This window comes from Typopeltis vanoorti, chromosome 8 (assembly GCF_054136105.1).
Source record: "Typopeltis vanoorti isolate ZY-2024b chromosome 8, IOZ_Tvanoo_1.0, whole genome shotgun sequence".
NCBI lineage: Eukaryota > Metazoa > Arthropoda > Arachnida > Uropygi > Thelyphonidae > Typopeltis > Typopeltis vanoorti.
The window spans coordinates 136,084,510-136,228,688 of record NC_143556.1 but is presented as its reverse complement, the minus strand read 5'-3'; the positions used below and the strand labels follow the sequence as shown (position 1 = coordinate 136,228,688).

Here is a 144,179-nt window from a genome sequence, read left to right as displayed (position 1 = left end):
AAGAGAGAAGCTATTCGAAACGCTACAGTTGTATGGTCAGTGGATCATTATATCAAGCAATAATTGGTCTTTATTTGATTTGTAAGACAGAAGTTAGAATTGAAGGACATATAGGGAGATGGTTTAATGTTAATTCTGGTGTCAAGACAAGGATGTACATCATCACCTCTGTTATTCGTTATCTATATGGATTACCTTATGAAGGAAAGTGGTATTAAATCAAAATTGGAGGTGTTAATGTCAACTCTTTGCTTTATGCGGATGATGTTATACTTCTAAATAAATCCACTACAAATCGGTAAGATTCCCTGACTAAATTGAATAACTGTTGTAATAGATATGGTATGAAGGTCAGCAATAACAAGACAAAGATAGTGAAAATAGGCAGAATCGTTGAAAATATCAGCTGCATTGTGAATAGAGAACCTATAGAACAAGTAAAATATTTAGCTATTTAGGCATGAATTTTAGTAAAGATGGTAAATTAAATATGGAAATAGACAACAGAATCAACAAAGCTGGTATGGTAGGAAGTCAACTGAATAAATTTATATGGAATAAGAGAGAAATTAGTGTCAAAACACTAAATTAGCTGTATACAAGACAGTGTTCAAACCAATTTTAACTTATGGATCTGAGAGCTGGGTCAGAAGTAAAACACTTTACCAAAGACTAGAGACCGCAGTTATGAGAGTCCTGAGAAAGATTAGAGGCATGAACAGGTGGCATCAATGTGGATACCATACTAAAAACGAGGATATTAGGAAAGAACTTGACATTGTCTGCATCCAGGAATGTGTTAGCAGAGCTAATCTCAGGTGGTATGGTCACTTAAACAGAATGGGCGAGTAAAGATTAGCCAAACTAGTGTTCTCTGCCAGGTTGGCAAGAAAAAGACCCAGAGGAAGACCAAGATATAGGTGAATTGATATGGTAAAAAGTGCCTTAGAAGATAGATATGTAAATATAAGATCTGACAATGTTGTAGCTTTGACAGGTAACAGATTGATTTGGCAAAAAATTGTAGGTAGGAAGTTAGTAATGATGTAAATTTTTCATGTAGTACTATCATATCCTGTACACCCCTTGAGGGTAAATGTCAGGAATTTGATGATGATATACTGCTAGACCCATGCAATACTTAAATTTACACCGATATTATCTGTTTGTAAATAAACATATTAATTTTGAATTTTCTTAAATTTAAATTTAAGTTAAATTTACTTAAATTTAATAAACTTAAATTTAATAAATTAAATAAACTTAAATTTACACCGATATTATCTGTTTGTAAATAAACATATTAATTTTGAATTTTCTTCGTCTCTCACTCAATCGTTTAAGTTAACTTATTTTTAAAATAAAATCCCAAATCTGAATCTGAGATATTAACTGAAACATTAATAAATCACTCAGTTATACTCTAGTATATAACAACAGGAAGAGAAAAACACATACAGGAATGTTTTGAGAAAATATGAAAAAAGCTAATAACAGTCAATGCCTGCTGGAATTTTATTCAGGACATGAATCAGTCATTACTAATGCCATGTAACAATATAATAAAAGAGTAAGTTCACTTGGAGCAAACACATTAATAAGGAAGGTCTCAAGGAACTTAATAATACCATAACTTATGTGCAAAATTATTTAATACCATAAAATTTTTACCTATATTTCATAGGTATCATCAGCATAAAACTTAAGAATGACTGTCTCTAAATGGGAGATGAATTTCACTGCGAAAAAAAAAAACTGTTTTGGTGTCTAAGAGCAGAGTTTATGGATTATGCAAAACAGTGGAGTGTCCATGTAGTCCTTTTAAAATTTTAATCACACTAACATACTCCTCTCAGGTAAAGTCAATTTGGGAGAAGTTATAATAATATTTGATTCAAACACAATCAATCATATATTTTTATATACGAGGGTGGTTCAAAAAGTTCTCGGCCTAAGAATGAAAAAATGAATTTATTATTTCAAAATAATTTTTATTTTTCAACATAATCTCCCTCAAAAGTAATGCATTTATTCCAGCGATGCTCCAGTGCCATTATCCCGTCTCTGTAGTGGTTGTCAGTAAGATCTGCAAAATACTCCTCAACAGCTGCAATCACCTCCTGATTCGAAGAAAAATGCTGACCAGCGAGGAAGAGTTTTAGTTTTGGGAAGAGACAGGATTCAGAGAGAGCCAAATCTGGGGGGAATAGGGTAGATGTTCGAACGACTCATAGTGCAGATCCCTTAATTTTCCCATTGTTAAAACACTTTTGTGGGCAAGTGCATTGTCCCGATGAAAGATTATTTTTTTTTCTGCAAATCGGGTCTTTTCTCAGAAATTTTTTTGTCTAGTCTGGTTAAAAGATTGGAATAACATTCCCCGGTTATTGTTGTACCTTTTTAAAATAATTAATAAACAAAATGAGTTTTAGCATCCCAAAATACCGATGCCATGACCTTTCCTGCTGATGGAACCGACTTTGTCTTCTTTGGTGCTGAACAACTGACTTCTGTCCACTGTTTTGACTGCTGTTTGGATTCTGGTGGGTAATGATGAATCAAAGTCTCATCCATAGCAATAAATCAAAGCACAAAATCAGTTTTATTCTTGTTAAAATGCTCCAAGCACTGTTCACAGATTTTCATGCGAGTACATTTTTGATCTGCTGTGAGCAAACGTGGCACCCATCTTGTGCAAAGCTTTTTCATATGCAATTAATTCTTTATGCAAAATTTATCGTAAACGTTCTTTTGAAATGCCTATAGTCTCAGCAGTTTCAGCAGCACTTTGACTTGCCGGTTATCCAATACCATATCATGCACTTGTTCAATGATTTCTGGTGTTGTTACACTTTTTGGATCCTTCATGCGGATCATCTTCAAGGCTGGCACGGCCACATTTAAACTTGGCAGCCCATTTCTTAATTGTTAAAAATGAAGGAGAAGTGTGTCCATAAACTTTTATGAACTTTGAATTAATTTCTTTTGGTGTTAAACCTTCTTTTACAAAGAATTTTATAACCGCATGATATTCAATTTTATCCATTTCAAGAGATACAGACAACACTTTTGCTTGAGACAGCTGTATGAAACAAACTACTTGATAGAATGACTTGAAATTTCACATGGATGCTTATGACAGATGTACCAACTTAGAAAAAAAAAAATCTTGCCAACAGTGTTGCCATCAATGGTTGAGGCCGAGAACTTTTCAGAACACCCTCAATATATGGTTCTCACCCATGAAAGGTTATTAGTAAACTTATAGTACATTTGTACAATGGGTGAGCTAAAGATTTTTTTTTCTATTTTAAAATTATTTTTGCATAATCCAAAACCCTGCTCTAGAGACCAAACACGAAACCTTTTCAAGCCACTTCACACCTCCAATAAACAGAGAAGTGGTCTCACACCAAGCAATGAAATTCATCTTCCACCTAAAGACAATCACAAGCATCCATGCCCATGGCAGGATTCAAGCCCATGTGGAGAGCAGGTACTCTAATCACTTGGCCAACCAAGCTGGCATCTATGTTACAATAAATTAGAAACATATGAAAAAAAAAATTTATTATTAAAAACAATTGTATTTAGAGGAATTCAATATACATATGTTAGAAAAAAATTGAAATTTCAATTTTCAATAATAAAAAAGTTTACAGGAAGTTAGTAACATTTAACATTTTCATGTAGTACTATCATCCTATACACCTCCTGAGGGTACATGACAGGAATTTGATGATAAAAAAAGTTTAATGAGATGATGAAAATTGTTATTTGGAAGGAAGTTAGTTTGGTGAAATCTGGTTCTATATTTGTTGGTTCAAGCCATAGTTGGGGATTCACATCAAGACAACTTGTGATACAAACATGATTAAACATGTATATAGATGCAGGAACAGGTGGTGAAATAATCGTTGAGGACTCTTATAACTTAAGATACAAATGATTCCGAAATTTAGAAGAGAGTTCCAACTGCATGGTTTGAACTATTTGAATTTAAACCTCTAATATAAACAGTTCGAACATGCGGATCAAACTCAATCATGCCATCAACCAAACACAGTCCTAATTGAGGTCAGCCCATGCATACCAAAAGACATATCTTGTTTAAAAATTCCTTTAGATTTTTTTAGTTATTGAAAAATTAATTAGAGAACAGACTGAAGTTTATCTGTGACAAAACTATAAAAGTAAAAAAAAAGTAATCAAAATTTAAAAACAAAAATACCTCGTACTCCCCAAAAACCTTTGCACACCCCTGGAAGTAGGAGTACCACATGCTGAGAAATACTGATGTAAAAAATAAATAAAAATACAAGAAATTATATAAAAATTAATTATTATGGGACTGGGATATGCAGCTTTTGGAAAATTGAAGAGATTTTTAAACAGTAAAATAAAACTTGAGAACAGAGCAAGACTGTTCAACCAACATGTATTGCCTGTTATGACATATGGAGTAGAAATTTGGCCAATCAAAAAGGAAATAACAGATAAAATGCAAAAAACAGTAAGAAGAATGGAAGGATGTCTGCTAAATATAAGACTCAGAGATAAAATCAGAAATGAAGAAATAAGAGCTAAAACAACATTTTTAGATATTGGAGAAAACATGCTTCAAAAGAAATGGAAATGGGTGGGACACATCGCAAGACTCAAGGACAATAGATGGACAAAAGTTTTACTGGAGTAGCAGCCATATGAAGGTAAAAGATCAGCTGGAAGACCTGAAAGAACATGATCAGATGATATAAGAAAAACAATTGGAACTCTTTCGCAGCAACAAGCTCAGGATAGAAACAGATGGAGAGAATTGAGAGAAACCTATAGCCAGAAATGGCTATAAAAAGGGTTAAAAGAAGAAGAAAATAAAAAAAATCCTTAGCCCACCCAATGCTACTTTCAGGAGGTTTGCAACTTTTTTGTGAATCGGTGGGTGGGAATCACATAAAGGGAAAAAATCATGATATTGTTAAGTTAGGTTAAAAAGTCCGCTATTTATTAAATTAGTTCACTATTTATGAAGATTCAATACAAAAGGCATTACTGAAAACTGAATTAGATCTGTCACAAGAAAAATAGATGAGGAATAAATATATTCAAAATTTTTCAAAGCATTTTTAAACTCTATTTTTAAAAATATATAACTTAATTATATAATTTAAATTATGTCAACCTAAATATTAATTATATAAACTTAAATCATTTAAATTATGCCAACCTAGTTGGCTAAAGAGTTGGCATATCTGCTCTCTAACCAACAGAGACTGCAGGTGAGACCACTGCTCCACTTACTGGAGGCCTGAAGCAGCTTAAGAAAGTTCCACATTTGGCCTCCAGAGCAGAGTTTCTAAACCAGATAAAAAATGAATTTCAAAAAACACAAAGAAAATTATAAAAATTAATAAAAGTAGAAGAAAAAAATTCTTTATCTCACACAGTACTACAGGTACTGTGGTGAGCTAAAGAATAAATGATAATATAAATATATATATTACCATGTAAAGAGGTTTCTTGATCTTCCTTCTCAGAATGATTAGTAATTTCTTCATCTACTTCTCTGCTTTCACTTAAATCTTCTTTTTTCTTTTCTGAAGAAAAGAAAGAACACATACATACAAAAAAGTATATATAATCACAACTTCACCTTTTGAAAGATAATCATCAACAAATCTAATTGTTGAGCAATTCATGTTTAGTAAAAGGTTTAACTTCATAGAAATACCACATACAATTTTAAAAGAATTGTTAAAAATAAATGTTCTGGTTTATAACAGAAATATTTACAACAGAAAGCAGTTAGTCTATTTCTAATATACTTAAAAAATGCCTAAATTTTAAATACAGTACATCTATCATATTATACCATTATTAGCAGACAAAGGAATGCCACGGCCATGCTGAATATCGCCATAAGATGCAGTAATACTAGTTTTCATATAGGCATCTGGGGAAAAAAAAAACTGAATAATTTATTACAAATCACCAATTTCCCAAGAAAGCACTAAACCTATGATTCGTATATTGATTGATTCCATGCTGACAATATACACTATATACAAAAGCCTAATATCTTATGCCCAAAATGGAATCACTTAAAATTCTATAACCTCAAAAAGTACCTTGCCAAACTCTAATCCACCTCAGTAGGACTTGATTTAATAAAACTCTTTCCACTTCGCATATACCGTCAGAGTTATGGAATGATGAGTCAGCTATACTGGACTGCTTTGATGTTTGTTCCTCTTCACTGAAAATTCACAAATACAGTCTGCTCTTGCTACAGCAAATACCACTATTGTAAATTCACTCCTACAATAAACTAATGAAAAGTCCCTGTTAAAGACTTAACATCAATGCTATACTAAAAGAAATTTATTATAAAATTTCCACTATAGCAACCTATTTCGTAGATGTCTACAAGTTTCTTAGTGCAAGAATCAACTGCAGCTTCAGATAAAAATTTAGTTCATTCTCAACGTACACTGAACTTTACAACAATGCAAAAACCCATCATCAAATCCACATCCAAAAGCACAAAAGGAAACCTCATCTGTACACATGGCAGTTGTGCCTTCTAGTTTTTCTTCCAAAGCCAATGACATGCAACTTCTGCTTGTCCATGCTTCTACTTCTCACACATCCAGAAGGCATCAATGTAACATTCAAAACTGATCCACTGGTAACATTCTTTTCCTCTCGTTTCTGCAGCTCAGTCGAAATTGATGATGCCATTTGGCTAGAAAGACCTGAATATGAATGCCATAGATGCAAAGAAACTATTAGTTTTCAACTGAAAGTGAGTTAGCCAGTCTCATATAGCTGTGGCAAGTTCCCCCCCCCCCCTTGCAAACTAACCTGAAGAAGTAACGGATAACAGACACATAATACATCGACTTCATAGCCATAGTTGCTTCTGCTGAATTTCCAAACCACAGATTTCTGTATATATTATCTGTACAGGAAAATGAGGAGTTTTTCCAGAGATCTAGAAATAATACTAATACAAATGAATACAGCATGGCTATGCTTTGGCAACCTTGTCAAATTATTAGCTGTCTTTCTTTTCTTTTCTTTTTTTTTTTTAATAGTGTGGTGGCAATTTTAATAATTGATAAAATACCCTGTTACTGGCACCTTTAATGTCAGCACATTAAATGCTTAATAAGCAATTAATGTGCTGACATTAAAGGAATGCTTATAGCAATTGGCAACAGCCAATTGCTATAAGCATTCCTAAACTATTGTGAATGAATACAAATATCCATTTTTAATACCAAATCAAAACAGCTTCAATCATTATAGTGCCTCAAGTCATGATCAAGTACTAGCTAAATGAGTTCTGGTGCAATCAAGGAGATGGAATAGTAGATTACTATAACATTATCATACTGTTGGTTTTTAATCACCTATATCATAGATGGCGAACGTCCGAGAATTTTGCTGGCATGTCAACAATTTACAAGTGATATCCTTTTATATGCTTATAAATTATTCAACTTTTTTTTAATTATCACAATGCGTACAAGTTAAATTTTGTTTTACACGAGAGAGCATCTATGAAGACGTGCATATGATTGGTGCAGTATTAACAAAAGATCACGCGACCCAAAGACATAGGCAACCGACAAGTGTTGAGTTGAAATGCTAATTCTCTTCAACCAAATTCCGTAACATCTGAAACTGTCATAACAACATTCACTATACATTTCCTAGTTAACACATTCACGACAGGGTGTCAGTTATCGTTCCGACAGAACTTCTCATTACCAGCGGGCTGAAATCACACAAAGTTTCAACCCCTGATTCAATTTTATTCCTGCTAGTTTGGATTGAGCTGGCAGGCAAACTCACACAAGCATTATAGTGACTATTTTTTTGGAGAAAATAAAGGACAAATCAGAAATTGTTTCATAATAAATAAAAAAAACACAGGTTGCGTTTATTTGTTTCATTAAAACTAAAAAGCTTTATAACATTTATTGTAAAATATAAGCATATACATAGCATTTTAAACAATCATATTATTACTTTAAAAAAATTTAATTTAGATACTTTTCACAAGAATGAACTTTTTTTTTTAATAAATCAGGGGTTTGTGTTTCAAAAATTGATAAAACTGTATTCAATTCATGTCAAAGTTACATTTGGTATAAATGCATGCTTTCAATGTTTCGATTTTTAATTGTTTTTTTTTTCACTGGTCCACATATTTTTCACTAATGAAAATACTTGTTCAGTGGGAGTTAGATCCAAGGAGACATAAGCAAAATTCAACGATTTTTAAAATGTTTTTAAAAGATACACGTTTATCTGCAAAATATTTAAAATATTCAACCCTACTACGTCATTTTGTCACCATTCTTCGATCTTTTCACTGGTGACATAACTTTTAATACATGAAACTTCATCAATTAGTTCACCGTCATTTATATTTAAGTTCCAGTGACTGGAAATGAACAAAACACTTTCCTCGATCTTCACCCACAGAGAGATTTCTCATAGTAGTAGGATGCATTCAAATACTTCCATTTCCACGAAACAACTGTCCCAGTTATTTAAATAATCAATGCAGGTTTGGTGAAATTTATGAATAGCATCTTTAAATATGTTGGCATTAATTTACAATTTACTATTTCAAGTCACAAAATAAAGTACAAAATGGCCATTTTAGAAAAAAAATGACAGAGCAGTGAAATAAAGGACTGTCACTGTCCTCTTAAATAAAGGACGTATGGTCACCATAATCATATGGCATGTTTCAATTTGTGATAGAATTTTATTTGAAGTTATGATCTGTCATAATGACATTGAGAATTTCAAATGCAATAAAATAAACACTTATTTCATGTAATTGAAAATTGGACAATAGTTTTTAGTTAGATACTGTGTTTAAGTGCAACATATGGTTGCACTGAAACAAAGTTGTTGACTTGAGTCTGTACGGCAGTTTCTGTGGGAGGGGAAAATAATAGTGCAATTAGAGACAGCTGGAATAAAAACAGCTAACTAATGAATCGCACTGTTTGTTGAAAAATACATTACACAGACTGCAAAAGCCTCTGTACCTTACTCAGGGATATAACAAAACGACACTTGTTTTTCTTGCATCTGCAGTAATGGCTTTGGGGTGGGTGTGTTTTTAACCAAGGGGGAGCGGGGGGGGGAGTTACTATCGCCTCAATGTGAACATGTTTAAACATTTTTCGTGTGCGAGGTAATATCGTTAAGTAAAATCGGGGGGGTGGGGGGGTGAGTTATATACGAGGGCAAGTTATATTCGAGTAAATACAATAAGCATTTCGCCGACAAGTTGAGCTTCCCCTGCTCAGCTAATACACTAATCAATTTTACACTGAATAATATTATAAATTTATATTTAAATAAATATTATAAATAAAATAAAATATTATTTATAAAATATTATATATTATCATCATCATCAAATTCCTGCCATGTACCCTCAAGGGGTGTACAGGATATGATAGTACTACATGAAAAAATTACATCACTATTAACTTCCTATCTACAATTTTCCTCCAAATCAGTCTGTTACTTGTTAAGACTCCAACATTATCAGATCTTATATTTCTATCGTCTAAGGCACTTTATACCGTATCAATCCACCTATATCTTGGTCTTCCTCTGGGTCGTTTTCCTGCCAACCTGGCAGAGAACACTTGTTTTGCTAATCTTTTCTCTCCCATTCTATTTAAGTGACCATACCACCTGAAATTAGCTCTGCTAACGCATTCCTGGATGCTGACAATGTCAAGTTCTTTCCTAATATCCTCGTTTTTAATATGATATTGCCATTGATGCTATCTGTTCACGCCTCTAATCTTTTTCAGGACTCTCATATCTGCGGTCTCTAGTCTTTGGTCAAGTGTTTTACTTCTGACCCAGCTCTCAGATCCATAAGTTAAAACTAGTTTGAACACTGTCTTGTATACAGCTAATTTAGTGTTCCGACTAATTTCTCTCTTATTCCATATAAATTTATTCAACTGACTTCCCACCATACCAGCTTCGTTGATTCTGTTGTCTATTTCCATATATAATTTACCATCTTCACTAAAAATCGTGCCTAAGTAGCTGAAATGCTTTACTTGTTCCACAGGTTCTCAATTCACAACACAGTTGACATTTTCAATGATTCTGCCTATTTTCATTGTCTTTGTCTTTTTATTGCTGACCTTCATACCATATCTATTACAACAGCTATTCAATTTAGTCAGAGAATCTTGCAGACTTGAAGCGGATTTATTTAGAAGTATAACATCATCCACATAAAGCAAAAAGCTGATATTAACATCTCCAATTTTGATATCATGTTTAATACCACATCATCATCATCATCATCAAATTCCTGCCATGTACCCTCAAGGGGTGTACAGGATATGACAGTACTACATGAAAAAATTACATCATTACTAACTTCCTATCTACAATTTTCCTCCAAATCAGTCTGTTACTTGTCAAGACTCCAACATTATCAGATCTTATATTTCTATAGTCTAAGGCACTTTGTACCGTATCAATCCACCTATATCTTGGTCTTCCTCTGGGTCGTTTTCCTGCCAACCTGGCAGAGAACACTTGTTTTGCTAATCTTTCCTCTCCCATTCTATTTAAGTGACCATACCATCTGAGATTAGCTCTGCTAACGCATTACTGGATGCTGACAATGTCAAGTTCTTTCCTAATATCCTCATTTTTAATATGATATTGCCATTGATGCCATCTGTTCACGCCTCTAATCTTTCTCAGGACTCTCATATCTGCGGTCTCTAGTCTTTGGTCAAGTGTTTTACTTCTGACCCAGCTCTCAGATCCATAAGTTAAAATTGGTTTGAACACAGTTTTGTACACAGCTAATTTAGTGTTCCGACTAATTTCTTTCTTATTCCATATGAATTTATTCAATTGACTTCCCACGATACCAGCTTTGCTGATTCTGTTGTCTATTTCTATATTTAGTTTACCATCTTCAGTAAAAATTGTGCCCAAGTAGCTAAAATGTTTTACTTGTTCCACAGGTTCTCCATTCACAACACAGTTGACATTTTCAATGATTCTGCCTATTTTCATTGTCTTTGTCTTTTTATTGCTAACCTTCATACCATATCTATTACAACAGCTATTCAATTTAGTCAGAGAATCTTGCAGACTTGTAGCGGATTTATTTAGAAGTATAACATCATCCGCATAAAGCAAAGAGCTGACATTAACATCTCCAATTTTGATATCAGGTTTAATACCACATTCCTTCATAATGTGATCCATATAGATAATGAATAACAGAGGGGATAATGTACATCCTTGTCTCACACCAGATTTAACATTAAACCATCTTCCTGTACTTCCTTCAATTCTAACTGCTGACTCACAACTCAAATACAGACTAAGTATTGCTTGATATAATGCCCCATTGACACCATATAACTGCAGCGTATTGAATAGCTTCTCTCTTGGCACCTTGTCATATGCCTTTTCCAAATCAACAAAACTTAAATACAGATCTTTGTTATATTCCCATGCTTTCTCGACTATTTGTCATAAAGTGAAGATCTGATCCTGACAGCCTCTATTTGGCCTGAATCCAGCTTGTTCTTCACCAAGCTTTTCTTCCACAATTCTTCTCAACCGTTTCTCAAGTATACTTGCATAGATCTTGCCAGGAACACTCAGTAGGGAAATACCTCTGTAATTCTCACATTCAGTTTTATTTCCCTTTTTATATATGGGTACTATGAGAGCTCTACTCCAATCATCAGGAATTCGTCCCTCTGTCCAGGCTTTCTGAACTATGCAGTGCAGCCACTGTAAGACTCTTATACCACCATACTTCAGCATTTCTGGTCGAATATCATCTACTCCTGCTGCCTTTCCACATTTCAAGCCTTTGATGGCTTTTTCTACTTCAAGTATGGATATGTATTCCTGACTGCATGCCTGGTCAGTGTTTTTTATCACTGTGCTGTCATCACTGCTTGTTTCATTTAGCAGTTTTTCAAAGTAATTACTCCATACTTCAAGGATATCTTTTTCTCCTGTTTTCATTTCACCTTTATCATCTCTAATTCCTTTTACAGCACTCTTTCCTCCATTCCTAAGCTTCTTCAACAACCTCCAGAATATTTTGCCACCTTCTTGATATTTATTTTCTATATTCTTGCCAAAGTCCTCCCATGACTTTTGTTTAGCTAGTTTTACACACTGTTTAGCTTTCTTACATTTGTCTCTGTATTCTGTAAGAGTAAAAGCTGACTTATTTGCCAGGAACTTTTGATATGCTTTCTTCTTTTCCTTCACTGCCTCTTTAACTTCCTGTGTCCACCAGGGAGTTCTGATTTTTTTATCTTTGCACACAACCTCACCACATGCCTCTCTGGCAGAATCAATCAATGTTTCCTTCAGAGTTTGCCACTGAATCTCCAAGGTTTGATTCCTGTTCTCAAACTCTTTCATTTTCTTTTCAATAATATTTCTGTATTTTAGTCTACAGTTTACATCTGAGAGCTGCTCAACTTTTATTCGCTTTAAAACTTTCTTACATGTTATTCTTTTCAATATGAAATTCAATTTTATCCTGCTCAAGACTAAATAGTGATCACTTCCAATTTCAAATCCTCTGTACACTCTGGTGTCCTGCACCAGGGAGAAAACATCACTATCAACAATAACATAGTCAATGAGACTTTTCTTATTCCTAGCCTCTTCTCTCCATGTGAATTTGTGCACATTTTTATGTTGGAACATGGTGTTAGTAATAACCAGTCCATGTCCTGAGCAGAAATCCAACAGATATTTGCCATTATTATTAGCTTTGCTTTTTTCTCCAAATTTTCCCAAAATATTTTTGTATGTCTCACAATCATTTCCTACTCTACTATTTAGATCCCCAACAAGGACCAACTTTTCCTTTTTCATTGTGTCAGTTGCTTTTTCTAAAGCCTCAAAAAATTCCTCCACTTCTACCTTAGTAGAGCCTTCCGTGGGACCATAGGCACAAATAAGTCTCATTGTCCAGTTCCCCATTCGGATATTTGCCCACATTACTCTACTTGAGACTGACTGCCATTCAAGAAGATTAGCCTCGTATTTTGTGTTGAATACTATGGCTACTCCTTCTTTTCCTTGATTGTTATTGCCTGAATATAACATTTTGTATTTATTGCTCAGAAAGATCTCACCAGTTTTGGTCTTTTTTGTTTCAGTCACCCCTATTATGTCGATCTGGTACTTATCTAATTCCTCAGCTAACTCCATTTCTTTGCCATTCAGGCTTCTTACGTTGATAGTACCGATCTTTAACTCTGGTGATGTTGAGTTGGGGTTTGTTTTCAGATTTGTTCCAGTAGCTGACTTTTCGCTGTTCGCCCTGGTTCCCTGGCAAAAACAACGGGGGCCTTGTTTAACCGGGCGACGCCCCAGCCGGCATGAAATTTTGTCATGTTGTACCATCATTTTTTATTTTGGTTTAACCAATAAGTTTAACCAATAAGTTTAATACCACTTTCCTTCATAATGTGATCCATATAGATAATGAATAACAGAGGGGATAATGTACATCCTTGTCTCACACCAGATTTAACATTAAACCATCTTCCTGTACTTCCTTCAATTCTAACTGCTGACTTACAACTCAAATAAAGACTAAGTATTGCTTGATATAATGCCCCATTGACACCATATAACTGCAGCGTATTGAATAGCTTCTCTCTTGGCACCCTGTCATATGCCTTTTCCAAATCGACAAAACTTAAATACAGATCTTTGTTATATTCCCATGTTTTCTCGACTGTTTGTCGTAAAGTGAAGATCTGATCCTGACAGCCTCTGTTTGGCCTGAATCCAGCTTGTTCTTCACCAAGCTTTTCTTCCACAATTCTTCTCAACCGTTTCTCAAGTATACTTGCATAGATCTTGCCAGGGACACTCAGTAGGGAAATACCTCTGTAATTCTCACATTCAGTTTTATTTCCCTTTTTATATATGGGTACTATGAGAGCTCTACTCCAATCATCGGGAATTCGTCCCTCTGTCCAGGCTTTCTGAACTATGCAGTGCAGCCACTGTAAGACTTTTATACCACCATACTTCAGCATTTCTGGTCAAATATCATCTACTCCTGCTGCCTTTCCACATTTCAAGCCTTTGATGGCTTTTTCTACATCAAGTATGGATATGTATTCCTGACTGCATGCCTGGTCAGTGTTTTTTAGCACTGTGCTGTCATTACTGTTTGTTTCATTTAGCAGTTTTTCAAAGTAATTACTCCATACTTCAAGGATATCTTTTTCTCCTGTTTTCATGTCACCTTTATCATCTCTAACTCCTTTTACAGCACTCTTTCCTCCATTCCTAAGCTTCTTCAACAACCTCCAGAATATTTTGCCACCTTCTTGATATTTATTTTCTATATTCTTGAAAAAGTCCTCCCATGACTTTTGTTCAGCTAGTTTTACACAGTGTTTGGCTTTCTTACATTTGTCTTTGTATTCTCTAAGAGCAAAAGCTGACTTATTTGCCAGGAACTTTTGGTATGATTTCTTCTTTTCCTTCACTGCCTCTTTAACTTCCTGTGTCCACCATGGAGTCCTGATTTTTCTCTCCTTGCAGACAACCTCACCACATGTCTCTGTGGCTGAATCAATCAGGGTTTTCTTCAAGGCTTGCCACTCAATCTCCAAGGTTTGGTTCCTGTTCTCGAACTCTTTTTCAAACTCAAAATTTTTTCTTCAATAATCTTTGTATATGTTAGGCTGCACTATACATCTGAGAGCTGCTCAACTTTTATTCGCTTTAAAACTTTCTTACATGTTATTCTTTTCAATATGAAATTCAATTTTATCCTGCTCAAGACTAAATAGTGATCACTTTTAATTTCAAATCCTCTGTACACTCTGGTGTCCTGCAGCAGGGAGAAAACATCACTATCAACAATAACATAATCAATGAGACTCTTCTTATTCCTTGCCTCTTCTCTCCATGTGAATTTGTGCACATTTTTATGTTGGAACATGGTGTTAGTAATAACCAGTCCATGTCCTGAGCAGGAATCCAACAGATATTTGCCTTTATTATTAGCATTGCTCTTTTCTCCAAATTTTCCCAAAATATTTTTGTATGTCTCACAATCATTTCCTACTTTGCTATTTAGATCCCTAACAGGGACCAAGTTTTCCTTTTTCATTGTGTCAGTTGCTGTTTCTAAAGCATCAAAAAATTCCTCTTCTACCTTAGTAGAACCTTCTGTGGGACCATAGGCACAAATAAGTCTCATTGTCCAGTTCCTCATTCTCATATTTGCCCACATTACTCTACTTTAGACTGACTGCCATTCAAGAAGATTAGCCTCGTATTTTGTATTGAATTATATATTATTATAAATTAATTAATAGAAAATCTATTAATTTTCCCCTACTAAAAACTGCCCAGCACATCATCAACTTGATCTGTAAATTTTTAGCAATCACCGGCACGTCAGCAACTCGATTTGTAAACTTTTGGCACGAGCACATAAAAAGGTTCACCACCATTGACCTATATGATCAATTGCCGGCTAATCTGTATGTGTGAGATCAAGGGAATACCTGCCAAAAGAGTTCAGCACATGAAGAAAAAAACTAGACCAGATAAAACACCAAGTTCTCTCTCCCCATTGTTTATAGCATATGTTCTTCTCCTTGCAGTTATGTAACTCAATCCCTTAAAAGATCTCAGATCTCAATTATGAAAGAACAAATGAAGATTTTCATCACACATTTTGTTTTCACAGAATAACCTAACTTCAATTTTTTTTAAAAAAAATTGTTATTGAATCCACCTGTTAGGACTACTAACTTACTTAGCTTTTGTAGATGTTCGTCAGAATCTTTGTCAGTCTTCCTTTTATTATTACTGATTGTATCTTGAACTTCTGAAGACATGTAACTAGGATCTGTATCTTCATTACCTTGCTGGGTTACTTCATCTGGATAAAGTATATTAAAAACAATAAAACCTGAATGAACAGTAGTACTATGTAATGTTATCAAAAGTTCTAAATAAAACAGAAAAAGATCATTCAGAGTTGAGTATGTGTGTGTGTTTCTTAAAAATATACTGTTTATGTCAGGAACTTAAATAAATTAAAGAGCATATGCATTCAAAGTGTGGTTTGTTGAAAAACTAAAACAAGAGTAGCAGATGCCCAACATCCCTTTGTACAACTGCAAACACACTGAACCTGCTCCACCCCTTTCTTTTTATTCCATCCACATAGCTCTGTCTTCTGAAACACCTTACTCATTAAGTGTCCCCAACAATCAACTGTCCGCACGGTTAGCCTAGTGGCTTTGCGCTTCGCAATCATATGCCTGGGGAAGGAGTGTCCTAGGTTCGAATCCTGTCGACGATGCGAGGAGCTTAAGGATCTTCCTCAGCCATAACCAAGTTAGCCGGTCTTGGGTGTGGACAGTAAGGTTTTTTCTGCCAGTTTATCTGGGGTTTTTCATCCCGCAAGCAGGCAAACTGGTCTCATGAACACACACGGAATACAGCCAGGAATACTGACCCAGCCATAGGTCCGATTTGTCAGCCTGTGCCGGAGCACGGATAAAATTTGGAGAGACTAGATGGTGCCGTATCCCCCTCCCCATAAAAAGGGGACTCAATGCTACTGTACCATCACACAGTAAGAAAGGAACAATCAACTTCCAACTCTTCATCCCACCTAGTACATCAGTGCTGTGTACTATGCATCTATGTACAGTATGTATATGTGTGTATACACACATACACTATTTACCAATACTTGTCTGGACACTTTAACAATTTACAATTGATACCAGCAGCACACCCTAATATTGGGTATGTCTACCTTTAACTTTGATCACCTCCTGCACCCTTTGAGGAAGGCTTTCCACCAATGTGCAGCAGACAAATAATTTGTCTCCATTCCTACACCAAAGCAACAATGAGTTGAGATACAGATCAAGGACATACTGCTCACAGCAAGCAACTGCAAACTAGACAAAATAGAATATATTTTGTAATAAAAAAATAACATTCTAAACTTTTTTTACCTTTAAAGAAAACACAAAAGAATAAGCATAATATAAAGTGTCATTCTATTAATTTAACTAATTATTTTCCAAAAAAATGTTTTGTTTTTTTTTTACTATTCATCCTATTCTTATTACTTTTTGGAATTGTTCTCACACGAAGGAAATGTTCTCCAAACATTGATATAATACCCACTAATGACATTACAAAACTCCTATTAACTTATTAGGGGGGGGGGGGTATCATCAAAAATGGGAGATGAGGGGCATACTTTTTTTTTTTCATGGCAAGCAGGATTTTGCCATAATTTGTCAAGCCCTGCATTAGACTCATTAACTTCAACAGCAAACACTCCAGAACCAAGTTCTAGTGAAAAAAGAAAATAACAATGTCATTTCAAGACAGCTTAACCATCCTTTTTCCTAATGGTAGGTTTGTAGGAAACTTACCATTATAGAAACAATGTCACAAGCTTTCCCATCATCCCACCTTCAGGGACTCCAAAGACTCGTTAAGAGAGGAAACGTACTCTACAACTCTCTGTCTCCACCACTCAAATCCATCAACTACAACGAACAGCAACTACCATCATTATCTACACCACCATAATCTACCACCCATCATCACTGCTAATATTTTCACAGAAAATCATAAGCATCCATTACTTAAATTAAGGGGATATTAAATCCCACATAGTTTTAAAACCGAATAAGAAACTCAAAGATCGGAATCAGAGAGTTTCTTGCCGAATATAGTAAACTATAAAGTATCGGCGACACTAGCGTTAGCCAATGCAAGTGATCCTAGTACGTAGTACAATACCGGGGCAACTCGTTGCAAAGGTGGGGGAAAGTTCAGATCGTTATTCTTAGGTATTTTCCATAATGTAAAAACACATTTCCTAGGAAATGTGTTTTTACATTATGGAAAATAGCCCCGGTATTGTACTACGTACTAGGATCACTTGCATTGGCTAACGCTAGTGTCGCCGATACTTTATAGTTTACTATATTCGGCAAGAAACTCTCTGATTCCGATCTTTGAGTTTCTTATTCGGTTTTAAAACTATGTGGGATTTAATATCCCCTTAATTTAAGTAATGTTTTCATTGCCGAAATGAAGCTTATTAGCTCTTTATACTTAAATAAGCATCCATGTCCATGACAGAATTCGAACCTGCAGCATTTTGGCTGGCGAGCAGATACACTAACCACTCTGCCAACCAAGCTGACAATTGATTCATCACATCTTCATCAAATGGCTAAAATGCAAAAATTAATAAAATACTTATTCTTCTCCATTTTCTACAGAAATGTTATTACCAGTGCTATTTTTTTATTATTGGTATGGTACACAATGATACGGTGTACCAGCATCTCTAGTACACAGTGATTTGTGTGACGTACGGATGCAGTACATGTAGAAATTTGTAATGTTCAAATTTCTACACATTTATGTAGTATTCAAATAAGTTTAGTTATTTAATGAAATTAGCATTTTTATTATGCCTACTGTTAAGTGACTTGCTACAAGTATTTTAGAATTTTAAATTATTTTTATGTTCATATATTAACACATCCACATCAGCCTATGTCTCATTTGAGTTGTGCCCAAGCAGGACTGCATTTTAATGTTACAATTTTTACTTTGTTTGGTTTGTGACAGTGCAGTATGGTGTTTATTCCAGTTGTTTCTAATTACTCTATTTTTCACCAAATATAATATATACTGATGTTGTCTGTGTGCTGTTTTTAGTGTCACAATGAAAATTTTATTTTTTTTTTTTTTTGCTCACACTACAGTAACGTGCTTGTAAGGGGGAGATGTATTCCACTACATTTTGCTTCTAGTACTAAACTACCAATATATATATATTTCAAAAAATAGATTTAATGACTCCAAGACTGAGATAACATATAAAGATTTTAATGATAAATACTACTAGTTTCGGCATATAGCAGCCTTCTTCAGGTATTAATAAAGGAAAGGAATACTAATAAACATTGAATTATTTAAACAAACTGGAAATTACAGGTACAAATTGCCTCACATAATCGATACATAAAAACGTTGTATTTTTCAAGTTGTTCCAACTGGCGTGCCATTGTTTGTTGCAATTGTGCGTGCAAGTTCACGTGAACGGCAATATTGAATAACTGCAGCATGGCTATCTGGGATGTTATAACTTAAATTATTATTTAAGTGGACCGGGTTCAGTAGGATTTCCCTTGATTCTACGATTTTCCTTTCAAACTCATCTTCACAGCTGTATCTGTATGCTGGAATAGATCAGAAAATATTTTTCGCTGTGAAGATGAGTTTGAAAGGAAAATCGTAGAATCAAGGGAAATCCTACCGAACCCGGTCCACTTAAATAATAATTTAAGTTATAACATCCCAGATAGCCATGCTGCAGTTATTCAATATTGCCGTTCACGTGAACTTGCACGCACAATTGCAACAAACAATGGCACGCCAGTTGGAACAACTTGAAAAATACAACGTTTTTATGTATCGATTATGTGAGGCAATTTGTACCTGTAATTTCCAGTTTGTTTAAATAATTCAATGTTTATTAGTATTCCTTTCCTTTATTAATACCTGAAGAAGGCTACTATATGCCGAAACTAGTAGTATTTATCATTAAAATCTTTATATGTTATCTCGGTCTTGGAGTCATTAAATCTATTTTTTGAAATGTATAACAACCGAGTAAAAGCTGATCGCCACATATATATATATATATATATATATATATATATATATATATATATATTTACATATACACACATACACCAGATACATAAACAAAACAGCACTGAACAAATTCTCCTCTGCTGTCTGAAAGTCATGTATAACAAGAGTCAATTTATCTCTTTCCCTCATGGACATGTTAACGAAATCATTTTACTACATTTTATCTGACTTTTGCAGATGGTCTGTTTATCTAAGAAGTCAACAATTATGTTGACACAAAGTAAAAAAGTAAAAAAAAAAAAAAAAAAGAAGTTAGCAATGACACTTTGGGAGATCTCAACAGGCTTATCGCAGAGCCTGACATTGCAGGAACACTCACAAACATCCATGCCCTAGGTGGGATTTGAAACTACAGCCTCTTGGCTAGAGACCAGATAGGCTAACTGTTCTGCCAACCAGATTGCCATCAGCTTATCTTTACATGATACTGTAATATTGCCATCTGGATGGGTCAGAAAGAGAACTCAGAAGCTCTTGGGCGAAACAAGAATACCATTGCACTTGTGGGAAAAAAAAGAGTTTATTTCAAGTGACTTGAAACAAAAATTCCAGCTTTATTCACAACGTACACTGAAGCCTTTTATTTTTTAAAACCATACAAACTCAGTTTATATGGTTTTACAAGTGTTGTAGGCTTCAGTGTACGCTGTGAATACGGCTGGAGTTTTTGTCTCAAGTCACTTGAAATAATTTTTTTTTTTTTTTCTTTTCGACGAGTGCAATGGCACACTTAATGGAAAACAATGGCCTGTATATTGAGCGGTAATTTTGAACAGAGTAGAGAATAAAGGTCCTTATTCAAATAAGATCTGGAGGATAAACATAGTCTGATGAAAGATGGAGTAAACGTTTTGGAGCTCGTCCACTTACCACTGAAGTGCCAAAGAACATTAAATTGTGAATCTTTACAAAAACAGTAATACGCTAAATCAACGATTTAATTAGTGACCCAGACAATTTTATGACTGCATCTCAATTTTGGTATTGGTTAACATATCGGTAAATGGGAAAAGGGAAAATAGACTTTAATTTGTTAATTTTTTCCTTAAGAAAAGAAAACGACAGTCCATGTACTGCAGTGGCATGGATATACGACATAAAAAAAAAAAAAAAACACTGAAACACCGACTCACCCGTACACTTCAATTTTTTTTCCTGTAAATGTTCTTTCTTCTTCTTCTCTCTCCTTTTCAATTTACGCATAAGCCTTTGATCGTGAATTCCCATTATAAAAATCTTTTTACAAAAACTGACAACTTACTTTCCAATAACGTATTTAAACACGTTTCTCACCCAGTTTTACGAAAAACGTGTTTACTTCTTACGACGCCCCCTGGAAAGAAAATTGTAAAACAATCCTCCAATAAACGGAAACCAGAGTTAGTGATAAAAATTTTCCCAAAAACGGAAACCAGAGAAACAAGCACTAACGATCCGTTATGAATTATTGGTGCTGTCAAGGTTACTAAAAACTTCATACTGTCATTATTATTCCAGTATGTCGTTATTACTCCAAATGAATAAAAGAATAAGCAATACAGATGCATTCTAGAGTAGCCGCTAAATTCATTTAAGCCCAACAAATTTCAGTTGTCACATTTCTGTTGACATTTGAATGTTTTAATTCAAAATAAAAATATATATATATAATAATAATAATAGAAAATTTGTTCTTATGAATGAAACCTTTTCCTACTAAAATATTCATTTTTATTTTAATGTAAAGTACAAGCTATTAGGAAAAAGAAAACCAGGAGGTCCTCTTAAAAGATTCAACGATGACTTCTAAGGCCGGAACAAGCCGCTCTAGCCCTAAATCCTTGATAGACATGATGATGATGATGATGATTTTAATGTAATCAGAAATAGAAAAATGCAATGCTGACATTCAAACTAAATAAATAAGTAAGGAGGAACGGTGAGATATGTGTAGCTAAGTGAAGTAGAGTATCCCTCTTTGGAGGTGCACGTAATAGTAATAATAATATGCTGACGCGTTATATTCCCCTATGACGGGGAAGAAGAGCCCATTTTATCCCTATCAAAGAATGCTTTGAAAAGGATAAAATGTGGGGAAGCAATTCAATAATAATAATAATAATAATAACCAGCAAACTAAAGGCAGCCCTGATACCTTGCTAAAAAAAATCAGCTAACGCCTTTTTATTCCGTATATAGGGAGTAGGCGAGGCCATTTTAGCCCTATCTAACTTTTGGAGACTGAGTGGGCAGTTCAATCTCCACTGGTACCCAATCAGAAATAGCTGGCCCAAAGCTATCACTAGTTAAGTGGCACACAGTGAAGAGAGGGGGAGGCTCAACAACTGCCGCCATCTCGTGGTCCCTAGCCCTAACACTCATATTTAATGTCTGAAATAATGTGGGTTCTACGGTCGATTTTCTTGAGTTTACGGGACGAAAAACCAGACTTTACGGGAGAAAAACCCGCTTGCCCATGCCAGTGATCGACTAACTCTGGAACCAGTCGAAAAAAGGCTTAGAAAAATTTCTTCTCGTCACCGACTAGATTCGACACCAAGAATTCTTCCTTCGTGCGGTCAAGCGCATTGGTATGCAAACGCCACATCCACTGAGCTGTATGCAAACGCCACATCCACTCTCGTCACCGACTAGATTCGACACCAAGAATTCTTCCTTCGTGCGGTCGAGCGCATTGGTATGCAAACGCCACATCCACTGAGCTGCACAGGCTTGATACATTGCTCACTATTACTATTATTATTATTGAACTGCTTCTCCTGATACATTGCGCAACAGAATTATTATTATTATTATTATTATTATTATTATTATTATTATTATTATTATTATTATTACATAAAAATACTAATCTATAGAGCATTATGTGAAAACATTTTAAGATATGCAATCACATCATACGCATTCTGCGCTGACTACAGACTTAACAGGCTACAATGGTTGCAAGATAAAATCATAAAACTGATATTCTGGGAACAACCCACTCTTATGCAGGAAGCACGGACAAAACACAAAATATTTAAGGTGAAACACTTACGCCACTACACAGTCATGTTAAAACACTACTACATCCCAACATATAGAGTAACCAGAACAACATATCAAATAACAAGACCACAGTCGACAAACTACATAACATATAAGTACAACAATCAGTACGGCAAAGCCACCCGAAACTTCTACGTACCTGACATGATAAACAAACTGCCGTTCGACAACAAAAACCTAGGAACATACAGAGAGCTGAAACAGGCACTATATAAATATTATAACGAGAATGAAAATTAGAGCAATTCCTGTCTCTCTCTCCCCCACCACACATGCACACACACAAACCTATGACAACCCCCCCCTCTCAAAAACTATCACTACAATAACACAAAGAAACAAACACACCATGTCTAAATCCAACCCTATTTGCACAAAAAAAAAAAGAAAAAAAAAAAAAGTTAAACTGTAATAGCAGTCGAAGTCTTTCAAGCACGCACCAACAAACAGTAAAATCAACACCTGGCTTGTGACCAGTATAGGAACACAACCATGAAACCACCACCCTCTGTCATCTATTATCTTCCTCAGTTATAAATATTATATATATATAATTACTACAGCAACTATGTATGCAATTCATCCGAGATATAAAAAAAATAAAATTAAATTAAATTAAAATTTAAAAAAAAATAATAATGATAATAAATAAATAAATAAAATAAATAAATTATTATTATTTTTTTTTTTTTTTTTTTTTTTTTATGTATATTCTAAAATCAAAAATTCTGTATAATCCTTATTGTAAATACTGTAAATATTATTATTGTATGTAACTTATACTGAGACATAATAAAAAAAAAAAAAAAATCAGCTAACGCCTTTTTATTCCCGTATACGGGAGTAGGCGAGGCCATTTAGCCCTATCTAACTTTTGGAGACTGAGTGGGCAGTTCAATCTCCACTGGTATCAATCGGAGATAGATGGCCCAAGGCTATCACTAATTAAGCGGTACACAGTGAAGAGAGACGGCTCAAATGTGCCGCCATCTCGTGGTCCCTAACCTTAACACAATATATTTAATGTCTGAAAAGAATGTGGGTTCTACGGTCGATTTTCTTGAGTTAACGGGACGAAAAACCCGAGTTTCCGGGAGGAAAAACCCGCTTGCCCGTGCCAGAGATCGACTAACTCGGGAACCGGTCGAAAAAAGGCTTAGAAAAATTTCCTCTAGTCGGCGACTAGATTTGAACCACCAAACCCTTTCTTCGTGCGGTTAAGCGTTGTAGAGTGCAAACGCCACTTCTACTGAGCTACACAGACATAATAAATTGTTTAAAAAAAAAAAAAAAATTATTATTATTTCAAAAAAAAAAAAAAAAATCTTATTAGAAACTGCCTATCAATTTGAGCATGCTGAAACCCTTTGCCTCGAAATCACCAATACAACAAATAGAGAGCATTCCATAATACTAAATGCTATTGCATGATATCACAGAGTGGCTCACAAAAAAACTCCATACACCTAAACTCAGATAAGACAAAATTAATGATAATTAGAAATCCACTGACTCGACCAGTTGATAACAAATATATAACCATCCAACATCCACTCTCCAACATAAAAAACACACAGAACAGCGAAACCACTCTAATCACACAGATTGAAACAATAGAATACCTTGGAATTCACTTCGATGCAGATATGAACTGGAATAGCCACATAAACCATCTACACAACAAACTCCGAACAATAACTGGCATACTCTACAGGTTGAAAGACATAGTTCCCACACGCCTAAAAACACTATTATACAAAGCACTATTCCAAAATATACTTCTTCTTATTGTACTATCTTATATGGAAGGTCAGCGACCATCTTGGCGAACAAACTGCACTCTTGTGCTAATCTGAGCAGTTGTGCACTGCTCTTTCCTGTCCACGTCTTGATGTTGTCAAACCATGATATTCTTTTCTTCCTCTAGTTCCTTTGCCATCAATTCTTCCTACCAAAATAGTTTGTAGACGTTGGTATTTGCTGTTTCTCATGATGTGGCCAAGATATGATGTTTTTCATTTCTTGATTATTTGTACAAGATGTTTAGCTTTGCCAATCGATTTTAAGACATCTTCATTAGTAATTTTTTCTGTCCATGATATCTTTAGCATTCCTCTATATAGCCACACCTCAAAGGCTTCGATTTTCTTGTCGCCTTCAATGTCCATGTTTCAACTTCATAGAGCAGAATAGACCACACGTAGCATTTTAGCATGCGGCATCTGACTTCCATGTTTAGGTCTTTATTGCAGAATAGTGTTCTCATTTTCATAAAGGACTGCCGTTCAACTTCAATCCTTGTCTTTATATCTATTTCTGGATCCCACCGTTCATTAAGCCAGCAACCAAGATATTTATATCTTGACACTTGATCGATATTTTTCCAATCGAGTGTCAGTTTCATTGATGAGGCTGGATGTTTGCTGATGATCATGTATTTTGTTTTGTTGATATTTATATTTATTCCCATTCTTTGGCTTTCTATGTATACTCTGTCAATGAGTTTTTGGAGATCCATAATGTTATCTGCAATTAGCACGGTGTCATCTGCATATCGTAGGTTGTTAACAATCTTTCCATTTATTGTGATTCGCTCTGGACATTCTTCCAATGCTTTTTTAAAGATTACCTCTGCGTATATGTTGAACAGGAGTGGTGAGAGCACATCCTTGTCTCACTCCTCTTTTGATGTTAATATCACTGGTGGTAATGTTGTCTAATTGAACGGTAGCTGACTGATTCCAATACAGATTTGTTATTAGTGTTATGTCTTGTTCGTTTAGCCTTATTTGTTGAAGGATATCTATTAAGTTAGTGTGTCTGACTTTGTCGAATACTTTTTCAAAATCTATGAAACACATAAAGACAGATTTCTGTTTTTCTATGCATTTTGTATCAATATTTAGGTACAGAAAAGGGCCTCTCTACCAAAACCATTCCGAAAGCCGAATTGTGTTTCACTTTGAGTTTCTTCACTTTTTCTATAAATGCGATTCTGAATTACTTTCAAAAATATTTTTAATGTTTGGCTCATTTGACTAATAAGTCGGAAGTCACTACAGGAATTCGCTTTGGGTTTCTTTGGGACAGTGATAAATGTAGATTTGAGCCAATCTGATGGAAATTCATCACTTTCATATATTTTATTAAATAGTTTTTCAAGAAGTTTGATGTTATCTGGTTCTATTAATTTTAAAAATTCTGTTTGCACACCATCTGGTCCACTGGCTTTTCCTGTTTTACTTGTCGTATAGCATTCTCGATTTCGCTTTTCATGATTGCTCGTCCTTGAATGTTATCTTTTATATTTATAGGCTTCTGTCTAGTATCATTGAAAAGTTCTGTTACATATTTAATCCAAATCTGTGCTTTATTCTCTTCTTCTAGAACTATTTTTCCATTTTCGTCTCTTAGAGACACTATTTGATTTTTCCTGACTTTTCCGGAAATTTCGTTGATTTTCTTATACAGATTGAAATTATCGTGTTTCTTCTGAAGTAGTTCAATTTCAGTACATAAATTGTTCATCCAATTTTCCTTGGCTTCTTTTATTTCTTTCTTGATGATGTTATGTGTTTCTGTATATCTGACTAGGTATTTGTTTTTGTACATTCTTCTCGTATCAATAAGAGATAGAATCTCATCTGTCATCCATTCCTGTTGTTTTATATTATTCACATACCCTACTTCTTCAATACTTGTTGTTACGATGGCATTCTTTAAGCTATTTCAAAGAGATTCCACTCTTTTATTTTCTTCTATGTTAATCTGTTGTAATCGCAGGTTAAGCTGTGTCTTGGCACTTTTATTTATGTTCGGGTCTTTCAGTTTTTCTACATCAACTTTCTTTTTCTTCTTTTGTGATTTTTTAGCTGATTTTAATCTAAGACGTACATCTGCAACTATGGGATTGTGGTCTGATGAGATATCTTCCTCAGGATATGTCTTTGCACTCTTTATACTACTGTGGAATCTTTTATTTATCAGTATGTAATCAATTTGATTTCTGACAATGTTATGTCGGTTATCTTGAGGCGATTTCCAAGTGTACAATCTTCTGGGTGGAAGTTGAAACCAGGTATTTGCTATTGTTAGATCTTCTTCCTGACAGAACTGGACTAGGCGATCTTCTCTGTCATTTCTGCTGCCTAAGCCATGTTCTCCAACAATTTCTCCGTCACCCCCTTTTCCAATTTTCGTTTAAGTCACCCATCACTATGTTTATATCATGTTTCTTTGTTACTAAGATACGCTATGACAACGTATGCTTTCGGTGCACACTACAAATTAAATAGATTAATCTCGTTACAGTACAAAATCATAAAACTGAACTTTTGGGAACAAAGAGATAATAACGACTTTATAAACACTGCAATGTCAGAATCCAAAATACTGACAGCAAAACATTTATGTCACTATGCATCTTTGCTAAACCATTATTTCGATGCCAACTACAGGACAGTCAGAAACACATAATTAGTTGTCTGAGGTCTTGTTATATGATATGTGATATAATTAGTTGTCTGAGGTCTTGTTATATGATATATCACTTATAAATACAATAATCACCATGGAAAGGCCACAAGGAACTTTTACATCCAAGACCTGATAAACAAATTACCTTTTGAATACAGAAACCTTACAAACTACAATAGCCTGAAAAGAGCTCTATGAACAAGAATAAGGACATACTATGAACAAAAAACACGCACCCAAAATACCATACAAACTTAATGAAAAACAATTTGTGTGTGTGTGCGTGTGTGCGTGCGCGTGTGCGTGTGTGTGTGCGTGTGTGTGCGTGCGTGCGTGCGCATGCGTGATAGCGTGCGTGCGTGCGAATTTCTCAATCGTAGATTTCGTAGCTTCTCAACACAGCAAAAAAACCAATAAATAATAATCAACTGGTGTCATCCTGAGATAAGCTTACATATAAGCTTCAAGGATGAAAGCAAAGAAATTACTTCTCATCCAAGATGTATCATATGTAACCAAATGTATGTAAATGTACATATCACATGTATACCATTCTATGTAATGTATGTATTATATGTAAACAAATGCATGTAATGTAAGTATCATATAAAAACAAATGTAAGTAATGTATCATATGTAATCAAATGTATGTAATGTATGTAATAACTGCAACAAATGTATGCAATGTAATAAAAAAATAAAATAAAAAAATAAAAAAATTATTATTATTACGTGACACCTAAGATGAGTCGAAGGACTCATCGTGGGCGGGCACACTACTCTACTTTGCTAAATACATCTCACCCCTACTACTTAATTCTTCAACTACGACACTACTACCATCAACGCCATCATCACCAACAACAGTATTTTATGTTTGTAATTTGCGTGTGTCCTGAAGACCTATTTGTCTGTATGCAGGATGAAAAACCCAAGTTTCCGGGAGAAAGAAACCTGTACCACCATATGAGCTCGTCTAACTCAGCTTCAACTTAAAAAGCCCATATAGGGTTTCACGTCGTCATGACGAGAATCGAACCCAGGTCTTGTCCAATTGAAGGGTGCAATGTTCCTCTATTTTTCCAATTGTGCTACAGCGGCAAATTAGAACTAATTAAATTAAAAATTAAAACCTAGCTACATTTATTTAAAACAATTAAGGATAACAATTTCCTGCAGTTCTGCAATAGTAAGACAGTCATTTCAATTAAAATTTGGTCAACAAAGTAAGGCTTCATCATTTTCTTTATATAAACGCTAATGATTGTATTTATATATATGTAGCTGCTTAGCGTCATTCCATTGGATCCTGTGGTTAGTGTTTTCAATTCCATGACGTGGAAGTCCAGATTTATGAGGTTTGATGATACGGTTGTGGTTTTGAAGTTCAGAGAAACATTTATTTATACACCTTTCTGTTTACCCATAGTGAGACAGTTTATACGCACATGGTACTTCGTATACACCAGGCAGCATCATTCGTGAGAGACTGTCTTTTGGAGAAGGTAGCAAGTTGCGAATTTGGTTGATGGGTAAATAGGTAGCAATGAGTTAATAACTTTTCATAATATTTGCCAGACGTTTAGAGATGTCTTTAGTAAAAATGGTATTGGAATCTGTAGGCTTTCTTCTTGTCTGGGCCGAGTTTAAGGAGAGTTCATGAAGAAGTCCAAAGGACTCCTATACCACATATTAAACGCATCTCTGAACGTGTGATGAAAATTATGAAAAAATATCAACTGCATATACAAATAGTAAAATGTTGTATCGTTATATTATGCAAATACTCATGATAAGAGGGAGTTCCTGAAAGTATTTTGACTTCTTTACAATGAAAATCATAATGGCATGCAATTATATTCCTGTTTAATCCTTTAACCAAGTGTAAGAAAATAAGTTTGCAAGTGAACTTCACGACTGGACAACTTGTATATTATTATTATGATGATGATGCTGATGATTTAACACCTCCAGGGAGTCCAAAGACTCATCGAGGGAGAGTGTGCCAACAGCATCGAACGATCTGTCCCCTTCCAACTACTAAACGCGCTCAAACTTACTTAACTGAGCCATTAGTAGCAGAGGCTCTACCAATCGACCAACCTTTGCCGGCATAGATCCATTGACTTATAAATGAATTGCTTTAATGAACCCATAACGCAAAATTCTTATAGAAAAAGGACATCACCCAGACCAGTTTCGACCTTGATAAGTTTTATTTCCATTTGGGTAAAGGATTATTTATTTTATTTATTTTCTAACGCCTTTTTATTCCCGTATACGGGAGTAGGCGAGGCCATATAGCCCTATCTAACTTTTGGAGACTGAGTGGGCAGTTCAATCTCCACTGGTACCCAATCAGAGACAGATGGCCCAAGGCTATCACTAATTAAGCGGTACGCAGTGAAGAGAGACGGCTCAAATGTGCCGCCATCTCGTGGTCTCTAACCCTAACACAATATATTTAATGTCTGAAATAATGTGGGTTCTACGGTCGATTTTCTTGAGTTTACAGGACGAAAAACCCGAGTTTCCGGGAGGAAAAACCTGCTTGCCCGTGCCAGAGATCGACTAACTCGGGAACCGGTCGAAAAAAGGCTTAGAAAAATTTCCTCTAGTCGCCGACTAGACTCGAAACCAAGACTTCCTTCGTGCGGCCTAGCGCGATGGTGTGCAAACGCCACATCCACTGAGCTACACAGGCTGGGTAAAGGATTAAAGAAGAATATTAATATCTCAGTTATGATTTACCTTTTAACCAAGTAAAAAACTTTCAATAACTATCTCTGATACAGAGTATTTTAATTATTGGTAATACTTGCTTTTACTACTTACTTATGGAAGATATATGATTTCTGCCTTGCTCTCCCCGGGCTTCACCCGGTATCTTACCGGATATGGCTTCCACCTGAGATACCTCAACAAGCGTGAATAAAAGTCTGAGAAGTGATCCATTCCATAAAGTCTTTTCATTATGGCATACTAAGGCAAATGATATGAAGTCAGCAACCGCCATATAAAAGCAACATATTGTGAAGATACTTCATGCCAAAACTTTGTTCTTTACACTTGGAGTCCCTGATCCAAACCTAAGGAAGAACAAAATTTCTAAAGTCGACAACTGCAAATTCAGACGAATTTGCTTGTGACAATCTGTATAATTTGCCACATTCAAATTTTCGAAATGCGCAAAAGGGTAACTCAAAAGGATAAAAGCCTCTTTCCTTCCAAAAGGCTGAGCAAAGCAAATTATGATTGAATTAAGCTCGTTTCATGAGGAAATAAACTTGTACACTTAAATGTCTTGTAATTTCTCAAAGACGTGATATAGATGCTTTCACGCTAGGAAAAATTATTGGAAAGCTTGAAGAAGGCCTCAGAATTACTAATATTCCAGAGACAGAATCTTACACAGCATTGTGTCCAGGCTCTGAGCAATTTCAAACCAATGAAAGGTGTTCTAGGTATTTAACAGGAGCTCACCCTCAACCACAGAGCACGAAAGACGGGTTTTTAGTTATAAAAACGAAACGTATCGAAGCAACACGGCAGGTCTAATTGCGAGTTGGTTCTATTAGATCACAGTACGCGGATATCTCGGCAAACTGTGTCACGATCTGCGACAAGTAGGCCTATACGAAGGCCTGTAGTTTGCGCACTTTAATCCACAGCTCATCTCAGTGCACGTCTTCGGTGGCTTTATATCCATAAAAATTGGGCAAGACACCAATGGTTTTGTGCAATCTTTACAGATGAGAGGCATTTTTGTCTGCCCTCCGATTCCAGACTCCACTTGATAGGCGTGAAAGTGGTACTGTCAACCATCGCTAGAACATTCTGGAAAAGTATAGATACAGCGATGCTTGGGTCACTTGAGGGGAGGCATTATTCTTAATGAACGCACTGAGCTGCAAGCGCTGGAAAAAGGGACAATGATTGGTAAACGATGTTGCGACAACGTCATTTTCGAGTATTCTGTAGTACTGTAGGCGAAGAATTCATTTTTATGAATGAACAATGCCACACCACATCGCACACGAGTAGTGTTGATACTTCCAAAGATCGAGGATAATAATCGAATTGGGTAGTGAGCACGTTCCCCAGATCGCAGTCCTATAGAAAATGTTTAGATCACAGTATGGAGATGAAATGCTGTTCTAAATTCCTCTCCAGAATACATTAAGGCCTTATTATTGCTCTGAAGGAGGAGTGGGCCAGTTTGCTCAAGAACTCCTGAATCATTTGGTGCTAAGAACATCATTTGGTGGTACGACGGAAGAGCTGTATGACAGTTCAGGATGGATATATCTCACACTGAAATATATCCATAGTTTTGAGTTAGCACTGTGCATTAATTCCTTATGACAGTATTTAAATTGCAGCCTTATCTGAATATTTCTTTGCACCATGATACAGTCATGTCCAAAGCTATGGATGAACTACATTTTTACCTGTATATGAAAATATTTTTAGGACTACATTCAAATCTGAACATAAATTTATTGCCAGCATACAATTTAAATAATGTCATAATACTCTATTACGAAGTTCTTATCGTATACAAAATCTGCAATGCTATATAATTACGTCCTTCGGAAATTTGTAAGAAACGTATTGTAACTTAATTTATAACTCATTTTTTGTGGAATATAATTTATTAGTATGCTGGCAATAAATTTATGTTTAGATTTGAATGTAGTCGTGAAAATATTTTCATATACAGGTAAAAATGTAGTTCATCCTGAGCTTTGGACACCACTGTTTATCACGGCGCTAAGAAATATGCAGATAAGGCTGCAATTTAAATACTGTCATAATACCCAATTACGAAGTTGTTATGGCATTCAAAATCTACCACTACTTTGACTATTTAGCTTCTTTCTAAAATATCGATAATAATCATTTGATTTATTACACTTATTACCAGAGTTTGGAGGTGGATGAAGGGAAGTATATAGGCTGACCATATTTCCTTAATGCAAAAATGGACATTAGGATGACAAAAACGGGAAGGGGGTTATGTAATATTCTGTATTCATGAAAAAGTAAGACGATAAAAAAGTTCTATTACATAAACATACTGAGCTTACCATTATCCTTCAATGACAGAACCCATACAAAAATTTAGGGACGTAGAGGGGGGGGGATGTATTTCACCAAATATTCGAATCATGAATATTTCTCTGATAAAGTGATCTTACGCAGCAAATTTTGGACTTCCAACACCTTATCATAAAACTTCTCGCACTCCATGACACAATTTTGTCTTACAACTAACATAGCCCTCATTGTCTCAACACTTAATCAAGATTTCTCCTTTGAACACATACTGTTCATAACAGACAATATTTTATCTGTTGTGAACAGTGCTGTACTTCCTGGAAAACAAAGAATAAACTCTAAAATATTGCAAAAGTCTAGGCGTTTTTCGCTCATTGCAGAAAAAATCTGTACTTTTGTTCCATTTCTATACAGCTTGCCCACTTAAAGAAATTTGAGTTCTTTCTGGAGATCGTCATTAAAAGTGCAGTTTCACCTCTTTGACATTGCAAAGATAGACTAAAGGCTTTAAAAAATAAGACTTAAAATTTAAAAAAAAATATGAAATGTAAACCACCGGCATTGAACAACAAAGCCGCCGGTTAGCATACAGGCAAAACAAAATCTAACGCTACAGCAGAACAGACGTCGCGTCTGAGACACGCCAGTGTTGCGAACATGCACTGTTTATTTTCTCTGAATAAATCACTGCAGATTTCAATATTTGTATCGAACAATGCGATTCCATAGTTATACAAATTACTGGTATCCATGATATTGATATACGATCATAGGTTATGAATAATAATTTATGATTGACTAGTATGGTGGAGATCCTCCCGCGATGAGTCTTCGGACTGCTTGGAGTCCGAAGACTCCAAGGAGTCCGAAAAAAAAAATATAATAATAATAATAATAATAATAATAATAATAATAATAATAAAGTGTATTTATAGTTTTTATTAAAAAGGGGACAAATTTGACATTTTTATTAAAACGACGGGACGGCCGGGAAATATGAAACATAAACGATACTGTCCGGTTCAAAATGATACGATGGTCAGCCTAGAAGTATGTCCTTATGTAATTTGTAATTTTTCCCAAAAAAGTACTGTCATTTTATTTGTATGAAATTTATAACCCTTTTTTGTGTAATATAATTTATTAGTATAATATCAAAAAATTTGCCACACTTTGGAGAGAATGTAGATTTAGTTGACAAAAATGAGTTCAGGACTGTATAATGTTAACTGTGAGGATAGACTGAACTCAAGTAATCTTCAAAGTTTTGCATATATAAGAAGAATGGGATGATATTATTGAGATGTTCAAGCTGTCGAGAGTTATTTAGATGATGGATACAGGAGGGATTATTAAGATAGTGGTCAAAAGGGGGGAGAAAAAGCTAGAGGTCATGTTTGGAAATCACACAAAGGAGTGGAGAATAAGACGGCAAGAAGCAGAGGCACAGGAGCTCTATACCATTTGAGAACTTGCCAAGTGTCTTAGTGTCAGAAAGTCGCTTCTTTCAAGATATTGTACCAGTTACTGAAATTGTTACACTCAAAATGCGCATAGCTACGGTTTTCCAAGGGAGTCGAAAACATAGTTACAATACTGACAAGGTATTTCTTTTTTTTTTTTTTACTTAGAAAGTTGTGCGAAAATGGATGTACTGTTTGATTATGTCGTGAATTCTTAGAGTATGAATGAGTTTAATCTTCAGTATGATTAATGTTTGTTGCAGGAAGGAGATATTTTCATGCTGAGCCCCTGTGCACTTTTTGAATATATGTATACTTCTCACATAATATAATGCAGATAAGAGCCTACGTAGCTCATTGGATGTGGCGTTTGCACACCACGGTGCTTGACCGCAGGAAGAAAGGCTTAGTTTCAAATCTAGTCGGCACATAGAGTAAATTTTCTAAGCCTTATTTTCGACCAGTTTCCGAGTTTGTCGATCTCTGGCACAGGCAACCAGAAACTCTGGTGTTTCGTCCCATAAACTGAAGACCGTCGAACTCACGCTATTTCAAACATAAAATATATTGTGTTAGGGACCACGAGATGGCCGCACCTGTTGAGACGTCTCTTCATTGCGTGCCACTTAATTAGTGGTTGCTTGGGCCAGCTATCTGTGATTGGGTACTAGTGAAGATTAAACTGCCCACTCAGTGTCTAAAATTAGATAGGACTAAAATGGCCTCGCCTAACTCCTTTTATTCTTTATAACTAACTAAACTAAACTAAACTAAACTTTTAACTTTTAAAATTTTTATTACTTTTAAATTTTTAACTAAACACCTAACTCTTTTTATTTAAATATCAGCTAACTCCTTTTATTCCCGTATAGGGAATAAAAGGAGTTAGCTGATATTTTTTTATATAATGCAGATTATTAGAACTTCATGTCCTCTCTTATGGTTTAACCCTCTCTCCCTCGATGGGTTTTTGACTTCAGGATGCCTAATGTAATAATACCATATTTATTCGAATATAACCCGCAGTCGCGTATAAATCTCACCTTTGAATTTACTTTACCGAAAAATAAATTAAAAAGTTTCGAATATACCTCGCACATGGAAAAATTTTAAACACGTTCACATCTGGGGGATGAAAGTAACTAACTCCCCCTCAGTAAACAACACGCACACTCCAATAGCCACTATACTGCAGATGCAACAAAAATAAGTAATTTTTTGTATCACTGGATAAGGTACAGAGACATTTGCTGTTTGCGTATTATATTGCTCAACAAATTGTGCAATTAGAGACAACTGGGATAAAAACGACACTAATTAATGAATCATATGTCCCCCTCCCACAGAAACTATGCTGTATAGACTAAATCAAAATTATATGTTGCACAGGCAGATGCAGTATCTACCTAAAAACTATTGTCCAATTTTTTCAGTTACATGAAATAAATGTTTGTTTGATTGCATTTGAATTTCCGATGTCATTAAGACAATTCTACCGCGAATCAGCTCGACGTAGAAGCCGTATGCAAACAACCAGCAATATAATTCAACCGAAGGTAGAAACTTTGGGTGAGTTGAGCCCGCCCGCTCGATGCAGAAGCGGTACACAAACGGTAACCAGAATTCCGTCGGAACGATAAACAGGCAAAACACCATCCCTTCGTGAACGTGTTAAAACTAAGAAAACTAAGTAAATGTTGTTATGGCAGTTTCAGATATGGAATTGGGTTGAAGAGAATTAGCATTTCAACTCAACAATTGAGAGCCTGTGTAGCTCAGTGGATGTGGCGTTTCCACACCACGGTGCTTGACCGTACGAAGCAAGAGGTCTTGGTTTCGAATCTAGAAACCAAGATTTCGGCGACTAGAAGAAATTTTGCTAAGCCTTCTTTCGACCGGTTCCCGAATTATTCGATCTCTGGCATGGCAAGCGGGTTTTTTTCTCCCAGAAACTCGGGTTTTTCGTCCCGTAAACTCAAGAAAATCGACCATAGAACCCACATTATTTCAGACATTAAATACGAGTGTTAGGGACCACGAGATGGCGGCACTTGTTGAGCCGTCTCTCTCTCTTCACTGCGTGCCGCTTAATTAGTGATAGCCTTGGGCCAGCTATCTCTGATTGGGTACCAGTGGAGATTGAACTGGCCACTCAGTCTCCAAAAGTTAGATAGGACTAAAACACTTGCCTACTCCCTAAATACGGGAATAAAAAGGCGTTAGCTGATTTTTTTTTAAAACTCAACAATTGAGCGCCTGTGTAGCTCAGTGGAAATGGTGTTTACACTCCTCAGTACTAAACTGCCTGAAGAAAGACGTCACGAGTTCGATTCTAGTCGCCGACGAAAGGAAATTTGAATTTCTTTTCGCCGACGAAAGGAAATTTGAATTTCCTTTCGTCGGCGTTGTAAAGGTCGGAGAGGTGTATTTTTTGTAAGCGAACTCTCGGTTGGTGCGTAAAAGTATTTACTGAAATGAAGAGCCAAATGGCTGCAGTTCGGCGATGCAAAATTTATAAAAATGAAGTGGATATTAGATCCAGTATTATTTCAAAGCTGAATGTAGAAACTATGCAAATTTCGTACAAATAAGTTGACCAGAGCGCTTATGGGAATAAGCCGCCTTCATTTACGAGTCGCGCTGACGTGGACCACTTTAGAAAACACGCACGTTTCCCAATCGTTCGTGTATACGCTTTCTAATTTGCTCCATTTTTTTAAGGTTTCACTGGCCTAACAGCTATTTCGAACATGTTAGTTTCGTAAGTCGCTTATGAAAAATACACCTCGCCGACCTTTCAAGTTCCTTAGTATTGAAAGAGAGTTTTTGCTCTCTTAAGATTTCTGCCTGGTTCTCTGAGGAAAACCAACCAGTTTGAAACAGCTGTCAGCGCTAATGAAACCTTTAAAAAATGTACCAAATTAGAAAGCGTATACGGACGCCTGGGCAGCGTGCGTGTTTTTTAAAGCGGTCCTTGCTAGGGCGCTTCATAAATGACGACAGGCGTAAGTTGACCAGAGAGCTTATGGGAATAAGCTCTCTGGTCAAGTACAATTAAGGATTATTTGTCGCGAAGTGTGAATGGAGGTAATAGTACATACTTCGTTATTTTTATTTATGTATGAGCGGTGATTTGAATGGAATGCTTGTAAGTTGACCAGAGAGCTTATGGGAATAAGCTCTCTGGTCAACTTATTGGTACGTAACTTGCATAGCTTCTACATTCGGCTTTGAAATAATGCTGGATCTAATATCCGCTTGATTTTTATAAATTTTGCATCACCAAACTGAAACCTTTTGGCTCTTTATTTTAGTAAATCATTTAACGAATTTTGTGAGGCATCCTAGATTAGCAAACAACGTATTGAATGGGGTTTTGGTAAGCATTGCTTTACTCACGTTTTGGTTGCGAGAGTACAATTAAGGATTATTTGTCGCGAAGTGTGAATGAAGGTAATAGTACATACTTCGTTATTTTTATTTATGTATGAGCGGTGATTTGAATGGAATGCTTGTTTGTTTGCTATTGGTGTAATTGGCAGTTACTGTGTAAAACTGGACGTTTGTTTTATATGCATAAATTTTTTCATATCCGATGAAGCTTTGGCTCCAGGAGGTATTTGTAGAATGTACGACAGATAATTTTATGTTATCATTAATGAATTTAAGTGCTGAACTAAATATGCTATTTATTTCGATTATGCGTTTGGACATTCTCTAGCGTCCTTTATTGCAAAAATAACCATGAATTTGGAACTTTTGGAATCGTTTGGTCAAAATTACCCAGAAGAATTCGATGGTGCTTTAGATTGCATTAGTTTGGCTGTTACTTGTGCATTCAATAAGCATGGAACTTTATTGGCAGTTGGATGCAATGATGGACGAATTGTTATTTGGGACTTTTTGACGAGAGGTATCACAAAAATAATAAACGCTCATGTGCATCCCGTGTGTTCATTATGTTGGAGTAGGAGTGGACATAAATTAATTACTGCTTCAACTGATAACAGCGTATGTATTTGGGATATTGTAAGCGCAGAGTGCGATCAGCGCTATCGGTTTCCATCGCCAATATTAAGAGTCCAGTACAATTCTCGGAATGAAAATATGCTTCTTGTGTGCCCAATGAAACATGCAGCAGTGATTGTCAATACTGATGGTTCTCATGCAGTAGTCCCGCTAGATGACGAATCCGATTTGAATATTGTAGCCTCGTTTGACAGAAGAGGAGCATATGTTTACACTGGCAATGCAAAAGGAAAAATTCTTGTGTTTTCAGTTACAGATCTGGAACTTTTAGCTTCGTTTCGAGTAACTACAGGTACATCAAATACTACTGCCATAAAATCAATTGAATTTGCACGAAGAAGTGACTGTTTTCTTGTGAACACTGCTGATAGAATTATTCGTGTTTATGAAAGTAAAGAAGTTTTAGCTTGCGGAAAAGATGGAGAGCCAGAACCAATTCAAAAGCTTCAAGACTTAGTAAACAAGACAATGTGGAAGAAATGCTGTTTTTCTGGAGATGGAGAATATGTTTGTGCTGGCTCAGCACGTCAGCATGCCCTTTACATATGGGAAAAAAGTATAGGAAATTTAGTTAAAATTCTTCATGGAACTAAAGGAGAATTACTTCTTGATGTGGTGTGGCATCCCGTTAGACCAATAATTGCTTCTATTTCCAGTGGTGTTGTTTCCATTTGGGCGCAGCCACAAGTAGAAAACTGGAGTGCTTTTGCCCCAGATTTTAAGGAATTAGATGAGAATGTTGAATATGAAGAGAGAGAGAGTGAATTTGATTTAGAAGATGAAGACAGAAGTCCACAACTTCATCTAGAAAAGCATGAAGAAGATGGAGAAGTAGATGTAGTCACTGTTGAGCCTATAGCAGCATTTTGTAGCAGTGATGAAGAAGCTGAGGATAGTCATGCACTTTTGTATCTTCCTATTTCTCCAGAAATTGATGAACCTGAAGAAGGTTGGGGACCTGGTGGGGAAAACCCATCAGAGGATCAAAGTTTAAAAAGACCGACACCACCCACAAATCAACAACCTAAAAAAAAACGCACAAAAACAGTTGATGTTGAATTAAAAGATGCACCAAAAGATGAGACACATCCTTTACTAAATGTCAAATCTAAAGAGAAAGTGCATCAACAGCCAAGAAAAGTTGGTAGGCCAAAACTTCATAAAACATCAGTTATACATGATACAAAAGTGACCCATCACAAGCACGCTAAAGGAGAAAGATTCCGGGAGAAAAAGACAATTGAATCAAGTATCACAGAACCAGAAAATAGACAGTGTGATAGTTCTATCACTGTTTAAATTGTAGTATTTTTACTGTCATCTTTTAATATTTTTGTTTAATGAATTAAAGTTTTTAATGGGGGAATAATAAATCCACTTTCTTCATATGTGCATATTTTGCTTGGTATAAAATTTTGTAATGACCTTAGGTCTTTAGTTTCATAACTCATCTGTAAGGTTCACTCTGACTATTGTGATATCTGACATATTGGAGCTTTAATTCATTCACTCTGCAGTTGCTCATACGTGGTGCAAAAAAGTTGTTGCCGTTTCTTTTGCTCACAGCACAGCTGTTTCTTAGGTTGGCCTCCCATTCCTGAAGTCTTTCCTCCTATCCTGCCCTTCTGAAAGATTATAACTGGGCATCCCATGTTAGTGGTATGTTTTCTTATCTGCTTATAATCCTTCTGTAAAGGTTTTGTTCTTGTCAGTCAAATGTTCAGAGTGGCTGTCTCTGTATTTTTGAGCAGAACAATTATATCCTTTTTCTATTTGTCCTATTTCACCATTGCAATAACTTACTCATTTCGATTTTTGCAGTGGGCTCTCTGATCCACTTAAAGAATATAAAATTAATCCCATTGCAAATTATTATTTAGGAAATCAGTCAGGGTTTTTTGAGTGTTATGTTTATTTACATTATCAAGTGCATGAATTATATGTGCAGTTTTTTATACTGGTTATTTCATTCATTAAAAAAACCTTTCTGCTGGTTATACTAACCACATATTGCATTAAACATAGTATAATGTTGATAGTATATTTTTTACTTTTTTTTTTTTTTACTTGTATACTTTATTTATTTATTTATTTATTTTTCCTGTAGGAAATCCAGTTGAAATGACTGATATGTTATAAAATGGTTCTTTTCTGTTGAAATGCAGTTCATTTAATATGTTTTTGCATTTCCAGAAATCTTGGTATGCTATTCTTTGCTGATGATAATGTTATAATTTAAGTTTTGAAGCCATTTCTTAAATCATGCAGGTAAATTAACAAAAGCATAGAAACTGTTATGGATATTGTTTATTTTTGAGTAACAAGACTATGGATTTCCAAAAGAGTAATGGATTGTCATGATCTAAATAATTCCAAACACTATTTGAAATGTTTTTTTCTTTAGCATCCATCTTGATGATAAAAATAACAAAGAACAACAAAAAAAAATTCTTTTTCATATGATTTTAATTGCAGTCATGTATGATTTTGCTTTTTTTAAAGCTTAATGTGAACATAGAAATTATCAACACAGGTTTAATTTAATTTCAGTTTTAGTGGTTTAGAAAATAAACCTCGTAGAGATTTATGTAAATAGCAAGCAGGTCAGTTATTATCCAGCCTTCTGAGGACTAGAAGTAATACAGTTAATTCAGTAATTATTAACACTATGTATGTGCATTATGTTTTACCCATCACTTTGAAATTTCTTCCATGTAATGTGTTGTGTAGTCTGGTTGGAGTTATTTAGACAAATTCTGATTTACTTTTACAGTAATATATAGTATCTTACATTACAGATGAAAGCATGAGGTATTTGCTTTTGCTGCCATATGTCTTTCCAGCATATTTCATATGTTTGATCTAAAGTAGGGCACTGCAACTATTGTGTTCTTAAGGTTTATTTAAATTTCACTCATAAAAAGTTGGAAATCTGTAGCATGATAATACCATGACTTAGCTAAGGATTAAATAATCTGGAAATCCTGCTATAGTGAACAAACAAGTTACTTCATTCAGGCTGCTTCTGATTCTTTAAAGAGGATAATGATCTCTGACTGGGTAATGAAACTTATCTGTCACCATAACGCTTACTCAAACAGTCATGTTACAGTGTTTCAAATCCAGTCTGTTAGTTGCAAATTGGAAATTCTGTGTGCAAGATTACCCATGCTATCTTCTTGTCTTGGTGGATCCAGAGGCTGTGTGTTTGTGCACACACACTTGGGGGAACAACGAGGATAACAATTCTCTCCGTAAGGTATTTTGTTTTTGTTCTTAAAAAAAAAATCCATTTCATAATCTGAGTTTATTAGAGAAATAAGTTGAAAGCCAGTACCGCTTTTGGCTTATGAAATCCTTAATTGTTGTATAAGTATTCTCAGTTTTTTAATGTAAAATTTTTCGAACTTTTTTAGTCTGTATCTCATTTAGTAACGGCAGTGCCCTTTGTTGAAAAGACATCAGTTTGATGCTATCTAGAAAGCAAAAGAACATATATAAGGTTTTGAGCTGAAGTTCTCCAGTCTCATAATGAGGTGGCAAAGTTTTGCTTCCTGCAATACAGACAAATTGGCCGAGAAGACATGCACTTGTGAGATATTATTATTATGTGACACCTCCAAGGAGTCAAAAGATGCATCAAGGGGTCATCTACTCTACAACTCTGTCTTCACCACTCAATCCACCAACTATAGAGAACTGTAAGTATCATCATTATCTACACCAATGCCATCTACTGCCCACCACCCACTAGTATTTTCACAGACAATCACAAACATCCATGTACACGGTAGGTTTCAAATCTCCAGCCTTTTGGCTGGAGAGCGATTAATCTAATCACTCGGCCAACCAGGCTGGCAAAAAAATCCTATGAATAGGTTTAGCTGCACTGTAGAAATAGTAATTGCTTTCTATTAGCAAAGTTACTTGGCTGTGCAAGGCCTATGAGCCAGACATGTCAGGAAAAATATGAGATTTGTTATTATTAGTACCTGACACCTCTTACTGATACCATGTTCAAACATAAAAATGTGTTCAAATTCACATGGAGAGAAAATGCGAGGAATAAGAAAATTCTCATTAAATATGTTATAGTTGATAGTGACATTTTCCTGACTGGTTCATGACACAAGAGTATATAGGGTACTTGAAATAGGAAGCAATCACTATTTAGTTTTGAGCAGGATAAAATTGAATTTCATATTGAAAAGAAGAGTCTGTAAGAAATTTTTAAAACAAATCAAAGTTTTGAGCAGCTTATGGAATGTTGGAAGTTTTTTTCCACTTGTTAGACTATAAATTATATCCTTTATCCAAGTGTAAGCAAACAAAGTTTGCACCTGAGTGTCTTCAGGACTGGGGCAACTCATGGCAAAGGTGGACTAAGTTCTCATCACTTATTTTCCCATAATGCAAAGCACATCTCCTTGCAGACATGTATAAAGGCTATGCATTATGGGGTCACTACCCAGACCAGTTTCGACCTTTATTAAGGTCTCTTCAGTGGGAGCCAGACCCAGAGGTGATACCAAAGTTGAAGCAATGCAGAACTCATATTTCCATTTGCCAGTTGCCGAAAGATGTTACACCTTATTATTAAATTACTCTGGATTAGAGAAAGATGTTTGAAGTTTATAAATTATATATTTAGTTTAATCCTTTCTACATGTCTGCAAGGAGATGTGCTTTGCATTATGGGATACTATGAAAAGCGATGAGAACTTAGTCCACCTTTGCCACGAGTTGCCCCAGTCCTGAAGATACTTCAGGCACAAACTTTGTTTGCTTACACTTGGATGAAGGATTAAACTAATTATATAATTTATAGTCTAACCAAGTGGGAAAAAACTTCCAACATCTTCCTCTAATCCAGGGTAATTTAATAATAAGACACACCTTTTGGCAACTGGCATATGGAAATATGAGTTCTGCATTGCTTCAACCTTGGTATCACCTCTGGGTCTGGCTCAAACTGAAGACACCTGAATAAAGGTCGAAACCGGTTTGGGTAGTGACCCTTCCCATAATGCATAGCATTATGGGAAGGGTCACTACCCAAACTTGTCCAGAGGGCGCTAGTGGGTCAAGCGCTACGAACGTGTTTTGAAGAGCTTCTGATTCAGATAAGTTTTACTAGGAATAATTAAGTATATATGCGTAATTGTTTAAGTAAGAGCGGCTGTAAACGTTGTACGCTACCGATATTATTAATGTGGGGTTTTTTTTCTTGCTTAAACTAAATACGAAAACGTTAATATTAGACCTAGTAACCTGCAAAGGAAAAAAAAAAAAAAAAAATGGCGGCGGCATTGTCATTCCATGATTTTAATTTGGATTTCAGTCAGTTCGTTAAGTGTGAGGTCTGTTATATGTATTCCTTCGATTACATAAATGATTTGTGGATGTTTAGTGCGGATGGAAGAAGGGTGTGTGCGAAATGTGACCTGAACGAGGAATTGATGAATGCGAATATGAAGTTGATGACAGAAAGTGCTAGTACCGATTGTGTCGCGAGTGCACGTTTGAAAGAGAAGGATGGCGAGAAAGACAGGCAAAAAAATGTTAAAAAATCAGGAAAAAAGAAAAAGAACGATTTGACAACCGTAACGGATGTTAAAAGGGACGAAAGTGAGGCGGAAAGAAACGAAATTGAGAGAACGAATGAAAGTAGAAATGGCATGGTGCAGAAATCGCAAGTAAAAAAAATCGAAAGAATGAATGATAGCGAAAAAAGAATGACTGATGGCGAAAGTTGGACGCATGTTGGAACGAAAGTACTGAACCAAAGAAAGATGAATGACAGTAAAAGTGAGAAGAATGATAGCGAAAGTTGGACGCATGTTAGTCCGAAATTACGGAAACAAAGAAAGATATGTGAGAGTGAAAGTGAGAAGAATGATAGTGAAAGTTGGACGTATGTTGGACCGAAAGTACGGAAACAAAGAAGGATGAATGAGAGGGAAAGTGAGAAGAGGGGGGTCGAGAGTTAGAAAGTTAGAAAGATTTAATGATAGAGTGAATGTGTCGCGAGGTTCAGAAGGTGAATTGGATTGGATGAAGCAAGAAATGAAATGGATGCGGAATGAAATTAAGAGAATTCAGGTCAAAACTATTAAAATAAATCATGATGGCATGAAAGAGTTAACAAAAGATGAGCGAGTGGCGTTGTATGGCGACTCCATTATTAAAGGTGTGCTAGAGGATAAAATGCACAAGGTATGTTTTCCAGGCGGTAAAATGAGTAGAGTGATTGAGGCATTGAATATGAGGCGGGAACGAGCAAAAGAGTTAATTGTATTAATTGGTACGAATGATTTGAGAGAGAACAAAGAGCATGTCAAAATGAATGTCAGGAGACTGCTTGGAAAGATAAAGGAGAATAGTGTGACAGGAAGGGTGGTCAGTGTGTTGCCTAGGTATGATTGTGGTGAAATGAGGCGGAGAGCAAGGATTATGAATGATATTCTGGCTGAAATGTGTGAGGAGATGGGAGTACAGTTTGTTAATGTGTGGAATGAGTTTGAGGGACGAAGTGAGCTGTATGGGAGCGATGGACTGCATTTGAGTGGTTATGGTGTGAGTCGCTTGGAGAGACTGCTGCTGGAAGGTAGAGAAGTGAATAGAGAGAATGAATCAGATCGAGAGGGGAGTGATGTGGAAGAGCAGAAGAGTAAGACAGGAGAGATTGAAGGAGTGGAAATGAATGTGGAAGTGAGTGGTATGAGTATAGAAAATGAGAAAATGGGTGTGCAAGAGGAGCAGGGAAACGGGGAGGCTCAGGGTGGACAGGGATACACAGCGTGAGAAAGGTGGATGCTCCAAGAGGAGGTGAGAGAATGTGTAGGCAGGAAAGTAATGGGATGATCAGGGATCAAAAGGAAACAGATGGAATTGCAAAGGGTTCTAAAATGAAGAAGCAGAAAGGGAAATGGCCCCAGTCCAGCATGGGGAGATCACATCGAGTGAGTGGTATCAGTGGAACTAGCTGTAGATCCAGAAATGAGTTGTTGTGTTTGTATACCAATGCTAGAAGTATAAGAAACAAGGCGGATGAAATGGTTGCACTAATTGCGTCTGTGCACCCAGAGGTTGTCGGAATAAGTGAGACATGGTTAGATGAGGATGACATCCTGACAGGAATAGAGATGGAAAGGTATGATGTGTTTCGTGAGGATAGAAGGGGTAAAAAGGGAGGGGGAGTGCTATTGATGATAGAGAAAGAGTTATGTCCATACAAGGTAGAGATGCAAGAGGGAAATGGGGCCAGTGGTTTTGAGGCAGTATGGTGTGAGATGGAGGTGAATAGAATCAAATACTTGGTGGGATGTTGTTATAGACCTAGTAATGTGGATGGTGGTGATAGTGAAATGTATAGTCAAATAAGCCAAGCAAATAAGAAAAGGGTGATCATTATGGGTGATTTTAATTATGGCAATATAGACTGGAATGAAGAGAGCAACTGGAAGTAAAGAAAATGAGTTTCTTGAGTTTTTGAGGGATAACTACCTCAGACAGTATGTAACAGAGGGCAAGAGGATTAAGGGTCTTGGATTTGGTCATCTCATCGGAGGATGTAATTATCAATGAGGTATCAAATCATCCACCAATTGGTGAAAGTGACCATGAGGTGATTACTTGGGTGGTTGCCAGCAGTGCAAGGACCCCTGTGAAAAAAGGGTATATGTGGAACTACAAGGGGGGTGATTATGAAGAGCTCAGGAGACAGCTTGCAGGTGTAGCATGGAATGAGGAGTTAGCTGGAAAAGAGATCAATGCAGCTTGGGGGATTTTCAAAAAATATTTAGTGGATGCAATGTCTAAATGTATACCACGGGTGAGAAGGTTAAATAAGTTAGGTGTGAGATGGATGAATAAAGAGATTAAGCATGCAATACAGAGAAAAAGGGCATTGTGGAGGCAGCATAAGAGAAGTGGAAGTAACCAATTTCATGAGTTCTACAAAGACCAGGCAAGGAGAGTGACTTGGTTGGTGAGAGTAGCTAAAGAGAGGTATGAACAGCAGTTAGCTAATGAAGCTAAAAAGAATCCTAGGGAGTTCTTTCGATATGTAGCCAGCAAAAGAAAGAATGATTATGGAAGGATGACATTGATTTGAGGAAATGGTATAAAGACAGCTGTTGCAGAATGTGTGGTGGAGATACTTAATGAGCAGTTCATAAAGATCTTTCAATTTTGTGAATGTGACTTCATGGAGAGATTAAGAGCAGTTGATGATGGGGAGGAGAGACTGACTGTAAGTGAGCAAGAGGTGTTTGGGGAGTTGAGTAAACTAGATGTAAATAAGGCTGTGGGACTTGATAATATATCACCGCGTATTCTGAAGGAATGTGCCAGAGAGTTGACACCTGCCTTGACATATTTTTTTAATACGAGTCTTGCACTTGGTCATGTCCCTAAAGAGTGGAAGGAGGGCAAGATTGTGCCACTTCATAAAGGAGGTGATCGAACTCAAGCATCAAACTATAGGCCTATCTGTGTGTCAGGTGTTGTGGTTAAGTTGTTGGAGAAGCTTGTGAGAACTAGGATCCAGAGTTGGGTTGACAACAATGGTATAATCTTTGATGGACAGCATGGATTTGCTAAAGGGAGGTCGTGTTTTAGTAATCTACTTACTTATTACAATAAAGTGACTGCTTCCTTGGACAGAGGAGAAGGATACACAGTAATATACTTGGATTTCGCAAAAGCTTTTGATAGAGTACCTCATGATAAGTTGACAGTCAAACTAGAGCAGATGGGGTTGGATATTAGATTAGTGCATTGGATTGGAGACTGGCTATCTGATAGGTATCAACAAGTTGTGTATGGGGGTGCAATATCCAGGAAAAGGAAAGTCACTAGTGGAGTGCCTCAGCGATCTGTTTTAGGGCCATTACTATTTAACTTGTATATTAATGATATTGGTGAAGATTTGGATGGAGATATTCAGTTGTTTGCAGATGATGCAAAGTTGGGACGAACCATAAAGAGTAGTGAAGATGTTGTGGCCTTGCAAGAAGACTTGAATAAATTGAGTGATTGGGCAAGCAAATGGGGATGTGAGTTCAATGTTGCAAAATGTAAGGTTTTAAAATTTGGAAAACAAAGATGGGATGCAGAATTTATGCTTGGTGAGAATATATTGTTGGAAGTAGAGGAAATAAGAGATCTGGGAGTGATAGTGGATAAGGATCTAAAATTTAGGGGACACATTGCCAAAATTGTGAAGACAACACAAAGACTTCTGGGAATGATGAGGAGGACACTGACGTGTAGAAGTAGGGAGATTCTTGTTCCATTGTATAAGGCTTTGATTAGGCCACACATGGACTATTGTGCCCAGATTTGGTCACCTGGTTTTCAGAAGGATGAAGAGATGTTGGAAAGGGTCCAAAGACGACTGACTAAGGTAGTTTCTGACCTCTGGAATGTCGAGTATGAGGAAAGATTGAAAAGATGTAATTTGCAGAGTCTAGTGGAGAGAAGGAAGAGGGGAGATATGATAGAGACCTACAAGTTGGTAAGGGGTTGTTATAGGATCAGTGGTGGAGAAGTTCTACAGCGAATAGTGGGAGATCAGGGGAGAACCAGAGGTCATCCCTGGAAACTGTATAAAGAGGGTGTAAGTAGGGGAGTGAGAGGCAGGTTTTTTTCGTGCAGAGTTGTGAATGATTGGAATGCCTTGCCTGAGAGTGTGGTGTCTGCAAGGAGTTTGAATGTGTTTAAGACCCGGTATGATGAGATGTGTGTGAGATGTGAAAGAACAAGCTAACTCACTTGGCAGGAAGTTAAAGAAGCAGTTAAGGAAAAGAAGAAAGCATATTAAAAGAAAAATTCCTGCCAAGTGAGTTAGCTTGTTCTTTCAGAGAATACAGAAAAAATGTAAGAAAGCGAAGCACTTTGTAAAAGTAGTAAACAAAATTCATTGGAAATAAATACAGTATTGGCAAGGAATCAAAATATTATAGATGCTATTGAAAAAAAAAAGCTTAGAAATGGAGGGAAAAGTACTGTAAAAGGAATCAGAGATGATAAAAGTGACATGAAAACTGAAGATAAAGATATTCTAGATGTCTGGAGTAATTACATTGATAAACTGCTAAATGAAACAAGCAGCATGAACATGGCAGTAGAAACCCCCCAGCAGGAATGCATTCAGGAATATATATCCATACTTGAAGTAGAAAAAGTAATCAAAAACCTGAAATGTGGAAAGGCAGCTGGAGTAGACAGAATTTGACCAGAAATGCTCAAGGAGGTATAAAGTTTCACAGTAGCTGAATTGCATAATTCAGAAGCATGGTCAGAGAGTCAAATTACAGAAGATTGGAGCAGAGCTCTCATAGTCCCCCTCTGTAAAAAGGGAAGTAAAATGAAATGTGAGAATTACAGATCTTACTAACTGTTCCTGATAAGATTTATATAAGTATACTTGAGAAACAGCTAAGAAAAATTGGGAGAAGCTTGGAGAAGGACAAGCTGTACTCAGGACAAACAAAGGTTGTTAGGATAAGATTTTCACTTTAAGACAAATAGTTGAGAAATCTTGGGAATATAACAAGGATTTATATTTAAGTTTTGTTGATCCGGAAAAGGCATAATGACAAGGTGCCAATAGGAAAGCTCTTCAAAATGCTACAGTTATGTGGTGTAAATGGAACATTATATCGAACAATGCATAGCCTATATTTAAACTGTAAGTCAACAGTTAGAATTGAAGGAGGTATAGGAAGATGATTTAATGTTAAATGAGGTGTTTGACAAGGGTACATATTATCTCCACTGTTATTTGTTATCTGTAAGGATCACATTATGAAGGAAAGTGATATTAAATCTGATATCAAAATTGGCAATGTTAATTATTATATTTCTGACCCTCATGGAGTCACAAGACTCATTGCAGGAGGTCAACACTAGTGAACACAGTCTATCATACCACTCCTTAAAATTGTCCATGGTCTGCACATTCACTACCCTCTCAGGCAATGCATTTCATGCTCCAACCACTTTCCATGTGAAAAACTTACTTCTTACCCTTTTACTCACCACCTCCTTCTGCGCAACTTCCAGGAATGGCCCCTTGTTCCTTTTCCTCGTTCTACCATATGAAAAATCTTTTCAGTGTTAATGCGATAATGACCCTTCAACAGCTTAAATGTCTCGATCATATCCTCCCCCCCCCCCCTGCGCTTTGCCTTCTATCCACCAAACTCTGTGGTCTGCATGCCCACAGTCATCCTCATAATTAGCATTGTACAGTCCTGACATCATTTTTGTCTCAATACCCTCTCCATGGTTGCTTCAAATCCTGGTGACCATATCTGTCCACAGAAATCCAGAAGATATGGTCTTATCAAAGCTTTATACAATGGGACCACCACACTTCTCTCATGGTCAATGTTCTCCTCACTATCGCTGCAATTCTCTGAGATGTCTTCACAACCTTTGTAATATGTTCCTGGAACTTTAAATCTTTATCCAGAATTCACCTCAAAATACCTTGTTTCCTCCATTTATTCCAGTATAACTCCACCAAGTGAATATGAAGCATCCCTTCTGTGGATCCCAGATTTTTGAAGAGCTAAAACATCAGCACTATTACTAATAACCCTCCCAAGCTTCACATTTGTAGACAACTGAACATCTCCCTATAGTACTGTGACAGTATCATTGATATAAAGATTGAACAGCAATGGTTTCCAGACTGAACCCTGTGGATCTCCACTTGTAACCTTCGTACACCCTGGTACTGTTCCCCCATATATAACTTCTCTGATATCTCTCAGAGAGCCAATCACCAATCTACTAATCTAATATCCAAACCCATATGATGCAACTTATCATGTAGCATCCTGTCAAATGCCTTGGAAAAATAATAACTTTAAAAAAATGACAGTATGTGCCTTGCTCCACTGCTCTTGTTACTCTGTTGTAAAAGGTAATTAGATTACTAAAACAAGAACATCCTTTAACAGATCCATGCTGGCTGCATAAATAATATTACCCTCATCTGTCCAGTTCTGTATATGAGTTCTTTCCAATTTCTCCAAAATCTTAACAACTGCCAAAGAAATACAAACATGCCTATTGTTTGATACCTTCATTTTACTACCATCCACATGTAATGGTGGATGATAGTAAAAGATGGTGGATGGTACTATCTTACCCTCTTCCACTCTCTTGGAACCTGTCCCATTACAAGACTCATTAAACAGCAAGTTAATGGCCCAGTCAATTCCATAGCACATACCCTTGAAACAGGTGGTGAAATTCCATCTAGTCCTCCTGCCTCATTGATATTTAGTGTACTTAGTATTTGGAATATATCCTCTTCATTCACTTCTAACACTTCATCACTCATCCTTCTAGGAATAAAGCCTGTAGTGCAAGGATAGAACACTAATAAAGTGATCATTAAATAGTTCAACTATATCATCTGCTTTGGTCATCTGATTCCCATCTCCATCCTGCAAGATAATCTGTCCACTGTCATTTTTTCCTTCTACTTGCCACAGGAAAAAACTCCTCATATTCTAATTTTTCTCTCATTACAATACTAGTCACTTTCCTAGACTGAGTCTTATATTCCTCGTGCGACTGCTCTCCATCTCTATCTTTATATGCTTGCCATAATTTCTTTTTCTTCTGCAATTCCCATTTTATTCCTTTTGTCATCTATTTGACTCCAAATTGCATTATCTTCTTAACTTGAGGTATACAAATTGTCATTGCTGTCAACAATATTTTAAGTATCTCCCATGCAAGTTGCTTTTGTTGCTGCAAGTTGGTTTCTCAGTCTATGATAGTTATCTCTCCATAACAAACGTCATTTAGGTTTGATAAATCATTTGCTCACAGTGCTGAAGTGATTTTCCCAACAGAATTGCACGAGACAATCACCAGCTTCATTCCTTTCACCTAACCCATACCTGCTTACTATCTTTGCATCTTCTTCTTCTACTACTTCTGCATTGAAATCGCCCATAACGTACTGTAGGTCCTTCTTTTGTATTTGGTTTAGAGCATTTCTATTTCAACTTCACTTGCATGACATTGTGTGGTTTCCCATGAATTTGGATTGGTATTATGCGATTGCTATGTGCTCTGTGATTTCAACACATCTAGCAACTGGCTAGATGTGTTGAAATGTTTTTTGCAATGAAGGGAACTCCCCTTCTTCTAATACTGTCCTTTCCATAAAAGTAGACTGTAAATTTGCACTGAAACTAACCATTTCCTGTCCAGCTGCTCATCTCACATTTCACAATTTCTAATTTTCCAAGGGACATGCCCCTGATGTTCCATTTTTCAATTTAGTAAAATTTTGTGCAGTGTAGGCTGTTTCTTCCATCATGGGCACCATCAACTGTTGGGGTATAGGATTTAACCCAACTGCATTATATACTCCCTGACTATTAGGCACAAGCCTAATAGTCAGGGAGTATATGATGCTCTTTCCCAGTTGCTTGTAGGCTACTATCCAGCCTGGAAGGTTCACTGTTGGTATCCATATATGAAAGTTGAGTTCTTGCCATAAAGTGTTCTGGTAAGATTCGTTTTACAGGTTAGTTCACCATTGCTTTCCCCAACCCTTCCTATTAATCTGGGCTTGAGACTGGCATATAGCTGACAAATCAGGCATATGTCTGCATTAAAGCTACTATAGGTTTGCAAACAAGATTTTTACTGAGGAGATTGATATAGCTTTGCACTACAAAATTTGGAGGAGGCAAGAGATCATGGGTGATACTGGATAGGGAGTTTGAAATTCAGAGGATGCTACTATTATGAATAGTGAAGATCATTTGGAGGATTGCTGCAGAAAAAGGGATGCTGAAGTCAGTTCTTAAACATGAAATTTTTGATGACTATTTACCAGACTGCTGCAGCACTGCTGGCAGTTCAGTTCAAAAATCATCCAATATATAAAAGGAAAGGAAATGGTGATATCATGTTGTACAAATTACATTGAAATTATTGCCAAAAATTGATGGAGTGTAAATTCAGTTGATCAGCATATACCATTTTCATTAAGGGTAGAAAATGGTTGTGTGAGAGAGAAGATACATTAAAGAATCATTATTCTAGTTGTAGAGCCATTCATTCCTTCTTACATTATTTTCGTTTACCAAATTGATCGAATATCACTATTACAGGATTCCAAATCGTATCACTATAGAGTTCAAGCATACACATCTGTAGGTTGGCAAGAAGAGATTCTCTCCATTTAAGCAGACTGGCTCGATTCAAATACTCCTCTGCATTCTGATAAGATTGCCAATCTGGTTGACTGAGTGAATGGAATCTCTGCTTCCCATCCTATAGGCTGCAGGTTGATTTCCTCTCACAAGACCAGCTCACTTATTGGAGGTCTAAAGTTGCTTGAAACAAAAAAAAAAAATTCCATGTTTGGATTCTAGAGTAAGGCTCCTGCATTACTTTGAATTGCATGTGAATCAGTTAAGATGGAGACTGTTGAATTATATCTGTCTAGTTTAGCTGTTTTTCAGAAAAAAAACACCTTGTGTTCCATAGAAGATCATTTAACTTGTCTTCAGGAAAAGTCCTTTTATAAGTATTTCTATAAGTAAACCTTTATTCTAACCACAATATTAATATCATCATCATCATCATCATCACGCTAATTACAGGTATAGACCATATTGGTCTGTTCCGGTTTCATTATCCATCCAATATCTTTTTTAATATGCTATAGGTTTACAACCTTTCATGAGTTGTATTGTCAAGAAAGAGGGGGGAAAAAAAAAAAAAAACTTCTTGAGCCATATGTTGCAATACAAGTTTGGTAATGAAGCTATGAAGCACTGTATTTTACATTGCCTCAATCAATCCTTGTAGAATTTCATAATCCCTGATATTTACTTTAATTTACTTCTAGAAGTAAATAAAATTATTTATTAGAAGTAATTATTCCTGATATTTACTTCTGTCTTTTGTTGCATCACTTCTAGAGGAAGTATAAATACAGCCAAAAGACATAATTTAAGTGTATTTTGGAAGGAAAAAAAATAGTAATATTTGTTATTATGCATGCTCAAGGCTTTGTCTGTGGCACATAGATTTTGCCAGCTGGCAAGTAGCTGCAGACTGGACAGAAGAGAATATTTTTTAATTAATAACAAATGATTTTCTGCATTTTTTTTTTTTTAACATTAAGAAAACACTGAAGAATATGCATAATATAAAGGCATATTCTAGTAACAAATTATATTTTCCAAAAAAAAATCAATATTAGTTCTTCATATTCTTATTATTTATTGACTTATGCTTCTTGGAAATGTTCTCCAAACAAGGATATAACACCACTAATCCATTTATGGAACTCCTGTTGACTTATTCAGATATATCATTCAAACAGGGGGTGAAAGGAGCACAATCATAATGCATAGGGTTTTTATAATTTGTTGAACCCTGCTTATGTCAATTAGGCAAACCAAGTTTGCTTATGAAACTAATAACAGTTGACAGGTTTTTACTAATGTATGATGAAACACCTTCACCATGAGTTGTTTTGATATAAGAATAAGAAAACATGAACTCCTTGTATTAGTTATTAGTTTTTATTAATGCATGAATTAGATTATTGGCCTATTTTAAAATTAAATCCAGAGATATGTTGAAAAGCTCATATCCAAGAATTATTTTTATATATTAACTAGTGAATGATGAAGAATATGTGTAAAACTATTAAAACACCTGAAAGCTTTCATTTTTGGCATATGCTTTCCTTTATGTACTGCTTCTTCCTGCAGCTTCCAGATAACATGGAAATTAACTAATGCTTTAATAAAAGATAATTATGGACACTCTTGCAAGGAGTTCCTGTCTTTATTAGTTTGATAATGAGGTTGTTCATCACACAGTTTCCATCCACTCATTCCATCCATACATTTACTAATGTATGATGAAACACCTTCAGCATGAGTTGTTTTGATATAAGAATAAGAAAACATGAACTCCTTGTATTAGTTTGCTCTCATTAACAGCTCTCATCTTCAAAATTTGTACTCCAAACCATTGATTAAAATGGTCTGGATGAAATGACAAATTTTAATATTTGTCATTTCATTCTAATAGAAAATTTCAAAGAATTCTTTCATGCCAAAATAATTTCAGAATTATTTCACCTCTTTTTTGTCCTCCCATCTCTCCCCCCACCAGTTGAAAAATAAAATAAAACAAACCCAATTGCATCATGGTTAGATTGAGAAATAATTTCAGATCATTTAGCCAATGAAAATGACATTGATTATTTTTCCCTTTAAATTACAATGATAATGCATTCTTCAAAGTAGGATCTGGTTGTCTTTAGAACATATGCTCTCAGATGAAGTGTTAGGTTTAGAAGCTCTTATGATTTTTACAGCACATTATTTGAATTTTTCATTTTTTATATTTATGCTGTTCTCATAAGAACAGTTTGATGTCTGTGGCAAGTTTTCATTAATTTGAAGAAATATCATTGTACTACTATTGTAAAAATCCAACATATGCATCAATAGTTATAGCACATTTGATGGTGTGTGTTTCTCTAATTTTGTCAGAACAAGTGGTTTGATTGAAATTGAGAAAATTTAAACAGATATTAAATTTCAAGCAGAATTATTTATATAAATTCCAATCATTATACTAATCAAAACGATTCTGTTGAAAACACAGTTGAACCCCAATAGATATTTTGTGCACATCTTAAATCTTAAATTTTATGAAATATCATCCTACCACAGACTGAAGTTATAGCATATAGTGGGATTGTGTCTGTTCTTACAAATGTCCAATGGCTTGATAAATTTTCGTAGGGATTCCAAATTTTATTAAAAATATGTCCAGCCAGTAATAGAATAATTTATGTATGGTGAATAGTCAAAACCAATCTAATAACTGCTTATGCATTTTGCAAAATGCAAAATGAAATGCTCGTGTAGTTTACACGGTGATTTTCAAGTCTTACACTGGTTTTAAATTTTAATAACTAAAGATATACAAATAATGGACCTATTTAGTAAACATTATATGAAAGTTCAAGTCTTAAAAGTTTTATTCTTAATTCAGTCTTTAATTATTATACTTCAAAATGGCTATCATTGTCGATACATCTCTCAAGAGGATTCTTGAACTACATGAATTATTATTATTATGGGCAACTCCAAGGAGTCCTTAGACTCATCGAGGGAGGCCCTAACATCATGTCAAGAACAACTATTCGACATTCACACAGTATCTATCATACCTCACCTTGAAGTCATTCACAGTCATCGCACCCACAACAGACTCTGGCAGCTTATTCCACTCATTCACCACTCTCCAAGTAAAAAACCTAGCTCTAACACCCTCTTGCTAACCACACTCTTGCCCAGCTTCCATGTATGGCCCCTAGTCCTCCCTCCACCAGTCCTATTCTCAAAAATATCTTTTGAATTAATCTTATAGAAACCCTTCAGTAATTTAAATGTCTCAATCATATCATCCCTTTTCCTCCTATCAACCAATTTCTGCAACCCACAAATCTTCAACCTGTTCTCATAAGATTCATTCCATAGACCTGCTATCATCTTGATCACTCGTCTCTGGATCCTCTCCACCTCCCCATCAAGAAGAAACCATGGTGCCCATATCTGGGCACAGTAGTCTAGATGGGGTCTTATCAAGGCTCGTTACAGAGGAACAATAACCTGTTTGTCTCTGCTTGTTTAAGTATTTTTCAGCAACCAAGTGATTTGATGAGCTGATTTAGCCACTTTTGTGATGTGCCCCCTAAACTTCAACTCCCTATCCACCAACACTCCCAAATCCCTTGCCTCATCAATCTCCTGGAGTACGGTTCCACCAGTGTGATATACTGCTGCTAATCTTTTCACCTCAAAATGCATAACCTTACACTTTGCCACATTAAATTGACATCCATTCTCCTTAGCCCAGTCCTCCAAACTATCCAAATCATCCTGCAAAATTTTGACATCCTGAGCATTCACTATTATTCTACCCAACTTTGCATCATCCGCAAACAGATGTACAGTTCCTCTCAGATCCTTTCCTATATCGTTAATGAACAAAATGAACATTAGTGGTCCAAGAACAGAACCCTGCGGCACACCACTAGTCACAGGCCATCTTTTGGACTCTACTCCTGAATAAACCACTCTGATGTCTCTCCATCAACTACCCACCTATCCAGTTCCCCAACCCTATATCCATCCCCATATGCTACAGTTTACTGATTAGAATTCCATGTGTATCCTGTCAAAGGCCTTAGCAAGGTCCAGTAGAATCACTCTAAACCCATTACCTTTATCCAGTTCAGCCATCACTGTGTTATAAAACGTGAACATGTTACTGAGGCATGATCTACCCTTCACAAAACCATGTTATACCTTATGAAGTATCCCATTTTCATCTATCCAATCCTGTATTCTTCTCTTGTCTAATTTCTCCAAGACCTTGACAACGATTCCTGATATGCTAATCAGTTGGTAATTTACAACAGCAGTCTTTTAACCTCCTCTATGCAGTGGAACTATTTTCCCCTCTTTCCACCTCCTCTGGACTAACCCAGACCTGAGACTCAAACAAAATGGTCAAGGGCACTGACAATTGTTCAGCCTCTTCATATACGACACGAGCTGGTATTCCATTCAATTCCACAGATGTATTGACATTGAGGTTTTGTAATAGACTATTCACCTCCACGTCATTCACCACAATTCCCGTATAAGCTATTGGTTCATTCATTCCTGCAATGTCACTACCTGGATGATATACTCTTGCAAAGTGCTCGCTCAGTAATTCAACTATATCAGCTGATTCGGTTACCTCTCTACCATCAGAATTCTTTAAAATCATTCTGCCATATACATTTTTTCTTTTACTTGCAACATATCGAAAAAACTGTTTGGGATTCTCTTTAGCCTGCATGGCTAATGTTCTTTCATAATCTGCTTTTGCTTTTCTTACCACACTCGTTACCCTTCTGGCCTGCACTTTATACTGTTCATGTGCCTTCCGGTCACCTTTCTCGTTAAATTCCCTCCACAGTTGTTTCTTTTTTTGCTGCTCAAGCTTAATGGTGTTATTCATCTATTTAACCCCTACTTGATTTATTATTCAGACTCTAGGTATACAGTCAGCCATTGCCTCATGCAAACACTTCTTAACCGCCTCCCATGCACTATCAACATCTAGCCCGTGCAGTTTTACATGCCATGGCACTGATGAACCAATCAAACTCCTAACCTTGTCATACTTTTCAGCCCGATAATTCCACGTGTACTCTGTCTTAATTGTAAATTCCACACCTTTAGCCACCTCCCAAGTTCAAGAATGCAGTTCATTATTATTGAACTGATATGGCTTGAATTGCATTTGCTATTCTGACCTTGAGTTCATCCAAAGAACAAGGTTTTGATGAGTTATATTATAATAAAAATTATAATAAACAATTCTTTCTTTTAAGCTTACACGGTGATCAGCATTCATATTTAAGAATTTGGGGACACAAAACACACATGTTGAAATGATTATTTTACTAATTATTAATAAAATAACACTTGACATTTCGACCCCTGTATCGAGGTCATCATCAGAAGGATACATGTGTATAGGAACCAAGCTACATGCTGTTGCACTCTACAAAGGTCAATTAAATCTATGTTGTTAACTAATCTTTTCTTAGCCTGACCTCTAGTGATAAAAAAAATAAATAAATGAAAACTACAATAAACTCTGCTAAAGTCCTCATGTACTAAGATTCTTCTGGAATTGTACAGTTCATATTGTACTACGATTTCTTCTGGATTTGTACAGTTCAGGTTGCTGTTGAATGTTCTGGAAAAAAAAAAGCTTCACCAAGTCTGCTTGTATTGAGATTTTTCTTTGTGGTTGCTATGAAGGTTGCAGATGGGTCCTCCACATTCTTGGAATGGTTAGATCATCATTTTTATTCAGATTTGGATTATGTTTGAGCATGAATGCTTCTTTGAATTTCCTCTCAAACCAGGTTTTGGTGCTGTGTAAGGACTTGGTACCTTTCCAATCAATTCTGTGGTATGTTTGGAGTGCATGGTCAGAAAGGCCGGTTTTTCCAAAATGGAGGTATTTAATATGTCATTTGTGTTCATCCTTCCTGATTGGGATGGTTTGCCCTGTTTCCCCTATGTATGGGATGTTACATGTGCATTGTATTTTGTAAACCCCTGGGTGGGCTAAGTGTGGCAGAGGATCCTTGGAAGAATTGAGCAGATGTCTTAATTTTGTTGGGGGTTTAAAGGTGGTTTTGATGTTGTATTTGTGTAGTGTTCTGTCTATTTTTTCAGAAATATCTCTAACATATGGTGTGGCAATAGCATTCTTGAAATCTTTTTTGTTTTTAGTGGTATCTCTGTGGAGGATCTTGTGAATGTTTTTTTTTCAGTGTATCCATTTTTATATAGGTATGGTTGATGATCTTGTATTCCTGGTTAAGAGCTTGTTCATTTGAACAGATTTGAGCTCTGTATTTAAGAGTGCTTATGAACCCTAGTTTTTGTGTTGGGTGGTGATAAGAAGTTTTGTGTATGTACTGGCCTGTGTGTATGTAGGTTTTCAGTAGACTGAGAAGGAGAGATAGCCTGAGGGAAAACGTGTGTCTAGGAATGGAAGAGAGTTGTTTTTTTTTTCTATTTCAATGTTGAATTGGATGCGCTTGTGTTGTTTATTTAGTGCTTTGTGACTGTGGGGCCAAATGGCAAAAATATCGTCGACATACCTGTGCCAAATTTTGGGCTTTAGGCACTCCGACTCGCTTGTTGCTCAAAGTCTTCCATATAAAAGTTAGCTATTTTTGGGGGGAAAGCGGTGAGCCCATGGCTATACCCACTTTTTGAAGGTAAAAGTTGTTTTGCCACACAAAATACCTGGAGCAGAGTACGTGGGCAAAGAGGGCCGTGATGTCGTTTGGAAATATGTTCTGTAAGAGCAAGATAGTATCATTGATTGGGACATTAGTGAAAAGGGAAGTTATGTCAAAGCTGACTAATAGATCTTTGTTGTTGAGTAATGTTTTTAATTTTGTTTATGAAATGTTGTGTATTTTTTATGTAAAAGGGGAATGACCTACCAATTCCTTGAGTGTGGCCTCTAATTTTTTGGCTAAGCGGCAAGCGGCCACACTCAAGGAATTGGTAGGTCATTCCCCTTCCTATGTTGTGTGTTTCATGAGGATAGAAGGGGTAAAAAGGGAGGGGAGTGCTATTGATGATAGAGAAAGAGTTATGTCTATACAAAGTAGTGATGCAAGAGGGAAATAGTGCCAGTGGTTTTGAGGCAGTATGGTGTGAGATAGAGGTGAATGTAATCAAATACTTGGTTGGATGTTGTTATAGACCAGGTAATGTGGGTGGTGGTGTTAATGAATTGTATAATCAAATTAGCCAAGCTAATAAGAAAAGGGTCATCATTATGGGCCATTTTAATTATGGCAATATAGACTGGAATGAGATAGCAACTGGAAGTAAAGAAAATTAGTTTGAGTTTTTGAGGGATAACTACCTCAGACAGTAGGTAACAGAGGGCACACAAGGATTGAGGAACTGAGTGGAACAACGCTGAGTTGGGCGATCTTTCGGGATCATCTTATTTTTAGAACCTGCTTCACTTATACAAAGGTCTGCCTCCCATGCTGGATATATGAGAAGGTCTGCTTGGGGTAGGTTTTTGCTTGTCTCTGAGTAGAGGCACTGCTGAGATTATGGCTCTGTCTGGTGGTGGGGTGAGCCTGCCAATGCTAAGAAGTTCTTCTTGGTGACAGGGTGAGCCTGTCACTGAGTGGAGCAAAGCTGAGTTGGGCAATCTTTCGGGATCGTCTAATTTTTAGAGATCTTTACTTAAATACACCTCGATAAAGGTCGAAATCGGTCTGGGTAGTGACCTCTCCTCATAGTGTAAAACAGTAATACATCTCCTAGGAGCTGCGTTTTACATTATGAGAAAATATTAAGGATAGTGTTTGAGCTTGCTCCACCTTTGCAACGCGTTGCCCTAGTGTTGTACTACCCAGGTAATGACTTACGCTTGGACTCGCCGATAGTTCTTCGGCATGAAACTCTTAGATTTCGATCTCCGAGTTTCGTATCTGGCTTTAAAATAATGAGGGATTTATTATCCCCTGAACTTAATTTATGCCGCTGGAAAATTAGCCTCTTTATCGTATAGTTAATTCTGTCTAATGACTTCAGTAACTACGGCCATTAGTTTTTTAAAAAATTAAATACAGTAGATGCCCTTTATTGTGATCACTTTGGGGCAGTCACTTTTCGATAACATTAAGCAAAGGATATAGAAAAAATTTCATTTATTTCAATTTATTGTTATTAACATCATTTAACGTAATTTATTAAGCAACAACATAAAATTTATTTTAAATACTGTACTTGTTTAGTGTTGTCTGTTGTGTCTTTGAATATAGTAGTTCATGAATAAATTGCTCATACTCATGATGCCTTTCGAAGTTTGTTGCTCTATGTTGCACATCTCGACGAAGTATTCGTAGAGCTTCTTGCATCTGGGCATTGGTTGGAGGAGCGTCTAAAATGTGTTTTTTTACACTTATATTAGGTTCACTTTCTTCTACTAGTTTCAAGTTCTCATCGGAGGCAGCTTGACATATTTCCGACACTCATTGTAGCCACCACTTCAACTTTGTCATCAATATCACATCTTTTATATAATCGAGTTCAGCTAAATTTCAAATTTTCGAATTCTTCTTTTGACATCCCATCTGGGAGTTTATCAAACATTTCATTTATAAGTTATTCAAATTCTTTGGAAGAAGTTTCAGAGTTTGTCTGAAAAATCCACCTTTTTGGAAGCAGTTTTCGATAGTCTTCTCTGAGACTTGCTTCCATGACATTGCTACCAAATGCAGTGCATCAAGAAGGAACTTTTTTGCAATTGTACTTGCATCAGGTTGCTCTTTTATACAGGGTGATTCAGAACTCTTGGACCAAACTTTAAGGGTTGATAGAACACACCTAAACAAGAACTTTTCGTCATACAATGCATGGTCCGAACCCAAGCGGTGAAGCGCTAGAGGGCGTTTTCCAGTGAACACTTATAAGCGCTGGTTTTTGCAATCGTTGTTTCTAGCATGGTGTGCAAAAAAGGATGGATTCTTTCACAACTCAGGAGAAGGCTGACATACATTTCATTTACGGAGCTGTGGACGGGAATGCGAGGGAAGCCCAAAGACTACCGAGTGTGCTTTCCGACCAGACGCATGCCTGATCGTAAACCTTTTCAGCGATTGCACCGGTATCTGTGCGAAATGGGCCCAATTATCAGTGGCATGCGGGATACAGGGTGTGCAAGGAGTGTGAGGACGCCACGTGTTACACAGGAAATTCTACTTAGGGTTGCAGATCGTCCCGAATGTAGCACGCGAGCAATTTCCCATGCCGTACGTGTTCCCCAATCGACGGTGTGGCGAGTTCTACGAGACGAACGATTACACTCCTGCCATACACAGAGGGTGCAATTGCGGTTAGTTGTAGTTGGTGGAGATAGCTGCCCTCCCTTGATGAGCCTTTGGACTCCCTGTAGGTGTAAGAATTACCGCAAGTGTCTAAAGAAAATTAAAAACAATAGTTTTTGTTCTTGACTAATAGTTCAGACAATGGGCCATGATGAGAGAGAACAGTTGTGAATTAATGGTATAAATTGTTGCATGGGTACAGGAATAAAGCACATTGCAATATAGCAGTGTGCTGCCCAATCAAAGAATCGAGATAATTCCTTATCTCTCACTATTTCATCCTCCATTTTAATGATCCACATAAACGTTGTCACCATTTAAGAGCAGTCATGAAGCAAATATTGGTGTGTAGGCATGCACATATGATATTTTGTGCGAAACAACTTCAAGTGCACCTAATTTTTGATGCAAAGTAAACTCATAGCGTGTATGTTAAAAAAAAATCAGGTGATGGAAGTTATCTCCAGCTTCAATCCACTCGACAGCTTATTAGTCTGATACTATCTGATGACAACTCATTTTGTGAAAACCATTTTGAAAAATTCAAAGTGCAATTATTTTCGTCATTTGAACTTGTGAACAAGAAATGAAACATTTTAGACTGCCATGGCACAAACGCACTGAAAAAAAAACCTTACAGGGCTTGGTTAAATGCCTCTGATTACCAGAATAACTGATATCAATGAGCTCTCTAGATGGTTTTTCCAATAGGTGACAAGACCTTGCACCATGATTTGGGAAATGCACAATCGACTGTGCCCCTCGAAAAGAAATTTGATAGGTTAACGAGTAATCCATTGAGAATCGTACTAGACTTTTTTTCCCCCAAAGACACAATACACTCATTCTTTCTCTTAATTGTCAAAGTCTTCCAGCTCATTCTGAAGATCAAATGGTTGCTGTCACTCAGCACTGCCAGATATTAATGCCCGCTGAAACTTGGCGAGCGCGTTAACGTATCTTACTTCGACGATTGGTGGAATTGTGGTACACCAAAACAGGAACAATAACGCCCACGTTATTTCCCATCTCGACATTATTTACTGACAAACGATGGGAATCTGTAAGTGTAAGGCCAATGATAGATATTTGCGCTGCTATTGAGAACTGACAAACTGTTTCCAGTGCAGTTATATACATATTTCCAAACCAATCGAATGAAGAAATAGATTTCATTCAGTTCGTTCTGCATAATACCAGTGACGGTGCTGCGCTGTTGAAGAAAAATTATCATTAAATATGTATGATTCTAAATGGTGATTTAACTTTGAGTTCTATGATCTTAATTCTCAGGCACTCTTAGTTTCTAAAGAGATGTCCCACCAAGCAATTAAACAATCCTGCAGTATTCCAACAGAGATTATATAATTTGCCATCACAGGTCTGTTTCATATTTTATTACCTCAAAATTGAAAGCTAGTAAATTATATTAAAATGAATAAAATCATTTTTTGGCTTTATTTCACAAAAATAAAATTCACAGAACGTTGTTGTGTGCCCATCATGCGTTCTTTTGTTCTCTTGAGTCATTGAGTATATACTGGCTTGTTATCTTTTTTTTTTTTTTTTTTTTTACATATTCTAGAGCCCTGTGATCCGCGGACCGGTCTTGGTCCGTGGAAATTTCATGACGGTCTGTGAAATATTTCCCCCAATCATATAGCGGCTACATGATTCGGGTGCTACATTGTTGCAGAGAGAACGGGACGCTGCACGTGATTATGTAGCGCCCAAAGTATAGGTGAAGTGCGCGGCCGTCTCTAATGCCAGTATTGTGTCAGCTCGCCTGTCCACGACACGTCGCAAAAATTCTTATTTTATCGCTCTCGTCTGTATTGTTTTCTAATATTGTGTTGTGTTATTTCGGAAAAAAAGTTATTTCTATCGTAAAATTTGAAACCCTACAAAATGGAGACAAAAAAAAAGTCAAACAGCAAAACCTTTTAACCTTTAGTAGAGGCAAGGACAGTATTCAGGAAAAAAGTAGTGATGGTACCGAATGTTAATACTTCGGAATGTGCAATACATACCAAAAAAAAAAAAAAAAAGGAAACTTTGTTAGGCATTTTGACAAGGACTATTTAAAGCTTGGTTTCATTTTAGCCCCTGGCAGTGAACTATCGCCACGTCCTTTGTATGTAGTATGTTCCGAAATTCTGTCAAACGACGCTACGAAACCTTCCAAACTTGCTCTTTTGCATTCGAAGCATAGAGATTTTATTCATAAGCCACTGCACTTTTTTCAAAGATTACTTGACCAGATGAAAAGTCAGATAAGTGAAATGAAAATGATGACGACGACTAGTGACAAGTCGCTGCATCGAGCGTCTTGTTTAGTTGCTCTTCGAATAGCTAAAACGAAAAACCGTTTGCTATTGGTGAAGAGTTAGTAAAGCCTTGCATCTTAGGTGTCGTACGAGAAGTTTTGGGTCCTGAAGCCGCTAAAAAACTGGAGGCTATATCGCTTTCGGACACCACCATTCAGAGGAGAATTATTGATATGGCCACCGATATTGTAAAGCAAATTGTAGAGGTGATAAAAAAATCGAGATGTTTCGCGATTCAACTTGATGAATCAACTAACGTGAGTAACAATACTATCCTACTTTGCTTCGTGAGGTATAGTGAAGATGAAGCTTAAGGGAAGAACTTCTTTGTTACCTTGATGCACCACTAGTTCAGATATATTTAATGCTCTTGACGGGTATTTTCAAGCGTAGGGCTTAGACTGGAGCAAGTGCGTCGGAGTGTGTACGGAGGGTGCTGTGAGCATCACTGGACTTCGCTCAGGAGTAGTTGCGAAAATAAAGGAAGTTGCACTCCCAGAAGTTTTCTCCACTCGTATGATCCACTGGGAGCACCTAACTACAAAGAAGCTTTCTATTGAACTAAATAGTGTGATGAATGATGCGGTGAAGATCATTAATGAAATTTGTAGTTGAGCTATGAACTGCAGGCTGTTCACAACACTGTGTGAGAGTATGGACTCACACCACCGACATCTCCATGCAGAAGTGAGGGTGGTAATCGAGAAGAAGGGCTCTTGCACACCTTTTCGAACTGAGGGAAGAAGTAAAGCAGTTTACTACAAGATCGAAAATCTGATCTGACCTAGTAGAGCCTTTGTTGAATGAGGAATGGATGGCTAAGCTTACGTATATGGCGGATATAGTTAGCATTCTTAACGAACTTAATATTTCTTTTCAGGGGTCTTGTACAAATATTTTTACACTGAGAAATAAAATGGGTGCGTTCAAAAAGAAGCTGACTCTTGGGGATTGTCGCTTAGAAGAGGAAGATTAGAGATGTTTCCACTTTTGGGAGAATTTTTGATTGCTGCTGATGTCAACAAAAAAGTCATAATCAACATAAGTCAACATTTAAGGGCGTTAGCTGAAAATTTTAATAATTATTTCCCTGAAAATGAGTATCGTCGTAAAGGTAACCTCTGGATTAATAACCCTTCTTGGAAGATCTGGATTAATAACCCTTCTTGAAATCATGTGCACATGATCCTCGTAAAAAAGAAAAGCTGATCGAGTTGTCTTCTGGTGTTGCTCTGGTGTCCAGACATGAAATGCAATCATTGTCTGAATTTTGGATATCACTCGAAAAAGAATATCCATCTCTGAGTTATAAAGCTATCAAATTATTGGTCGTTTTTTCGACTTCCTATTTGTGTGAAAAGACTTTTTCAGCCATGTCAGTAATAAAAACCAAACAGAAATCGAATGGATGTTATGGCAGCGCGTCGTCTCTCAGAAACAACGTTCCAGCCACGCATATCAAATTTTCTAACCTCTAAGCAGCAGCAAATGTCGCACTAGCACTCGCAATTGAAATTTTATAACATTGGATTTAATAAATAAAATACTATCTACATTGGTTTATGTTTCTGTCTTAGCCGTCAGCCGGTCCGCGAAATATTTCTCCTATTTTCTCCGGTCTGCAGTTGTAAAAAGATTAAAGAACGTTGTTCTAGAGAATTGGCGTTTGGGCAAAGGCTGGAGATTTGCGTGTAGAGGAGAATAAGCAATCTCATTCCAGTAATTTATTCACTTGGTTGGTGCCAGTATTTGAATTAAGCTAGCAGAAGCCATAATCAAATCATGGAAAAGAGGCATAGCAGTATTCCTGGAAATTATCACAGTTGTGGCACGATATGTAGAAAAGGGAATGGTTATGGTCAGAGTATAGAGAAGAATAAACATAGTGTACTTATATATATGGAGAGATAAATGGTTAAGAAATGGTCCACTTTGTCAACACAATGATAATTATCTTGATCGCAGATAAACAGCTGGAATTAGATCATGATTGATAGAAAATAATATGTCATTGCTTCTGCCATATGTGTGAAATAGTCAAGTGGAGTCAGTTTGTGTTGTCAACGTTGGACTCGTAGAAAGATAATCTCTCAGATTGAATGATATGACGGAAATTAACGTGTGAGATAAATAATTAAATGGGTCATAATATCTGGATTAGCAGAGCAGTACAGATAGCTATTGAATAGTAAAAAGTGAGGAAGAATTAAGATTCTGATTAGGATATTGGCTGAGATGCTCTAGCTCTCCAACTGTCAAGCTGAATATCAATGTTTATGAATGTGTTTGGGTGTCAAGTGAATTTCGTGTTTCAGTTAGAGACCTGAAATTTGAACAAGTATGTTTGGTGTGTAGACTAGATTATCCAGCGAATTGTAGGCCTGGTGGTCCCGTGGAAATGTTTATATTTATAGCGCTAGGCCTCCGGATGGAAGATCGTTCTAAGTTGGATTTTAGTTTCCTACTGGAGGAAATTTTTCTATACCTTACCTCGACTCTGTTTCCTAGCTAGTTGATCTCTACCATGGCTGGCAGATCCTTCATCCTGTAAATACACGAAAATCGACCGTATAACTCAGAGTACTTTAGACAATAATATATATTGTTAGGGACTATGAGATGGTCGAAGTTGCCTGCTGCAGTCCCTTCTCCAGTTGCAAAATAAAATCCTAATAGTCTTGGGCCAGCAATTCTCTGATTGGCTAAGAGCTGAGGCTATCTGCCTGCTATTTTTTAAAAGTCAATTGTGATTAAGTGGCCTCTCCTACTCACTTTTTGGAATAAAACGCATTAGCAGAGTTTATTTCTTAAAGGGCGTAAGTTGAGCTTTTTTAGATTTAAAATAATCTTGTAAATCAGTAGTATGCATTCTTCATCTCTAGTCGCTGGGAAATTTAGTTTGTAGCCACCATGATTTGAAGACTGAACAGACAACGGCTATCATTTTCATTTTACTAAATCCTATCTGGTATTATACATATGATTCTTGAAATGATGTGCGTTTTGTCTCGAATTTCTAACCTTGGAAGTTAGAATTCCGAGTTTCTGTTGGAAAGTGAGGTGGGAGGTCTTCCTTTCGGTGACCTGGCATGTTTTTCTTGACAGAGTAGCATTACTACAGTATCTCACATGGTAACATATTTAACCAAGTAAACGAATAAATAAGAATATTTCACTCTGTGAATGTACATATTTTGGTGCACATAAAAACACACAAATCTTATTGTGAACATGAAAATCTTTCATCAGAAGCACAGTCAAATTTAGTTAACGCTATTGTAGTTTCCGGTTTTCATCTTGGTGATTTTAAATAAAATGAATAAAAAATAAATATATTTGTTTTTTATATTTTGGTTTACTTCAGAAAGCTTAGATCTTATTTGAGATTTTCAGTTTTCCTTCTTTCAATATCTGCGCGTTAATTCTTATCATTATAGGGGAAACCTCTTGTTACGCAAATTCCTTCTTTCACGTCTATGTTCAGCTTTACTTTAATTTTTATGTAACCCTCAATGAATTGAATTATGACCTCAGTAATGTATATTCGGATTGTCCTCTTCTTTTCCTGCTGTTTCCTTCTATACCGCCTTTTCCCCTCTCCAATTATAACAGGCTTCAATATTATATCTTCCATGCTCAAATTATTTTCCAGTATGGCACTGCAATAGTTAAGTCTCAGTTCTTAAATCTAAGCTATTATAATTTTTTTATTATTTTTTACTACCTGTGAGGGTAAGCGGTATACTTATTTAAGTCACTATCATAGATATGGAACTAATTATAGGACCTGCCCACTAATGCTTATCAATCGTCGTATTCTAGTTTCTACTCATTAGCAACGCAGTCCTCACTTTCTGCTCTCCTCTTTCTCTTGCTTCTATCAGGATACCTGCTGGTAGATGCCAATTGGCGAAAAAGAAGCACTCCATGATTGATATTATCAGTTAAGAAGTTAAATAGTTTGATTACAGTGCTAGAAATGAATTATCATTTCTAGCACTGTAATCAATAGTGGATTGTTTTCAGATGGTAAAATAATGCATTTTACCATCTGAAAACAAGTATACACAAATGAGCATGTTTTAAGTGTAAATGAGAATATTACTATCTGCTCATACGCTGCCTAGCCATTATTAACAGCATTAATTCACGAAAAATTGCAAAACATACTGTAGGGCAACTTGCTGACGTGTGTGGGTAGTGGTTAAGAGAGAAGTTTGATCTTCCATTCGAAGAGCTGGAGGTTCTCATCTTTAGAGGATACTACCTTTCCTTGGAAAGGCCTGTCTCTGAGCAGCCACATGGATGGACTGAAAACATTGCATCCAACAGCTTCTACAAGGGCTGGAAGACATACTGCTATTGATGTAGTAGAGAGCTTCCTACATTTACCTCTTTCAAAGTCAGACTTCCCTGTTAATGCTGGTTTTGCAATTGTTGCTGGTTTAAGCATAGGCCGTGAACTAGGCTGAACTCAGTGGAAGTGACGCTTGCATCCTCTGCGCTAGGCCCGAAAATAGACTTAAGTTCAAGTCTAGTCTCCGACTGGGGGAACATTTTGAAGCCTTTCTTCCACCTGTTCCTGAGTTAGTCGATCTCTGACAAGGGCAAGCGGTTTTTCGTCTGTAAACTCACGAAATAACGTAGAAAAACCACGTTATTTCAGACTAACATATCCTGTGAGGGTCAGCTACCAAAAGATGGCAGCACTTGTTTGCCAGTCTCTTCATCGGTTGGCGCTTATAATTTGTGATAGTCTTCAACTAGCTATCTCTGATTCGCTACCAGTGGAAATTGAACTGCCCACTAAGTCTTCAAAAGCAAGACAGGATTAACAGGCCTCGCCTACTCCGTATGAAGGAATACAGTAAAAGGCGTTAGCTGATTTTTTTTGTTTTACTTAAAATATGCTTTTTTGAACTCCATGGCACACTTATTGGAAAAATTTTGAATACAGTGCAGAATGAAGGCTCTAATTCCTACATAGATAATTTCTGTAACAGGATCAAATGTACCCAAATATGGAGCACAGAAAGAGAAATTCCTACATTCCACTGACTATGGAATGTAGGAATAAAATCTTAGAGATCTTTCCACGTGGTATTGATGCAGTATCAAAGGATATCAGGTTGAGAATGCCTGAGGAAAGACGTTCCATTATCGCAGAAACTTTGCTATAATTGTTATCACCGAAACATTGTACTTGGAAGGAGAACTGGTGGAGAAAAGATCCACTATTGGGTAAATAGGATTGTCAGATGTTCTGGTTGGTAGATAGAGAGTTTGCTATAGATGAATGTTTCAACATACTCATATACTACTTTTCTTCTGCGTCATCATTGAAATCGGAAAAGGATTGAGTTGTGGACATTCAAATCACCAAGGAAGTTGGAGTGTAGGAAGTTAAGCTTCAAGGATAAGAATTTGAAGAGGCAAGAATGATTTTCAGGAGCTGCATGCGTTAAAGACAGTAGATGCATCATGCATAATGAGACAAGGAAACCATACGACATAGAAGGTCAAAAGAGGAGAATGAGGATAAGGCAAACTCAGGCAATTAATGATCTACTCTACAAAAGCACAGATACCGCCCTTTTCGTAAGATGAATCATACAGAGCCTAGTTAATCTAAGATTGAGACAGTTGAAAAGGATTGCTTTGTTGTGGTGTTAATTTTGTGTTTGGACAAAAACAGATCATATTTCGATGTCTGTAGGCGATGGTGCACATTCCTTAAGTTAGTATTTATGCCATGAATGCTCATGAATTCAACATGAAAGATATTTATTGTATGGTATTTTAAGTTTTTTTTAAATTTTAGGGAATTTTTCGAAAATTTTTTAAATATTTTGACTGCGGTATTACTTTATGTTTAATGTCATGTTAGTATTCATAGGTCAATCAAAAAGGAGCAGGGGAGTATGCATTAGGAGTATATCTACTTATGCGTATGCATGTTGCTTATATACAGTGAAATGATGGAGAGGAAAAAGGAACCCATGTCGCCCATTCAGAGAGCGAGAGAAACTATCCAATCACCACATCATAAACAAGCCTTCACAATTCCCTTCTTACTATACATACCAATCGTCTTCCTCCTAGGCATGACCTGGCATAATAGATATTAGTGGGATTATGAGCCGACTGAGTGGGAATCCTGAACAAGTTACTTGGTTTCTAGGCTTGGGGGGTGGGGGACCGTACTTGCCTGCGCTCAAAATCAACTAACTGGGAACTAGCCAAATAAAAGCCTAAAAAATATTCCTTGGGTATTAAAAGTTAATCTGTAATGATCTTTCTTATAGCAGCCTAGCACTATGGAAACAAATGGCATTTCTACACAGGAACTTTTAATATGCTATTAAAACATTTTGTGACTTCAAAAATAAACGTTTAACATAGCATGCGATTTTTTTTAAAAGAATAGCCTTCATCAAAAAAAAAAAAAAATCAGCTAACGCCTTTTTATTCCCGTATACGGGGAGTAGGCAAGGCCATTTAGCCCTATCTAACTTTTGGAGACTGAGTGGGCAGTTCAATCTCCACTGGTACCAATCAGAGATAGATCGCCCAAGGCTATCACTAATTAAGCGGTACTCAGTGAAGAGAGACGGCTCAAATGTGCCGCCATCTCGTGGTCCCTAACTCTAACACAATATATTTAATGTCTGAAAATAATGTGGGTTCTACGGTCGATTTTCTTGAGTTTACAGGACGAAAAACCCGAGTTTCCGGGAGGAAAAACCTGCTTGCCCGTGCCAGAGATCGACTAACTCGGGAACCGGTCGAAAAAAGGCTTAGAAAAATTTCCTCTAGTCGCCGACTAGACTCGAAACCAAGTCTTCCTTCGTGCGGCCAAGCGCCGTGGTTGGCAAACGCCACATCCACTGAGCTACACAGGCTCAGAATAGCCTTCATACGGTTAGAAATCAGACCAAGAATGATAAGAAATCTTATATTCTCAAATCACAAGGAATAAAACTCGAAACACTATGATAGATCCCTCCTCGGACATTCTCCGCATGTATGTATGCATTTTCTGAGTAGAACTCATCATCATCATCAAATTCCTGCCATGTACCCTCAAGGGGTGTACAGGATATGATAGTACTACATGAAAAAAAAATTACATCATTATTAATTTCCTATCTACAATTTTCCTCCAAATCAGCCTGTTACTTGTCATCACTCCAACATTATCAGATTTTATATTTCTATCGTCTAAGGCACTTTGTACCGTATCAATCCACCTATATCTTGGTCTTCCTCTGGGTCGTTTTGCTGCCAACCTGGCAGAGAACACTTGTTTTGCTAATCTTTCCTCGCCCATTCTGTTTAAGTGACCATACCACCTGAGATTAGCTCTGCTAACGCATTCCTGGATGCGTTAGCAGAGCTAGTTTTCAGAGTAGAACTGTCACACGAAATTATATATATATATATATATTTGTCTCCTAATTATTCAGAGGATTGTAAATATATGGAATATGAAAATAGTGGATGAATATTGATCTGGTAAATCAGAAAACTTAGCAGACTAATCATGGTATTTTCTCAAGTCCCTTCAGTCTTTCTAAAAATTGTCTGCACCTAAATGCATATAGCAATTTTCTTGGTACAGCGAAGTAGGAAGAAGCTAAATACTTCATTCCTGCAATTATCTCTGTTATGCTCAGAGCCTGTCTTAGTCAAGTTACAGAAACGCAATGGATGCTGATAGAAGCGTTGATTCTCTCTCTGCATAATTTACTATTTTTGTCGAGTTTATGTGTTCATTTACAAGTTTATCTGTCTTAAAGGAGGAAGACTTTGAGTTTTCAGGAGGAACAATCCTTCCACAAACTCATCTTCAGTTGTTAAATCCTACAAGATTTCTTCGCTTGCTAGACAGGATTCGTACTCAGATTCTTCAAACATAAGAGCTTCCTTGTTATCTTGTTAAAGTCCTCAACATGAATTTGAAATGAATGGTAAGTTTTTTTCGTTGAGCATGTGAGAGAATGTAATTCATCTAATCTGATGGTGAGGAACGATACTGTTATTTTATTTTATTCATTTGTTATGAGAGGTATGATATAAATGAGAAAAACAGAATGGACCTTTCACAGATTTATTTTTGGACAACATGTATGATTTTTTCGCATGCAGAAATTTTTGTTTATCATTACTTGAAACCTTTTGATCAATCAAAGCCTTTGCTAAAGTGTCCAGCATGAATCTTCTTCCCCAAAAAAAGTTTGGTCGATTAGTAGAGCCTCTGCTACTAATGGGTCAGCAAAAAGTTAAGCAAGTTTGACCGCTGTTTGTAGTTGGAAGGGAAGAAATCGTTCGATGCTGTTGACACACTCTCACTCAATGAGTCTTTGGACTCCCTGGAAGTGTCAAATAATAATAATAATAATAATAATTATTATTATTATTATTATTATGGGATATTTGCCTATTCATAAAACTTGTGTTTCGACCGTCAACTCGCTTATCGGTGAATTCATTATTTCTGCTGTGGAGATAATCAGCTAACACTTTTAATACGAGGGGAAGCTGAAAAGCTCTGATAAACACCTAGAACAAAAATGATATTAAAGCAACTCATATATCCTAAAAGAAAAACCACAAGTTATTGCAATTTGATTAAATATGGTGATTAAAGGGTTTTAAGATATGTTCTTTCTTCTGGTTAAGTCAGTTGCTTTAATATCATTTTTGTTCAAGGTCAGCTGTGGCCAACGTTTTACGTTCCATGCGCCATTTTTTTTTTTTTTTCTTCCTTTCACTTACGAGTTCTGATGTGCCATACAACTCTTGCACCCTTTAAAACTCCCTGTAAAAACTATCTGTTTAACTGACTGACAAAAATCTGCTATACACTGCTTTTGTTAACGCTTGGCGCCTGATCAAACATGTGCAAAAGATGTGCACGAAACAAACAAACAAAAAAAAAATCAGCTAACGTTTATTTGTTCCCTTATAGGGAGTAGGCGGGGCCATGTAGGAAACAATAAAATCGCTAAAAATAATTAGTAAGTTTTACTTGATGGTTGTTGGAAGTTTTTCCACTTAGTTATACAATAAATTAAACATGCCAAGATTATTATATTCTTGGTTTAATCCTTTATCCAAGTGTAAGCAAACGGAGTTTGCACCTGAACTATTTTCAGGACTGGAGCAACTTGTATAAAGAACCTAATGACTTCAAATAACTTTCTTTAGAATCATTAAAATACTCTGGATTAGAGATAGTTGTTGGAAGTTTTTCCACTTGGTTATACTATAAATTAAAGATGCCAAGAAATTATATTCTTGTTTAATCCTTTATCCAAGTGTAAGCAAACAAAGTTTGCACCTTAACTATTTTCAGGACATGTGGTTTGCATTATGGGGTACTAAGGAAAGTGATGTGAAGTCATTAGCTTTTTTATACGAGTTGCCCCAGTCCTGAAAATAGTTCAGGTGCAAACTTGTGGAAAGTATGCCCTGCAGGATTGCTGTAGTCAATGCAGAAAATCAACAAAGGAGGTCCTGCATCTTATTAACGTGAGTTTAATGGCTGTTTGTCTCACAATATGACTTCTTTCAAAGTAGTGTATTAGATTCAGTGTAGCTACACATTATGATAAAACAAAGTTCGATTAGTGATGAGTTAAAAACCTCTTCTTTGAAAATATCAAATGCAATATCTGCAACATATTAACCAGAAATGACTTACTGACAGTATGAAATGACTTTACGAATCACATTTCTGTGGAAATCCTCCTGACTAAATTATCAATGTTCTGTTAGTTCAGTAATCATTTAAATTTTTTATCCTTTGAGATTACCATAAAATTACTGATTGTGAAAATAAATTATTATTATTATTATTACGTGATACCTCCAGGGAGTCCAAGGACTCATCGAGGGAGGGCACATACTCTACATCTCTCCGTCTCTACCAATTACAATTACACATCCACCAATTACAACGAACCGCGACTACCATCATTCTACACCAACGCCATCTACTGGTCACCACCACCACTAGTATTTTCACAGACAATCACGAGCATTCATGCCCACGGCGGGATTCGTAGCCGTTTTCCAGTCCAAAGGCTGCGGGTTAATAAGTAATGAAGCTGATTAAATAAAAACTTTAAATATAATAATAATAATAACAACAATAATGAAATTATTGTTGAGTGTGAATAATAAATTATTATTTGAACAGTAAAGATTGGCAAAAAAAAAAAGTATTCTAAGATAGTCGACTACTGCAGTTCAGAGTGAGGGATGCTGTAAGCTGTGGCACGTTTCGTTGGAAATGTACGCTTTTATTGAAATATGAGTTGACGACGTGAACAAACAAAGTCGGATTTATATTCAGGTATTTATTTTTCTTTTATGTTAGCAAGTCATTTCTTAGTCTTAATTATAAAAGTTAAGAATACTTGATGTCGCAAGCTGCTGTTAAGCTATATTTAATCTTAACTGTGAAGTTGTAGGTGTCCTCTCGAGACGAGTCTACGGACTCCTTGGAGGTGTCACGAATTAATAAAACCACAACGATGAAAGTTAGGTAGCTGGACGTGCAATACATAGCGTCATTATGAATTTATTTGAAAAAAAGTAGTGTGTGAATCCGAACAGAAGACTTCAACCTCCGCACTTTCAAGGGGATTTTTTTTGCTTTGTTCTGTTTTTGTTTTAGCACATCCTTGATCATGTTAAATTGGATTATATCTCTCCTTGCAACAGTGCTGGCTCGTCCATTAGGGCTGCAGCCCCTCCAGTATAAAATGAAAGGTCCTGTTTCATTGTCGCTGTTCTTAAATTTTTATATATTAATCTAAAAACCGTTATTTTCTTGTTTGTAATACAATACCGCTCGATTGTATTTTATATCAGGAATAATAATAATAATATAATTCATTTTATAGCAATAGTTGTATTTTGCAATGGTCAATGTGCTGTGCGGGCTAGGGCTAGTATCAGTACCAGGGTGATCACTCAGCAAAAATATTTTGTACCAACTATGCAGGAAAAAGGCACTAAATCTTAAAAAAAAAAAAAAAAAAAAAAAAAAAAAAAAGTACTAAATTTTTATGTGCTTTCGTTTCACTCTATTTAGGGCATTTTACGATATTAATACCTTATTATCATAGATGAACTGTAAAACCCTAAATTAAAACGTATGATAAATATGAAAAGAAAAAAGTCAAAACTCACCTCACTGTGGTCATTATGAGTTCAAGTGCTGCAGTTGTCACTCATCATCGCAGAAGTCCCAATTGTAACTCTAGCACTTAACATTATTATTATTATTATAATGGGCAACTCCAAGGAGTCCTTAGACTCATCGAGGGAGGCCCTAAACATCATGTCAACAACCACACAATATCTATCATACTTTGCCTTGAACTCATTCACAGTCATGGCACCACAACAGACTCTTGCAGCATATTCCACTCATTCACCACTCTCCAAGTAAAAAACCTAGTTCTAACACCCTTGCTAACCACACTCTTGCCCAGTTTCCAAGGATGGTCCCTAGTCCTCCCACCACCAGTCCTGTTCTGAAAAATATCCTCTGAATTAATCTTATAGAAACCCTTCAGTAATTTGAATGTCTCAATCATATCACTCCTTTTCCACCTATCAACCAATTTCTGCAACCCACAAATCTTCAACCTGTTTTCATAAGGTTCATTCCATAGACCTGCTATCATCTTGGTCACTCGCCTCTGGATCCTCTCTACCTCCTCCCCATCAAGAAGAAACCCTGGCACCCAGATCTGGGCACAGGAGTCAAGATGGCATCTTATCAAGGTTATATACAGAGGAACAATAACTTGCTTCTCTCTGCTCGTCAAAATTTTCTTCAGTAACCAAGTGATTTGATGAGCTGATTTAGCCACTTTTGCAATGTGTGCCCTAAACTTCAACTCCCTATTCACCAACACTCCCAAATCCCTGGCCTTGTCAAGCCCCTGGAGTACAGTTCCACCATTGTGGTATACTGCTGCTAATCTTTTCACCCCAAAATGCATAACCTTACACTTTGCCACATTAAATTGACATCCATTCTCCTTAGCCCAGTCCTCATGTGTATTAATTTACCATATAATTTTTAAGTCTCATTTTATTGTTTAAAATAATATAACATTAAACTTTTAGTTATTTAATATGCTATTTACATATATATTGGGGTTCTCACTGGAGTTAATTAATTTAGCAAATTTTGCTAAATTAACTAACTCTTCAGAAATAGGTAAAATCTGTAGCTGATGAATGTTTCAATTTTTCTTTTGTCAAAAGGAGTCCATTCATCAAGGGAATTTGTAATTGATTTCTTATTTTATTCTTATTTATTATGACTGCTGAAAATATTCTTTCAGTTGCTTAATTTTTCTATTTGTTTTCATTGTTTTAATGATCTTATAATGCGCGAGAAGTGTTTGAATAGCGAAGAATATATTTTCATTGGCTAATGCCAGTTGGATTGTATGAATATGGGATCAGGAGGTAAGAGAAGGTTAGTGAATAGTGAGAGGGGGAGGAAAAAAAGAGAAATCATTCTTGTCACTGAATGTGACATGGGGAGGTGGGAGAAGAGAAAAACATTAAGCTCATATGTCTAACTCTCATGTTGTTGTTATTATTATTATTTGGAAGGAAGAAAGTACTAGATCTGTTGGTGAACATACTAGAAGACTAAAAATTTATAAAAAGTTCTAGATCTAGAACACATTAACAAGTAGAGATAAGTAGTTATTCCTCTTTATAATGCCTTGATATGTCCACATCTGGATTAATGTGCTCAGATCTGGTCTCCTGGGTTTCTTGGGGATGAGGAAGTGGTGGAGAATATTCAGAAATGAGCAACCAAGATAATGAGTGGTCTGTGGAATGTTCCCTATGAGGATAGATTGAAGGTGTGTGGATTGAAGAAATTTGTTGAAAGGAGAAAAAGAAGTTATATGATAGAAACATTTAAGTTGCTTAACCCAGCATTAGTAAGTGGGAAAATGTAACAAAAGTGGTTAGGTGGGGTCCCACGCTAAACTTGCTTGCGCGCAACAGCCTGTCGTCTATGGCTTCGAGTAGCGAGTTACGGGAGGGGAAGCTATACTGAGGCATGACTCACTGCTACGCATTGTTAAAAAGTTATAGTCAATTTAAAATCTTTGGGGTCTGTGACATCCCCGCCTTACTAATGGCAGGTTAAAGTGCTTTATACGATGCAGGGGAAATGTTTCAGCACTTGGCTGGAGGGATGAGAACAAGGAGTCATCCCTGGAAGTTGAATAAATGTGTGGTGTTTTGCTTGGGCAGTTGTGAATGAGTGAAATGGGTTACTGGAGTCATTTGCTTTGTCTGTTAATGGATTCAAGAAGAGGTATGATAGATTGTATGCATAGTTTGGGTCTTCAGAGGCCATGGAGGTGTCAATCCAAATAATAATAATTTCGAACAGAAAGGCACTAGCTTGTTAATGTTCTTCAAGGTATCTTGCCTTGCATAGTAAAGCTGGTGAACCATTATAAATGTACTTAATATAGTACTGATATACTGTATTACATGTAGCTTTTCCATTCTCAACCCTCTCACTCTGATCCGATATGTTAAATAATAATAAAAAAAGAAAGCTTGTGTCCATTTCTTTTTCCTCTCAAATTCTCATGCAAATTAGAATTTAAAATGTAATGTGTATTTGTTAATTATCATGTTAATACTAAAACCAAAGTCTACATCATGCCATTCTCTGGTAATTGATTTTTTTAAGAATTTTGGAACTTCAGAGAAGTGTTTTTATAGTCGTTAAGTATCTTCAAGAAACTTTGCTTAAACTTGGATTAAGGATGAAACAAGAATATAATTTCTGAGTATCTTTAATTTAATTTATAGCCAAAAAAAAAAAAAAATTCAAAAACTAGCTCTAATCCAGATATTTTAATAATAAGGGGTTACACCTTTTCACTGCTTGTATATGAGAAATATACGAATCTTGCATTACTCCAACCTTGATATCTCTTCTGGGTTTGGCTCCTGTTGATGCACTTTTGTGCAGATGTGGAAGTCTGCTGAGGTGGTCCTGTGGCTGCTTTGCACATCCCACCACCAAGAAGAATCCCAATGCTGAGAGTTCTTCCTAGTGGTAAAGTGGGCTTGTCACTGAGTGGAACCACTGCCGAGTTATGAGTTAAATGATCCTTCGAGTCACTTGCTGAGATTAGAGTGATCTGTGGCATCACTTGAGTTTTTAGAGAATTCCCTTTACTTATATAGTGAAGTGGTTTCCTTGTAGATGGGTGCTTTTCCCTGGAACATGAGCAGCTCTGCTTGGTGGTGGGGTAAGCCTGCCGTTTGGCACAGCCACCGCTGAGGGTTCTCGGTGGTGGGGGGTGGACCTGTCCCTTCGTGGCATCACTGCTGAGTTACGAGTTAAATGATCTTTTAGGTCACTTGCTCAGTTTAGAGTAATCTGGACTGTTGCCTGAGTTTTTGCAGAATTCCCTTTACTTAGTTTAGTCTGCTGAAATGGTTGCCCTGGTGAGGCTTTTCCTTGAGATATGAGCAGTTCTGCTCAGTGGTAGGGTGAGCTTGCCAATGGGAAGAGCCACTACTGAGGGATCTGCTCATTGGTGGGTTTGGCCTGTCACTGAGCAGAACCACCACTGAGTTGTGAGCTAAATGATCCTTCAGATCACCCATTGTTGGAGAATTACCTGAGTTTTTGGAGAAACTCCACACTTCAAGAGTTCTGTTGATGTGGCAAGTCTGCTGTGAAGTGGTTGTGTGGTCACCTCAGTAAATGCTTTTCCTTGAGATGAGTGGCTCTGCTTTGTGGTAGGATGGGCCTGCCACTGCTGAGGGATCTGCTGTGGTGGCATGGGCCTGATATTAAATAGGACTATCGCTGAGTGGAACCATTGCTGAGTAATGAACTAAATGATTTTTGGGTCACTCACAAGGTCACTCAGTTTTTGAAGAGGTACTCCCCCCCCCCTCACTTTTACAGTACTTCAGTAAAAGTCGAAACCAGTGTGGGTAGTCACCCTTCCCATAATGCTTGGTATTATATGCACCCAAAAGGATGTGTGCTTTGCATTATGGATACTAAGACAATTAATGCTAAGTCATTAGCTTGTATATATATATATAACCTAGTTGTGAAGATGTGCAAACTTTGCTTACACTTTGATAAAGAATTAAACAAGAAGATAATTTCTTGGTATCTTTAATGTGACCTAGTGAAAGATTTGCCAAATCCTCTAAGATCATCTGATAACAATGTGGTTAACCAGTCTTCCATTACTCTCAAAGCAGGCACCATTAACTCACTGAATCACAGTCAGAACTTCACCATCGCATTCAGATATATACCAATTAATGATCTCATAGTCCAAAGTGAGCATGGAATCCACAACCTCCCCACCAGTGAGGCTAACAATATAAAGCTAGATGTAACCTATATGCTGGCATAGATGAAACTACCTACCCCAAAAGCAACCTGCCCAACAATAAAGTTCTAGTGAGTCTCAAAAATAACAAGTATAAAATAATCCTGAAAGTGGATAAATTACATACAACTATAATTCTTAACTGCTCACATTACATTAAAAAAAAAAAAAAATGACTCCACTTCTTAGAAACTGATCTACCTGCTACCAAACTAAACTGTGGCTACCAACATACAGATCACAGCCATCTATAGACTTCTAAAAGTGTGTAACTTCTAGTCAGTGTAGGTGACCAATAAATTAAAATCCTACAACTCCAGACATCCCCTTCCCCAGTATATGGATATCCTGAAATCAGTAAAAATAATGCACCACTACACCCAATTATAGATGACATAGCTTCATCAGCTGGAAATTAGCCAGTCATTAAACTACTCTCTCATAACTGGCAACACCTCTTCATATATAAAAAATTCATCCTCCTTTTCTAAGTTCAGTATACAAGATGACACCCTCCTGAATACTGACTTACTGGTCAATTTTGATGTCTCCTCTTTATTTGCAAATGGAGACATTTGAAAAGTATGCCTTAACCTCTGCCCCCCCCCCCCCCCCCCCCCCGGTCCAAACCTACTATCTGGCTATTGTAGATTATGTGTTTGCTATTTGGCCACATGGCCTAGATACCCTGAACACTTTCCTTTCTCATTTTAATAGCCAACACATACAAGGATCCAATTTGCAACAGAAATAGAAAGTAATAAGTCTGCCCTTAGATATTCTAGTTACAAGACAACCAGATGCATCTTTGGCTTCTATCATATATAGAAAGCCCACACAACAGGTAAATGCATCGACAAATAGTCACATCACATCATATCCCTGCCTCCCAGCAACATGATAACTATATCGATTGGTAGCGCCTCTGCTACTAATGGCTCAGTTAAGTAAGTTTGAGCGCAGTTAGTAGTTGGAAGGGGACCAATCGTTCGATGCTGTCGGCACACTCTCCCTCAATGAGTCTTTGGACTCCCTGGAGGTGTCAAAATAATAATAATAATAATAATAATAATAAAAACTTTAGTGTACATGGCAAAACTGGTTTACTCTGATAACACTGCATTCATTACAGAACTCACCCACATACAAAACACCTTTTAAGCCAAAGGGTGCACTCCCACCAGACAAAAGGAATAACAACATATCGTACCCACATCCACCCCTTCTAAACATATCACCATTCCATATACTGCTTGGAGAGACGTCAACAGACACCGTCGTGTGAGGAACAAACAGCCATGGTGCCTCTTAAGAAAATGTAGGACCTCATTTTGCTGCGATGACTGCAGCAATCCTATGGGGAATACTTTCCATAAGCTTACCATCAATGGAAATTTTGGACAATTCTTCCTGTAGGCATGTGATTAGGTCCTAGACTGTTGTGGAGAAGATATCCTTTGACCTCACTCAATGTTCCAGTTCATCCCACAGCTGTTTATTAGGATTGAGATGAGGGCTTTGTGAAGGCCAGTCAAATGTAGTGACATTCATGTCTATAAACCATGCAGTTACAGCAGCAGCCTTATGACATAGTGCATTGTCTTGCTGAAAGAAACAATGGTCAGTTCTGTAGAAATGTCACAAAGTAGGAAGCATTGCATCGTCCAGAATGTTCAGATACTTTTCAGAGTTCAGTGTTCATGGCACCACAAACAGAGGTCCAAGGCCAAACCAGTAAACCAAGGCATACTGTGACCTTGAAATTTTAAATTTGTGTCATACTCTGGAAAGAGGTGCTCACTTGGCATCCACCACACCCATCCATCTTCTCAGTAAAGGGTGTAGCTTGATTCATAGCTCCCCACCAAGCTTTCCAAGCTTCCAAATCCTATTGCACATGCTCTTTGCACCACTGAAGATGACACCTCATGTTGTTTCAAGTTATGTGGTGCTTGTTTATTGTGGTCCTACCATGGAAACCCATGTTGTGAGCTTTGGTTCTGAATGCTATTGTGCAGATTCATGTTTCAGTCAATGCTTGGAACTCTGCATTCAACATTTCAGCCGATGGATAGTAGTTTTTGCATATTATCTTTCGGAACACACCCTACAGCCATGTTCGCTGAGTGTGGTGGGTCGTCCACTGCAGGTTGCACTTGCAGTTGATTCTTTCCGAATATCTTTGGTACCTCTGAAAAGGTGTCCAAGAAGTTAAAAAAAAAATAAATAAAAATATCTTGTGTCTACTTATAAACCACACAGAAAGTCAGCATCGTTTATGTGCTCCCCTAAAGACCAACTGCAACTTCTGGATTTACCTGAAGTTTACCATATACTACAGCTACAACCATTCATACTATGACCAAACACCTGCACCTCCATCCTTTCTTGGCACAAACACACCTCATCCATAGCATCTGTGCAAAGCCACCATAAAACTCAGTGTAATTTTCTACAAGACACTACTTTTCCCTTATACTACTGTTCACACTATATAAATCTCTAGTATAGCCAAACCTTTAGTTCTGCTCATATATTTAGGGTAGTGTATCCTAAGCCTCACTAGGCATTACCTGATGCTATTTTGAAGAGGGCAGTCAGATTAATTGATAACTCAAGTCACATTCTCACAGTCATTCCATTCTCTGCTTATGCATCCTCTATAGGTATTTTCATGCTTAATGCTATGCTAAATTCACTATTGTCATTCCTTTACCTTCTTCAAAAATGGCAGGAACAAGAGCAGCTGCTTGTTAACATCCATTTATTGTCCATCTCCAAAATCATCAAACTGATTTTTATGTTCTTTTGGGAAGATGGTCTCCTTCACTCCCAGTTTCATCAGACTACAACTTTCAGCTATTGAAAACATGTCAACTTTCTTCTCTCTTCTTACCCAAACTTGGCACTTATCTGGTATAAATCATGTGACCTTTCATTTATTGATCAGATATAAAAATAAATAATAAAATCTGCTAAGCTTTTCTTGTTTTACCAAAATAATTCCTGAATTTCAATTCCCTATCAACCAGAAAACCCAAGTGCTTCTATTCATTAACTTTTTCTAAAGTGTGACTATTCAGTTTATAATAATCAAAATTTATCTTATTGAACTGTATGCACCTGCAGTTGTTTACGTTAAATTTTAATCTTCATGTTCCTACCATTCTCGTAGTCACTTATGATCACTGTCATGCTTAAGTTATCTGAGCCACTGACTATTCTCCCAGCTTCACATCATCAGCAGAGAGAAATTTTAGTCTCGTATGTGGATTTATATGTTAAATCAACAAACAACAAACCTTGTGTGTGGGGGTGGTACCCAGTGTCTAATAATTTGGCTCTTTCAAGCCTTCTCTATCTTCAGTGGGCTTCCACAGTTTGTTATGACCTCAGTACCACCATAATTGATACCAAAGAAGGGAGACCACATAGACATTTGAAACTGACATCCAGTCTGACTAATCAGTACAGATTTCAGAATCATTTCCAAAGTTATTGTAAACTGACTAAAGCTAACACTGCCTGAAGTTATTGGCTAATATCAAGTTTATTCTGTCCAAAAAGATCAACATGATAAACATCAAAATCATCATCCTTTTTTTTCTGATATGTACCCCCAGGGGGTGTTCAGGTTACTATGACAGCACTACATGATTAAGTTTACATTATTATTAATCTCCTATCAACAATTTTCCTCCAAACCAGTCTATTACTTGTGAGTACTTCGATATTGTCATATCTAACATTTCAAGCTTCTAAGGCATTTCTGATGGAATCAATCCATCTAGACCTTGGTCATCCTCTGGGTTTCTATCTTGGCATCAAACACCTGTTTTGCTAATCTCTCCTCACCCATCTATTTAAGTGGCCATACACCTTAGATTAGCTCTGCTGACTCACTCATTTTTAAATTCATCACGTTCCTTTCTGATATCTTCATTTTAAATATGATTCTGCCATTGATGCCATCTGTTCACTCTCCTAATTTTTCTCAAGAACCCTCATCTGTGGTCTCTAGTCTTTGATCAAGTGCTTTATTTCTAACCCAACTCTTAGATCAATAACTTAAAACTGGTTTGAACACTGTCTTGTATACTGCTAGTTTGGTGTTTTGGCTAATTTCTTTCTTATTCCATATAAATTTATTCAGTTGGCTACCCACCATACCAGCTTTGCTTATTCTGTTGTCTATTTCCAGATTTATCCTGCCATCTTCACTAAAAACTGTGCCTAAAAAGTTAAAGCATTTTACTTGTTCTATGATCTCCATTCAGAATGTAGCTGAAGTTTTCTATGCCCTCCCTATTTTCATAGTTTTGGTCTTTTTTATGGCAAATTTGTTGCAGCTTTTATTCAATTTAGTTAGAGAATCCTGGAGACTCACTAGATGTGTTTAGGAGCACAACGTCATCTGTAGAAAGCCAACTTTGACATCTCCAATTCCAATAATAGGCCTAATGCCCTTTTCTTTCATAATATGATCCATATAGATTAGGCATGGCCAACTTCATTCTATACGAGGGCCAATATATGATGAGTGGTAGCGTCACGGGCCACACACTTTTAGACAGAACTTAAATAAAAATGAACTCTGCATTTTTTCAAGGCAATAGTTATATGTATTGAATTACTATATTTATTAAATCATTTTACTACTGGGAGAACAATATAAAATACTTGATTGATTTAAATATAAGTTGTTAAATTAAATGTAATTACATATTTCTGTTTTTTTTTTTAAAACTGAATCTGTAATAACACTTTTTAATTTGTTTAATATGTAAGAACCTATTTCCTCAACTCTCTTTGTTACAGTTTGTTTTGATAGTGTTTAACAAATTCACCATTATATAATGTTTTTTTTTTTGCTTTTGCTATCTCTGTGCTTAACAAACGATACCAAGATTGAGCTTTTTTGTATTGATGTTGGTAAAAATAGATTTCTGAGCACTAACTTTTCTCTTCAAATTACGTATAATTTTAGTACTTATTTTAGTCCAGTGTATTCTTGGTATTTAGCGGCATGGTGCTGTATGTAGTGACGTTTGAGGTTATATTCCTTGTGCACAGACAACACTTGTAAACACACAAGGCACTGCGGTTTGTTATTGTTTATAAACAGAAATTCATTTTCCTATTTCTCCTGAAATGACATGTTTTCTTCACAGATCTTATGTTTCTTACTCATAGTACACAAAGGCTGAAGTAACTGACCAGGGGACACAAACTGCAACAATAACACTGTTAACTGTGAAACTGAGTCTCTGAAACTGATCACTGTAACCAGAGCAGAGCAAGTGACTTTCAGTGATGCATTACTCTGGAGCAGATAGAAATCTACCACTCCCACTACTACAACACGCACAGAGAAGCAGTAGATTTTATAAATTGGGTAATCTTTTTTAAAGCAATTTTGATTCTGTGTTGAGAATATAAATTGTTTCCATCATTAAAAATAATGAACATAACTAGTATATCAATCAGAAAATCTGCGGTCAAAACTAATAGCTAAATTGATAATACATATAATGTAATATAGTTTTTATCCTGCCACGGGCCTGCTGTTGGCCACCTATGATATAGATGATGAATAAGAGTTGAGATAATGTGCATTTTTGTCTTATCCCTGATTTTACATCAAACCATCTTCCTGCATTTCTTTCAATTCTAACTGCTGATAGACTATGTATTGCTTGCTCTGTTTAATGTTTCATTTACTTCATATATTATTATTATGATTCAGGCCTCCATGCAGTTACAAAACTCATCGTGGGAGGCCCGTCCTAGAAAACACACAGTCTGTCATATCACTCTGTGAACTCATTGACCATTCATGCTCTCACCACTGTATCAGGCAATGCATTCCATGGTTCATCCACTCTCCATGTAAAGAAACCACTCCTATATAATTGTAGTGTTTTGAAAAGCTCTTCTCTGGGTACCTTGCTATATGCTTTTTCCAGATCTTAAAACTTGTCATATTCCCATGATTTATGAACTATTTATTGTAAAGTAAAAATCTAATCTTGATAACCTCTATTTGGCCTGAACCCAGCTTCTCTTCCACAATTTTTCTCAACCTCTTTTCAAGAGTATGATTGCATATGAGTCGGTGGGGGGGACTGAAACTGATAAACATCTAGAACAAAAATGATATTAAAGCAACTGATATAACCACAGGAAAGAACATATCTTAAAACCCTTTAACCCTTTCATGTTTCATCAATATATAATAATTTGTTCTTTTTTATTTTAGGATATATAAAAAGAGTTGCTTAATATAATTTTTCTGGATGTTTACCAGAACTTTTCAGTCCCCACCCTCATAAATCTTATATGGAACAATTAGTAGAGAAATACCTCTGTAATTTTCACATTCAATTTTATTTCCCCTTTTTTTTTTTATTAATTGATGGGTACTATTATTATTATTATTATTATTATTTGACACCTCCAGGGAGTCCAAGACTCATCGAGGGAGTGTGTGCCAACGGCATCGAATGATTGATACCCTTCCAACTACTAACCATGCTCAAACTTCCTTAACTTTTTGCGAGCCATTAGTAGCAGAGGCTCTACCAATCGACCAACCTTTGCTGGCAAATATGAGATCTCTACTCTAATCATCTGGAATTTGACCTTTTGACAAGTTCCTCTAATTCTGGAGGTGTCAAATAATAATAATAATAATAATTATGCAGTTTAGCCACTGGTAAACTTTTATATCTCCATATGTAATCATTTTTGGTTGAATATCATCTACTCCAGCTATCCTCAAGGGCTCGCTTTAGTGAGTATGGGCATGGCATACTCAAGGTACCAGATGCTGGACCATGCCTTACTTCATGTAATATACATCTGTTATATTATTCTGTAGACTGCTCCCTCCCTTCTTTCTTTGCTTCTTTCTCCTTTCCTTGCTCCTTCCCCCTCATGCTATTAGAGTATTCGAGAGCTAGGGGTGAATCTTTCCTATCTTGCTAAGTCATTTCGTCTTATGCAGCCACCGAAGGAGGCAAGCTAGCCTCAATAGGTGCTGGTCCCAAGCCCGGATAAATGGCAAGGGTTGATGTCAGGAAGAGCATCCAGTCATAAAACTTCACTGCCAGCTCTAGCTATGATATGAGTCAAAGAGAAAATGATATAAGGGCTAGGGCGTACCCCTTAAGCGACACACAGCCACATCGCCCTACAGCTGCGAGAAGTGGACGAGGGCTACCGCATCAAGGGTAGGTGCAGTTAAAGAAGCGAACCCAGCAGGTGGAGAGGATGTTGTGAGTGGGAACACTGAATGTTGGAAGCATGACTGGAAGGGGAAGAGAGGTGGCAGACATGATAAGGAAGTGGAAGTTGGACATTTTATATGTGCAGGAGACAAGGTGGAAGGGGGGAAAGGCAAAGGAACTGGGAGATGAATATAAATTGTTCTACTCTGGAGCGAATAACGAGGGAAGAAATGGTGTAGGAATTGTGGTGTGTGGCAGAATGAGGGTCAAAGTACTGGAAGTGGGTAGAAGGAACAACAGGATCATGCGAATGAAATTGGGTCTTGGAGAAGAGCAGGTGGTCGTATTATGTGTATATGCCCTGCAAGTTGGCTGTACAGCAGAGGAGAAAGATGAGTTCTGGAACGTGTTAGATGAAGAAATGAGGGAATTGGAAGAAAATGAGATGGTGATTGTCGGAGGAGACTTGAATGGACACATAGGGAAACAGAATAGAGACTATGAAAGGTGCATGGTGGCAACGGAGTGGGAATGATGAACCAGGAAGGAGAGAGGGGTTGCAGACTTTGCAGTAGCGTTTGATCTGGCAATTGTGAACTCGTTTTTCTAAAAGAGGGAAGAACATTTGATAACATTTAGGAGTGGTAACAACAGTTCACAAATTGACTACATTTTGACTAGAAGAAAACATCTTAAGGTTGTGACAAATTGTAAAGTAATTCCAACAGATCAAGTAGCAGAGCAACACCGACTGCTGTGCGCAGACTTTAAAAGAAGATCGAAGATAAGAACCTCTGGATGCCACGGGATGAAGACGATTAAGTGGTTTTGCTTAAAAGAGGAGAGTGTGAGGAATCGTTTTAGGGAGAGGGTATTAGAGAGGATTTCGGATGGACTGGAAAGTGTACAAGATTGGTGGAAACATAATTCAAAAGTAATCCTGAGCTGTGCAATCGAGGTACTTGGTGAGACATCTGAAAAGATTAGAGATCAGAAGGAAGGTTAGTGGTGGAATAATGATGTACAAGTGGCAGTGACAGCTAAGAGGAAGGCAAAGCAGAAGCAGGATGAGTCACGAGTGGAAGAGGACAGAGAGGTGTACAGAGAGAGAAAGCAAGAAGCCAAGAGAGTTGTGGCACAGGCGAAGGCCATGGCATATCAAGATCTGTATGATCAATTAGAAACAAAGGAAGGGAAGAGAAAAATTTACCAACTAGTGAAATGTAGAAATAAAGCAGCAAAGGACATCTTACATGTGAGGCAGATCAAAGATGCTGAAGGAAGAGTATTATGGAGGGATGTGGACATAAGAAACAGATGGAAAATATACTTTGAGGGACTTTTGAATGAGGAAAATGCAAGGACTCACAGAGGAGATGGCAGCCTTCTGAGGGGATGGTGCAGAACATCAGTAGAGTGGAAGTGACAGAGGCCACGAAGAGGATGAGGAATGGAAAATCGGTGGGCCCTGACAGAATTCCAGTGGAGGCATGGAAGGCACTGGGGGGAGAGGGAATTGACTTGCTGTGGGACCTGTTCATGAAAGTTTGCCATCAGAAAAATATACCCAAGGAATGGAGGGAGAGTACCCATCTACAAGGGTAAAGGGGATGCACAAGACTGTAAAAATTACAGAGGAATAAAGTTGATGTCCCACACAATGAAGATCCTAGAAAGGGTTCTTGATGGTAGATTGAGGAAGGAGGTGGAGATTGCAAAGGAACAATTTGGATTCATGCCTGGTAGATCAACAAGAGATGCTATCTTTGGGTTACGGCAGATGATGGAAAAATATTGAGAGAAACAAAGGGAGCTACATCTGGTATTTATTGATCTGGAGAAAGCATACGATAGAGTGCCAAGGCAAGAAGTCTGGAGGTGTCTGAGCGAGAAGAAGGTGCCGGAGAAATATGTCAGGTTGGTGCGGGAAATGTACAGAAATGTGAAGACAAGTGTTCGGACCTGTCTGGGACAGACAGAAAGTTTTCAAGTAACAGTTGGCTTGCATCAAGGGTCGGCATTAAGTCCGTTTCTGTTTAATATTGTGATGGAGGTGGTAACAGAGGAGGTGAGAGAAGATGCGCCTTGGACAATGTTGTATGCAGATGACATCTTGCTGTGTGCAGATTCAAGAGAAGAAGCGGGAACTAAACTGGAAAGATGGAGAAAAGTACTGGAGAGAGAGGTATGAGACTGAGCAGAAGTAAGACAGAGTATATGTGTTGCACAGTGGGTGGCAGCCAGGAGACAGATCTGGAGCTGGAAGGAAATGTCATCAGGAAGGTGAGAGACTTTAGATACTTAGGTTCAACAGTGGAAGAAGATTGAGGAGCTGAGAAGGAAGTGGGATGCAGGATACAAGCGGGTTGGAGGAACTGGAGGGAGATGGCTGGAGTGTTATGCAATAAGAGGGTGCCGATCAATCTGAAAAGCAATATCTATAGGACAGTAGTGAGGCCAGCTATGATATATGCTATAGAAACTGTGGCCCTGAGGAAAAATAACATCAGCAGGATGGAAGTAGCAGAGATGAGAATGCTTAGGTGGATGTGCGGTGTGACCAGAAAGGATCATCTGAGAAATGACTATGTCAGGGGAACAGTGAAAGTTACGAACTTAGGAGCAAAAATACAGGAGGCAAGGTTGAGATGGTTTGGTCATGTGATGAGGAGGGAGGACAAATATGTGGGAAGAAGGGTCATGCAGATGGATGTGCAAGGAAGGCGGAAGCGTGGGCGGCCAAAGAAGAGATGGAGGGAGCTGGTTGAAGAGGGCTTGAGGATGAAGAACTTGGATGTGGTGATAGCCCAAGACAGGAAGGTGTGGAGGAGACTCATTACAAACAGTGACCCCACTTAAGTGGGAGAAGCTGCAGAAGAAGAAGAAGAATGGAGTTGCTGATGGAGGAGGTGAGAGAAGTGCGCCTTGGACAATGTTGTATGCAGATGACATCTAGCTGTGTGCAGATTCAAGAGAAAAAGCGGGAACTAAACTGGAAAGATGGAGAAAAGTACTGGAAGAGAGAGGTATGAGACTGAGCAGAAGTAAGACAGAGTATATGTGTTGCACAGTGGGTGGAGTTGCCAGGAGACAGACCTGGAGCTGAAGGAAATGTCATCAGGAAGGTGAGGGACTTTAGATATTTAGGTTCAACAGTGGAAGAAGATGGAGGCGCTGAGAAGGAAGTAGGATGCAGGATTCAAGCAGGTTGGAGGAACTGGAGGGAGATGGCTGGAGTGTTATGTGATAAGAGGGTGCCGATCAATCTGAAAAGCAACATCTATAGGACACTAGTGAGGCCAGCTCTGACGTATGCTATAGAAACTGTGGCCCATCGAAAACAGTTTCTTTGTGTGCATTGTCAAAAGTCATCTACCCAAATAGCATCATCTTCTTTCCCATTATTTCAAGAAAAAATTAGCAGTAATTTACAAGACTTGAGATACATAGAGCAGCGAAGAACTGCATATGATTGGTGCGGTATTAACAAAAGATCGCGCGAACCAAAGACAAATTAGCATTTCAACAGTTGAGTTCAAATGCTAATTCCCTTCAACCGAATTCCATAATATCTGAAACACATGCACTATATATTTCTTAGTGTTAAGACGTTAACAATTTGTGTGGTGTCAAGCAAAACCATATGTTCCATCGACAAGATATGGTTTTGTTTGGTATATACAACCGTTTCTGTTGGAGAGGGGATGTAATTCATTAGTTAGTGCCGTTTTATCCCGGTTGTCTCTAATTGTACTGTTTGTTGAAAAATATAATGACTCCAGTGCGTGCCGAAAATTGCCACGTACCCCCTAACCACCTTTCGCGTACCCAGGAAGTACGCATACCACACTTTTAGAAATACTGGGCTAGAGCAACTGGTAGTATGGCGGGGAGTGTGTTCCCATAAGTTCTCTGGTCAAATTTCCACAAAAATTCTATAGTTACTGTAGTCGGCTTTGAAATAATGTTGGATTTAATATCCACTTAATTTATATAATATTAATACTTATGTTAGTTTAATGTATGAACTTTAAAAAAATGGGAATGGTATTTACGAGGAAGTTTGTTGGGACTGAGTTCTCTAATATAGTAAGAATAAATAAAAAGACAGTCTTATAGAAAAAGAATTGAGAATGACTGATCCATAGGATTTCCTGACTTTTCTAATCGCACGTGCGTTCATTATGCATTTCGCACCGCCGCGCATCCGCCAGTAGGCAGAAATAAGCAGCGGCAAGTGCATTATTGTTGTGTATGTGCACAGTTTTGCTTTTGCTACTGTAAATGGGAATTATAAAGATAATTTAATTTAGGCATATGATCTTCTTCTTCTGTAGCTTCTCCCACTTAAGTGGGGTCACTTAACACTCCAGCCATCTCCCTCCAGTTCCTCCAACCTGCTTGTATCCTGCATCCCACTTCCTTCTCAGCTCCTCCATCTTCTTCCACTGTTGAACCTAAGTATCTAAAGTCTCTCACCTTCCTGATGACATTTCCTTCCAGCTCCAGATCTGTCTCCTGGCCGCTGCCGACTGCGCAACACATATACTCTGTCTTACTTCTGCTCAGTCTCATACCTCTCTCTTCCAGTACTTTTCTCCATCTTTCCAGTTTAGTTCCCGCTTCTTCTCTTGAATCTGCACACAGCAAGATGTCATCTGCATACAACATTGTCCAAGGCGCATCTTCTCTCACCTCCTCTGTTACCACCTCCATCACAATATTAAACAGAAACGGACTTAATGCTGACCCTTGATGCAAGCCAACTGTTACTTGAAAACTTTCTGTCTGTCCCAAACAGGTCCGAACACTTGTCTTCACATTTCTGTACATTTCCCGCACCAACCTGACATATTTCTCCGGCACCTTCTTCTTCCTCAGACACCTCCAGACTTCTTGCCTTGGCACTCTATCGTATGCTTTCTCCAGATCAATAAATACCAGATGTAGCTCCCTTTGTTTCTCTCGATATTTTTCCATCATCTGCCGTAACCCAAAGATAGCATCTCTTGTTGATCTACCAGGCATGAATCCAAATTGTTCCTTTGCAATCTCCACCTCCTTCCTCAATCTACCATCAAGAACCCTTTCTAGGATCTTCATTGTGTGGGACATCAACTTTATTCCTCTGTAATTTTTATAGTCTTGTGCATCCCCTTTACCCTTGTAGATGGGTACTCTCCCTCCATTCCTTGGGTATATTTTTCTGATGGCAAACTTTCATGAACAGGTCCCACAGCAAGTCAATTCCCTCTCCCCCCAGTGCCTTCCATGCCTCCACTGGAATTCTGTCAGGGCCCACCGATTTTCCATTCCTCATCCTCTTCATGGCCTCCGTCACTTCCACTCTACTGATGTTCTGCACCATCCCCTCAGAAGGCTGCCCATCTCCTCTGTGAGTCCTTGCATTTTCTTCATTCAAAAGTCCCTCAAATTATATTTTCCATCTGTTTCTTATGTCCACATCCCTCCATAATACTCTTCCTTCAGCATCTTTGATCTGCCTCACATGCAAGATGTCCTTTGCTGCTTTATTTCTACATTTTGCTAGTTGGTAAATTTTTCTCTGTCCTTGCTTTGTTTCTAATTGATCATACAGATCTTGATATACCATGGCCTTCGCCTGTGCCACAACTCTCTTTGCTTCTTGCTTTCTCTCTTTGTACACCTCTCTGTCCTCTTCCACTCTTGATTCATCCCACGTCTGCTTTGCCTTCCTCTTAGCTGTCACTGCCACTTGTACATCATTATTCCACCACCAACCCTCCTTTTGCTCTCTGAAGTTTCCAGATGTCTCACCAAGCACCTCGATTGCACAGCTCAGGATTACTTTTGAATTATGTTTCCACCAATCCTGTAAACTTTCCAGTCCATCCGAAATCCTCTCTAACACCATCTCCCTAAAACGATTCCTCACACTCTCCTCTTTTAAGCGAAACCACATAATTGTCTTCATCCCACGGCATCCAGAAGTTCTTATCTTCGACCTTATTTTAAAGTCTGCGCATAGCAGTTGGTGTTGTTGTGCTACTTGATCTGTTGGAATTACTTTACAATTTGTCAAAACCTTAAGATGCTTTCTTCTAGTCAAAATATAGTCGATTTGTGAGCTGTTGTTACCACTCCTAAATGTTATCAAATGTTCTTCCCTCTTGTAGAAAAACGAGTTCAGAATTGCCAGATCAAACGCTACTGCAATCCACAACCCTCTCTCCTTCCTGGCATATAATAAAATGTTTATTTTTTTGAAACTATAAAAATTGTATTTCATTTAAGTTGCGAATTATTTTGTTACAGTTCTACTGAACATGGCTGGCAAAAATAAAAAACGAAAATTATCACAGTCAAGCAGCAGAGAGTTCCAAAGCTTGTGGACTGAAGAGTATATGGCATGATTAATAAAGCAATACGCGTTTTATGTTCTGGGACAGTTGTGTGCAGAACTTCGTCAGTAAAACGGCATTATGAGGCAAACCATAAATCGCTCCTTCAGAAAAGTAAGGACGAACAGAAAGAATTTATTGCTCGGGCAGTTAAAAATAGGAATATCCAGTCAACAACCCTAATTAAATTTATCGGCAGTCATTCAAATATAATTGCTGCTAGTTTTTTTTTGCCTCAAATGTAATTGCCAAACACGGAAAACCTTTTAGTGATGGGGAATATATAAAAGAAGAATGGTTAAAATGCATACCAGTTCTCTTTGAAGATTGTGAAAACAAGGAAAAAATTATTCAAAGAATAAATGATATGCCTTTGGCTAGAAACACGGTGAAAGGTAGAATCATAGAAATGGCTAAAAATATTACTCATCAGCAAAAAACAGATATAAAATCTTCTGGTTTTATTTCTCTTTGTCTTGATGAGAGTACTGACATAACTGGATCAGCTCGTTTAGCAATTTTTATTCGTTATTGTGTTGGGAATAACATCCAAGAAGAATTGATAAGTTTAACATCATTAGCCACAACAACAAAAGGAATAGATATTTGCAACGCAAATGCACTTGCTGAAAGAAATATAGATCCCTCCAAAATTGTATCAGTAACTACTGATGGTGCTCGCAGTATGACTGGAGAGGATAATGGGTTCGTCAGTTTATTTACCAAACGTATTGGACATTCAGTTCTGGGTTTTCATTGTATTATACATCAGGAAGTTTTATGCACAAAGGCTGGTTTCAAGCCATTGGAAGATATTATGAGCATTGTAACAAAATTGGTCAATTTTAAATCGGCATGCGCTTTAAATAAACGAAAATTTATAGAATTATTAAGTGAGGTAAACTCGGTGTACAATGGTTTACTTATGTGCAACAACGTCTAATGGTTAAGGCGTGGGAATGTTCTTCAAAGATTTGTTGAGCGTTTAGATCATAGGGTCCCAAAGTGGGCAGTACTGCCCCCAGTGGGTGCTGAAGTCTTCTAGGGGGGGCTATAGTGGGATCAGAAGCATTTTGGGGCGTTCAAGCGGTCAGTGGCTCTTTATAGAAGAAATTAATAATATATATTTAAAAATTAATTATTTTCGTGATTTTGCGATTAGATAATCATTTAAAATTTAAATATTGAATTTTAATTCATCTCATGCCCGTCTCACACGATCAATTTTTTTTATCAATTTTCTATTTCAATTATTTAATCATTTGAACATTTACCATGTCAGATAGAGATAGATGTCAATTTTCTATGTCAGTGAGAAAATTGAGCGTGTCATACAGGACATTTTAACTTCTATTTTTTATATACTTAAAAAATGTATTCATTTTTTACTATTGTAAAAATTGATCGTGCCATACAGGCTTTAGTTTATCCACGCAGCAGACGAGTCTTAACTATTAGTATGTCGGTCAGCTATTACATAGGTAATTCACTCAATTCAGCATGTTTTGACAGGAATATTTTTGAACAGTGACTTGTTCAAAGCACGAGTACAATGGTATCGCAAACAAGTCGATGCATGCAAGTTGATTCGGGCTAGATTTCAAATCTATAAATACCAGTGGTTTAGGAATAAGTTTCATTATTTTTTGTGTGCTTTGCCAACAATCATCAGTCAAATGTGTGATAGATAAGTGGAGTCATAAGAGTGTAAATTAAATCTTTTATTTTGTGAATATTTTTACAAATTTTATTACTTCATTATGTTTGAATATAAGAAGAAATGTCGACAGTACAGTATTGAGTATTTGAAATATGGTTTTATTCAGTCTCAAATATTTGAAATATGGTTTTATTCAAAGTGTTATAATGGGGGGGGGTTACAAAATTTATGTCTTGCAAAGTGGGCAGTGGCCGAAAAAGTTTGGCAACCTGTGGTTTAGTTGAAGTCAGACCATTTTTACATGATGAGAAAATCATTAAAAAATGCAATCAGTTAATGAACGTTGAATGGCTTTCAAAATTAATGTTTTTTACTGATTTGTGTTTACATTTAAATGAATTAAATGTTAAACTGCAAGTGTTAACAAGATAATTATTGTCCTGTTTGATTTAATCAAAGCATTCGAAGCTAAATTACCAATTTTTAATCGTGACATTATTTCCAATACCTTCCGATATTTTCCAAATACAAAAAATTCTTTGCAGATCTAAAATCCCATGAAAAAACAGATCAAGTTAAATTGACAAAAGAGTTTTCTACAGTTATTCAGTCGATAATCAACGAATTTTCTTCAAGATTTACGCAGTTCAGGCAATTTCAGAGACATTAAAATTTATTTTGCCTCCAGACACAACATCAACAGATAAACTCAATTTGGAGATTTTCGAGTGGCTGAATTTGGAAGATATAGAAATGCAACCAATCTATTTTCAGTCTAGTTCTATACGGAAACAAAAGTTTATCGATTTTAGAAATAACTTGGAAATAATGGAAAATGATTGATTATTGGGCGCAATTAAAAAGAAGGCAGAAGAGGAAATATTGAGAACTTTGAATGCCGTTCCTGAAACCTTTTGTTGTTTAAAAAAACTAGCGATGGCTATATTATCAATTTTCTCCTCTACATATGCTTGTGAGTCATTATTTTTTGAAATGAATTTTATAAAAGACGGTTTAAGAAATAGAATGACTGATGAATCTAGTTCCGCGTGTGTGTTATTGAAAGTGAAAAAATATGAACCTGATATAAAGCATTTGGCATCTAATGTACAACAGCAAAAATCTCATTAATAAATTGATAATAGGTATGTGTGTGTCGACAATGTGTATGTCAAATTATGAGTTAATTTTTAAACTTGTCTCAATAAAATTTTCCAATTAATTTTGTATTAATTAATTGGTGTTGTATTAATTAGTTGCTGACGTGCCTGGAACGTCAGCAACTTGATTTGTAAATTTTTGGCATGTGCCTGCACATCAGCAACTCGATTTGTAAACTTTTGGCATGCGGACATAAGAAGGTTCACCACCAGTGCCCTAGTATGTTCCATTGCATGCTGTCTCAGGTAGTTATCCCTTAATAACTGCATAAAATCCAATTCCTTCCTCCCATGTGTCCTCTCCTACTTCCAATCAATGTTGCCATAGTTGAAATCCCCCCATAATAATTATCCTCCTTCCAGGAGGGTAATTCCAGGATATTCCCTTTCTCCCATCCTGTTTAATTGAGCTTTAGAAAAATTATGGAAACTGTAAAAGATAGCACAAGTAGAAGAGGTTGAGAAAATGATGAAGATATTAGAAAAACATTCAGAAAACTCAAAACTGCTGCTGAAATACTACAAATAAAAACCAAGAGCTGAATGAACTGTTTACTGTTGGTAACCAGAATTTAATTAAAAATGCTGCTTCCTTTGAATATCTTCAAAGATTGATTACTTGAGATAATAAACTGTATGGAAATACAAGGTTGACTACATGCCTCCAGTGATCTTGTCATGTATTATGTTATTTATTGCCTTTCAGAATTCTTTTAATCAGAGTTAAAATAGAAATATACAAAGTAATCATTAGACCCATTCCTTTATATGGAGCAGAAACCTGAAGCATAACAGACAAAAAAAAAAAAAAGCCTTACAGATCATTGAAAATAAAATTCTTAGAAAAATCTTTTGACCTGTATGGGGAAGCATAACAGGTGAATGGAGAAAAAGACATAACCAAGAACTACATCAGCTCTATAGATTACTACTAACTGATGAATTAAGATTTGCAGACTGTATTATGGGCTTGGACATGTGGAAAGAATTGAGAAGAGAAAGAGTGTGTAGCTAAACAAGCTTTCAAGATAAGGCTTGAAGAAAAGCGACTTGGAAGAAGACCATGGCAATGTTGGAAGGATAATTTCAAAACTGACTTAGATGAGATGGGAATCCTAGATTGAACAAAAAGAGCTGAGTTTAAGAAGATGGTGCTTGCAGCACAGAACCATAGAGGTTCATTAAGGTGGAAGATTAATAATTCTAAGAAGACTTAGGAGTCTATAATAATCACTTCATATAATAATCCACCCCTATGAATCAGAACAGAACCTTTAAAAAGAACCTTAATCAGAAGGTACTATTCCCAATCTCTGATTCATTGAGGATGATCAGAAGTGAATTGATTAACCCAAAAATATATATATATACTTATTACCAAAGGAGATATATCATCAGTACTTCCAGTCTTATTATTACTTATTGTTGTGCAGAATCCTCAAGGGAGTCAGTGGAGGTGTCCTTCCACGTCCCGCCTAAATAGCTATCATATCTTTCTTTAAAAGCTTTAAGATATACTCAATATCTATTGTAAGCCTATTCCACTTCCTCTCTGCATGCCATTAGAAGAACCTTGACCTTACTTTGTCATGAGCTGCTGTTTTTGTTTTCTGCATTTCATCTGTTTTGTGTGTGTGAAGTATGAACTGACGTCGTAGGGAAGTTTTTAATATATAATTTTTGATAAATGTATTACTTTTTTGCCCATATTTACAATAGAAAACAGTATTGTAGTCGAAGGAGTTAAGCCTTGTTCTCCTCTTCCAATTTTTACACCTGTGAGTAATTCAAATATAGCATTCTCCTTCATTATTATTTTCTAATATATGGTATTTTAAAACAAACACATTGTCCCCCACTCCGTGCAGATTTGGTTACAATTAATTGATAAATTAAAACTTTCAAAGTAATCCTACAATTAATTGCATTAGAAAATTACAATGAGCAGTAATGTGCTATATGCTCTTAAAACTCTCATACATCGATAAAAATGCAATCATATGGTCAAACTGACGTGAATTTTGTAGCATGGGTTGCACAAGCCATGACAGCACACCCAACCAAATGGTCATGCGATGCCACTGGTATCCATATAATTTATTCTGTAGTATCCAATGGTTATATTGACTTCAATGGAAACTTCACATCCATGTAATTATGAATCACCTTATCAATTGCCAAATGCTTTTAGATATCTGTAATTTCCTCCTCCTCCTGTATTATGTCAAGTAAATCTTGTCCCTCGAGGTTCACAGAGGAAATACTCGAGGTAGTATTTCCTCTGTGAACCTACTGCTGTTCATGTTTTTCTAAATTGACTTGCTGTCAAAATTAGATGTGATTCCATTCTTTGCGGAGGGCCATGCCAGTTTTGCATATTATTATTATTATTATTCAGACCTCCATGGAGTCAAATGACTCATCGTGGGAGGTCTTTCTTAAGAACATAAAGTCTGTCAAGACTCATCGAGGGGAGATCCCCCCCCTAAGAAATACAGTCTATCATACCACTCCTTAAACTATTGACCGTTCTCGCTCTCACCACTCCATCAGGCAATGCATTCCATGGTTCAACCACCCTCCATGCAAAGAAACCACTCCTCACCCTCTTGCTCACAGTTTCCTTTCGTAACTTCCACAGATGGCCTCTTGTCATCACTCCTTCCTGCTGTTCAACTAAGTGAAAGAACTCCCCAGTGTCAACCCTGTAACTACCTCTCAATAGTTTAAAAGTCTCAATCATATCACCTCTCCTTCTTCTATTCACCAAACTCTGCAGTCCACATTCCCTCAGCCGATCCTCATAACTAACATTGTAGTCCTGAAACCATCTTTGTCATCCGTCTTTGTATCCTTTCCACAGTTAATTTATCCCCCTTGAGAGTTGCTTGGGAATAGGGAGAAGATGACAGCTTTTTTTTATTATTATTTCATTTTATTTATTTATTTTGAATCAAAATTAACTGTAGTATAGATACATTACAACACTTCGTTGGGTAAAGTATTTGGGGAATTATTGGAAATCATTTAAGAATTCTTAATTAATTGAATTATTTTGGAGCTATTCATATGATTTAGTGGCTATTCATATGTTCTAGAGACTAGTTGCACTGCTCCTTGTTTAATTTTTTTTCTTTTCTTAGTAGTGGTTTCAGATTATATCAGATTATAAGTGAAGATGTATAATATTTCAGATTATACCTCTTCACTTTTCTAAAAAAGAAGCATTTGAAATGAAAATAAAGAGATAAATAATAATAAAAAAAATGTAAATGAAGAAAATGTCTTCAGATTCATTTTACAAATATGGGATCTTAATTCCAATCTCAATAATGTCAATTTCTGTCATCAGTCTGCAAAGCCACATATACTTTTCCTAACAAAAACTCAAATTTCATTTTCTTCAAACTCTTCTCATCCCAATTTCCCCAGTTTACATTCTGAGACCCATTTGTGTGCATAATTTTCCTCTGCTGTACCATTTTGGAGAGTTTCTAATGTAGTCTCCACTTTTTTGATCTTTGACTAAAAGCCCCTAGGCTCTATTCTGTCAGATTCTATGGTTGTCTCTACTGCTTATAATGCCACTGTAAAACTCGATGTAGCTTAGAAATACCAAAGCACTTTACATCGATTTTTACAGAGGTCAAGTCTCATGAGAACTGTTACAAAAATAACCTTGTTTGTCTCTGTGTATTTTATGTTAAAGATTAATGTAAATAACCCTATGGGAATTGATTGTATTTACTGTTTTAACTAAAGTTTCTAGACTGTCAAAAACAAAGGCAATACTTTGCCATCGGAACTCTGTATAATAGCTAAGAGCATAAGAAAGTTGTTTATGATTAATTGTGTGCGAAAGTTGTTTGCGAGCTTTGCACATGAACACCTTCAAAGCTAGTATCAAAGAGATCCACTAGTTTCAGAAAAGTTTCCGCTGTCTGACAAGTCAAGGAAAAAAGAATACGTGGAGGAGAAGAAAGAACGGGTCGGCCTTAACACAAAGATCAAGGAGAACTGTCGATTTCTTTGGGGTTTACAACCCTTAGTGCAAGATCCCGAGATGGCAAAAATAAAAGGGGATTGAGCTGAACAACAAGAGGAGAGTCCAGGTCCAGTTGCCGACAGAAGAGAGGCAAGATCCAGTTGCCGTGAGAGCAGAGGCGAAGGTCTGTTACAGAAGAAAGGAGAGGCAAAGCGCTGTTACCAAAGAGAGCCAGAGGTAGTCGCGGAGAACCAGAAGCAGTCGACCCAGAGGACCAGAATTTAAGGTGAACCCACGCCAGAGGGAAAAATTGGGAGAACAGCTGATGCCAAGTGCCGGTCATATGTCCTAGTGCTGCAGGAAGTCAACCGAAGCCAAAAGCCACAGAATGATCTTCAAGCCTGTATGCTGAAACTTCTTGCCTGAGATTTTGAGTACCGGGAAGATTGCAGTTCAAGACCTGCTAATACTCTGACGTAATGCCCCCTGAAGCAAGACTCTCCAGACGGAAACTTAAGGCCTGAGATGAAGGAAAAACCATAGAAACTTTAATACAGGACCCTTGGAAGGTGTCGTGATAAAGAGCCTTTGTGTGTCTCATCTTTTTACGTACATTCTTTTGTAATCTAGGGGATATGTCATAGATGGACTGATAAGAAATAGTAATGAGAAATATCTATAAGAAAGTCCTCTGATTTGTTGTTAGCTATAAATTGTAAGATAACTTAATATTGAAAAGGGAAAGTTTGTTTCTTTATACCAAAAGTATAAGGATAGGTAGAGAGAGAGAGAGTAACCTTCCTATTGCTTATTTAATGTACTTTGTTTTTTTTTTAATGTAAATAAATGTGTTTTAATTATATGGCAATAGAGTGCCACCTGATTGTTTATTTTGCAATGCACTGTTCCTAAATAAATGTTAACTTAAGAGCAGGAAACCATGTAAGATAGCTGAAGCTTATAGTGCAAATAGAGCACAACTGTTTGTGTAAAGTTTTACTAAAGGAATTTGTGCTAGAGAAAGAGAGAGAAATCAACCAGCCGTATTACTGAGGTTTTATGCCATTTAAAAGATACTGGAGGTGCAGTCTTATCAAATAATTTTTCTAGTATCCGTAGGCATAAAACTCACAGTGCGAAAGGTAGGTAAACTGTAACAATAATGTCTGCTGCATTATCGTAATAACTTCTTTTATTCTTTATTACTAATTAGCAATGCGCGCTTTTCCTCTCGTAACCTTTCTCACTTACTCTACTGCATATTATGTTTGTCCACCTTCTGTATTTACTAGTCATATGCCTATGAACACTGGAAAATTTATTTGTTAGACTGCACCACCCAATATATCAATATTCGGCATAAGACTCGATAAAACGTCCGGTATATTCCTTCGACAAAGTTTATATAAACAGTCGTGGTTCTTAAGTAATTAAACTGTGCTTTTAATGCCTTAGTTGTTTCCCGCTCACAAGTCTGATTATTTTTAGAAACAGTGCATTGTAAAATAAAAGATCAAGCAGCACTCTTCTAACAAATAATTAAAATACATTTATTTACATTAATATGAAATATACATGAATTAAACAATAGGGAGATTGCTTTCTCTATCCATCTATAAAATCTTTAGCATAAAATTAGAACACTTTTTACTTCAACACTAAATAATCTCTTTAACTCCAAAACTTATTTATTCTCTCCTTACAATTTCAACTTATTAAATTCCTAGTTTACTCGCAAAGAGGTTAGCTAACTCTCTATTAAGTTATTTTTAGAATTTTGATATCAACTTCCAACTTGCCAGTTGATTCTCTTAAGGACACTTCTTATTACTATTAAACAAATTCTTAATAGTCCATCTAAAACATATTATAAGAGGAATTGTACAAAATTAAAATGGAACTTACAAAGACTGTATCGCACATTCAGTCAAAAGTCTTTCACAAAAAGTTCTATGGCAATTCTTTCATCTCAGATCTCAAGCTTCCTCACGAATGTCTAGCATCAGCAGTATCTCATCGGGAAAATAGCGAGTTGTGGACTGTGACCTGCGGTACACGTACAGCTCTGGCAAAAGGTTGTTCTCCCACTGCGAAAAGAAAAACTTCTGAGTGAAGCTGCTTCAGGTATTTTACATCGGTTTTTTCCCCTTTGGCTTGGACTCGCTGTAATGCCTGGACGATTGGTTCTTCTATCTGCCATCTCCAAAAACCGAACTGTAACTGCCACCAACTCTCTCTTTTGACTACCGACTAGGTTCTCTCTCTCTTCTCGGCGACTGGAAGCCCCTTATGCTCAGCTCTGTCCCCTTTTATTACGCCTTCTCTGAGACCTCGCATGAAGGGTTGTAACCCCCTAAGAATTCGGCATGACTCTTTCATCTTCTTTTAAGTTCAACCCGCTCTTTGTTTTCTTCCGTGTACTCTTTTGATCCTAAGTTGCCAGCCAATGTAAAGTTATTTGAACCTTTCAGATCACTCAGGCACTGACTTTGGAGGTGCTTACGTGCAGAGCTTGTAAGCAATTTTCTCTTATACAAAAATCGTAAACAACCTTTCTTATGCCTGCATAGAGAGCTATTACATAAAGTTCCAGTGGCAAAACATTGCCTTTGTTTTTGACATTCTAAAATATTCTTGTTAAAGGAGTAAATGCAGATAATTTACAATAATAGTAATATCTAGCATAATAATAATATCTAGCACAAAATATACAGAGACAAACACGGTTATTTTTGCAACATTCTCATGGGACTTGACCTATGTAAAAATCGATGTAAAGCGTTTTGGTATTTTTAAGCTACACCGAATTTTACAAAACTAAGTACGCAATAGTAAGATGGAATAGTGAGAATAAGAAAGGAATATATATAAAAAAAAATAATAATGGTGGCTTATAAATAACAAGTAATAGCAACACAGTTTACACCACCAGCCATTCTGAACTTTTTGATTTTCTTTCTGTAAGTTGGAAGTTTTTTAACTTGGTTATACTATAAATTAAAGATACCAAGAAATTATATTCTTGGTTTAATCCTTTATTCAAGTGTAAGCAAACAAAGTTTATGCCTGAAGTAATTTCAGGACTGGGGCAATGCATATATAGAAGCTAATGACTTCACATAACTTGCCTTAGTATCCCATAATGCAAAGCACATATCCTTAAGGACATGTGTAATGCTGCATTACAGAAAGGGTCACTACCCAGACCAGTTTCGACCTTTATTGAGGTCTCATCAGTGTGAGCCAGACTCAGAGGTGATACCAAGGTTGAATTAATGCAGAAGTCATATTTCCATATATGAGTAGCCAAAAGGTGTCATACCTTTTTATTAAAATATTCTGTATTAGAGGTAGTTGTTGGAAGTTTTTTCACTTGGTTATGCTATAAATTAAAGAGACCAAGAAATTATATTCTTGGTTTAGTCTTTTATCCAAGTGTAAACAAGCTTAGAATCTATTAAGGCATTTGATTGGGTTTAGGGGACCTATTAAGTAAACTTCCATCACCTGGTGTCTTTTAACTTTGTAAACTGGATTACTAGCTTTCTGCCTGGATGCACATTATATGCTATGATAGATGGTTCTTTATCTTCAACCTATTGAGCAAATGATGGTTTCCACATGTTCTGTTTTTTCATCCACTTTTTTCCTTTTATATATCAACACACTTCTCCATTTTACTAAATCCAATACACAGTTTTGCCAACAACAGTACATTGCATTTCTCTCTCTCATTTGACGAACCTTGCATTGTGTGCACATCACGAAAACCTCCCCAAATATCAATATTAAAATGTTAATTATGATCTCTCCTCAATCATCCTTCTTCAGGGTTTGATAACTTTGTTAATTTCAGTGCTAGTAAAATGCAGTCGTGTTATTTGTCAAGGAGAGTAAAAGATTACAGTATGTTAGGAAAGATATTTTGTGTTTTGCCCAGGTATGACACCAATTAGTTGAGGTTGCAAGTGAAGATAATGAATGGTATGCTAGCAGAGCTGTGCAAGAAGAAAGGAGTGCATTTTGTGAATGTGTGGAATGAATTTCAGGGAGACAGATGGAACTGTGTAACAAAGATGGACTGCATTTAAATAATTTTGGTGTGAGTCAGTTGGAGAGACTATTGTGGCAAGGGAGAGTAATGACTAGAGTGAATAGAGGATCTGACAACACAAGAGGTGATATAAGTAGAGTTTGTGAATGAAGAAGTGAGTAGTGTGAATTAAGAGGAAAGAACATGAACACATGACAAGGAAAGGGGTGGGGGACATGAGACGTGTGCATGCTGGATTTTGAAGTGAATATGTGAGGGAATAAGAAATGCTTTGGATGGGCTAGGATATACAGGGAGTGTATATAGAACCAGAAGCGAGCTATTATGTTTGCATACAAAACCAGAAGTATCTAAAATAAGGGGAATAAAATTGTTGCATTGGTTGGGTTCATCTGCCTAAAAATTGTTGGAATAAGTAAGATGCAGTTGGACAAGGAACCTCTCACAGGAACAGAGAGAAAGATATGTTTTTCATGAAGACACACAGGGCAGAAAAGGAGGAGGAATGCTGTTGATGGATGGTAGCAAAGTAGTTACACCCATTCAAGGTGGAGATGCAAAGGGCAAATAGTAGTAGTGGTTTTGAGGCATTATGGTGTGAGATAGAGGTGAAATATTTAGTTAGGATCTGGTGGATAAAAGCCACCTTACTTCACCAAAGCAAATTTCAGTTTGAGAGACTTTTTCTCGAATCTGCTGCAGCTCTTACCAACTATCCCAACCTAAACAAATATGGCTGTATCAAACTGCCTCTCATACAGAAAACCCTCATCGGCAGACAGTCAGCCCAACAGTCATGAACACCCAACCAAAGCTAATAGATGGTGTAATTATAGGACTTCAGATTTTCCTGTATGTCTCCTGTTCCATCTTTGTTACTGAAGTGTTCCTGTGTACATATGTTTAATACCAGTGTATTAATCCCCGAAGATGCCTATTTAACTCCGGCAAAATATAGGAAGTAATATTAAATATTTTTAGTTATTATTATTATTATTATTACCACCCCAAAACCTCTTGGAATCAAAGACTCATCTGGGAGGTCCTTTTATCACACACACAACTCATCATACAATGTTTTAAACACATTCAAACTCTTTGCAGACACCACATTCTCAGGCAAGGCATTCCAATCATTCAAGTGTCTCTCACTCCCCTACTCACATCCTCTTTATACAGTTTCCAGGGATGACCTCTGGTTCTCCCCTGATCTCCCACTATTCTCTGTAAAACTTCTCCAACATTGATCCTATAACAACCCCTTACCAACTGTAGGTCTCTGTCATATCTCCCCTCTTCCTCCTGTCCACCAGACTTTGCAAATTACATCTTCTCAATCTTTCCTCATACTCGACATTCCAGAGGTCAGAAACTACCTTAGTCAGTCTCCTTTAGATCCTTTCCAACATCTCTTCATCCTTCTGAAAACCCGGTGACCAAATCTGGGCACAATAGTCCATGTGTGGCCTAATCAAAGCCTTATACAACGGAACAAGAATCTCCCTACTTCTACACGTCAGTGTCCTCTGCATCATTCCCAGAAGCCATTGTGTTTTCTTCACAATTTTGGCGATGTGTCCCCTAAATTGGTGATAGTGGATAGATCCTTATCCACTATCACCCCAGATCTCTTATTTCCTCTACCTCCAACAATATATTCTCACTAAGCATAAATTCTGCATCCCATCTTTGTTTTTCAAAAAATTTTAAAACCTTACATTTTGCAACATTGAACTCGCATCCCCATTTCCGTGCCCAATCACTATTCAAGTCTTCCTGTAAGTCCGCAACATCTTCACTACACTTCATGGTTCGTCCCAACTTTGCATTATCTGCAAACAACTGAATATCTCCAGCCAAATCTTCACCTATATCATTAATATACAAGTTAAACAGCAATGGACCTAAAACAGACCCCTGAGGCACTCCACTAGTGACTTTTCTTTTCCTGGATATCACTCCCCCATACACAATTTGTTGATACCTATGAGAGGGCCAGTCTCCAATCCAATGCACCAATCTAATATCCAACCCCATCTGCTCTAGTTTGACTGTCAACCTATCAAAAGCCTTTGCGAAATCCAAGTATATTACTGTGTATCCTTTTCCTCTGTCCAAGGAAGCAGTCACTTTATTGTAATAAGTAAGTAGATTACTAAAACATGACCTCCCTTTAGTAAATCCATGCTGTCCATCAAAAATAATACCATTGTTATCAACCCAACTCTGGATCCTAGTTCTCACAAGCTTCTCCAACAACTTAACCACAATACCTGACACAGAAATAGGCCTATAGGTTGATGCTTGAGTTCGATCACCTCCTTTATGAAGTGGCACAATCTTGCCTTCCTTCCACTCCTTAGGAAATTGACCGAGTGCAAGACTCATATTAAAAAAATATGTCAAGGCAGATGTCAACTCCCTGCACATTCTTTCAGAATACGTGGTGATATATTATCAAGTACCACAGCCTTATTAACGTCTAGTTTACTTAACTCCCCCATACACCTCTTGCTCACATACAGTCAGTCTCTCCTCCCCATCATCAACTGCTCTCAATCTCTCCATGAAGTCACATTCACAAGATTGAAAGATCTTTATGAACTGCTCATTAAGTATCTCCACCACACATTCTGCATCAGCTGTCTTTATACCATTTTCTCCAATCAATGTCATCCTTCCATAATTATTCTTTCTTTTGCTGGCTACATCTCGAAAGAACTCCTTAGGATTCTTTTTGGCTTCATCAGCCAACTGCTGTTCATACCTCTCTTTAGCTACCCTCACCAACCAAGTCACCCTCCTTGCTTGGTCTTTGTAGATCTTGGAATTGGTTATATCCACTTCTCTTATGCTGCCTCCACAATGCCCTTTTTCTCTGTATCGCATGCTTAATCTCTTTATTCATCCATCTCACACCCACCTTATTTAACCTTCTTACTCAGGAAACTGCTTAAATGGATGACTGAATACTTGGAATACATTTAGACATTGCATCTACTAAACAATTTTTGAAAATCCCCCAAGCTGCATTGATCTCTTTTCCAGCTAACTCCCCATTCCACACTACACCCGCAAGCTGTCTCCTGAGCTCTTCATAATCACCCCCCTTGTAGTTCCACATATACCCTTTTCTCACAGAGGTTCTCGCACTGCTGGCAACCACCCAGGTAATTGCCTCATGGTCACTCACCAATTGGTGGATGATTTGACACCTCATTTACAATTACATTATTCGATATTATCCTGTCTGCATTGTTAATTTCCTTAAACAATGTAGATGATGTCTGTTTAATTATGGTAATATAGATTAGAATGAAGAGCCTACATCTGGAAGCAAAGAGAATGAAGTTTTTGAGAGACAGCTACCTTATACAATATGTACCAGAGGATCAAGAACCTTGGATTTAATCATTGTATCAGAAGATATTTTAAATGAGATGTCAAATCTTCCTCCAGTTGGTGGAAGTGATCACTTGGGTGATGGTTGTGGTCCAGCATATGTGGACTTTGGTGAGCAAGGGATTACATGGAATTATAAAGCTGTTGATTATGATAAACTCAGGAAACTGCTTACAGCTGTGTCATGGAATGAGGAATTGGATGGGAGAGAGATCCATTCTGCTTGAGCCCTATTCAGAAACCATCTGGTAGATCCAAAGTCTGAAAAGATTTTAAAGATAAGGTTAAAGAATCTAGGTGTAAAATGGATGACTGAAGAGGTCAGGACTTCCACATATGTCATAGAAGACTTGGAAAAAAATTGTGTGCAGTAGCTTTTGACATTTCAGAGTATTTGAGAGGATCTGACATCAATGCCTACTCAACCAACAGCCATTCTTTGGTTTAACTTCCACTTATTGGATGGGCAGTTTTCTTTCTGGTTAATTGTTGCATGTTGATGGATGGCTTCTTCTCTTCAGATTTTGTCAATGTAGGAGTGCCATGGGGCTTTGTTTTGTCTTTTTGACAGTCCTGCACATGAGAAGTGGAAGAATCTATAACACACCAGTGCCATATGTAAGGTGTGGGAAATGATTGGGAAAGAAATTATTGACATTCTTGACAAGCTGCAAGTCATAGTTGGGGAACACTTCATACAGAAGGCTCTTCCATAGAACATAGGATGATGGCTTCAGGGATAGCATGATTGTAGAAAGCTGCACTTGAGAAATAACATTTTACTTTGGATAGCTGGATTGGAGAAAGTCATGCATCAGGAAAGATCTTAAGGAAGCCTTAAGCCAGATAGTGAAAAGCAGGATTCTAAATTTGGTATTTTCTGGTAAGCAGTGTCCAGGCTCTCTTAGGGACCTATGCCACCTGAATTGTGCAGTGTGTAATTTGGACATTGAAAGTAGACTTTGGTGGTCATTGCTGCAATTTGGGTTTTTGTCAAGAAAAGAAGTTCTAGGTAAGTGACATAAATTATTTACATTGGCATTTATGCCACAAATGTTGGGAGAACTGTTTTTAGGGATTTTTGGTATGTTTTATATATTGTCATCATCATCAGATTCCTGACATGTACCTTGAAGGAGTGTACAGGATATTATGATAGTACTACATGAAGCACTTACATCATTAAAAACTTCCTATCAACAATTTTCCTCCAAATCTGCTATCTGTCAAGATTCCAACATTATCAGATCTTGTTTCTGTCTTCTAAGGCAATTTTTACTGTATCAATCCATCTATATCTTGGTCTTCCTCTGGATCTTTTTCATGCCAACCTGGCAGAGAACACTTGTTTTGCTAATCTTTCTTCTCCCATTCTGTTTAAGTGACCTCTGCTAACACAGATTAGCTCTGCTAACACAGTCCTGGGTGCTGACAATATCAAGTTCTTTCCTAATATCCTCATTATTACTATGATATCATTGATGCCATCTATTCACATACCTAATCTTTATCAAGACTCTCATAGCTGCGGTCTCTAGTCTTTGGTCAAGTGTTTTATTTATAACCCAGCTCTCAGATCCATAAGCCAAAATTGGCTTGAACACTGTCTTGTATACAGCTAATTTAGTGTTTTGACTAATTTCGCTCTTATTCCATATAAATTTATTCAGTTGACTTCCTACCATACCAGCTTTGTTGATTCTGCTGTCTATTTCCATGTTTAATTTACCATCTTCACTAAAAATCATGCCTAAGTAGCTGAAATGTTTTACTTGTTCTATAGGTTCTCTATTCACAATGCAGTTGATATTTTCAATGCTTCTGCCTATTTTCATTGGCTTTGTCTTGCTATTGCAGACTAGTACTGGATTTATTTAAAAGTATAACATCATCTGCATAAAGTAAAGAGCTAAGATTAACATTTCCAATTTTGATATTAGGTTTAATACTGCTTTCCTTCATAATGTGATCCATATAGATAATGAATAACAGAGGGGATAATGTACATCCTTGGTGATTTAATATCAGACTATCTTGCTGTACTTCCTTCACTTAACTGCTGACTTACAACTCAAATAAAGACTAAATATTGCATGATATGATGCCCCACTGACACCATATAACTGTAGCATTTTGAGTAGCTTTTCTTTTGGCACTTTGTCATATGCCCTTTGCAGGTTCTACAAAACTTTAATACAGATCTTTGTTATATTCCCATGATTTCTCAACTATTTGTCGTAAAGTGAAAATCTGATCCTGGCAGCCTCTATTTGGCCTTGTTCTTCACCAGGCTTCCTTTCTACAATCCTTCTCAACTGTTTCTCAAGTATACTTGCATAAATCTTACCATGAACACTAATCAGGGAAATACCCTGTAATTCTCACATTGAGTTTTATTTCCCTTTTTGTATATGGGTATTATGAGAGCTCTACTCCAATCATCTGAAATTCGCCCCTCTGTCCAGGCCTTCTGAACTATGCAATGCAACCACTGCAAGTCTTTTATACCTCCATGCTTGAACATTTCTGGTTGAATATCATATACTCCTGCTGCCTTTCCACATTTCAGGCTTTTGATGGTTTTTTCTACTTCAAGTATAGACATGTATTCCTGATTGCATGTCTGTTGAGTGTTTTTTACCACTGCTGTCACTGCTTGTTTCTTTTAGCAATTATTCGAATTAATTGCCCCATACATCAAGGATATCTTTTTCTTCAGTTTTCATGTCACCTTTATCATCTGTAATTCCTTTTACAGCACTCTTTCCTCCATTTCTGAGATTTTTCAACAGCCTCCAGAATACGTGGGTGGTCTGGAAAGTTTTCAATTCTCTGGAAAGTTCTCGACCATAAATGACAACACTATTGGCAAGAATGTTTTTGGAACATCTGTCATAAGCATCCATGTGAAATTGCAAGTCATTCTATCAAGTAGTTTTTTTATACAGCTATCGGAAGCCAAAGTGTTGTCTATATATTCCTTGAAATGAATAAAATTTAGTATCGTGTGGTTATAAAATTCTTTGTAAAATAAGGTTTAACACCAAAAGAAATTCATTCAAAATTCATAAGAGTTGATGGGTGCTCTTCTCCTTTGTTTTCTACAATTAAGAAATGGGCTGCCCAATTTAAACATGGCCATACCAGCCTAGAAGATGAGTCATGTGAAGGATGTCCAAAAAGTGTTGTTACACTTTTTGGACAACACCAGAAATCATTGATCAGTGCATGATATGGTATTGGATGACCAGCAAATTGAAGTGTGTGAAATTGCTGAGACTATAGGCATTTCAGAAGAATGTGTAGGATATATTTTGCATGAAGAATTGCAAATGAAAAGCTTTGCGCAAGATGGGTGTCACGCTGATCATAAATGCTCCCGCATGAAAATCGCTGAACAGTGCTTGGAATATTTTAACAAGAATAAAACCGATGTTGTGTGTCGATTTATTACTATGGATGAGACTTGGATTCACCAGTACACACCAGAATCCAAACAGCAGTCAAAACAGTGGACAGAAGCCGTTGTTCAGTGCCAAAGAAGACAAGGTTATGACATCGGTGTTGTATGATGCTAAAGGTATCTTGTTTATTAAATATCTTGAAAAGGGTAAAACAATAACCGGGGAATATTATTCTGATCCCTGTCAACAATAACATAGTCAATGAGACTTTTCTTATTCTTTGTCTCTTCTCTCCATGTGAATTTATGCGCATTTTTTATGTTGGAACATTGTGTTAGTAATAACCAGCCCATGTCCTGAGCAGAAATCTAACAGGTATTTGCCATTATTATTACCTTTGCTCTTTTCTCCAAATTTTCCCAAAATATTTTTGTATGTCTGACAATCATTTCCTACTCTGCTATTTAGATCACCTAGGACCATCTTTTCCTTTTTAATTGTGCTAGTTGCTTTCTTCTCCTTTGTTTTCGACAATTAAGAAATGGGCTGCTCAGTTTAAACATGGCCGTACCAGCCTAGAAGATGATTCACGATGATTCTAAAGCCTCAAACAATTCCTCCACTTCTATCTTAGTAGTCGTTCTGTGGGTCAATAGGCACAAACAAGTCTCATTGTCCAGTTTCCCATTCTGATATTTGCCCACATCACCCCACTTCATATTGCCTGCCATTCAAGATTAACCTTATATTTAGTGTTGAATACTATAGCAGCTCCTTTTCTCTGATTGTTATTCCTTAATATAACATTTTGTATTTATTGCCTAGAAAGATCCCACCAGTTTTTGTCTTTTTTGTTTCAGCTGCCCCTATTATATCCATTTGGTACTTATCCAGTTCCCCAGCCAGCTCCATTTCTTTGCCATTCAGGCTTCTTATGTTGATAGTACCAATCTTGAACTCTGATGATGTTGAGTTGGGATGTCTTTCAGGAGTTGTTCCAGTAGCTGAATTTTTGCCGTTTGTCTTGGTTCCCCTGGCAAAAACAATAGGGGCCTTTTTTAACCAGGCTATGCCACATGGCATGAAATTCTGTCATGTTGTACCATATTTGGTTTAAGCAAATAAAATATAATTTAGTCAGCTAAATCCCAAATTGTGACCCCATTATCATTCATTCAGTATCCAGGTAGATACCTAACAGGGTGTACTTTGAGAAGGTGTGGATTGGACATTATTATTGGTATTAAACAACCAGGTCAGAAGCCCTAGTCAGTTTTCTGCATTCCTTTAAAATGATGTGGAGGCCTCCTCTGAGTTATATAGTTTTGACCCTTAAGCACCCCCTACATATTGTTTGGGATGCTTAAGGGTCAAATTGGCTTTTTAGGGTAGTGTTATTTTAATCATCATAGCACTATCTTTGCATTGCAAGTTTCATTTGTGATTAGGAAATAGGTGTAAAGATACAGTGGAGAATATGCGGGAAGAGTGGTTCATTGCTTCTGACTCTAGAGTGCTAGATTTTTTTTTTCTTACACATTGCAATGAAAGAGTGGAACAGTTTGCCCTTTGAAGTGGTGAGTGTATCTAGTGTGAATGAGATTTCAGAGAATAGTAATATATGAGCATTTGTAGTCAGATATCATCTACTTCAGCTGCCTTTCCATAGTTCATCTTTTATGGCTTTTTTACGTGAAGTTTGATTTGTACTTCTAATTCATTCCTCTTGACTATTTTCTACTATTTGCTCACTTCTTGTTTCACGTAGTAATATTTCAAAGTAATTACTTTGGAAGTTTACTGAATGAAACAAAAAGTGACGAATGTAGTTGTAATTTTTTGAATGTTTATGCATTTTCAAAACTAAAACCAGTTTTAAAATATTCGATTTCAAAGACGGAAGCAAACCAGCAAAAAAAAAAAAAAAATCACTTTAAACGAAACTCAACATAATTAAAAATGAAAGCAACGAAAATAAACCCACAAAATAGAAAAAAAACATTCGCTTATAAAAACAAGCGGATGCTAAGCAACATATCAAAATTATCCCATGGGTGTGTGTTTCAATTGGTAGGCAGGGTGGGTGTTTTTTGATGTGAAGGGCAAGGGTGATCAGATTTCTGAGGTGGAAGACAAGGGTAGATGGGTGTTTTATATGTAATCAATACACAAAATATATATTCTAAATGCATAAAATGTTTCCTCTATTTTCCGTTTGAATTGTTCAAATACTCTGAATATTTTTGTTGTATTTTATTTATCGTTACGGCAGATTTTTTTTCTCTCTATGGAACTTTAATAAATGTTTATTTTCGGGGGGGAATTTCTTTTTCTTGTGCTGTTCCTTCCATATTATTCCAGTGTCTGCAGTTTACTTCTGGAATCTCTATTCCCGCGGTTCAAAGAGACCAATAGTAAGACAGAATCTTGACACATGGTCAGAATAACTTTTAGCCGCCATTATAGTTTATTCTAGCTAAAGTAAACCACCACTCAGATTTTGCCATGTTTTCTTCTTAAAACAGTAAATTCTTTATCAGTCCATAACATCTTTGATTTGTTAGTGTTCCTTACAGGTATATGCTGAAAACGTAAAGTAGTTAATTCGTTTTGTCTGTTTATATTAAGCGCCTTCGTAATGTAGTTGAAAAAGCGATGTGGAACTCGCTCGAGAAAACTCCCTAGTTTCATTTCCATTTCATTTTAATTGACGAGATTAATCTTTAAAATGGGCCTTCTGAGTTTAAAGTGAGTTAGCCTGTCCTGTACGAATGTAGCATGGTTTTTCTTCCCTGAAACCTGAATCTCTTAAGTCTATGGAAACACATATCGGCCAGAGAATATACACAGTCACATAAAAGTAGTGTGTTACAGATGATGCCGTGTGTAATTACCCTCTGCGAGCAATGTTGTATCATAAATTAACTTTTATTATGACTAAAATATTTTTTGACAGCAGGCTTGTTTTATAATCCCCCCTCTTTTTTTTTTTTTGAAAAAAAGCAAATTGCTTTTTAATAAAAAAAAGAATGGGAGGCGGTCCACAGGAAGCCTTAGATGTCATGCATCAGCAGATTAGCACAATGAGTATAGGTAGGCTGTGCAATTATTATATTCCACTTCAACAATGAGGACATAGATTGAAGGAAGGAAGGAAAGAGGCATGGCAAGATGGAAGTGGAATTTATACAGTTACTAAAGGATACTTACCTGAAACAATGTATTGTATAGGGGACCAGGAGTTTGAGAGTGCTGGATCAGGTAATAGCATCAGAAGATTTATCCATCACCTCCATTTGGGATGCAACTATGAAGTCTTGTTCTGGGAAGTTACTAAACGTGGAATTCTCTGTCAAGAAAGAGTTTATGTTAAACTATAAAGCTTGTAATTATGACAGGCTTAGGAGGCATTTTGGAGCAGTACCATGGCTCGAGAAGCTAGAAGGAAAGAATGTTTGTAGTGTATGGGAAGTGGTCATTGATTATTTGAGAGAGTCAGTATCTGACTGCATACCCAAGGTATGCAGATTGGAGTAATCAGTATGCAGTAATCTCCTTGGAGATTCCCATATAATAAGAATATGTAGTTGAATAGTTGAGGTGGATTGCACTTGTGGAGGATGCCAATTGAGGTTCATTTAGGAATACTATATTGGGTATTGATGCCTGTAAATAGTAGCATATATCATTGCTATTAATGTTGATGTCTCAGATATTGAAATGGATATGAAAGTTGTTTTTTTTTTTTTTAATTTTTTTATTGGATGAAATTTGGTGTTATTTTAACTTTTTTAGATATATTTTTTGTTGTTTTTTATGGGAGATTTTTTACATCCACAGTGAACTGAGAATTTGTGGTTATCATTCATGTTACATTTGGTGCAAGAAACTTAGAATATGGGCATTCAGCTGAGGTGAGGGAACTTGTGCACATAATCCCAACACAGGTGCCTAGATTCCAATCTAAGTATGACCTTAGCAGTACTTCAAGTGCACTGCTATATGCAAGACTCCCTCCCATCTTGACTTGGCAGTGTAAGCAGTAGCAGAATTTTTCTCAACTGGTTGTGAAGCCTTTTTATTATTATTATTATTCGGGCGACTCCAGGAGTCCTTAGACTCATCGAGGAGGCCCTAAACATCATGTCCACACAACTATGCGATTACATTCTCACAGTATCTATCATACCTTGCCTTGAACTCGTTCACCATCATAGCACCCACAACAGACTCTGGCAGCTTATTCCACTCATTTACCACTCTTAAAGTAAAGAACCCAGCTCTAACACCCCTGCTAACCACACTCTTGTCCAGCTTCCATAGGTGTCCCCTAGTTCTCCCACTACCAGTCCTGATCTCAAAAATATCCTCTGAATTAATCCTATAGAATCCCTTTAGCAATTTGAATGTCTCAATCATATCTCCCCTTTTCTGCCTATCAACTAGTTTCTGCAACCAGCAAATCTTCAACCTGTTCTCATATGGTTCATTCCATAGACCCGTTATCATCTTAGTCACTCGCCTCTGGATCCTCTCCACCTCCTCCCCATCAAGAAGGAACCGAGGTGACCAAATCTGGGCACAGTAGTCGAGATGAGGTCTTATCAAGGCTCGGTACAGAGGTGCAATAACTTGCTTGTCTCTGCTCGTCAAGGTATTTTTCAACAACCAAGTGAGTTGATGAGCTGATTTAGCTACTTTTGCAATGTGCCCCCTAAACTTCATCTCCCTATCCACCAACACTCCCAAGTCCCTGGCCTCATCAATCTCTTGGAGTACAGTTCCACCAATGTGGTATACTGCTGCTAATCTTTTCACCCCAAAATTTCACTCTTCATCTAGTGGCCAGCCTGTATCAATTGCATTGTTGCTGTACTCTCAAATGGAGGAGGTACTGGCATCCTAATTCATTAATAACAGTGTGTTAAGCATATTTAGCAAGATCACTGCATTCCATGTGAGAAGAAAGGGGATGACAGAAGACCTTTCCCTGAAAACGAAACATGGCAGTAGCCATTTTTACACCTTCGTAAGTAGGGTGGTGGTATTTCACTGGGCAAAGAAAAAATCTGCCACTTAGAGGTCTAGTGGCATTTCCTCCAAGTAGAGAATTATCATGGTATCTAGATTTCTGAGCTATACTCTGTCAAAAGTACATTTTTCCATGGTCTTTTAATTCATTTATCTAAAAATGATTGCTAGCAAGTTATACCTAAAAAATCTACACAGCTAAAATATTGGATTGATTATGCTGTAGAGCTTTTAACTATGTAAACTTAAAAAATGCTGTTAATTAACTGCTTATATAATTTATTTGGGTAGCATTTTTTAGGGGGGGGGGAATTAGAAGCACCTAAAAGATAATTTAAGTTATAAAATCACTGGTTAGTTTACCATTATTTCCTTATGAAAGCTTATTACTGTAATCTGAAAACTAATGAAACTATAAATTCTTTTTCATGGATTTTATGAAATGCAGTACATTTTATATTAGTGCACCTTAAATTGTAGTTTTCAGATTGCATTAGTTAGTAGATAACTGATATTTTAAAATTTCTTAATTTTAAATGAAGGTTTGAAATTTTTATCATTGTTCTAACAAGTTTAAACAAGAGCTGAAAATAGGGGTTCCAGCATTTACCTGTTGTATATTTTGTTCCAGAGCAGTCACCAAAGAAGACCAAAAAGCACCAATGTGAAAGTGAACATAATTTCTTAATTCTTTCTTCTTTCCTTTCTGCAGTTCATCATGGACACGAGTACAAGCAAAACAAGTAGCATTAAGTCTCTGTTGCTTCTAGCTTGGAGAGAACGCTGGTCAGATGTGCAATGGGGAATAAATATAAAAAATGTTTTGCCTCGAGGGGTAAGTGGTGATGTATATGACTTAGCAGATTGTATCCTTCAGCAAGCTTTGGTAGGACCAGGTCCTAATCACTTGTTTCTTTCTTATTTGACCCATTCATTAAGCTCTCATGTTGTTTCTTATGGTGCTGTTCTGTCAAGCATTGGGCGTTATCAAAGTTTTTATAAACCACACTGTATTTTAAGTTTGTTAGACTTGTTAAAGAATATTCAGCCAAAAGTTGGTTGCTATGGGAATGAAGAAGAATGCATAGCATTGTGTAAAGCTGTAGTAAGTGTTACACACTGGCTCTATTTGTGTGTTTTTCACTCAATTACTAAATTGGTTGAACTTAAGCAAAGTCCAGAACATGTATCTATTATGGAAAAGGCTTGTGATACTTTATCATATTTTAATAATTCAACTTTTATCAAAGCTCTTCTGTATGTTGGACAATACGAAGACCAAAGTATGTATGCCCAGCTACTACAGAAGCACCAAGATCTGGAATCTAAGATAAGCCAAACACAAAATATTCCTAAAGATATTATAGAAACTGCTCTAAAACTTGTTAAATCCATAGAAAACATGCCATCTGTATTGCCCACTTCTATTTTTAATACTTTTCCACAACAACAAAGTCTTGCATGTAGTCTGAATGCAATGATAGCCATTGATGCCATTTTAAATCCTGCAAGTGATGTTCAAGCATTTGTTGATCAGCTTTTACTTCTTCAAAAATTGCAGAATTTATCTTTGCCTGAGCTTTACTGTGAAATAGTTAGAGCATGTTTTATGGGTTTAGTTGATGCATCAGGTAGTACAGAAGATTTGAAGTGGGCTGCATTTACATTTTTAAAAGTTCCTCAAGTGATTTTGAAAGTACAAAGTATGCAAAGAAGAGATGCAGCTCGAGAAACTGCTGAAGAATGTACTGATTTGGAACAAGGTCTTGAAAAACTCTTAAATTTTATGCCACTTTTAGATCTTACAGATACAAAAAGCAATTGTGATTGTTTACAGTATTTTTTAAGCGAACTTCGTAAAGTAGAACTTATTAGTGAAGCACAGGCAAGAAATCTTCTTTCTAGAAAGCAGAACGAATCTCAGAAACAGAACTTGCCTCGTCCAGAACAACAAAGTGCACAGGCTGGTGCAAATGTGATTTTGAGAGCAGAATCAACTGTAATTAGCATTTTAAAATCTCTGGATTCAGACTATGCAAAAATTCAAGATGCTCTGTTAGGAATACTCTGTCACATGATACCTGGAAAGAATTTTGAACTTATTTTATCAGCTGCTGCAGCTACTGGCAGATTACATAGTTTCGCAACAAAATTGATAAAATTTAATGAATATAATAAACAGATACCTGGTGATGGAGGGAAAGTATCCCAAACAAGATCTTTTTTGTTTGACATTACATTTCTTATGTTATGTCATATTGCTCAGCATTATGGCATTGAAGTAGTAACAGCTAATTCAGAAACAAAAGACTCATTTTTTGCAACGTGGGTTTCTGAATGTTTGGCTGAAGGAGGAAGGTATAAATGTCCTGATATGATGCTTGCCAGGTGTGATTCTTCAAAAGTTGATGTTCTGCTTGCTCAGTTTACTAGTGCTGAGTGTGATTTCAAAGCAAATGTTATTAAATGGCATGATATGTGTATTAATGCGCCATCAGCAATTAAAGAGATTTTAATTGCATGGGAGTATGGTGCTGTTTCAACAGATAATGTAAAGATGATCCTTGATCATGTTAAGAGCCGTATGTGTTGTTTACCAGTTTGCATTTCTGCTTGGCTGTGCAATTATATTAATGTTCTTCATCATGAAGAGAGGCTAAAACCTATGAATATGCTGCAACAGTTTATGACTCCTTTATCTGTTGATTCTAATAGCAGTGATTCTTTGGGAAATACAACTTCCACCTCAGGAAGTGGAAGACAAACACCTCAGCAGCAATCTCAAGACCATGGACATCATTATTATAAAGAACGATCAACTATCATGGCAAGTATAATAAAGAAAATGATGTATGATCTGCATCCTCCCACTCAAACAAAAACAAAAGGGGTTCCTGTGATTCATCATGGTTTAACAGTTCGTACACCACTGTGGGAAATCATGGATGGTATTTATACAACTGCACATAGTCGAGGTTGGTTAGACCTGAAAACTATCCATAGTTTAGATACGTTAATCGGTGTTGGTGGTGCACAGTGGTTTTGTGATACTCTAGTCCGTTATATGCTACGTTTTGAACATTTAGAAGATTTGCATCGTGCTGTTGATTTAGTGTTTGGACTTTTTCACTTAGATATTGAACAATGTGCACTGGCTTTATTGTTACATGTGCTGCCAGGTTATTTGTATAGTGAAACTCGACAAGAAATGCTCATTGAACCTCGCGGATCTGCACTTGCTCGATTAGTGGTAATGACAACTTATGCAGCTTTACAGGTGAGACAATGTGCATCAGCTGGAGGATCAAAACGAGTAGGAAGGAAAAGGCCTCGACAAGAGATTGAGATGGATGACCTCTTTGAATCTGTGGATCGTCCCCGTTCAAGTAAGATGCGACGTGGTGTAAATGATGTAGAGCTCTTGGAAGATACTCCATTTGCATTACAGTCAAATAGTGAAGAACATCTTAGGACTGCTGTAGCTGATCCTATTAATAAAGCTATAGCTGATATTATGAGGATTCTCATGGTAATTGCCTCAGATTCCACTGTAAGTCAGCGTTCATTGTTTCCTATTCTTTTTCTTGAACAAGTTGTACTTTGTGCTAAGGATCAGGCCCACATTGTTTTACAGTTTATGCCTCTTGGTTTAGTAGCACAGCTCATTAAAAGCACACCAGAACTTTTTACTCATGAATTAGTTTTAGCAGTGAGCAGCATGCAGACTACAAGGGCCCGCAAATTAGCAGCTCGAACTTTGTGTCAATTAGAAATAACTGGTCAAAGAGTGGCAGCATAAATGTTAATGACATTTTAAAAATATATTTATGTAATGTTGATCTTGTTTAGGTTATTGCAATCATGGAAATGAATATGTGAAATGCAAAATTCAGGGGGGAAAAGGTAAGAGAATTGTATTGCAATTAAAAAAAAATAAATTAATTTCTTGTTGTTTTACTTTTCACAGTTGGCAGAACACACACAGGATGTTCTACATTAAAGTTACCACATTGTTAGTATATGTGTTACTGCAACTTCTGTACTGAAATGAAGGGAAATGTACTACACATTAACATTCTTTTTCTCTTCAAGGAATAAACATTTGTCTGTTCCGTCTTCACTGGTCTTCCCTCCCCTCCTTTTCTCTCTTTCTTTCTCTTTCTCCACCTTTGGTCTCTATATGTCCACTTCTTTTGGTAGCCAATATCTTCCATTTCTCTCTATATTCCTTGATCTTTTCATTTGTGTTATAAATATCTTGTTCTTTTCTGATGTCTTTTTTTTATATATGGTCCAATGTTGTGAATTCTTTTATTGCTCTTAAAAATCTCATCTCTGCAGCTTGTATTTTACTTTCATCTTTCTTTTTAAGAGTCCATGTTTCTGAACCATATAATAGAGTGGGAGTGGCCATTATTTTAAAATTTTTGGTTGAGTTTCTTGTCTTGTTTTTTTATTAAGTGTCATTTTAATTGTTCCAATTTTCTGAAATGTTTTTATTTTTTCATCTATATCTTTATCTTTTAGAGATGTTATTATGCAGCCTAAATAATTAAACTGTCACCTGTTTTGTTTTTTATAACTATTTTTGATACACATTAACATTAGAGTTGAAAATTACATTTTCTGTTGTTAATGTTATTCTGTGAATAAAGGAAGACAGTACAGCAGTGTCTGTGTTATTATGTGAGGGAGAAGAAAACATTTCTGTGGGCTTGTCTGTCAGACAGTTTAATGCAGAAAAGGCAGGGTTGTTCATTTTTTGATAAGCAGTCCAACTAGAAGAACATAGTCAATTTACAGATATGATATACTGGCCTCATAGTTGCTTTGTGATTCTGAACTCCCCAACCATTTGTGAGATGCATGCACACACTTCACCATTCACTAATTTGCTTATCAGCAATTAATTTTTGAGACCAGCTAGTGCAAATATGCACTAACAACATTGTTGGTGGTTAGCTCCAGAGCAAAAGCACAGTAGGGTGCACCTGTGTGCTATATAAGAATATAGTCACACTCTTCTGTCTCTTGCTCATGCTTATTATTTCTTCATTCCACAGTGTTCCATCCCAATGTTTTACATTGCAAAAGTTATTGTAGGTCAGAAATAAAGTAATGATTTAGTTTATGATAGCTTGGCAGTAACTTTTGCTAATTCATAATAACAGTCAAGTATATGTTCGGATGTCTAAAGCTGGAATATGAAAACGTTTATATGGAGCAGTGGTCGCCAAAGTGGTTGATATCAACCCCCAGGGGTCTATATAACATTGTTAGGGGTCGATTTGGGCTCAGGGGTCAAGATATCATTGTACGGGTAATATTTAATTCAGTTAACTTGGATTACCTCCATCCTGAATGACAACACAATTAAGAGTGAATCGTGGGAGCAGTGACGTGAATAGGACCTGTAAGATGGAGCAAGGTCATGAAAACAGTTATGAAGGCCCATCATGTAGGCCAAAATGATGTATTTACCAATAAACGGATGTCGGTGGTTTCCACCTGGTGGTGCAGCGGGAGTGAGATTGCAACACGTGTGTGGTTGCTTATTTACTTATACTTACACGTATTCGACCCTAGTCTCATTTTTGCGCATTGACATACAAGTGAGCGTTAATGCTCTAAAATTCATCAACATGCATATTATAATTCAATCGTTATTCATTCACGAACTAAACTTCTCTATTTTGAAGTGTTGAGCAGGCCTGTAGTTTTGTGCATCCTGTATATACTTATAGGAAGATTGTATTATTGTTATTTTGTTATCTAAATTAAATTTTATATTTTATATATTATTTATCCCTCCTATCAAATATGTAATGTTAAGAAGGACGTCAAAAACAAAAATGTATCCCTTTGACACATTAAGCCAATATAATAATATATACTATATTATACATACAAGAAACACTGTAACTATAAAATAAACAAGCTAAAAAATCACATAAGCGTCTTTTTTGCTTGTCCTATTATAATTACATAATAGTAAAATAGAGGGGGTCAATAAAAAGTCAAACTCTTCAAGGGGTCAACGGTCAAAGAAGTTTGGCGACCCCTGATATAGAGTATAATTTTTCCATAATACATTGTATTATATATGCACAAGAAGAGAGTGTGCTTTGCATTATTGAAGCATTAGAGCAACTTGATTTGAAATCAATATACAAGTTGCCTGGTGTTGAAGATATTTCATGTATGAATCTTTGTTTCTTCATACATAGGTAAATAAACAAGAATACAGTCATTTCTCATATAGCATGGTTATATTTGTTCCTAAAAATCACCATGATCACCGCATGAAAAATTATATATAAGCTAATATTTTCCTTTGTAATAATTTTGTTACCCTATTTACCTACGGTGTATGAACAGATTCATGCATTACAGACATGTATTGTAAAAAAAAGAGACAATTTATTGGCAGGTATAATTTACTTTCCTTAGTGAAAAAACTGACTGTGGTACTAGAATTCAAAAATAAATAAATAAAAAGCATAAACAATCTGCTTGCTCTACAATGTCAACCTTTCGTGTGGTAATGGGGTCCTCTTATACTTAACAAAAAATTATTTTATTGCTTTTATCCATATTTTACTTTCGTATAAGCAATCCGTAATGTGCACGTAAAGTATCTTCATAAAGGAGCCACTTGTATGTAGCACGCATGTGACAATGAAAAGAGAATATCGTGGAGAAAAAAAAAAAAAAAACTTTTTTTTTTTTCCCCACAACATTCTCTTTTCAGAAAACGTAATGTTATGGTAAGCGTTATGTCCCAGACTGGTTTCAACCTTTCTTAAGAATACTTTCATCCGTAGAAGCTAGGTTTGTGGAGATATAACAAGTTGTTTTGATAGACTGAGTCATATTTTTGTATCCAGGTGGCAAAATGATGTATCATCATGTTATTACAAATAATATGGATTAGAAATAGCTTTAGCAATTTTTTTTTATTTTATTTTTTTTTTTTTTTCAGTTTGAAACAGGTGATATACTTGAATTTTGTACTGAAATAATGTTAAATATACGAGACTCGTAATGCAGACTCCAACCTTGTGTGTGATGAGGGAGGGGATTTACTTTACTTCTTGGCTGCTTAATTCATGACTTCATTCTTATTTGCAGAGGGAATCGCCACATTCCCTCTGCCCAGATATGCTGAGGGAGGTCATCACCTGCTGGTCTTATTGTGGGATTTTTGATATTCAGTTTTATTGGGTTGGATGAACTCATCATCATCATCATCGAATTCCTGCCATGTACCCTGAAGGGGTGTACAGGATATGATAGTACTACATAAAAAAAATTACATCATTACTAACTTCCTATCTACAATTTTCCTCCAAATCAGTCTGTTACTTGTCAAGACTCCAACATTATCAGATCTTATATTTCTATCATCTAAGGCACTTTATACTGTATCAATCCACCTATATCTTGGTCTTCCTCTGGGTCGTTTTGCTGCCAACCTGGCAGAGAACACTTGTTTTGCTAATCTTTCTTCACCCATTCTGTTTAAGTGACCATACCACCTGAGATTAGCTCTGCTAACACATTCCTGGATGTTGACAATGTCAAGTTCTTTCCTAATATCCTCGTTTTTAATATGATATTGCCATTGATGCCATCTGTTCACGCCTATAATCTTTCTCAGGACTCTCATATCTGCGGTCTCTAGTCTTTGGTCAAGTGTTTTACTTCTGACCCAGCTCTCAGATCCATAAGTTAAAACTGGTTTGAACACTGTCTTGTATACAGCTAGTTTAGTGTTGCGACTAATTTCTCTCTTATTCCATATGAATTTATTCAATTGACTTCCTACCATACCAGCTTTGCTGATTCTGTTGTCTATTTTTATATTTAATTTACCATCTTCAGTAAAAATCGTGCCTACGCAGCTGAAATGTTTCACTTGTTCCACAGGTTCTCCATTCACAACACAGTTGACATTTTCAGTGATTCTGCTTATTTTCATTGTCTTTGTCTTTTTATTGCTGACCTTCATACCATATCTATTACAACAGCTATTCAATTTAGTCAGAGAATCTTGCAGACTTGTAGCGGATTTATTTAGAAGTTAACATCATCCGCATAAAGCAAAGAGCTGACACATCTCCAATTTTGATATCGTGTTTAATACCACTTTCCTTCATAATGTGATCCATATAGATAATGAATAACAGAGGGGATAATGTGCATCCTTGTCTCACACCAGATTTAACATTAAACCATTTTCCTGTATTTCCTTCAAATCTAACTGCTGACTTACAACTCAAATAAAGACTAAGTATTGCTTGATATAATGCCCCATTGACACCATATAACTGTAGCGTATTGAATAGCTTCCCTCTTGGCACCTTGTCATATACCTTTTCCAAATAGACAAAACTTAAATACAGATCTCTGTTATATTCCCATGCTTTCTCGACTATTTGTCATAAAGTGAAGATCTTATCCTGACAGCCTCAATTTGGCCTGAATCCAGCTTGTTCTTCACCAAGCTTTTCTTCCACAATTCTTCTCAACCGTTTCTCAAGTATACTTGCATAGATCTTGCCAGGAACACTCAGTAGGGAAATACCTCTGTAATTCTCACATTCAGTTTTATTTCCCTTTTTATATATGGGTACTATGAGAGCTCTACTCCAATCATCGGGAATTCGTCCCTCTGTCCATGCTTTCTGAACTATGCAGTGCAGCCACTGTAAGACTTTTATACCACCATACTTCAGCATTTCCTGTCAAATATCATCTACTCCTGCTGCCTTTCCACATTTCAAGCCTTTGATGGCTTTTCTACTTCAAGTATGGATATGTATTCCTGACTGTATTCCTGGTCAGTGCTTTTTACCACTGTGCTGTCATCACTGCTTGTTTCATTTAGCAGTTTTTCAAGTAATTACTCCATACTTCAAGGATATCTTTTTCTCCCGTTTTCATGTCACCTTTGTCATCTTTAACTCCTTTTATAGCACTCTTTCCTCCATTCCTAAGCTGCTTCAACAACCTCAAGAATATTTTGCCACCTTCTTGATATTTATTTTCTATATTCTTGCCAAAGTCCTCCCATGACTTTTGTTTAGCTAGTTTTACACAGTTCTTAGCTTTCTTACTGTATTCTGTAGTCTCTGTATTCTCTAAGAGCACAAGCTGACTTATTTGCCAGGAACTTTTGATTTGCTTTCTTCTTTTCCTTCACTGCCTCTTTAACTTCCTGTGTCCACCATGGAGTTCTGATTTTTCTATCCTTGCAGACAACCTCACCACATGCCTCTCTGGCTGAATCAATCAAGGTTTTCTTCAAGGCTTGCCACTGAATCTCCAAGGTTTGTTCCTGTTCTCAAACTCTTTCATTTTTTCTTCAATAATCTCTGTATTTTAGTCTACAGTTCACATCTGAGAGCTGCTCAACTTTTATTCACTTTAAAACTTTCTTACATGTTATTCTTTTCAATATGAAGTTCAATTTTATCCTTCTCAAGACTAACTAGTGATCACTTCCAATTTCAAATCCTCTGTACATTCTGGTGTCTTGCACTAGGGAGAAAACATCACTATCAACAATAACGTAGTCAATGAGACTTCTCTCCATGTGAATTTGTGCACATTTTTATGTTGGAACATGGTGTTAGTAATGACCAGTCCATGTCCTGAGCAGAAATCCAACAGATATTTGCTATTATTATTAGCTTTGCTCTTTTCTCCAAATTTTCCCAAAATAGTTTTGTATGTCTGACAATCATTTCTTACTCTGCTATTTAGATTCCCAACAAGGACCAACTTTTCCTTTTTCATTGTGTCAGTTGCTTTTTCTAAAGCGTCAAAAAATTCCTCCACTTCTACCTTAGTAGAACCTTCTGTTGTACCATAGGCACAAATAAGTCTCATTGTCCAGTTCCCCATTCTCATATTTGCCCACATTACTGTACTTGAGACTAACTGCCATTCAAGAAGATTAGCCTCGTATTTTGTGTTGAATACTATGGCTACTCCTTCTTTTCCTTGATTGTCATTGCCTGAATATAACATTTTATATTTATTGCTTAGAAAGATCTCACCAGTTTTTGTCTTTTTTTGTTTCAGTCACACCTAGTATGTCGATCTGGTACTTATTTAATTCCTCAGCTAGCTCCATTTCTTTGCCATTCAGGCTTCTTATGTTGATAGTACCGATCTTCAACTCTGGTGATGTTGAGTTGGGGTTTGTTTTCTGTTTTGTTCCAGTAGCTGACTTTTCGCTGTTCGACCTGGTTCCCTGGTGAAAACAATGGGGGCATTGTTTATCCGGACGACGCCCCAGCTGGCATGAAATACAATACAATTTGGTCGGCTAAATCCCAAATTGTCAGCCCATCCTCGTTCGTTCAGTATCCAAGTAGATACCCAACACGGTGCACCACTAGAAGGTGAGGATTGGACATTAGGTCAGAAGCCCTGGTCGGTTCTCCACATTCCTTTAAAGGCTATGTGGAGGTCTCTCAGTTATACAGCTTTGTCCCTTAAGCACCCCATATTTTAAATGTGATTCTCACTCACAGACAGCTGCAAACTCATAGTACATTATTTAGAACATGGGTTTGCAAAAAGGTTATGTAATTCAGAACACCTCTTAGAGAACAGTCGTAGTATTTTTTTAAGCCACTTCACATCTCCAATAAGCAGAGGAGTAGTCTCACACTGGGTGGCCAAACTTCCAATCCTAAATCTAAATTTGAGCCTTGAATTGAAGGAATCAATAATTCTATGTGTATGGAATGCTGAATTGTTCATAATTTTACTCCATTGCTTAGTTAGCAGTCTTTGCTTTTCTAGTGGCAGTTGTGCAATATTTCTGAGATGCGATGGCAGTTGTAGTTGATCTGATTAATGTTTCAAAATCACAAACCTAAATAAGCTGTTCTTGCAGAACATTCAACCAAGCTTAGGGTCCTATGGGAAAATACAAAAATTCTACAGAAGAGGAAATTTCTTTATAGAACGTCTTTGCAAAGAAAGCTCTGAGTCATTATCACATTATTTGACTTGAATAGATTTGGTATTATTGTACGCCCCAATTTTAACATAAGTCTTCTGTTCTTTATTTCATAAGTTTTGATTATTCCAGTAATTATGGATTGGTTGAGAAATATGTCCAATTTGTATGTGGGTAGGTGTTATTTTGTCCACACTTGGCATTGTTATTCTGCTGGTTTAGATACACTGCAGTGATTCTTAGATTTCCTTGCAAGGCATGTCTCTTAATTTCTGTAGTATGTTGCTCAGAATTGTTATTTTCATTGCCGTATATTTCATAGGTTCCTTAAGGCTGTTTAGTTAGCGAATGTCTTAGTATTTCAGCAGGGGAGGGGAAAAAAAATCTGACTTAGGTAATCAGCATAAAGTCATTAGCGTATATAAATAATTGGGATTCTGTGGTTGGAAGATCATAGATGTATACATTAAATAATATAGGAGCATATTTGTGTGCAGTCCATTACTTAGTTTACATAGCCTTATATGAGAAAACCAGATAATATCTGCTTCTGCTGAGTATGTTTTCAGGAATTTGATTAGAAGGGTCTTGTTTTATACTCCAAAGCTGCTTAAATTTGTTAGTCAGCAGGCATCCTTATTCGAAAATGAGGTTTTATCATCTTGTTATTTATTTAGCGTTTGGCTAAGAAAAATACATGCATATGCCATCGCATTCAAAAAAAGGAATAAAATGCATAAAAGATGTATAAAAGAATACAGTAGTGTGAAGTGGTGCTGTAATCATATATACATATAAAAATATACAAATAATCATAAAATTGAATGTCTAAGTTTGACAGCCAATCAGCAGCATCTGTAGAAACTGCTATGGAGTCTGTTACAGGTCCCGTGTAGGCTCTGTGAGGTTATCCTCACCACAGTCACAAGATGAGTTTGGTCTTATTCTCCAAGTAAACAAGGAAGCTCCACACCTACCATGGTTAGTGCGAATCCTATTTAGGGAGGTCCATATTTTTCGAGGTAGGTCGTACCCTGATGGAGGGCTGTTTGGGTTAAAGACAGTCTTCCGGATTACTGAGGCTTGGGCAGTCCATTCTATCTGCCATGCTATTGTTGCATCACAGTCTCAGTGACAAGTCGTTGGGCTGTTATAATAGGCAGGTGTCAAGCCTCTATGATATAAAGCTGTCAATATCAGAGTCAGGGCCGTCGCCAGATTAGATCGTGCCCTGAGGCAAACAATTAAATATCGTCTCTGATGGATTATAAGACAAAAATATAAGAAAATCTCCAATTGCTATTTTGTTTTTATTTCAAGAGAAACGTTAATGCAAAACAATTACATAATAATATTAATTAAATGTTTGCTCTACAGGGATATCGCGCAATAAAATTATAAGCTCTTCTAAATTTAAATTGTAAGCTATGTCTGCCTCTATGGATATAGTTGCTAGACCAATAAATCTTTCTTGGGTCATTGCTGTTCGTAAATGATTTTTAATCAGTTTGAGCTTGGAAAAACTTCTTTCTGCACTTGCTATGCTAACAGGAATTGTTAACAATATCCTTAGAGTGGTGGTTATGTTAGAATAAATTTCTACAAGATATTGGTGTGTGTGTGTGTATATGATAAAATTTGGTGAGGACCACTTTTCTCTTGTATTATTTTTGAGAAAATTTTTAATTCTTCAAATAAATCTATTGCATCTACATCAGATGTAAAATATCTTGTTGCCCTAATATGGCACCTATCGCAGTATGGCTGAACGAGCGCCCTTAATTAAGCGGCACCGTGAGGCAGGATGCCTGTATGCTACATCCTATCGACTACTGATTAGAGTGTAGATGAAGCAGTGGATTCAGGCAAATTTTGTTATATTCGCGAATCAGGTTGTCTTGGTGTCGTAGTTGTGGGAGTTGTATGTGGCTCTGAACTGGTAGCCAATATGATGGAGTAGTCTTTATTTATTTTTCCAGAAATATGCATTGTCTGATTCAGGACGGTATCAATTAATTTAAAATTTTCACTGTTCAGCCAGACAGCTGAGCAGTATTCAGCATTTGAATGAACAAGGCCCAGAGCAGATGTCCTTAATGTGGATGCACAAGCCACCCCAGGTTGTTCTGGCAAGTTTATGCAGTATGTTAGTTCTAGTCCTGAGTTTGGCAGCAATATTGGAGAGATGTCCGTTAAAGGAGAGTGTTCTGTCTAGGGTTATGCCCAGATACTCGGGATTAAAATTGTACTGTAGTAGGTAGTATTTCCCCATTTAGTGGCACTCTTAAGATGTCACGTGCCATGCTATTGTTCAAATTGAAATAGCATGTTTCAGTCTTGGTAGTGCTTGGAATAAGATGCCACTTCTCAAAGAAGTAGTTTAGCTTCTCTAGGTCACTAGTTAGTATGTGCACTATAGTACAGAAGTTCTAATGTTGGGATGGAATGGATGCACAGATCATCAGCATATGCGGATTTTTTAGATGTCCTTGGAAAATCAGAAACATACAAATTGAATAGAAGAGGGGCCAGAACTAACCCTTGTGGGAGTCCATTGTTAATTGTTCTTGGCTTGCTCATAACTACCTGTATTGTTCTGTTAGAATAGCATTGATCAGAGGGGTCTTTTTTTTTTACATTTCAGTATTTTAAGGAACTTGTAGATCATGCCATTTCTCAATACGGTGTCATATGCGGCTGTGAAGTCTATAGAGACTGCACCAGTTTTAAGGCAGTTTTCGAAACCAGATTCTATATGCGTCGTTAGGCCAAAACTTGATCTTCAGAATTGTACCCAGGCCTGAAACTGGCCTGTTCATGAGAGTGTCAATAATAATAGAACTAATTCTCTTGTAAATAAGTCCTTCTAATAGCTTAAGACAGATACTGAGTAGTGCTGTAGGTCTATAGCTTTCTGGTTTATCAGTGGACTTTCCAGGTTTCAGGGTGGCTATTTTCTTAGATTTTTTAAATTCTGTTGGTAATATGCCACTCTGTAGAATTTTGTCAGCCATGGCACTGTATTTGGTCCAGAGATTGATAATAATTTAGGGTGAATATTATCAAATCCTGGTGCGTTACCACTTTTCACTCCCTAGAGTGCAGCAAGAGGTTCTTTGGTGAATGGATTGGATAGATCGGTCACTTCAGAACAGCCTTATTTAAGTCTGGTCAATTCCTTCCTATTATTTTAGTGTGAGTTTTTCTCTGATATAGCTCTGGACAGATTCACTATCTGATTGGCAATAACTTGGCACTAACAGCAGCTTTCGCTTGGGGGTAATGGGAATTACTACCGAACTTTTTAAGAAGGTTCCATACTTCCCTGCTTGAATGTTTAAAGTTCAGCCTTTCGATGGTGTCAATCCGTTTGTTCTTTCTAGCTTCATTTAAGCTGTCGATAAGATCATCTGCGACATCTACATGTCTGCTATTCAGAAAGTCGTGAAGTGCTTCACTCCAGCCAGGTATGTATGTATTCTTTACTAGCACCTCTAGAGATGTGTTTTTGGCCGTAGAAATTACTATTTTCACAAATCTTTGGCAGTTACAAGGTTGTGGTGAAATCCAACGCACAATTTTATCTAGTTCTGATGAGAAGTTGGTGTTGGTGTTGGTGTTTCAGTAATTGAGATTTGAGGGCCCATCTCAATAAAGACAGGGTAGTGCTGACCGTGTGGGAATCTTCCTAAAACACGTCACCACTGGGGAGGCCCTTTGATTGGTTGTAACAAAACATAAGTCAGGATTGGTGCCACTGTTCCATCTAGCTGAGTTAAAAGTGCAATTATTCCTTGTGATTGAAAATCAGCTGTACGTTTTTTGCTTCTACCCACTCGACTAGCTTGGCACTATTTACATCAGTTTCTCTATTCTCTATAATCCCATTGAGTATGATGACTGTTAAAATCTCCAGTATAAAGAGTAGGGTGCATTAAGGCTGGCAAAACTTCATCAGGCCAGCTTGAAGATGGTGGCTTGTAGACATTAATTATTTTTAGGTCAACTTCTATAATAATGGTAGATATGTTTGAAACATCGCTAGCAGAAATGAAGTCGACTTTAGTAAGTGAAGTTTGGGCATAAGTGGCTACCCCATACATCTGATGGTATCTTTCTCATAGTTGCGACTCATTGCTTGTATGATGGCAATGTTAAATCTGTTGTCGTTAAGAAGTCTAGTAAAACATTCGCTCTTAGCCCAGCTGATACTTTCTGTATTCAGCTGGCAGACTTGACCAGTTGTCCAAGGGACCGAGTCTTAGGGGACTTCTGGTTGGCAGGATGAGTCCTAGTTTCTGTCATTGTAATCTGATAAACTGTGTGCATATTATTATTCTTATTATTATGTGACACCTCCAGGGAGTCCAAAGATTCATCGAAGGAGGGCATCTACTCTACAACTCTGTTTCCACCAACTACAATGAACCACAACTACACCAGTGCCATTTACCACCCACCATCATTAGTATTTTCACAGACAATCAGAAACATCCATGGCCACGGCAGGATTCGAACCTGCAGTCTTTTGGCTGGAGAGCGGATATGCTAACCACTCGGCCAACCAGTCTGGATGGCCAAGTCACTCTAGCTCTTTAGCATTACCTAGGATGCTCCACATGGAGGTGAGCTAGAATTGCACCCCATCTTGTTCTAGCAGTTGTATTTGGAAAATAAATCTTACTCTACTTTACTTCCTTAATTGAAAAGAAATCAGGTTTTTAGTATATCATGTTTTTTGGCATTTATGAAATCTTGTTTTTGAAAATTGGATGTGTTCTGTCAATCAATGCGCAATGGCTAAGAAAAAATTGGAAGAGCAGGTGATCAGAGGATGTTAACTTGGCATTTCTATGGAATCTAGTAATAACAGACTTCTGTCTAATGTAATACCTACATCACTTTTGTTTAGTCATTCTCTGTTTCTTATTGTAACATACATTGCTTGAAAGAAGTCAGTAGATTACCCATGGGCAAGGTGCATTGTGCCATGTAACAAGTCATATTTGTAGCTAGTATATAGTATAAATTAGGAATATAATTCTCACAAGTCAGTGCAACTGTGCCTGGGTGAAATGGCTACGAGAAGTGGAACTGTTATTTGAAAGAGCCATGATAGGATGCCATGTCGCAGGCATCCTGTTTGCCAAATTGTTGATAAATTTGACCAAGTAACAATGAATGGGAAAGATATCTAGTTTATCTGATAACAATCGATGATTCCATACTGAGATGGAAGTACAGGTAGTTGACTACAATACCCATTGTGGACGACCCACCATACTCACTAAACCTGATCGTAGAGTGCTACAGACAATATGTAAACACTGTCATTTGTTGGCGACATGTTGAATGCCAAATTTTGGTCATCGACTGGAACACAAATCTGCACAAAAACATTCAGAACCAAAGCTCACAACATGGGGTTCCATGTTGTGTGCTTTGGTTCTTTAGTTCCATGTCATCTTCAGTGGTGAATAGAACATGTGCAGTGGGATGTGGAATCTTGGAAAGCTGTGTTACTTAGCGACGAATTCTACATTCATTCTTGTGGCATAACGATAAACTTCTTTTGCATTGCTTTACCCTACATATCCAATTTCTTTTCATACCCCGATTTAACTTTCCGCACAGTACCCGTTACTTTTCTGTCCTGCATTTATATATAACTGATCTCACGATATTTATTGTAGATAATCTTATGGATCTTTTGCGTAATAAAGTTGGACGTCCATTTCACTCATACTATTTATTCTTTGAACTCTATGGGTACATTCAGATATCATCTCATTTAAGTACGTTTTCAAAGATTCTTATGCCTTGCTGATATCTTTCCCATTCAGTAACTGATGAAATGGGACCAGGACCGAAAATGCTATTCTCCTGACTTGGTCATAATTTCCAGCATTGTAGTTCATGCATCTTGTTCTAATTAGAACATCGCTATATTTAGCTAATTCCCTGTCACCACCTGGTGGTAAAATGGGCATTATTTAAAGAGTCCATTTCTGATGCTGTGAACAAATCTAACACTCACCTTGAGTCCCTTCTTTCACATGCTGCTTGAGAAAGTTGTTTTGCAAGAACTCAAATTCTGTTCATTCTTATCAGATTTCGCTTCTACCAAATCAATGTATGATAATTAAAGTCAGTCACTCATTAGAGGATGCACTTAATTGTTCCCTACAGTTGAACCCCTACTGACTATAGCAACATCGTATATTTCTTCCTGTTAGCCTCAAATTCATTGCTACAAGGAATATGACTATTATTGCTTTCGCGTGTTTCTACCCTAACTGACTCGAGTCGTTTGATATAAGTACTGTTCCTCCTCTGCTATTTATTCTGTCACTCCTAAAAATACATGCTCTTTACACTTGGTCCCAGTTACATCTAATTCTGATAGCCAGGTTTCACTAATGTTAACGATCTGAGGCCACAAGGTATTCAGTAAAGCAACCAACTCAATCTCTTTGTTTTTGGCATGTATACATAAGCATGCCAAGAACATGTTGAATGCCAAATTCAACATGTTCTTGGCATGTTTGTGGAACCAAAGGAATTAATGGCTCTTTCTTTTAGTAAATTCATTATACATAAACAATGAATTTATACTATTTCAAATATAAAGTAATAAGTAGGCTCACCTTTTAATCTTCTTCATCAAAGCCCAGAAATTAATCTCCAGATCTAAATGAAGAGACTTGAAACCTCTTGTGCCCTTGGAATCTAGTTTTGTTTGAGGGCACATCAAAAGTCAGCGGAACCTCGTCCATGTTTCCTATTTGCGCAAGTTCAAAATTTTCTCGTTTCCTTGCGTTAATGACGAATCGAAATTCAATAATTTTTTTCTTCATATTCAGCTGGCATCTTCTGTGATATTTTTTGCTTTATTTTGCATACATAACTGGTTTCTCTTCATGAATCTTCAACACCATGATGTTGATCCAGTAAAGTTGACGATCCCTCTTTTAGTGGCTATCACTTTCGCTTGATGAATAATCATTTTTGTAGACACAAAGTCCCGCTTTTCTGTTGTCTAAAATCCAAGTATTCAGTTCTGGCCATTTTGCAGTTCCACTTCATAGGTTATATTTACTGTCAGTTGCTTTTTTTAGATCCTCTTCCTGATTCCTCTAAGTTCTTATCATTTTCTCAGTTGGGGATGACCAGAAATGCCTCTCTGCAGCCCTGTTTCCATGTTCTTTAGCATACGCAATCACGTAGCTTGTATGCAATATTGTAGCAATTCCGACGTTTTTCAGCCATAAATTGCCAAGAAATTTAGAGAAAATTTAATGGCAGAAATTTATCAACTTTCTCAACAACCGCGACAACAATTGGAAAGTTGAAACGTGATTGCGTATGCTAAAGAACATGGAAACAGGGCTGCAGAGAGGCATTTCTGGTCAACCCCAACTGAGAAAATGATTAGAACTTGTTAATCTCTTACTGTGCGTAATTTATAAATTAAACTTTGTCATATGTATAGGAAAAAACATAGTATATATAGGGTTCGCTACTATCCGCGGAAGACGATGGAACCAAACACCACGGATATGGAGGGGGGGGGGGGCCTACTGCAATAAAAAAAACAGTATCGGCGTATAAGACGCATCCTGTTTTTCAGACATATTTTCAAAGAACAAAGAAAAAAACGCCGGCAAATATGCACTCTGCTTGGCCGCGTTGTACAACTTTCTTCCCCCCCCCCTCTCAGATACACTGAACAGGTCTGGGCTCAAAGGGTACATTTCCATATCTATGCCACATGCATAATCATGTTCAATTCTGTTAATATCTTTATCACGTTTGCTTACCACAGCTTAACTTTCATATATTCTTGCCATTCCTCCCATGTTCATCTAGTAGTCCCGACTCTGCATTAGGACTCATCCCAATAAATAATTTTTCCAGGCTCCTGATGCCAAATCCATTGAAGTGCAGGCCGTTCCTCTTATACAAGTCCTTTCTGCCATCAAATGTATTCCATATATTTAACTGCATCTTTTTCTTCTACACAGCCTGTGCATAAAATTAATTGCTATCATAGCTCTCCTCCTAATGTAAAAATTGTAGCAAGCCTACAATTTTTACTTTCTTACTCTTCTTTCTTGCTTCTCTCAATAGACCTTTCATATTATTTGTCGCTACTTAAATCATTCGTTCCAATAAGAACTGCCATATCTTTTACTTCTACTTTGTTTTTGTTTTTCTATTACGTTTGTGTTATATCTTTAATTTTGTCTCCCGGGAAGCTAGTAGTGACTCCATCGGCAAGTGCAGATTTCATGATTGAATCGCCTTACATATTTACTTTTTAGATTAAATGACTTGCTTTATTATTATTTCTATCAAGTTCCTTTTTTTTTTACTTGTTCTGATCATTTTGCTTATTGTGTCTGTTTCGTTAAACATTTTTCCTATTGTCTTGTCGATTTTTTAATGATTTCTTTTAATTGGGATGTTTCCATTTTCTGATTAATCTGGTTATATTATCGTCATCACTGCAAAATGTTCTCAGCAGTGACTACTTGAACTTGTATTTTAGACGGTGTCCTATTCTTACGAGTTTTCGGCGCCTTTCATGAGACTTGAAAACTAATTATTTCTGCAGTTATTTACTAAATGCACTAAAATAAGAAATACACTAAAAACTTCAATAATATACTGTAGATTAGTCTCAGTTAACATTAAAAAAAATCATCACCCAGAAGCTTCCTAACAGCACATCTTCACACCGATGCATGTATGTTGTCTTAATGACAACATACAACATGCATTAAAAACACTCAATTCATATTCTTTCTGTGAATATTCAGAATGCCTTTCTGTGAATCAGTTTCACCGACTGTTTAATGGAATACACAAGTTCCGTTTAATTTAATTTTATCTATAATAGAAACGGGTATAGCGCCTGCGTAGCTCAGTGGAAGCGACAGTTATTCAGTGTCATGGCATTCCACTCGACCTCAAAGATGATCGGTGGCGATGCAAGTCCAAAGTCATATGTTGCAGCAGCGAAGGTTGATCTAACAAGTAATGTAAGTAATTCTATGCCTCGTTTATTGCCTAATTCAGAAAATATGACCATGTAAACTGATACGTGAAATCAACATGGTCAAGCAACGGTAATGGTGAAGCAAATTCATTAACAGTTAATGGCATGAAATTGTTAATTTCTGAAATAAATTCTTCAGACCTTTTAAAATGGTTAAACCTACACCCGAAATAGACTGGTCAAAGACAGTGATGTTGAAATGTGACCCAAAGTTTGTCCCCTAAACACAGGAAGATAAAATTAAAGGTTTGTAAAAAAGAAATGAAGTGACGTATTCAGGGCCATCGCTAGATTAGATTGCACCCTAAGGCAAACAGTTGAATATCGTCCCTGATGGATTATAAGATAAAAATATGTCTCCAATTGCTATTTTGTTTTTTTATTGTTTTTATTACAAGAGAAACATCAATGCAAGACAATTACATAATATTAATTAAATGTTTGCTAACGGGGATATCGCACAATAAAACTGTTTATAAGCTCTTCTAAATTTAAATTATAAGCTATGTCCGCCTCTTTCGATATAGTTGCTAGACCAACCAATCTTTCTTGGGTCAATCATTGCTGTTCGCAAATAATTTTTAATCAGTTTAAGGTTGGAAAAAACTTCTTTCCGCACTTGCTACGCTAATAGGAATTAGCGTAGCGACTTTGCCTACCGCAATATGGCTGAACGAGCGCCCTTATTAAGCCGCTCCGTGAGCCAGGCTGCCTGTATGCTACACCCATTCGACGGTACTGGACGTATGCATCATGGTCATTTGAAATTGAAATATAATTATGTGTTGCTTTATCTTTCAAGCAATTTACTGTTAATGAAAGATTTGCAAATATAGGTAACATTAAAGTGAGGATAGGAACCTGTTTATCAACATAAACTCTTCCAGGAAGGCAGGTAGAAATTATTGTGCATTGGATGCCAGTATAGTAAGAACACTGACAAGTAGACATAACGATGTGATCATTTCGCTGTAAGGCTTTCGTTGTACCACATCTGGACTGCGCATCGATTTGTTCACCAACATATATGAAAAGCAAACGCTGGTAAAAGTTCAGAGGCGGATAACAAAAGCAATATCGGGATTGTGAAATACCGACTATGAAGACAACAAACTCCGGACAATAAATAGCAACCTGTACAGGTTAAAAAACATATTTCCCACACGATTATATGAGGAGGGGCGGGTCCGGAAAGTTCCGATAAACAACTAGAACAAAATGGTTTTAAAGCAACTGATGTAACCACAAGAAAGAACATACTGGTAGCAGAGTTTATGAAGGTAACTTATGTTCTTATATCCTCGTATATTCTTTCTTGAGATTATATTAGTCGCTTTAATTTAATATCATTTTTGTTCTAGGTGAGTATCAGGACTTACACAAAACCACTATGCCAAGATCTACTTAAATACGCTATAACAACGTACGCGTTTTGTGCATACTATAAACTAAATAGATTAATCTAACTGATAAGCTTAGGCGTTGATGGTTATTCATGACTTATTTTTCACGGTATTAACAACACCACAAACACTTTTATCCACAAGGATGTTTTATTAACGCTAATATTTCGCTGATTTTCAACTCAGCGTCATCAGAGCATAACACACATGTAAACGCGACAGTGAGTGAGTGAAACAATATAATTGCAAAAGAAAAAATCTAAAGTCCTATTTTTGGCGCCCTCTAACGAAAAAAAAAAAAGGCAGCAGTTATCCAGGAGTTTTTCTTAGGATAACCGTCTCCCAAATTTTTGGCAAATTAATGCAACCATATTTGTTAAGGTTGGGAGAATTCTCCAAAGCCATTGCTGACTCAAAAAATAATCTTTCAGATCTATAAAGACTCCTAAATAGCACATTCGTTTTCCTCCATCTAATCCTGTGTGAAGGAGTGTCCAAAGCGTGGTCTGCCAGTCCCGACTTGCCATAGTAATAGTAGGGAATGTATCTTTCATGTTCTTCCAGGCAGATGTTCACTGATCTTCCTGTTTGCCCATAATAGGCCAAGTCACATGTGACTGTGACTAATAGGCCATATGACTATTAGTCATATGGCCTATTATGTCACACTTTTATCCACAAGGTTATCCACAAGAAGTAGAAAAAGAAAAGCATAAAAAACATTTGACTGTGACATAATAGGCCAAGTCATATGTGACTGTGACTTGGCCTATTATGGGCAAACAGGAAGATCAGTGAACATCCGCCTGAAAGAACATGAAAGATACATTCGCTACTATTACTATGGCAAGTCGGGACTGGCAGACCACGCTTTGGACACTCCTTCACACAGGATTAGATGGAGGAAAACGAATGTGCTATTTAGGAGTCTTTATAGATCTGAAAGATTATTTTTTGAGTCAGCAATGGCTTTGAAGAATTCTCCCAACCTTAACAAATATTGTTGCATTAATTTGCCAAAAATTTGGGAGACGGTTATCCTAAGAAAAACTCCTGGATAACTGCTGCTTTTTTTTTTCGTTAGAGGGCGCCAAAAATAGGACTTTAGATCTTTTGTCTTTTGCAATTATATTGTTTCACTCACTCACTGTCGCGTTTACATGTGTGTTGTGCTCTGATGATGCTGAGTTGAAAATCAGCGAAATATTAACGTTAATAAAACATCCTTGTGGATAAAAGTGTTTGTGGTGTTGTTAATACCGTGAAAAATAAGTCATGAATAAATAGATTAATATCATTACAGTACAAAATAAACCTGAACTTTTGGGGACAAAGACGATACCGGCTTTATACACACTGCATTGTCAGAACATAAGGCGCTAATGGCAAAACACTTATGCCACTATGCAGCCATGCCAAAATATTAATTTGATGCCGACTAACAGGACAGCCAGAAATACATACCGTATAACAAAACCTCGGACATATTAATACTGGGTGGTCAAAATTAAAGTATCCCTGTTGCCTGGTTGTGAAACTTTGCAGGAATGCATTGCGCAACATGCGGAAGCAGTAACTCAGGCGGGTGGATTGTTCCAGAATTCACCACTCAGTTTAATCTCGGTTATATGATCGTCATCACTGCTTACGTTTCTGCTCATTGGGTCCTCAGTAGTGGGGGGGGGGGGCATATGGTTTATCGAATATAGATGTAGTCATTTTTCTGTGTGTAAGAAGTAGAAAAAGAAAAGCATAAAAAACATTTTTATTCATTTCTGTTATGCATTCACGAGCTGTACTGTTCAATGTACTGCCCTTCCTAGTATGCCAGAAACTGCATCCTTTGCACGGTGTGTTCAACGGAAGAACGCAGCTGGTTGCGATTGATGTTGCGCACACGCTGCGTTATGTTGTCTTTCAGCGCTGGTAAGTTATCAGGATGATCCGGGTAAGATAAGAAATGAAAGTAACCCAAACAAATACAAAACTCTAATCAAAGAGTATTTATTTTCTAACAGAAATGAAACTGTTCAAAATAATTGTATAAATTATTGGTAAATTATTGTGGCTGTTCACAAGACCCAGTCTCATGGGTAAAATGTAAAAATTTAACTGCTTTGTTTTATTTTGTTCCTAATTAATTGTTATGCAACTTTTTCTGTACATATTAGCATGTCTTTCCTGCGATTTTATTATGTAATTATATTATAATAATATGTATATTATATGAATGTACATATATGTATATAATGAAAATGCATTACGTTAATTTTTGTAACTTTATGCATATCGTAACCTGGATGAACTGTTGCTCTTAGGTTACACATATGATTGTTCAACATTTTGTACTATAATAAGAAGCTTACAAATAATAATAAATAAATATTAATTGTTTAAAAAATACGGTCTTTTACAAATCTTCAGAAATCACGGGGTCAGATCAGGCGAATGAGGAGGCCATGATGGAAACGCACGGTTGATCTTTTGGCTTCCATAAAATGTTCTCGAAGAACCTCCTGTACTGATCGACCGATGTTGTGGCTGAGCCCCCATCCTATATGAAAATGAAACCATGCACAGGTGTTGCTGTAGCTGTGGCACAACAGAATCATTTGTTATATCGCGATACCGCTCGGCAGTAACTGAGATCACAAGACCAAGAATGGTCCAATGATAAACGAAGTTGTAAACCTACACCAGACAGTAACATTGGTTGAATGCAAAGGAATTTGTTGGATTGCATGCAAGTTGTGAATAGCCCCATCCTGGCAATTGTGGCTGTTCACAACTCCGTTCAGGCAAAAGTGAGCTGCATCTCCCCACAAAATCATCCACCACCACGCAGCGTCAACTCCACTCAAGCAAGGATTTTTAAAGTGAATGTCAGTTGACTTTCAAAGCTCTGTGAGCGCAACTCGTGTGTCAAGATTATCTTTAAGGGATAGAAATGCAATTGTCCATAGAATTTTCCAGGCAGTCGTGTAAGGCACACGTGTCTTGATACAGCACGTACACTGCAGAAGCCAACGCTGGTATTCATGTCCTACTCCACAATGGCAGTAGCAACTTCATTCACTCGTGAACTGATTGCTTTGGGGATTAGACCTGGCAGAAGCCAGGTCTAATACCCAACCATCCCGTTTCTTCAAAACGACTAATCATTCGTCGCAGAGCACTTGTAGATAGTGGACCTTGTCGACATTCTACACTATCTTGGGGATTAGACCTGGCTTCTGCCAGGTCTAATCCCCAACCATCCCGTTTCTTCAAAACGACTAATCATTCGTCGCAGAGCACTTGTAGATAGTGGACCTTGTCGACATTTGTTCAGGCGACGAAATTTACAGAGCGCCGCAAGAGCGTTGTGATTGTTTATGTAGTACAGCTTCACGAGCAAAGCACATTGGGTTAGTGTCATCACTGTGAATGGTATTAACCAGAATGAAGGGAAAAATCCCATGTCCCTCTTTCTAAACCCTCCTGGCACCTGCTGAGTTGTGTGATATACAAATTCCATTCGTTTGGTGTTTAAATCGCCTCTGTTGTGAAATTTTGGAACTACAGGTTCATCAAAATTAAAGTATCATCTAGTGATCCAAATGCTTTGCAGGAATACATTGTACGTCATGCGGAAGCAAAAGGAGAAAAGTAGTTTCCCCACACTGCATGGCCGCCTCGTTCACCTGATCTGAACCCCTGTGACTCTTACCTCTCTAGGGTTTTCTCAAACAGGGTTTATTGGGATCATCAGGTTAGCTTGTCAGTGCTGAAAGACAGTAACGCATAACATGCGCAGCTTCAGTCATGGCCAATTGATGCAGTTTGTGACATACCGGGAAGGGCAACATATTGAACAGTACAACTCGTGCATGCATAATGGAAGTGAACAAAAATGTGTTATTTATGCTTGTGATGCCTTTCGCCTTCTACACAGAAAAATTACTACATCTACATTTGGTACATCATACAGCGTCTCTGTTGGTGAATTTCGGAACTTTTTTTCTCACCCATCGCTTCAGCATTACGCATGATGTTTTCCTTTAAAGTTCTGAGGTATTTGGATCACTGGGTGGCTCTCAAAGTTTTAAATAGGGGTTCTTTATATTTGATCATTCTGTATATACGAGGGTGGTCTGAAAAGTTCTTGGCCTAACAATGAAAAAACAAATTTATAATTTCAAAATTATTTTTATTTTTCGACATAATCTCCCTTAAGACTAATACATTTATTCCAGCGCCATTATCCCGTCCCTTTAGTGGTTCTCAGTAAGATCTGCAAAATACCCCTCTACAGCTGCATTCATCTCTTGATTCGAAGAAAAACGCTGACCAGCGAGGAAGAGTTTTAGTTTTGAGAGGAGATAGAAGTCAGAGGGAGCCACATCTGGGAAATACAGTGGATGTTCCAACAAATCATAGTGCAAATTCCTTAATTTTCAGGGATCTGCTTAGCGAGCGAGGCACCCATATTGCGCAAAGCTTTTTAATTTGCAGTTATTCGTGCAAAATATATCCTACACGTTCTTTTTAAATGCCTGTAGTCAGCAATTTCACTCACTTTAACTCGCGGTCATCCAATACCATATCGTGCACTTGATCAATGATTTCTTTTACACTTTCTGGATGTCCTTGACATGGATCATCTTCAAGGCTGGTATGGCCACTTTTAAACTCCAGCTCATTTCTTAATTGTCGAAAACGAATGAGAAGAATGCCCATAAACTTTTATAAACTTCGAATGAATTTTTTTGGTGTTAAAGCTTCTTTTAAAAAGAATTTTATGACCCCACGATACTCAATTTTATCCATTTCAAGGGATACAGACAACACTTTTGCTTCAGACAGCTGTATAAAACAAAACTACTTGATAGAATGACTTGCAATTTCACATGGATGCTTATGACAGATATATCAACTTAGAAAAAATCTTGCCATCTATGGTCGGGGCTGATAACTTTTCAGACTATCCTCGTACTAGTTTCCATGAATTGACCAACAAAGGGAAAATCTCGATAAGGGAGCGGGAAATATATGAAAAAAGGTGGTACATTATGTAAAAAGTGACGCTGATGATTGTATTCAAGTGAGTGGCGCTGTCAGCATTATAAGCAAATGAGCCATGGTATAAAATAGCGTTTTGGAGTTGTTTGCCATTTTGTCTGGAGTAAGAACAAGACATGTTGTGATAGCAAATTTCTTGCATATGGCTGATGAATTCAGGTTGCCAGCCATGGTTAGACTAGAAATCCAAAGTCAGGCAGAAGTAGGCAGCTGGTTGCATGTGAGTAGTTCGGTCGTCCACACACACTGTGGAACTAATTCCAGCAGTCACAGAACATCCCAGAGATACTGAAGGAAGGCCACACGGAATACTGGAGCAGAGGACCGATATCTGCGATTATTTGTTTACTGAAACAAGAATGCTCCCCCGAATCGGCTACGGGAACATTGGTATCTGCTTCCGCTGTGTGCAGAAAGCTTCACGAAGGTAGTATGTATTCTGGGCGGCTGAGAGGTAACTGCGTGCGTCTGTCCCCACGCCACAGAGGACAACGTTTGAAATGGACTAGACTACACTACACGTCAACTGGATCGAAGGCCAATGGGGATTCAGTATTGTTTACAGACGAGTCTCTGTTTGCCCTATAAAGTGATACAGGGGATCTCTTCTCTGATCTGCAGAGAGCCAGAGACACGTTATCATCCCTTTAGAATCCATGAAAGAGACATGTATGGTGGAGATATTGTGATTGTTTGGGGATGCATCTTGTTGGGTGTACATGCTTCCTAAGGGAACCATGAATGCCACAACTTGTGTAGTGAGGTCCTGTGTTTGTCCGAATGCAAATGCGATAGGGGAGAAACTTATCTTAGAAGATGGTAATGCTGTTTCTCATCGAACGAAGCTAGTAAACCAATATCATCAAGAAGAGACAATTGTACATATGGACTGGTCAGCCAGGTTTCCTGAACTTAATCCTGGAATGATGTTCTAGGTCAGTGTTTCTCAAGGTGTGGTACGCTGACCCCCGGGGGTCCGCGAAAGGTCTTCAGGGGGTCTGTGGCAATTTTCAGCTATGCATCATTAACTAAAGTAAAACGTTCCTATTGTATCACCGAATAAGGTACAGAGACATCTGCAGGCTGTATAATATGTTTCTCAACAAACAGTGCAATTAGAGACAACTGGGATAAAACCGGAACTAATGAAGCGCATGACGTCTCCCACATAAAATGCTGTATAGTAGACAATCAAAACCATATGGTGCACCGGCAACATATGGTTTTGTTTGAGTGAACGTGTTAAAACTAAGAAATATATAGTGAATGTGTTTCAGATATTATATAAGGAATTCGGTTGAAGAGAGGGCTTGCCTTTGTCAATTAGTAGCGCGATCTTTTGTTAACACCGCACCAATCATATGAATGTCTTTATAGCTGCTTTATCTCTGCTGGCCTACGATTTCTGTCTGTTTCGAGTTCTGCTTTCACTAGCCATTTGTTGAAGAACTGTTTGTTAAATACGGAAATTTTTTTTAGCTTTCAAATTCTTAAGTATGGATCACTGGTTAAAGACTGGATTTTTAAAATGCGTAAAAGAGAGGAACATCGTAGATACAAGTAGCTGCCAGCAACAAGAAAATGTTGATATTGTATCTGGATCAAGTGAAATTGATAAGTGTGTGTCGTCTGACATCTAAAGAACCAACTAGGAAGAAAATGAGAAAACTTCGTAAGTACGATATAAATTACTTGAAATGTGGATTTTTATGGACGGGAAATGAAGAGGAACCTATTCCATTATGTGTAATTTGCGGTGAAACTTTAAAAAAATGAAAGCATGAAACCATGTAATTTAAATCGCCATTTTGAATCGAAACATAATGAATGCAAGGACAAACCTGTCGAATTTTTTCAAAATAAACTAAAAAATTTAAAAGAATCTCAAAAAGTGATGTCGATCGATGAAGGCTTTAGAAGCTTCATATCGTGTGTCGCTATTAATAGCAAAAAGTGGTGTTGCAGAAACAATTGGTGAAACTTTGGTCAAGCCTGCAACAAAATTAATAGCGAAATTATGATCGGAGATAATGCAAAAAGATCTTTTGATCGGATATGCCTTTCAAATAGTACCGTTCATCGAAGAATCACTGAAATGGCTGAAAATATAAAACAAATATTGTTATCCTATATACGTAAGAGTCGTTATTATGCGTTGCAGGTAGATGAATCCGCCGACATTACAAATTTT

At 36.9% G+C, this 144,179-nt stretch overlaps 3 protein-coding genes across 6 annotated transcripts in view; 2 read left to right on the top strand and 1 right to left on the bottom strand.

The window, feature by feature from the left end:
- The window catches only part of pit (probable ATP-dependent RNA helicase pitchoune), a 316,420-nt gene extending 295,286 nt beyond the window's left edge, over positions 1-21,134 (bottom strand). Inside the window, exons 1-3 of the mRNA XM_090396954.1 lie at positions 20,946-21,134; positions 15,857-15,982; positions 5,502-5,594 (exon numbers count right to left, since the gene is read on the bottom strand). Coding sequence (XP_090253080.1) covers positions 5,502-5,594; positions 15,857-15,982; positions 20,946-21,039 — 313 coding nt within the window. The 5' untranslated portion in view covers positions 21,040-21,134. The remainder of the gene's footprint in view (positions 1-5,501; positions 5,595-15,856; positions 15,983-20,945) is intronic.
- Positions 21,135-37,341: 16,207 nt separating this feature from the next.
- On the top strand, positions 37,342-39,875 carry Rbbp5 (retinoblastoma binding protein 5). The gene has a single exon (XM_090396953.1). The coding sequence runs from the start codon at positions 37,605-37,607 to the stop codon at positions 39,186-39,188; it is 1,584 nt and encodes a 527-aa protein (XP_090253079.1). The 5' UTR covers positions 37,342-37,604; the 3' UTR covers positions 39,189-39,875.
- A 162-nt stretch (positions 39,876-40,037) lies between these two features.
- On the top strand, positions 40,038-120,043 carry MED24 (mediator complex subunit 24). Of its 4 annotated transcripts, none has more exons than XM_090396950.1 (2): positions 40,038-40,157; positions 116,117-120,043. In XM_090396950.1, the coding sequence occupies exon 2, from the start codon at positions 116,204-116,206 to the stop codon at positions 119,282-119,284; it is 3,081 nt and encodes a 1,026-aa protein (XP_090253076.1). In that variant the 5' UTR covers positions 40,038-40,157; positions 116,117-116,203; the 3' UTR covers positions 119,285-120,043. The 4 variants fall into 4 exon arrangements, with proteins under 4 accessions (XP_090253076.1, XP_090253075.1, XP_090253078.1 ...); XM_090396949.1 differs by lacking the exon at positions 40,038-40,157 and adding an exon at positions 73,839-74,100; XM_090396952.1 differs by lacking the exon at positions 40,038-40,157 and adding an exon at positions 84,478-84,572 and having other exon boundaries at positions 116,198-120,043.
- Positions 120,044-144,179: the final 24,136 nt, after the last annotated feature.

What these genes read in the sequence shown, in the direction of transcription:
- Rbbp5 (XM_090396953.1), top strand. Translation starts at nt 37,605, where the DNA reads ATGAATTTGGAACTTTTGGAATCGTTTGGTCAAAATTACCCAGAAGAA.
- MED24 (XM_090396950.1), top strand. Translation starts at nt 116,204, where the DNA reads ATGGACACGAGTACAAGCAAAACAAGTAGCATTAAGTCTCTGTTGCTT.